Raw genomic sequence first — 143,371 nt, 5'->3', positions numbered from 1 at the left:
TTTTCTTAAATATCATCAACCTGCCAGGGAATGCAGATGAAAATCAGCCAGCAGGGCTAAATCTGGCACATTTGACTGTTGCTCTTGTTTAATTAATATGCGTTTTCCTTTTAAGTAAAGAAATCACAAATTAATAAGCATTGTGCTGGTTTAGTTCGCACATTCGTAACAGAATAATTAACTCCATTTATGAAGTTGATTTACATTTAATCAATATGATTAGCATAAGTCTTGTCTAGAATACTAATATACATGATAGCTGAAATGTATCCAATGATCCATACTCAGCCTCTCTTCGTATACGACTTCAGTAAAATACAGTGTCGAATCTGCGAGGCATTTCCTTACATTTAGTCAAGCAAGATGGCGGCCCCTACAAAACAGTAAGTAACAAAAATCGTAACGTGATTATTTTTCTGTGTGATAAACAATTAAAAATGGCGCTTGTCTGGTTTGGATTGTGTTTTTTTGCAGCCGTGGTTAAATAGCTTGGTGTTATTTGTAAAATAAATAAATACATATAGATTATGTGTAGCTTCCATTGCTACTATGCTAAGCTAGCTTGTAAATGAGCTAGTTAAGGTTTGCTAAAGAAGCAGTATAATACTTTGAATATTGATTTATTTGTATCCTTATCATCAACGTGTTATTTTGAAACTGAAGAATACAGGTCTATGCAATGTTTGCTTACTTAATTGAAAGCAGCCGGGAAGAATAAAACTAAAGCTTTATGTCATTCAAACCGCAGTTTGTTTGACTGATAGAAAATGTGTTTTTGTTTGTTCGTTTATTTGTTTCATAAAGTACGTGGCCTTCTCTCCCCACATGTTGTAGAAAGTCATCACTAAGCGAAAACCATAAATATTGCTGCTAAAATTCCCTTATTTTTGTTGTTGACTCGAGGCATTTGGGTTTAAGATCAAAAGATGAGTCTGATACAAGTCTTCAGAATGTCAGCCGGTATTTACTGGTATTTACATCTGAATGCGTTGAAGTATAAGAACTTATGATATATCACTGTTACACCACTGCATTTCTAGCAGAGTAAAAGTAAAGAAACAAATCATTTTAAAGTAAATAACGTAATATTTGGTGGCATAACCCTTGCTTGCAATTACTACCTCAAGCCTGCGACCCATCGACATCACCAAACTGTTGCATTCTTCATTTCTTATGCTATTCCAGGCTTTTACCGCAGCTTCTTTCACTTCTTGGTTATTTTGGGGGGTTTCTCCCTTCAGTCTTCTCTTCAGGAGGTGAAATGTATGCGCTATTGGGTTATGGTCAGGTGATTGAATTGGCCAGTCTAAAAGCCTCCACTTTTCCCCCTGTTAAAGTCCTTTGTGCTGTCAGCTTTGTTCTTTGGGTCATTGTCCTGCTCCATGATAAAATTCCTCCCGATTAGTTTGGATGCATTTATCTGTAAATCTGCAGCCAAAATCTTCCTGTGCACTTCGGATTTCATTCTGCTGCTACCATCATCAGTTACATCATTAATAAATATTAATGAGCCTGTTCCAGAAGCGGCCATGCATGCCCAAGCTATGACCACCAGGATGCTTCACAGAGAAGCTTGTATGCTTTGGATCATAAGCAGTTTCTTTCTTTCTCCACACTTTGGCCTTTCTTTTGGCCTTTCCGTTTGGTAGAGATTAATCTTGATCTCATCAGTCGGTAAGATTCTGTTCTACAAGCGGGTTTGTAGCCCCACTCACCCAAACAAGTTTAAGAGCTAAAGAGAGAGTATTTTTTTGAAAGAATCGTATCGTATATGAGTTGAGTGAATTGTTACAACCCTATCAACTACAGTTGTTTTCCTTGGCAGACTTGTTAACTGTCTGTTGCTCAGCACACTAGTAGTTTCTGTCTTTTCCAGGACTTTCCAAACTGTTGTGCTTGCTCTGCCCAGTGTTTGTCCAATGGCTCTGATTAATTTTCCTTTTTTTTCTTAGCTTCAAAATGGCTTGTTTTTCTCCAATAGACAGCTCTCTGGTCTTCATGCTGGTTTATCCTCTTTAACATGAAATTCAGTTTTTATAGGTTTAAACCCAGGCCAAAAGTTAGACTAGCCATGCGGAGCTATTTAATGTTTGAACAATCAACCTTAAAGGCAACATCTGGTTGACAAGAAACAGCTGTCAGTCACATGTTCCAATAGTTTTGCTCATAGGTGGGTTCAAACAAAGGGTGATATATCCTAAGTTCTTTAAGACATCCTTGTTGTTCCAATACTTTTGGAGGGATATATATATATATACATATATACACACACACACAGATGACATGAAGTGCCAATTAGGGCTGCACAATTAACCAAATTAATATTTAAATAAATCCCAGAATATATAATGTTATACTTTTTCTTAAACAATCTAAATTGTGTTGCAGACATGCCCACAGCAAAGCTTATTGTTTTCTAGATGTAAGACAGCCTGTCTTAGTGGTATAGTTCTAGTTATATTTTTAAAGGGATACTTCACCCATTTACATGAAGCTGTGTATCATTAGAAACATGGTAGTAGTGTTGAATGGTCATGAATCCAGCCCATGTGATGCAAAAAGCGTCATATTGCATCATATGAAGAAAACTTCCAGGCAAAGAAAAACATATTTTTCTCGTCTCAGGGCAAAATGTAAATGGGTGAAGTATCCCTTTAATATTACTTTATTGTGATTTTTGTTACAGTGGGGGGAAAAAAGTGAGGAAATGTTGATTTTGATCTAACATAGATTGTCTGTCAGTACCTGTGTGTCCGATCAGACTGCAAGTTGCTTGTTTGCACCCCTCCTTACTTTATTTCCTGCTCTCTAGATCCTTGCTTGTTTCGTATTTACTCTTAGATTTATGTTGTTTCGAACAAAAAAGCGTCTGCTAAATTAATGGTAGAATTTATTTATTGGCTGCCTAAGCTTTGGTGTCAGATGTGAAGTCTGTGGTTTGTCACAATGACCCATTTTTGTTTTGTTGAACTTTAACTTTCTATGTGAAAAGTGTACAGATGCCTCTTTAAAACCCACAGTTTAAGCGGCCTTGCTTTACAATTGTCCAAAGGTATGGGCTGATCTTGCCTCAGAAGAAAGGAGCAGGAAAGACTACAGTCCTTAAAAAAACCTGTGTGTTTGGGGATGATTCAGACGATGAGGTGTGTAAATGTTTGGATATTTCATAAGCTGGAAATGATAAAAGATACATACACATTCAGTAGTCACTGCATTTAATATGTTTTTAGATGATACATCTTAGCAGACCTACTGTATGTCTCAACATTATGTTAATGATTGTTTTGTTTATGATGTTCAGACCTCTGTTGGCGAGAGCCTTCAGAAAGAAGCTGTCAAAAAGAAGATGATGAAGCAGGTGAGTGGAAGTGGTAACAAAACATGTACATAACAAAGTATACTAACGGTTTTACCTTTTTTTTAATAAACAAACTTTTCTCTGGTCCGAAACTGTCTTTCTTCTCCTGTGTAAAGACACGTTTGGAGATGCAGAAGGCCCTGGAAGAGGACAGCACTGTATATGATTATGATGCTGTTTATGATGACATTCAAAACCAGAGACTTGAGAGCCACAAAAAAGTTCTGCAAGGTGCTGATAAAAAGGTAATCTTCCTGACCTTTCTGTAGCTGTATTTGTCACTCTGCGATATCAGAGGCGTTAGTCCAATTCTGTTACATAAAAACTTTGGTTCTGTCTTTTTGTTCAAGCCAAAGTATATCCACCAGTTAATGAAAGCTGTTGAGGACCGAAAGAAAGAACAGGAGCGAAGGGAAGAGAGGAAGATCCAGAAGGAGAGGGAGGCAGAGGGGGAGCAGTTTGCCGATAAAGAGGCTTATGTTACCTCCGCGTACAGGCAGAAACTGGAGGAGCAGAAGGAGGAGCTGGAGCGAGAGAAGAAGGAGGCAGCTATGGAGGGTTAGTCTGATATTTAATGATTACTTTTAGAAGTGATATGCTTTCAAATAAGGTATACATGCCTCTCATATTGGAAACTTCAGTGAGCTATCTGGACATAAACAAAAAGCCAAATGCTAAATCAAAGCAATGAAGAAATGTCTCTATTTTCTGTGGAAAAAAACATCTTTAGCACTCAAAGATTTTGTGGAATTGGAGAGGGTGCTGAAAACAGTAAAGCAATGAGTCTGATTTATCTTTGTTTTGCTTAGCTGCCTTGGACGTGAAGAAACAAAAAGACCTGAGCGGCTTCTATCGGCACCTGCTGAATCAGACTGTAGGGGAGGAGGAAATACCAGATCGCTCAGCAAACAAGTTAGTGAAAGCTTGGCAGCCCTTGATCATCCATAAGAAGTGTATTTTTTTTTTTTCAATGTGAAAAAGCTTTGACTGTATCTTTCTGCTTCTGCTTCCACAGAACTCAAACCTCAAGAGAGACAGAGAGGTCATCACCTGTCCCTTCACAAACGTCCCAGGATAAAACCCCAAGTTCTTGCAGCGACAATGAAGAGGGGCATGGGCAGAAGTCTGAGTTCAGCAAACCTGGTATCGGCTCCGCACATTTGAAACGGCAGTACAGACAGAGGTCGCCTTCATCAGGGAGCGGAGAGGAAAAGGAGAAGGAAAGGGAGAAGGATAGGCACAAGAAGAGCCACAGAGATCATGACAGAGATAGAGGGAGAGACAGAGATAAAGAAAGAGACAGAGACCGAAGGGGAGGAAGGGAAAGGGATGAGAGACATGGAGGACGAAGAGACGACAGAGATAGAAGGAAAGACAGGGACAGAGACAGAGGCAGAGAAGATGACAGACACAGGAGCAAGGTGGTTACATCGAGGGAAGATAGGCATGGGAAGAGGGAGAGGAGCCCAAAAGAAAGAGAGAGGGATAGAAATGGAGAAAGAGAGAAGAAGAGGAATCCAGATGAGGAAAAGAGGGATAAGGATCAGGAAGAGGAGAGAGAGAGGCAAAAGGAAGAAGGGAAGGAGAGGGTGCTGAGGAAGGAAGAGAAAGATCCAGAAAGCAAGGAAGCTGTCACAGGGGAAAAGGAGGATGGACAAGGACAGGAAGGTGAAGAAAAGGCGAATAAATTTGCAAAGCGCAGCACAGATCAAACTGTGAGTACGGCGAGAGAAAGGTACATGGCTCGACAGATGGCTCGCTCAGCCTGCAAGACCTATATAGAGAAGGAGGAGGACTGAGGACTTTATTACCTCCATCTCTAACAATTGTTCAAAAACTTTCTCTAAATATAGATGACAACGTTTAAGTTTGTTTTCCACTTCAAATCGAATTAAAAAATCAAAACCAACATTGAATATTTGTCAACCCTTTTTGTCTTCCCTCACCTTTTAACAAAGCCTTCACTCCACATGCATGGTTAAGTGATTTCATAAAACAGCAACAGTTTATACTAAATATTCTTTAAAGGAATTATAACAGCAATTATTGTGTGTTTTCTTAGCCTTGAAGTAATGCATAATTGCTACACAGAGTAGTGTAGCAAATGCGCAGGGCTTTGGGTTAGGAATTGACTCACATCAAGTACAATAACAATAGAGTGGTTGTATTAAATTGTTGTAGGTTTGGACAGCAAAAGAGAACAGACAGTACTTGTAAATAGAATCAATTCACTGTTGTTATTGTGTTATATGACATTTGGTGAAAAACATTGAACATTTTAAACCTTATTCTGTGATTGCCAAACCCACTCATATGCAGTGGACCAGTACAAACAGCAGAGTGCGCTCCTGGCCTTAAAAAGAGGTTATCTTTTCTGACTGGGAGAGGCGGACTTTTGATTTTTTAATGTGACTTGCTACTATAAGTACTGACAGATGCCTCATAAAGGAATGTACATAGGACATTTTTATTCATTGCCTAATTAGATGTATGAATGTGGGATTTGGATTTGTACTTTTCCTCTGTAGTCAGTGATGAGTTAATAAAATCATCCCTGGTTAAAATTTCTTCTGTTGCGTCCTGTTTACTGTAAAGTTTGGTGTAACATTTCTGGATGACCAGAAATGTGTTGCTGCTTATCTCAGACAGGAGTACAGAAGTCCTTCTGCTTGGCCCTAAAAACCTTTAGAGACACTTTTTCTAAAGATATAACTGTCCTTCGTGTCATCAGACCGGTTTGTGGCACCGTTGGGAATCTAGGAGTTCTATTTGATCAAGATACAGGTCCTTCTAAAAAAAATTAGCATATTGTGATAAAGTTCATTATTTTCTGTAATGTACTGATAAACATTAGACTTTCATATATTTTAGATTTATTACACACAACTGAAGTAGTTCAAGCCTTATATTGTTTTAATATTGATGATTTTGGCAAAAAAGTCAAGAAAAAACAAAAAACCCTATCTCAAAAAATTAGCATATTTCATCCTACAAATAAAAGAAAAGTGTTTTTAATACAAAAAAAGTCAACCTTCAAATAATTATGTTCAGTTATGCACTCAATACTTTTTCGGGAATCCTTTTGCAGAAATGACTGCTTCAATGCGGTGTGGCATGGAGGCAATCAGCCTGTGGCACTGCTGAGGTCTTATGGAGGCCCAGGATGCTTCGATAGCGGCCTTAAGCTCATCCAGAGTGTTGGGTCTTGCGTCTCTCAACTGTCTCTTCACAATATCCCACAGATTCTCTATGGGGTTCAGGTCAGGAGAGTTGGCAGGCCAATTGAGCACAGTAACACCATGGTCAGTAAACCATTTAACAGTGGTTTTGGCACTGTGAGCAGGTGCCAGGTCATGCTGAAAAATGAAATCTTCATCTCCATGAAGCTTTTCAGCAGATGGAAGCATGAAATGCTCCAAAATCTCCTGATAGCTAGCTGCATTGACCCTGCCCTTGATAAAACACAGTGGACCAACACCAGCAGCTGACATGGCACCCCAGACCATCACTGACTGTGGGTACTTGACACTGGACTTCAGGCATTTTGGCATTTCCTTCTCCCCAGTCTTCCTCCAGACTCTGGCACCTTGATTTCCGAATGACGTGCAAAATTTGCTTTCATCCGAAAAAAGTACTTTGGATCACTGAGCAACAGTCCAGTGCTGCTTCTCTGTAGCCCAGGTCAGGCGCTTCTGCCGCTGTTTCTGGTTCAAAAGTGGCTTGACCTGGGGAATGCGGCACCTGTAGCCCATTTCCTGCACACGCCTGTGCACGGTGGCTCTGGATGTTTCTACTCCAGACTCAGTCCACTGCTTCCGCAGGTCCCCCAAGGTCTGGAATCGGCCCTTCTCCACAATCTTCCTCAGGGTCCGGTCACCTCTTCTCGTCGTGCAGCGTTTTCTGCCACACTTTTTCCTTCCCACAGACTTCCCACTGAGGTGCCTTGATACGGCACGCTGGGAACAACCTATTTGTTCAGAAATTTCTTTCTGTGTCTTACCCTCTTGCTTGAGGGTGTCAATGATGGCCTTCTGGACAGCAGTCAGGTCGGCAGTCTTACCCATGATTGCGGTTTTGAGTAATGAACCAGGCTGGGAGTTTTTAAAAGCCTCAGGAATGTTTTGCAGGTGTTTCGAGTTAATTCGTTGATTCAGATGATTAGGTTAATAGCTCGTTTAGAGAACCTTTTCATGATATGCTAATTTTTTGAGATAGGAATTTTGGGTTTTCATGAGCTGTATGCCAAAATCATCAGTATTAAAACAATAAGATACCTGAAATATTTCAGTTGGTGTGCAATGAATCTAAAATATTTGAATGTTTAATTTTATGGTCTGGGCAGGCCATCCTCAGGGGGAGGGGGGGGGGTTGTTTGGGCAGGCCATCCTCACCAACAGTCCCAAGGAACCTAAGAGAGCTCAAGGAACCTAAGAGAGCTCAAAAGGAGAGGTTAGAATACAAAGATAGTGACAAGCTACTGCTTGTCACTATAGACATATCTTATTACTATAAGATAAGAAAGCTGGGAGAGAAAGAGAGAGATAAGAGATACTGGTGCCAGTTCCCCCGGTAGTCTAGGCCTATAGCAGCATAACTATGAGCTGGTCCTAAGCCAGCCCTAACTATAAGATTTATCAAAAAGAAAAGTTTTAAGTCTATTCTTAAAAGTATCTAGTGTGTCTGCCTCCCGGACCCCGACTGGTAGATGATTCCAAAGGAGCGGTGCCTGATAACTAAAGGCTCTACCTCCCATAGTACTTTTAGAGACTATAGGCACCACAAGCAGGCCTGCATTCTGGGAACGTAATGTTCTTGTCGGATAGTACGGTACAATTAACTCTTTAAGATATGATGGTGCCTGACCGTTTAGAGCTTTGTAGGTGAGCAGAAGGATTTTAAATTCTATTCTAGATTTTATAGGGAGCCAATGGAGAGAAGCCAATACAGGAGTAATGTGGTCCCTTTTCCTAGTTCTAGTAAGAACACGAGCTGCAGCGTTTTGGACGAGTTGGAGAGTCTTTAGAGATTTACCATAGCACCCTGCTAAAATAGAATTACAGTAATCCAACCTGGAGGCAACAAATGCATGAACTAATTTTTCAGCATCATTTTGTGACAGGATCTGCCTGATCTTAGAGATATTACGAAGGTGAAAATAAGCTGTCCTTGAAATTTGTTTAATGTAGGAATCAAAGGACATATCCTGATCAAATAGAACTCCTAGGTTCCTAACAGTGGTACTAGAGGCTACACTAATACCACTAAGGGCCGTCATATCGGCAGAGAAAGTCTCTCTAAGGTTCTTAGGTCCAATCACTATAACTTCAGTCTTGTCTGAGTTGAGCAGTAGGAAGTTTCTGGTCATCCAGGTCCTGATGTCCTTGACGCAGGCTTCTAGTTTACGAAGCTGGTTGGTGTCTTCTGGCTTCATTGCTATGTAGAGCTGAGTATCGTCTGCATAGCAATGAAAGTTCATGGAGTGTTTTCTCATAATACTACCTAGAGGAAGCATATATAATGTAAATAAAATCGGACCAAGCACTGATCCTTGAGGCACTCCATGGCTAACTTTGGTGTACAAAGAGGACTCATCATGAACATGCACAAACTGAGATCTATCTGATAAATAGGATCTAAACCAACTTAAAGCAGTCCCTGTAACTCCAAGCAATTGTTCTAGTCTCTGTAACAGAATCTGATGGTCAATTGTATCAAAAGCAGCACTAAGATCTAACAGGACAAGCACAGATAGAAGTCCTCTGTCTGAGGCTAACAGAAGATCATTTGTTACTCTAACAAGTGCAGTCTCAGTGCTATGGTAAGCTCTAAATCCCGACTGGAACTCCTCAAACAAGCTGTTGTTGTGGAGAAAATCACACAACTGATTAGCTACCACTTTCTCTAAGATCTTGGAGATAAAAGGAAGGTTAGATATAGGTCTATAGTTAGCTAGAGTTCCTGAATCAAGAGTAGGCTTTTTAAGGAGCGGTTTAATTACAGCTACTTTAAATGACTGGGGTACATAACCTGCTGCTAAAGATATATTGATCATATTGTGGCGAGCTGCGTGGAATAATGACTCAAAGACGAGTTTTCAGTCTGAGTCAATACACTCTGCCCCAAGCAGGTGCTTTTATTTAGACAGAACATGAACAACAATAACACACTTCACTGCCAACAGTAGGACGTGATTCACATCAATACCCCAAACACTCATGGTTTTCCCCAAAGTCCTGAACACCCGTAATGCTTTGCAGCATCCAGCCCCTGCGATTGGCTGATCGCTACAATATCTAGTATGGAGCTGCTAACTAGAGGAAAGACTTCCTTAAACAACTTGGTTGGGATTGGATCTAAAAGACAAGTTGACGGTTTAGACGCAGAAATAATCGAATTTAGTTCTGCGAGGTTAATTGGAAAAAAACAATCGAGGTTAGTATCAGAATTTGGAGCCGTTTCTGCCGAATCGAAAATATAGGAGGAATCTGCACTAAGTAAAGGTAGTAAGTTGCTAATTTTGTCTCTAATGTTTAGAATTTTATCATTAAAAAAGCTCATGAAATCATTACTGTTAAGGGCTAAAGGAATAGATGGCTCAAATGAACTATGACTCTCTGTCAGCCTGGCTACAGTGCTGAAGAGGTATCTAGGATTGTTTTTATTTTCTTCGATAAGAGACGAGTAATAGGCAGTGCGGGCCTGCCGTAGAGCTTTCATATATCTATTATGACTATCTTGCCAAATTAAACGAGATTCTATCGTTTTGGTGGAGCGCCAAATTCTTTCACATTTACGTGACGTTAGTTTTAGAGTTCGGGTTTCTAAGTTGTACCATGGAGCTGATCTCTGTCGTTTGATTGGCTTCTGTTTTAGGGGGGCGATTGAATCCAGAGTAACTCTAAGTGAATCCACCGCACTATCTACAAACTGATCTAGCTGAGAGGGACTAAAGTGATTATAGGAGTTTTCAACTGGGTTAGGGGATGGAACTGAAACAAAGGCAGCTGAAATAGCTTCCTTAAATTTAGCTACAGCATTATCATTTAAATTTCTAGAGAGCACTTTTTTATTAAGAGGAGTTAAGGTTGGTAAAAAGAAATCAAAAGTTATTAGGAAATGGTCTGATATCAGAGAATTTTCCAGAAAAACCGACAGACTGTTAATTTCAATACCATAAGCTAAAACAAGATCCAGGGTGTGGTTAAATCGATGAGTAGGTTTGTTTACACCCTGGGTGAAGCCAATAGAGTCCAATAGAGACTTGAAAGCCATGCTAAGACTGTCATTAACAACATCCACATGGACATTGAAATCACCTACAACAATTATTCTATCACTGCTAAGAACTATGTGTGATAGAAATTCTGCAAATTCAGATAGAAATTCTGAATATGGGCCAGGAGGGCGGTAAACTATAACAACTAGAACTGGCTGAAAAGTTCTAGAGACTGGATGTGAAAGACTGAGTGCAAGACTTTCAAAAGAGGTATAAATCAGCTTTGGTCGAGGATTGATTATAAGACCAGAATTAAAAATAGCTGCTACTCCACCACCTCGACCAGTGTCTCGAGCTATATGAGCATTCAAATGACTGGGAGGGGTGGAGGCCAGGCATGATGGATTCATGCCTGGCCTCTGTAGATAATGTAGCAATAAATAAAGTATTTTAACTGCTATTTGCAAAGTGTCTTCAGAAACCATTTGTTATCAATTAGCGCTATATGTACAAATTAAATGATTAAACTGTGTGCAAGAAACAACATTACAGCTCATAGTTCAGATTGTAAACGTTTATTTTACTTGGATCATTTGATCAAAGAAACTTGTTTAAGTGTTGCTTTACAAGTTGTGCACAGGAAGACATCAAGTTGGGTTGAAACAGTGTTTGGTTGCAGGACTCTTCTCTTGTCTGTGTGTCTCCTGTGCTCCTGTGTCAGCTGGGCTCTAGTTATACATGGTAATGTTGGACCACTGAAACAAAAGGAAGGCAGTTTGCTGAATTGGTAGCATTGTTCATATTATTCTTCACATTAGGTTTTTAATGCAAATAAGCACATTAACGCAAGCATTTAATGTTTTCATAACAAACCTACTTTATTCTGCAATAATACTGGATTCCAAAAGGAAAGTGTGCATACATTTCTTTGAAAGTTTTAGCTTATTAATTCTTCAAAGGCTTAGGGTTTTCTTCAAAATATGTGCACACAAAATATGATGTTCTGTTGTAAATAAAGGGCAGTTCTACATTGTGTGAACGTTTTTAATTTGATGTTTTTTACATTTAAAAAAATAAATAAAAATTCAGTGCAAGACTAGTTTTATATTGCATCAAATATTTTTCACATATGTCACATGGACTTTTGTTTTAAGAAACACAGACTGACCTCATCCCAGGTCAGGTGAATCACTCCACCTGAGGATTTGTCCCCGAAGATCTCTGTAGGGAAATCAAACAATAAAAGTTAGCTTGTTAAATACAACATAAGTTTAAAAATTTTACAATACAAACTTAAATAGTGTGTAGCTCTGTACAAATGTTCAAATATCTTCAGCAAAGTGCATGTGAGCAAGGTTTTGTCTAGAGGGGTGTCATACCCAGCCCCTGAAATCTGATTAGTCACTCCTCCTGGTACCATCTTAAAACCCGAAACAATGACTGGATTATTGCCTTGTTATAGGCGCTTCTATTGTTAAAAACAACTGTTTGGACTGTGCTGCAGGCTGTAAGTAGTGTTCTTTACATTTCAAAGTAATTTCAGCACTTTTATATTTATTAAGTGTTTAATTTGATTGTAATTTTTTAAATATATACTTTAAAAATAAGTCAAATTCTGGTTTGCACTCTGTTATTTTAGAGATTTGCTTCTCAGACACACACAGACCTGAATCACACACATGCACAAGCACCTGTGGACATGCATTCTGACACTGCCCCCAATGGAAGCACCCCCTGAGCTGATGGTGGTTAGGTGCCTTGCTTAAGGGCACCTCGAATACGGCTCAGGACATGGTCTGGCACCTCTCGAACTACCCGATGAACCGGGACTTGAACCGGCAACTATCCAGTTCCTGACCCAAGTCCCTGAAGACTGAGCTACTGCCAGCCATTGCCAAAACTAAAACACTATACAGAAACAGCATTGGTATTATAGGCTAATTCAGTGTTAGTAGATGTAATTTGAGGAGATATAAAGGTTGAATGAATAATATTCATACTTCAACCCATCAGAAGTTTGTGTCCCATAGGCCAACTCAGTAAGAAACGTATTAAAGCAAAGCTATGCTTCAGTTTTCTCTTAAACCTCATAATTAATCTTCAACAAGATAAAAGCAACTCAATTTGTCGGTTGCTATGTTACTGACTTGAAGTCTTCTCAAGGCGCATCATGATAGTGATGAAGCTCTCCAAGTCGGTGGAGGAGTAGCCTGAATAGCGGAAAACGTACAGCTTCACCATCGCATCGTTGGTGTCCAATCCTGATACACACAGGAGGAGACAGTATTGCAGTTAGATCAGTGAACATCAAGCAGGATCATCTCTATTGAATGAAAGTTATTGTGACAGCTTCATTAATAAATAGTGTTACCTGAAGCCTGAATTGCTTTCTGGACCTCATAGTCAGACAGGCTTCCATTGTCATTCAAATCTGCACGATCAAAATGTTTCTACAAAAAATATTTAACCACATTCTTAAAACCACTTTAAATATACAGTCAGATATTTTTGATTACATCAACTATCATGAGCATCATCGGTACTGAATTGGTATGAATATGTACACTTATCATGCTCGATTTGTTTCATTACCTTGTATTCAGTAATCTTCTTCCAGAGGTTCCTAAATTCAGTGATGGTCATCCTCCTGTTACGGTCAACCTTTGCATGTTAAAGAATTTTATCACAAACTTGAACTTATCATCAGAATGTTGTGATTTTATTTGGACATGGCGGTAGGGTCAATCAGAGAGTAAATTTAAGAAAAACAAGGTTTCGAATTTAAAATGTTCTTTATAGGATACATCCACCAGGGCAATCAGTCCCCTGCAGGTTTCATACTCAAAGCCCCATCTGGATCCTGTGAATTATTAAAACACAAAAACTCAGCTAATTATATATTATATATAACTATATATTTAATTAAATATAATTATATAACATTGCAGTTTGCATGATAAAAGTCAACTCACCATTAGGGAATTGGTCTTTCAGTAGTTTGCGGAGCTGAAAGGCACTCAGCTCACCGTTCTGAAAACAGAAACAACAAAACGATTTTGAACTGAAAACGCAAGGAACAATGAACAGGAGAGAGGAAGACAGTTCAAAGATGAGTAAAACCACAAACAACTGACGCACCTGATCAGCAAAGCGCTTGAAAAGGGCATGGACAGAATCCTTGGTATCGTCCTCATCTCTCTTTCCAGGTATCTATAAATAAGAAGTTAATGGATCAGATGTCTTACATTCCTCTAAATGACAGGAAAAGTTTTCACTGTATTATTTTTTTACTTCAGGAAGGATCAAGTTCTCGTCCTCTTTGTGGTCGGTTGATTCGTCTTCATGGTCATGATCATGATCATGATCATGATCATCATGATCATCATGATCATCATGGGGACTGAATGCAGAGAAGAATATGTGAACAGTTAGTTATTATTGTGCATCCTCCTTTTTCTGGAGGAGCCAACCAAGCGACTTGATATATATTTGTCTTCATAAAAGCTATCTATAATTCTGATGAGTTATTAAGCATTGAGTAACTGTCAGAAAGTTTTAATTAGTCCTTACGTGATCTTAGCATCAGACTTAGTGAAGACGGAGAGAGCAAACTCTGCATCCATGTAGGGCTTCATGGTGGAGGGGATGATCACATACTCTCCAGGCACCAGGCTGTGCTCTTCAACAAGTTCCCTGTTGTAGGTGTAAGACTGTGTCTGTTTCATGGGCCTGTTTCTGTCGAAGAAGGAGCGTGGCAGGCGTCCTGATCGTGTCTGTAAAGAATATGAATCTCATTTCATGGAATAAAATGTTATCCTGAGAATCTTGTCATCATTATTCTGTTTATTTAAATGTGAAGTTTGTTTGTTGTGCACAGAAGGGGTGTGAGGTTTGCACTTACCCCTTCTGGAATCTGTTGAATGAGAAACAAGTAGAACAAATCAATTACATTTTTTTATTCTATCCCATATTCCCAAAACCCAGATTGATCATAATGTCCATGAATCAAAAAAATATTTAGTTCCACACATAATACACATCTTCTATATCTTTAAAAATGTTAAAAGTAACTTCATAGCAATTTGTATGAGGAGAGTCTGGGAAATCTGCCCAAATTCAGAATACAAACCTTGTAGACGGTGACTCCAATGGGGTAGGATCTCTGCTGTTTGCGATTCTGTGCCTTAGGTTTCTGCATCAGAGAAATCAGGATGTTCTTGTCTTCTTTCTCTGTCAGATCGATTTTAGTCACCTCAATGCGGTACTGAGGATTTGTGTAAAAGGAAGCTACAGGAGATGAGACACATGAATGTAAATGAATCTTGATTTAATTAGTGGGTTTTTCTGATAATGAAAATTGAAAAGATAAAACAGACATGTTGTCATTAAAAGAATGAATTATGCTCACAGTTTGACCAGCTTCCGCCTGCACTTTTGCCTGAGACCCAGTTGCCCTCGTAAACCATGCACTGCCACTGGCAGGTGAGGTCTCCATCAATAAAGTTAGGGTTCTCACAGCAGATGAACAGCATAAGGAAGTAATGACAGAAGTCTTCCAATTCCATCCTGACAGATAAATATAGAAAGACAACATAAATGTCAGAAAATTATTTAAATATCAATTGGAGTCAAAATTCTGCAGTCCATCGTTGGAGGAGGCCTGTTGATTACATTTGGTACACATTACAGTTTGGCAAAATATGCTTTTTTTCACACGGTAACTTTGAGTAATCTTGTTTACCAGAACTCTCCATCATCCCGGTCAAAACACTTTTCCCGATCTTCTGCAGTCACTCCATTCCACTTCTCTGACCTGAGCACAGCAGGGAACAAAAATAAAAAAACAGTTTTCTTTGTTTGCTTCACATAACACAAGTCTGAAGATGTGTTGCATTATAAGCTACTTTTTTAAACAACATGTAGATGAAAGTTTAATTATTAACTTATCGCTCCAGTCTCCGGTCCACTCCGTTCGGCCCCAAGGATTCATGACTCGCACCAGCTGCACTTTGGAGCCATAATACTGGACCTACAGATGCAATTATACATTAGCAAATTTTCCAATACTAAACTCGAATTAAATCTTATTTGATCCATCACCTTTGAAGCACATTTTTTGTGTTTTTACCTCTGTTACTGCTGTGACAGAATAGGCATGAGCATCCACCAACCCAGTGTTTGCTACGGTGTTCACCAATCTACCCTGAAACAAACAAAAAATAATTAAACATCTCCTAAGATTAGCTAATTGGATTTAACTTCTAAAAAAGTGTCTCTTACTCCTTTCTGGGCAGTCCCACAGCAAATCATTGAGTTGCAGCCAGTGGCATTGTTGAGTGACTTCCACAGCTTCTCATCATGGCCAGCGCCATGGACCTCCCTGAGTTCGTACATCATGCTCACGCCTCCACTGAAATCCTTGCAGGCCTCTGATGGCAGGCCAGCGTTCATGTCTGTGTATGTACCGCACACTCTGCAGGAGACAATAAAAAGTATGTTTGCAAAGGTTGCCCCTGTGAATGGTTTAGACAACTTTGCTGCCTAATGTTCAAAGTGAAGATGAATGAGTTTGTTTTCTTACTTGGCGTATGCTTTCTCCAGCAGAGGAACCCAGAACTCGTTGCCACCCTTAGAGCGGACAGATAGCAATTGGTTGTCGATCACAGGCAAGTGGTCATCAATGACAACGTCCACCCAATGGCCGAACCTCCAGAACTGAAACATACAGGACAGGAGAATATTATGTTAGGAGATTAATACAATGCACTTTTGAGATGCATTGTGAAAGCATTGGCTCTTGTTGATCCTTTACCCTGAAGTGAAAGATCCCTGCATGGTCCTTGAAGGACTGGTCCATAGGCACAACCTGCACCATCAGGCTTTTATGGAAAGTCAGGGCAGAAATGGCAGCCAGAAACCAGCAGTTACCTGAAAGCAACAAACGCTTACTTACTTACTATACTTTATACTATACAATATATACTATATATATATATTGACACATTGGTACACAATTCAATTGAGTTTTGTTTTCTTGAGATTTGTGTTTGTGTTGCCCACACTTACCCACACTGCCTTGACCAAAATCAAAGCGTGAGGCTCCTTTGTTACAGAAAACAGGCTCACCACTGACACCTTGTCTTTTCAAGATGTCCTGTTCAAAACGGTGAAGGAAATTAACTTATATTCTACCTATTGAAAAAACAGTGTATCATTTTCTGAAAAACTGATTTAATGGTACTTACTGAAGGACGGAGCCACTCCACTTGCGCTTCACGCCAGCTGGGCATTTCGGGCAGGTCTCCCAAGGAGCTGTTGTTTGGTGGGAAGGTGCTGTCCACAAACAGGGCTCCTCTGCGGACATACCTGTCCTTCAGCTGGGCAAAGTCCTGGTTGTTGTACTTGGCAGGGTTGGAGCTGCTTCCCTCGCTGCCATCTTGGTAGCGCAGGTTGATGATAGAGGTGCATCCAGGCATGTTGACAAGAGCTTTAGACAGACTGAGGAACAAGAAGTAAGACACAATGAAAAAATCTGAATCTCATTTGATATGCAAAAGCTTTTAAAGCTTCAGAAATGATGATGATTATTACCTGCAAACCAACTTCTGCTTCCCTACAAGAGAAGAGACTTAGAAGTGTCTAATCTGAGTTTTGCAGCAGACTGTCCCGTCCTTATATACACACTGTGTTACATAATTCCATGGTCAGACCCTCCCCCAGGAAGGTATGGACAGAGGTAAAATTACAGGGAATGACAGCTTTCAGGCCTAAAAAACTGGTTTACAGGTGTAAATCATTCCCTCCAGTTAAGTGTTACCTGACTTTCTCACTGTTACTGAAATTCAGCATTAAATGAAGAGAAAATACGCACAGCCTTAATAATTTGTAAAACAAAGATTCCTGCATTTAAGTGCACAAGAAGAGACCTTTGTATTGGTGCAGGATATTTTCATCAATTATTCTTCTATAAAGTGTCTTGAAAAAATAATTATGTGATTTCTGTTTTCTTTACTCCAATTTGGGTAATTAGTGAATATTACCCTTCAGCTAATGTCCGTCTGAGAATTGTCATGCCTGTCATGACATCTACAAGAGAAAAACGTGTCAGTGTCAAAGCTGAGTTCAAGAAGCAAGAATCAAGGCATTCATGATGTTAAAAGAAAAAAAAGATAGACATGCCTTCAAAAAGAAAATTAAAAGAAGGTGTGAAATGCCCACACAATAAAGGTAACAACTTTACCATACATATTGTTTACAACCCAAATAGCCCTGGGAAAAACAGATGGAAAAAACAAAACAGACTTTTCACCTGTATTTCTGGGAATATTACTGCAGTTATATAAAGTTTTGAAGCATCTTTTATGGCACAAATGTTTAAAAATGTCCGTAGTCCAAGACTTAATAATACTGATATCTGCAAGAATAACTACTACATTTTAGGTCTATATATATTCATTAAAAAATTGAGTAAGTAAAAATTCTTGTTAATGAGTCAGTTTGGATCTGCTCCATGCTGCACGCTTCCACCAGCTTTCAACTCAGTGCCTTGTTTCGGTGGTACTCTAGGTAATCCCACATGCCTCTATCTTTTTGATAATTACAGGTCTGTTGCAAACTACTTGCCATGTTGATTATGAAGACGTAATTTAATCACAAAGTAGAAGGTGAAGCTATGTGAATAATAAGTGTGTGTCAACCAGCTGCAAGAACAATGTGTTCCTCTTAAACCTGACATATGACAATCAACATGGTCTTGTTTTGTTTGCTCACTTTTTTCCTCTCAGGTTTACAGCTGCCCTTGGCAAAATAGGTCTAGACAAGCTATATATCCCTGAAGCATACAGAAAAGGGTCTCATAACTTGCATTTTTAGTGCTGCAGTACAATATGCAAATCCTCCTATGGAATGGCCTGTTGTTGACACAAGAGACACACTTTTGTCTTTTACAGGATTAAGTTCACTAATGTAATGACAAGCCCTTTTATGTACACATATAAAACTAGAACTCAGCTGACGTTATTATGCTTTCTGACAAATTTAAAACCACAAACACAAATAGAAGTGACACATAATTCTCTGCCAGTGGCATACATGTCAGTACACATCTCAGGACATTCTTTGCTATAATCTATTCAGTACTTAAGAGCACCTTTGGGGCAAATTCTTGCTCACCAAGTTGTAAAAAATGCACTGCTTAAAACTAGCTCTTATTATGTGTTTTCTCACATAACTTAAGCTGTGTTTTGCTCAATCTATGTTTAGTGGGGAAACTAAGTGGAGGCAGGGGTAATGAAAGACTGCATACAAGTGTTTCACCAAGAATTTTGATACTCTAAATTAAATACTAAATCATGGACAAATAGATGAACATTATTTTTTGTAGAAGCAATAGCTTGATGAACATCGAAAGGTCATCATGGACTTAATGGGCAAAATAAAAGAACTGAAAAACTAAATACAGATAAAAGACAAAAAAAGCTATGTTGGAGACCTGGAGCATGAATGATATCATTTTCAGCGGCTTAGATATGAAGTCCAGGTCATATCCCATGGCAGTCCGAGCTGATGGAGAGCCCACATCAGTAGCAGAATATTGATCTTAATTCCCTCAAATAGCCGTTGATCAACTCCCTTGACAGCAAGGGAAAGAATATGGACAGCAGAGATATTGAGGCATGTCATCCTCTGCCCCAACAAGACAAAAGCATGAAACCAGCCACTAGTTTGTAATGTGAGAAGGAAATGGAAGATAGCATTGGTTAAACAGACGATAAAGCTCAGAGGAACAATTGTGTCTAAATGATTACCCGATGAAAAAAAACACGCTGACATTGCCAGGAATGCAGATATTTTGAGGAAACAATGCAGGATATAATCAACATGGTCAGAACAACTGCAAGATCTTCATCAAACTGAAAGGATCACGAGGAGGCCAAAGTGTTGATAGATAATAAAATGGAAACTTGACTTACAAAACTCGACTGGCCAAAACAGCTGTAATTTCCCTTCAACTGGATATTTTGAACAACAATTTCTGATGCCAGAATTGGAAATGCTTGGACTAAAACCCATGAATTCAATGATCATTAATATCTAGCTATTGAAAATTAAGTTGACCCGACAATAATTTTCACATCAACATGCAGAAGCACTGTGCATACTGAAGATCAGTTCACAAAAACTTACAAACAGCAGGAGTAATATCAATTTTTCACTTCAACAGTGGGATCCTGAATTCAAACTTTTCAAAAATCACTGTTTAATGTTAAAGACAATTAAACAAGCAGTTTAATGCAGCTTTCCCCTGAGACCTGGCTTTACCATGAGCAAACTCACTAGAGTAGCTCTCTACATTAATAGAAACTAGAAGTACGAAATATTGACAGTATGTCTTTAGCAGTCGATAAAATTCTGGAATACAGTGGAAATACAAACCGAAAAAAAAAAAAATCCCAAAATGTAATAATGTATAGTAATGTATACAGCACTCCTGGATCATGTGTCCATACATTTATCAGTTGGTGGGTATGTATGAAAAAAGGAATAATAAGAAAAAGCTTTCTTTTTGTGGGGACTTCAATATAGACTTGTAAAACCCACTACTGAATAAACAAATTCCCTGTACAGTATAAGTTTAGTTTAGTTTATTTTATTGTTTATTTTTGGGATATGAGGCTGCCCAAACCATATTACAGTAGTTCAAGTAAGGAAACAAAAAGCTGTAGTATAGGGTTAGATGTGCAGAAGGATGGATTAGAGGACATACTTTTCTGAGTATGCCAATCATCTTCAATCACAAGAGTCAAGACCAACTCAAATAACAACATACATTGCTACACTAATTGACAACATTTTTACAGATGTAATTGATGAGAAATTAAACAGTGGGAAAAACACAAGTGGCCAACCGCCATTGTGACCAAAAAGACTAAATCAGAGACCCCAGAAAATGAGATTAAGGCTTACAAAATGATAAAACTGAACAGGCAATGACCAGGACTGCTTAAAAATGTATGTGGAAGATTGATCTAAAGAAAGCAGTGAACCAAAATACTGTCAAAAAACCTTGGCTTACAAAGGGAATATTAAATGCATGTAAGAAAAAAAGAGTTTGTAGTTTCTCAAGTCCTTGACGTTGATGTGTAGATGATGAAGAAATATCCGCTGACACTGACTTGCTTGTAATGTAAGAAATTTATTTGCAAAGTCAAGAAACAGCATCAGTCCAGGTTAGCCGTGATACCTGGAAGAGTCACCAGCCAAATGTGAACCCTCATGAACAAAGAAAGACACTAGTCGTTATGATTTGGGGTTTTTGTGTTGTCCTCGTGTGTTTGTTGTTAGTTTTTTCCCTGTCTGTCAGATCCTCCTGTGCTCTCCTGTTTCCCCTTGATTGAATTGGTTTCAGCTGCACACCCAGGTGTGGCTCATCTCAACTGCTCATCAGCTCCTGCTCTTAAACCGGCTCTCTACATGCAGCCGGCGCCAAATTATTGTCAACTCACCGTGGTATCGTACCTCCTAATCAGGCTCCCTTATTTGGACTTAAGACAACAAATGTTACCCTCTTTAGGCTTACTCTGAACTTATGGCCTTAAGATTTACAATTCCATGCAGAGTTGACTTTTATTATCTCTTCCTAAGGGTCAACACCTGTTTAGACCAAAATGTTATCCTACTCAGTCTTAAGGAAACAACCCCTAATAAACCACTTCATTCTCTTTGGTATTAAACCAAGCAATTCTCTCAACGGCCCCACTGCCCATGGCGACCACTTTTCAGCACTCCAAGCCAATTAAAATACAAACAAAATCAAATAACTTTATTGGATAACATATAAAAATTCATACAATAAGACCCTCAGAAATAAAATCTAAACTTTTTTGTCCAAAGTCAGGCTGGTCGACCCATCGAAACTTTCAATGAACCTGTCCTTACCTATCACCACTTTCCCTAAGGATCCACGACAAAAGAAATAAAACACCTGAGGTTTTAATATATACATCTCACACAGTTTCCAAAAACACCAATATTAACTCTAAATAATATATCCCACTAAAACATCTAATGTAAAGTACTAAAGAAAAATAGATAGTAAAAAAGACATCAAAATATTGCTTTGTAGGGGTATCAGCTTCTTCCATTGGACTGCAAAGATTTTTCATTCAAACCCTCTCATCATGATCTCTCCATATTCTGAAGAGAATCAGTAAAATGAATTAATTCTGCAATTTACTGGAGGATAACAAGAATACCATAAAACACATAGAATGTACATTGTAAAAAAGAAAAAAACAAACAAAATAAAAGACTGGCAGCTACAGTGTGGAGACAAATGAAGGGCATCAGAAGTATAAGAAGACTGTTTCATATGTATTTATTCATTTTGCTTCCTCTCTCTTTCTCTCTTGTTCACAGTCCCTTCCTGCTTCAGTGATCAGCTGTTTATGGGCATTTTACACTTATAAACCAAAGAGATCTAGCAGCCACCTTGATTGACCAACTAACCTGCTGCTGGCAAACTTTCAGTCTGTTCTCCTCTCTGCTGCTTTCAGTTTGCCATTTCAGCGTGGATCAGTGCAATCTTCTTTAACCCCGGTCACTTTCAATCCATCTCATCAGTCCAAGTTCAGCCCCTTGGAAGTCCACCCCTCATCACATCCTGTATACTCAACAACCAGTGTCTAGGACTCCATTAGGAATCCCTGCTGTCTGCCTCTTTACCCTTTTGAATTCATGAAGACATCATAATGAAATGTGATCTCCAAAGACATCCCACATTTTTTTTTAACAGGAAGGGGAGAAAAGTTACAGTTATGCTAAAATGAAGCATGTTATTAGCACATACATTGCTCTCTGCCTCAGCCAATATAGTATGTGTTTACTCATGTTCATTTTGTGTTCATAAGTAGCCACATCTTGAGGTTGCATTTCCAAGGTAAACAGTTTGGACAGATCGTTTGTTTGTAATGCAAGTATGCAAATATTTTCAGTTAAGTCTTTAAACTCTCCGGCAGTGTCACGCCATACATTGCTAAATACATAATGTGAGTTATGTGAGAGGACTCATGACAAAAAGCTTGCTTAAGACGTCATGGTTTACACCTTGTTTAGCAGGAATTTTCCTCAAAGGCATCCCTTAGTTCCACAATACCTTACAAAAAGATATGTACACCTGTACATGTACATGTGCCTTGAAATGAGTCCTGACTTCTAAAAAATGTTGACATGCTGATTGAAGTATAGCTGGTAAACAATGTTTACAAGTGATTTATGACCATAGAATACAAAACTACTATGTGCAATAAGCATGAAACATTATCAATTCCTCTGTAGCTTTATATTATGATTCATGATTCTCATGGTTCTATTAATATATCTGCAACCATAGAAAGTAGCATGTGGTTTACTTCCTTGTTACTTTCCTTGAATTTTTGTCTCATTTTAAGCTCGTAATTACTCGTCCCAACATCATCATTGCAATTATTTTCCGTTTTACATGTTTTCAAATTTATTCCTAAATCTTCAGCCTCAGTTTAAAAAAAAAAAAATGGAGTCATCAAAAAGAGTACTTACACAAAAAATATTATTGACCTTAAAACTGCAAGATAAAAAGTTGGGAGATCTCCAAAGTGAACAACATACTTTTAGTTTATGTTTGACCAATCAGCAGCAGATGAGAAGCAGTCACTATCAAAGTAATGGACAGGCCAACAGACACCTGCAGAACAATGTTGATGGTATATTTGACAATGACTCTGCATGCATTATGGGAATCCTGTTCTAATGCCTTCACCTTGCTTGTTTTTATTACAGCAGCAAAAATGTGCTTACATTAGACCAGTGGTTCCCCACCTTTTTGGGCTTCTGACCCTACTTTGACTTTACCAAACTCTGGTGACCCCAGGCATCCAAAATACACATTCCTTTTTGAGCATGTTTAGGCGTTTTTGTAATTTGGATTTAGGAAGAAGAGCTAGGATTACATTTCTGGCCAATTGGCGACAGACAGAGAGAGGGACTGAAATTTTCTGGCTTTGGCATTGGCCCACAGTAGCCTGTGTTCAATATATTTTCAAATACAATATATTTTGTATTGATCAATAAATACCCCGAGGTTGGGGAAGCATGCATTAGACATTTTAACAACATTCAAAATGCAGAGATACTTGCCGTAACCCTGGGCTTTCTAGAAAATACAAGCGGTATATTTCTAAAAAAAAAAAAAAAAAAAAAAACCCTGTAAAATAGCTGTTAAAAAGTGATTGATAAGTCCTGAAGGCTTTCCTCAGAGGGTAAGCTTTGTCAGCTACACAAAGAAAAGAAAAGCACCTGTAGGCTTACCTGCAATTGAGTTTTGAGTTATCTCCGGACATTCTTTGTTGTGGATTTAAGATTTTCCCTCAAGGCTCATTCTCTCTTAACACGATGTAAACAGGCTTTGTTCTTTTATGGCTCGCTTGCCTACATTTTTTTGGGGGGTTTTACAATAATTTTTAAAAGCAGCGAAGAGCATTGACACCTGGCAGGAGTTATTAAAGGCATATGAAGTGTCTTTGAGGTTTCCTCGCTTGATCCCTGAAATTACTTGTTTTGTGCTACAATCCTTTCCTACAATTAATTAGCATGTAAAAGACAGTTTTGACACTATTTTGTTCTTTTGTGTTAACAGTGTTTGGATTGACCCAGCAGTGTGTGTGCAAGGCTCTGAGTCGTATGCCTCAACACCTGGGACAGTTGGGAACTTAAGTGTCTGTCACAGTTTTTCGAGAGGAAGTTCGCAAACGGAAAAGTTTTGGAACCCCTGCCCAAGGAGGCTAATGTTTTTGAGAATATATATACTTAGACTAAGATGCATGAAAAGAAAGAGACCTTTGTTAAAAATCAAAGAGCCAATGTAAAATGACATGGTGGATGAAGACAACCTTGTTTGTACGCACAGTGAATCTTGTGTATTTGATAGACACAAGATTCATCTATAGCATTGTATGACAAAACACAAGTTCTGCATACACAAACTTGTTACATTATAAGAGGTTTAAGATATCTGCCAGTTTTTAGTAGTAGAAGAGCTGATTTGAAAGATTGCTTTAATATCTGTTGATGCTCTTAAAAGAGCATCTTTCTTTTGCACATTACTAACTCTCTTTTTGTACCACCCATGAAATAGTGCAGGAACAGAAGAGATAGTCAGGACTGTAAGAAGCCCTGAGAAAAACTTGACCTCCTTACATGGTTTATATGTATCCAGAAGCAAGGGACTGGCTGAAAACATCATCCATCACACCCTGCAAGTTACAACTTAGCTCACACAGGAATAACAACCTCATCTCTAGAAGCACTTATTCTGGTTCCTACAACACCAGTACACTATAGTGCCCTCTGCTTGGCCCTGGATTGTATTAACATCCAACGCTTCCATCCAAAAACTTTATCTTTATACTTATCTATATGCATGTGTAAATAAACAGATATACATACCTTCCATGGCTTTTGTCCTTGTTTTGAAATATAGGGTTTTTTTCTGTTTAGATTGATGGTGGTCAACTCAGCAGGTGCACTTGCATTGTAGTGGCCAAAACAGTTTCAGTTTGGAGAGACAGGATATAAATTCAGAAACCATTCAAATTCAAACACATTTGGCAAATCAAAAACAAATACAACTACAGAAATGAACTGCAAAGCAATAACACATCCCTGCACCATTATTCATTTTGTTTCGGACTTTGAATGTTTTTAAATATTCAGCTTCTTTTCCATGATGGAAAGAGTTTCAACCAATCAATCAATCAAGCTTTATTTATATAGCCCCTTTTATACAAAGGAGCAGCATGTTTGTCTACCCATATGACAGCAACTGGAGATAGAATTCACAAACCTGGCAATAAACCGACCAGATCTGATTGTAAATTTCTTTGAGGATGCTTAACCTACGGTATTCGTACAAGTTTATTACTTTCTCAACTCATTACATTAGTCTGAATTCCTTTTCAGTCACATCACTCCAAAGTGACAGGTCTGCGCGTGCTACACAGTGTGTGAACTCATTGACATTTCCTATTTTCTTGTTTTACTGGCAGTCAGTTTTCAGCCAGGAGTATTTAATCAATTTAACCTGAATGCCTCAATTCCCGACAGCAAGGAAGCATTTGGCTGAGTTCAAATAATTTTGACATAGTTCTTCCAAGTCTTCAGTATCCTGCCTTTAAGTTGCTGAGTTCAAATCCATCAAATCCATTTTGATAGCAAAAATGAACTTGTTTACAGCCACGTACAGAAAACAATTTCGAACTGATCAGTTAAAGTTTTTATCCTGGCACACAGCGGTTAGATTTAATGATAACTCCCTTGTTTTGATTCAATGAAGGACATGATTCATAATTAAGGGTGTGACTGAGCTGACTGCAAGCGGTTGCATTGATTTGGACTGGATAAAAGAATAACAGACTTTTACACCACACAAATGACCAACAAACCTACATTTGAAAAAACTTACAACAATTATAGTAGGCTGTTATACCTGCACTAGTTTCAAAAATCAATAACAGTGTTTGCATGGGTACAAGTCAAGGGATCCAAAACATCTTTAATGTCCAAAGTGTTTACAATTTAAGTTGGTTCACCTAACTGTAAATGTCTGCTGCATGTACAGACGTCTGAGGAATGCAAGTGTTAAAACATATGGGAAGAATTTTACCATTTCAACAGTCAAAAAAAAAAAAGTATGTTTTCACGTTTCAATTGGTTGTCTATAATGACTTTCCACTGTAGTTTCAAATGATCAAAAACACTTTTCCCAGGCCTCAGGGATTCCTGTCATGTGGGCTTATAGGAAACATTTTCTTCAACAGGAAGGGAGTTATTAAGGCAGCACCTTCCTGAGCTTTAAAATCTGTGGAAAGAGGGGATTTTTTTTTAAACATAACTCAGCATTAAAGCAGTCTTTTAAGTAGAGTGTGGGCCAATGTCCATAGAAGGCGCTTTTCAAGGTGGCCCCTCAATTTCAGAGCACTTCTTACTAGTGCTCATTGTTGCTAGGTTACAAAAGGTACATTCGACTGCCCTTGGAAATGGCAGTTCAGAGTGATAGCTCTGTGTAAAAACAATGTAAATATTCCAAGTTTAGTATTAAGGCTGGTTCACACGGCAGGATTTTAACATTGTTGGCCGATTTCCCAAACCTTAGAGACCACACACATGGCGATAAATAATCAGAGGTTTTACAGTTTTGGTCGTACAGTGTGTGGTGTGCGGCCGTTCACACCACACACGAACCGATTTCACTTGCGAACATCCCCCCGATCAGACGGGAAATCTTGCAAAACCTCTCGAGATTAAACGTGATTCCAAAGTCAACAAACTGACGAAGAGGATGCAATAGACTGGTATAGTAATGACATATTTTTGTAGGCCAACCCAAAAAAACTTCCTGGTTTTAGGACTCAAAAAACTTCCTGGTTTTAGGACTCAAAACTACACTAGTCTATAGGGATCGTTTGTGCTGTTTTTATCTGAAAAACACGCTTTAAAAAGAGGCGTCGGTCAAAGGAGTGGAGACTACGGGAACATGAACTGTACTTGCTACATGTTGATATGGAGGTGAGTTGTTGTTGTTTTGCTGGCTGCCGGTGTTTCCACGCCACTACGTCACCTCGCTTTCTGATTGGCTACGCGTCACAGTCAACAGGCTCATGCTCGGGGGACACCACACATGATGAGAAATCGGGCCAAAACAATCCAACATCTTAAATATCCCCGATTTGAGATCGGAGCGGTCCCGACATTCTTCCGACCAGACGAGAGCGGTCTTAACACACCACGCACGGCAGGATGATTTTATAAGATTATTTTATGACGATCGAGTCCAATTAGTTTTTCCTCCGCCATTGTTATTGATGAAGCTGACATTAGAAGTCTTGTTTCTTTTTGATTATGATGGTTATTGAGGAAGAAGTGCTGATCCAAAAGTTAAACTGTGTTTGCCTGAGAGCACTGTGCTGAACAAGCCATCACTGGTAACTTGCCATTACTTAAAAACACGTGCGAGTTGTAGTAGCTAATTTGTGTGCATTTATGTATTGTATGTCAAGGGGTTTGGTTTATATGTTTATTCATTTACTTGATTTGGACACTTGGTGACAATTGATCATTTAGGTCAATTGGTCAGGCGGCATGGTTGAGTGGAATTTGGTGTTGGGAACATATGGTCCTTACCATAATGCAACGTATTTATAATAATATAATTTACACTTTATTAATCCCACGAGGGGAAATTCAGTTTACACTCTGTCTAACACACACATAGGCCGAGATACACACTCATGCACAAACAGGGTTCTAGTGACATGCATTAATGGAGAGGTCTCAGAGTGAGGGGGCTGCCCACAGCGAGCGCTCCAGAGCAGTTTTGGGGTTCGGTGCCTTGCTCAGGGGCACCTCGGCAGTGCTCAGGAAATGGACTGGCACCTCTCCAGTTACCAGACCAGTTTCCGGACTTGGTCCGTGCCGGGACTTGAACCGGCAACCCTCCGGTTCCCAACCCAAGTCCCTACAGACTGAGCTACTGCCGCCCAGACTGAGCTACTGCCGCCCATATATTAGTATTTACACTAATATAAACAAATAAACAACAACAAACATTAGAGTCTTAGCAATAAGAACTCATAATATGATCATCACAGTTTTAGCTTATGTTACAATCAACTGGAACTTCACAAATTATTTTTATTTTCATGTGTTAAGAACTTTACATACACCTATGCAAGTGACTAAAAGCAAGACATATGAAGCTTAGCGAAAGTTCAGTAAGGAAGACTTTAAGTGATCCACAATCAGGTTTCTCAGTCACCCCTTTTCACGCTATCTCATTTCCGCTGTCATTCTCGAGCTGTCAGTTTGGGCCGTCCGCAGGTTAATCAGCTGTCTGTCACCGGACCTCATCTAACCAATGGCGCAGGGTTCCTCCTTCGTTTTCAGCCTATCATCATTCAGCTCTCCTTTTAAATATGATCCTTTTTCTTCCCTAGTTCTTTCAAGCTGGCTTCGTGCGCCCCTCCACCTACCCATCACCGCCATCTTCAGGAGCAGAGGCAACTCCCATCAATCTTTCCCCATCCGGGCTCATCAAATCATCAGTCCTCCACCACCAGGGTCTGGACTCCATGGGGGGATCTATCCTAATGCCGAGCAGAACTTCATCACAAAAATCGTATCTCCACCCCATAGAGTCCAAGCGCCAAAACATTCTGTCAATCTCATTCTGTCCATCATTTTCATTGTAATAAATTCATTCTTAATATCACTTGTCTCTCCTGATTGAAATACTGATTGTTGATTAAAATGTGTGCAAAAAACAACATTACAGCTCATAGTTCAGATTGTAAACGTTTATTTTACTTGGATCATTTGATCAAAGAAACTTGTTTAAGTGTTGCTTTACAAGTTGTGCACAGGAAGACATCAAGTTGGGTTGAAACAGTGTTTGGTTGCAGGACTCTTCTCTTGTCTGTGTGTCTCCTGTGCTCCTGTGTCAGCTGGGCTCTAGTTGTACATGGTACTGTTGGACCACTGAAACAAAAGGAAGGCAGTTTGCTGAATTGGTAGCATTGTTCATATTTGTCTTTACATTAGGTGTGTAATGCAAATAAATGTATTAATGCAAGCACTTAAAGTTCAGTTCTTTAAAGGCTTAGGGTATTCATCAAAATATGTGTGCACAGAATATGATGTTCTGATGTAAATAGTGCAGTTCTGCAGTGTTTGTATGTTTCTTACATTTCCCAATTTTTTTTAAATACAGGACTAGTTTTATATTGCAGCAGACAATTTACATATTTCTGTCATATGTCACATGGACATTTGATTTAAAAAACAGACTGACCTCATCCCAGGTCAGGTGGATCACTCCATCTGAGGATTTGTCCTTGAAGACATCTGTAGGGTAATCAAAAAATGAAAGTCAGCTTGATAAATGAAAGAGAAGCTTAAAAACTCATTTTAAAATACAAATTTAATAAGCATGTAGAAGTGTTGCACTGTACAAATATACTGTACAAATATACCATTCACATGTGAGGGGTGCCATACCAGCCAATGAAATCTGATTGGACTGGATTATTGCCTTGTTGAGGCGCTTCTATTGCTGCACGCTGTAATAAGTGTTCTTTACATCTTAAAGTCATGTCAGTACTTTTAATAGTGACATTAAACATGACATTTTTTCTAGTCCTTAAAGAGATTGAAGCAGCATTGGTATTATTGGGCTAATTTAATGTTATTTGAAGTAATTTGTGGAAATATAAAGGTTGAATGAATAATATTCGTACTTCATGCCAACCCTTATAGGTCTGTGTCCCATTGGGTCAACTCAGTCAGAAATGTCTTCAGGTACAGCTACATTTAAGTCTTAAGTAAGATAAAAGCAACTCAATTTGTCGGTTGCTATGTTACTGACTTGAAGTCTTCTCAAGGCGCATCATGATAGTGATGAAGCTCTCCAAGTCGGTGGAGGAGTAGCCTGAATAGCGGAAAACGTACAGCTTCACCATCGCATCGTTGGTGTCCAATCCTGATACACACAGGAGGAGACAGTATTGCAGTTAGATCAGTGAACATCAAGCAGGATCATCTCTATTGAATGAAAGTTATTGTGACAGCTTCATTAATAAATAGTGTTACCTGAAGCCTGAATTGCTTTCTGGACCTCATAGTCAGACAGGCTTCCATTGTCATTCAAATCTGCACGATCAAAATGTTTCTACAAAAAATATTTAACCACATTCTTAAAACCACTTTAAATATACAGTCAGATATTTTTGATTACATCAACTATCATGAGCATCATCGGTACTGAATTGGTATGAATATGTACACTTATCATGCTCGATTTGTTTCATTACCTTGTATTCAGTAATCTTCTTCCAGAGGTTCCTAAATTCAGTGATGGTCATCCTCCTGTTACGGTCAACCTTTGCATGTTAAAGAATTTTATCACAAACTTGAACTTATCATCAGAATGTTGTGATTTTATATGGACATGGCGGTAGGGTCAATCAGAGAGTAAATTTAAGAAAAACAAGGTTTCGAATTTAAAATGTTCTTTATAGGATACATCCACCAGGGCAATCAGTCCCCTGCAGGTTTCATACTCAAAGCCCCATCTGGATCCTGTGAATTATTAAAACACAAAAACTCAGCTAATTATATGACTATATATAACTATATATATATAAATATATATATATATATATATATATATATATATATATATATATAAAATTATATAACATTGCAGTTTGCATGATAAAAGTCAACTCACCATTAGGGAATTGGTCTTTCAGTAGTTTGCGGAGCTGAAAGGCACTCAGCTCACCGTTCTGAAAACGGAAACAACAAAACGATTTTGAACTGAAAACGCAAGGAACAATGAACAGGAGAGAGGAAGACAGTTCAAAGATGAGTAAAACCACAAACAACTGACGCACCTGATCAGCAAAGCGCTTGAAAAGGGCATGGACAGAATCCTTGGTATCGTCCTCATCTCTCTTTCCAGGTATCTATAAATAAGAAGTTAATGGATCAGATGTCTTACATTCCTCTAAATGACAGGAAAAGTTTTCACTGTATTATTTTTTTACTTCAGGAAGGATCAAGTTCTCGTCCTCTTTGTGGTCGGTTGATTCGTCTTCATGGTCATGATCATGATCATCATCATCATGATCATCATGGGGACTGAATGCAGAGAAGAATATGTGAACAGTTAGTTATTATTGTGCATCCTCCTTTTTCTGGAGGAGCTAACCAAGCGACTTGATATATATTTGTCTTCATAAAAGCTATCTATAATTCTGATGAGTTATTAAGCATTGAGTAACTGTCAGAAAGTTTTAGTTAGTCCTTACGTGATCTTAGCATCAGACTTAGTGAAGACGGAGAGAGCAAACTCTGCATCCATGTAGGGCTTCATGGTGGAGGGGATGATCACATACTCTCCAGGCACCAGGCTGTGCTCTTCAACAAGTTCCCTGTTGTAGGTGTAAGACTGTGTCTGTTTCATGGGCCTGTTTCTGTCGAAGAAGGAGCGTGGCAGGCGTCCTGATCGTGTCTGTAAAGAATATGAATCTCATTTCATGGAATAAAATGTTATCCTGAGAATCTTGTCATCATTATTCTGTTTATTTAAATGTGAAGTTTGTTTGTTGTGCACAGAAGGGGTGTGAGGTTTGCACTTACCCCTTCTGGAATCTGTTGAATGAGAAACAAGTAGAACAAATTAATTACATTTTTTTATTCTATCCCATATTCCCAAAACCCAGATTGATCATAATGTCCATGAATCAAAAAAATATTTAGTTCCACACATAATACACATCTTCTATATCTTTAAAAATGTTAAAAGTAACTTCATAGCAATTTGTATGAGGAGAGTCTGGGAAATCTGCCCAAATTCAGAATACAAACCTTGTAGACGGTGACTCCAATGGGGTAGGATCTCTGCTGTTTGCGATTCTGTGCCTTAGGTTTCTGCATCAGAGAAATCAGGATGTTCTTGTCTTCTTTCTCTGTCAGATCGATTTTAGTCACCTCAATGCGGTACTGAGGATTTGTGTAAAAGGAAGCTACAGGAGATGAGACACATGAATGTAAATGAATCTTGATTTAATTAGTGGGGTTTTCTGATAATGAAAATTGAAAAGATGAAACAGACATGTTGTCATTAAAAGAATGAATTATGCTCACAGTTTGACCAGCTTCCGCCTGCACTTTTGCCTGAGACCCAGTTGCCCTCGTAAACCATGCACTGCCACTGGCAGGTGAGGTCTCCATCAATAAAGTTAGGGTTCTCACAGCAGATGAACAGCATAAGGAAGTAATGACAGAAGTCTTCCAATTCCATCCTGACAGATAAATATAGAAAGACAACAAAAAATGAGAGAATGTCAGAAAATTATTTAAATATCAATTGGAGTCAAAATTCTGCAGTCCATCGTTGGAGGAGGCCTGTTGATTACATTTGGTACACATTACAGTTTGGCAAAATATGCTTTTTTTCACACGGTAACTTTGAGTAATCTTGTTTACCAGAACTCTCCATCATCCCGGTCAAAACACTTTTCCCGATCTTCTGCAGTGACTCCATTCCACTTCTCTGACCTGAGCACAGCAGGGAACAAAAATAAAAAAGAGTTTTCTTTGTTTGCTTCACATAACACAAGTCTGAAGATGTGTTGCATTATAAGCTACTTTTTTAAACAACATGTAGATGAAAGTTTAATTATTAACTTATCGCTCCAGTCTCCGGTCCACTCCGTTCGGCCCCAAGGATTCATGACTCGCACCAGCTGCACTTTGGAGCCGTAATACTGGACCTACAGATGCAATTATACATTAGCAAATTTTCCCATACTAAACTCGAATTAAATCTTATTTGATCCATCACCTTTGAAGCACATTTTTTGTGTTTTTACCTCTGTTACTGCTGTGACAGAATAGGCATGAGCATCCACCAACCCAGTGTTTGCTACGGTGTTCACCAATCTACCCTGAAACAAACAAAAAATAATTAAACATCTCCTAAGATTAGCTAATTGGATTTAACTTCTAAAAAAGTGTCTCTTACTCCTTTCTGGGCAGTCCCACAGCAAATCATTGAGTTGCAGCCAGTGGCATTGTTGAGTGACTTCCACAGCTTCTCATCATGGCCAGCGCCATGGACCTCCCTGAGTTCGTACATCATGCTCACGCCTCCACTGAAATCCTTGCAGGCCTCTGATGGCAGGCCAGCGTTCATGTCTGTGTATGTACCGCACACTCTGCAGGAGACAATAAAAAGTATGTTTGCAAAGGTTGCCCCTGTGAATGGTTTAGACAACTTTGCTGCCTAATGTTCAAAGTGAAGATGAATGAGTTTGTTTTCTTACTTGGCGTATGCTTTCTCCAGCAGAGGAACCCAGAACTCGTTGCCACCCTTAGAGCGGACAGATAGCAATTGGTTGTCGATCACAGGCAAGTGGTCATCAATGACAACGTCCACCCAATGGCCGAACCTCCAGAACTGAAACATACAGGACAGGAGAATATTATGTTAGGAGATTAATACAATGCACTTTTGAGATGCATTGTGAAAGCATTGGCTCTTGTTGATCCTTTACCCTGAAGTGAAAGATCCCTGCATGGTCCTTGAAGGACTGGTCCATAGGCACAACCTGCACCATCAGGCTTTTATGGAAAGTCAGGGCAGAAATGGCAGCCAGAAACCAGCAGTTACCTGAAAGCAACAAACGCTTACTTACTTACTATACTTTATACTATACAACATATACTATATATATATATTGACACATTGGTACACAATTCAATTGAGTTTTGTTTTCTTGAGATTTGTGTTTGTGTTGCCCACACTTACCCACACTGCCTTGACCAAAATCAAAGCGTGAGGCTCCTTTGTTACAGAAAACAGGCTCACCACTGACACCTTGTCTTTTCAAGATGTCCTGTTCAAAACGGTGAAGGAAATTAACTTATATTCTACCTATTGAAAAAACAGTGTATCATTTTCTGAAAAACTGATTTAATGGTACTTACTGAAGGACGGAGCCACTCCACTTGCGCTTCACGCCAGCTGGGCATTTCGGGCAGGTCTCCCAAGGAGCTGTTGTTTGGTGGGAAGGTGCTGTCCACAAACAGGGCTCCTCTGCGGACATACCTGTCCTTCAACTGGGCAAAGTCCTGGTTGTTGTACTTGGCAGGGTTGGAGCTGCTTCCCTCGCTGCCATCTTGGTAGCGCAGGTTGATGATAGAGGTGCATCCAGGCATGTTGACAAGAGCTTTAGACAGACTGAGGAACAAGAAGTAAGACACAATGAAAAAATCTGAATCTCATTTGATATGCAAAAGCTTTTAAAGCTTCAGAAATGATGATGATTATTACCTGCAAACCAACTTCTGCTTCCCTACAAGAGAAGAGACTTAGAAGTGTCTAATCTGAGTTTTGCAGCAGACTGTCTCGTCCTTATATACACACTGTGTTACATAATTCCATGGTCAGACCCTCCCCCAGGAAGGTATGGAGAGGGAAAAAATTACACTTGATGACAGATTTCAGCCCTAAAAAACTGGTTCACAGGTGTAAATCATTCCCGCCAGTTAAGTGTTACCTGACTTTCTCACTGTTACTGAAATTCAGCATTAAATGAAGAGAAAATACACACAGCAAAACAAAGATTCCTGCATTTAAGTGCACAAGAAGAGACCTTTTTTATTGGTGCAGGATATTGTCATCAATTATTCCTCTATAGTGTATTGAAAAAAGAATTCTGTGATTTATTTTTTTCTTTACTCCAATTTGGGTAATTAGTGAATATTACCCTTCGGCTAATGTCCGTCTGAGAATTGTCACGCTCATGACATCTAAAAGAGAAAAAAAAACATGTCAGTGTCAAAGCTGAGTTTAAGAAGCAAGAATGAAGGCATTCATGAAGTTAAAAGAAGAAAGATAGACATGCCTTTAAAAAGAAAATTAAAAGAAGGTGTGAAATGCCCACACAATAAAGGTAACAACTTTACCATACATATTGTTTACAACCCAAATAGCCCTGGGAAAAACAGAGGGAAAAAACAAAACTGAGAATTGTCACCTGTATTACTGGGAATATTACTGCAGTTATACAGTATAATGTTTTGATGCATCTTTTATGGCACAAACATACCAAATAAACAACAAATCTTCATAAACTATAGGAAATGTTTGAAAATGTCAGTAATCTGCAAGATTTACTACCCTGTTTTAGGTCTATATATTCCTTTAAAATGTCCTCTTTGAAAAAAATACGTTGTCTAATATTACATTTCTATTCTGTACTGTACTATAAGAACACCAGTAAAAGCTTTAATGGTACCCCGCCATGGTAATCCCAAATGCCTTTATTGTTGTAATAATTACAGGTCTTTTGCAAACCACTTGCCATGTTGATTATGAAGAAGCAATTGAAGCAAAGTGGACTGTTAAGCTGTATGTGAACGGATAAGTACCAATGTGACTGTGTGTGTCAACCAGCTGCAAGAACAACCAGACAGAACTCTCGCAACAGGGTTTTCTTTTGTTCCTCTCAGGTTTACATCTGCCCCTGGCAAAATGTGCCGAGACAAGATATATATCCCTGAAGCATTCAGAAAAGGGTCTCATAACTTGCATTTAGTGCTGTAGTAGTGTATGCAAATTCTCCAATGGAATTCTTACAAAAGTAGTGGGGGGGCCTTTGTCATGTGTACCTGTTTATTTGATGATGTTGAGACACACTCTTTTGCAAGATCGAGTTCACCATGTAATGATACTTTCCTTTTTTAGATACTTTCCTTTTTTCTTTTCTTTTTCTTAACAAATGAAGTGGAGAATAGATAAATAGTGAGCTGCTGTATGTATACAACAGTTTTTTTTAGTCTCTGTTGTTTATAGTGTGTTGTATTGCCTATGTCATGCCTTGCCCCAGAATTACCAACTGTTTACCACAGAAGCTAATGGGTATCTTAATAAACAAATATACAAGGTAAAGAAAAGCCCTTCTATGGCAATATAAACTGCTCAAAAAAATAAAGGGAACACTAAAATAACACATCCTAGAACGTGTGAGGTATTCTAATTAAATCCTTTGTTCTTTACATATAGTTGAATGTGCTGACAACAAAATCACACAAAAATGGAAATCAAATTTATTAACCAATGGACGTCTAGATTTGGAGTAACACTCAAAATTAAAGTGGAAAAACTCGACAGGCAGATCCAACTTTGATGTAATATCCTTAAAACAAATCGAATGAGGCTCAGTAGTGTGTGTAGCCTCCAGTGGTGCTTCCTCAGTGGACAGTTTGATTTCACAGAAGTGTGATTGACTTGGAATTACATTGTGTTGTTTAAGTGTTTCCTTTCCTTTTGAGCAGTGAATAACACTAAACACAACATAAAATATGGTACTAAACAGCACTAAAAGTGGTTCTTTGTCTCGTAATCCTACAGGAACATCTTTTGGTGCTATATAGAACCTATATTTAAAGGTTCTATATCGTACCTATAATAAAAGGTGCTATATAGAACCTTTGTGAAATGGTGATGTAAATTTGTTGGGCTAGTGGCCGTTAAACCCTATGCCATCATTGAATAACAAATACGTTTCTAAATGACTTTTTGAATAAGGAATAACAGTAGTAGTAATACATTGGCTTTCTAAAACAATTATATTTATTTTTTCAGCAAATAAATTAAATGCTGACAAGTTGGGGGGAAAACATAAGTATGTGTGTGTGTGTGTGTGTGTGTGTGTGTGTGTGTGTGTGTGTGTGTGTGTATATATATACTCAACAAAAATATAAACGCAACACTTTTGTTTTTGCTCCCATTTGTCATGAGATGGACTCAAAGATCTAAAATTCATTCCAGATACACAATATTACCATTTCTCTCAAACATTGTTCACAAATCTGTCTAAATGTGTGATAGTGAGCACTTTTGCTTTGCTGAGATAATCCATCCCACCTCACAGGTGTGCCACATCAAGATGCTCATCAGACACCATGATTAGTGCACAGGTGTACCTTATACTGCCCACAATAAAAGGCCACTCTGAAATGTGCAGTTTTGTCTCACAGCAAAATGCCACAGATGGCGCAAGCATTGAGGGAGCGTGCAATTGGCATGCTGACAGCAGGAATGTCAACCAGATCTGTTGCTCGGGCATTGAATGTTCATTTCTCCACCATAAGCCGTCTCCAAAGGCGTTTCAGAGAATATGGCAGTACATCCAACCGGCCTCACAACCGCAGACCACGTGTAACCACACCAGCCCAGGACCTCCACATCCAGCAGGTTCACCTCCAAGATCGTCTGAGACCAGCTACTCAGACAGCTGCTGAAACAATTGGTTTGCATAACCAAAGAATTTCTGCACAAACTGTCAGAAACCGTCTCAGGGAAGCTCAACTGCATGCTCGTCGTCCTCATCGGGGTCTTAACCTGACTCCAGATCGTCGCCGTAACAGACTTGAGTGGGCAAATGCTCACATTCGATGGCGTCTGGCACGTTGGAGAGGTGTTCTCTTCACGGATGAATCTCGGTTTACATTGTTCAGGGCAGATGGCAGACAGCGTGTGTGGCGTCGTGTGGGTGAGCGCTTTGCTGATGTCAATGTTGTGGATCGAGTGGCCCATGGTGGTGGTGGGGTTATGGTATGGGCAGGCATCTGTTATGGACGAAGAACACAGGTGCATTTTATTGATGGCATTTTGAATGCACAGAGATACCGTGATGAGATCCTGAGGCCCATTGTTGTGCCATACATCCATGAACATCACCTCATGTTTCAGCAAGATAATGCACGGCCCCATGTTGCAAGGATCTGTACACAATTCTTGGAAGCTGAAAATGTCCCAGTTCTTGCATGGCCAGCATACTCACCGGACATGTCACCCATTGAGCATGTTTGGGATGTGCTTGACCGGCGTATACGACAGCGCGTACCAGTTCCCACTAATATCCAGCAACTTCGCACAGCCATTGAAGAGGAGTGGACCAACATTCCACAGGCCACAATTGACAATCTGATAAACTCTATGCGAAGAAGATGTGTTGCACTGCATGAGGCAAATGGTGGTCACACCAGATACTGACTGGTTCTGAGTCCCCAGACCCTCAATAAAGCAAAAACTGCACATTTCAGGGTGGCCTTTTATTGTGGACAGTCTAAGGTACACCTATGCACTAATCATGGTGTCTGATGAGCATCTTGATGTGGCACACCTGTGAGGTGGGATGGATTGTCTCAGCAAAGCAAAAGTGCTCACTATCACACATTTAGACAGATTTATGAACAATGTTTGAGAGAAATGGTAATATTGTGTATCTGGAATGAATTTTAGATCTTTGAGTCCATCTCATGACAAATGGGAGCAAAAACAAAAGTGTTGCGTTTATATTTTTGTTGAGTGTAGATAGATCGCTTTGCGATGAGATGTAAAGTATCAATACTTTTAGCATTCTGTTTTGAAAAACTTTACCTAAACTTTTCATCAATATGCCTTTAAATCACAGTTATTTAAATAATCACCAGTAATGCACAGTCCCCTAACAGTACAACAGCTGCTCAGAAATGATTGTGATGGACATGTCTGTGCAGATAATGGTGGGATGAAGATTTATTATGTAACAGTGTAACTGGGTTAAAGATTCCCACCATTCTCACAGTTTGAGTCTGATTCTCAACAGACTCAATTTATATCTATAGATATGTATATAGATACACACAGAGTGAGGTACTGCTACTCTCTTTGTCTAATATTATATCATCTACTAATATCATCAAGTGTCTTATAGTTATGTGTAAACAAGAAAACAATTATGAATAGGTCAAAGAAAGGTAAAAGTAACAGTTTAGTTTATTGTCAGCCTTTAAGAGCATATTTTAACACAACTACCTTTGTTAGAAACAAAATAGATTAAAATAGTTTGAAGGTAAATACAAAGAGAGTGAACCTAATGGTTGTAAGCTAGCTATTGAATTCACACACAATTATCCCACAGTTTAAATGGGAGGCTAAACTGGTTTAGACTGGTTTGAAATGTGAGATTTAAGAAAATAATTATTTTCCTCATACATGCTGATACAGTATAGTGATCTCTATTGATTTCAAATAAAAAAAGAGTACTACATAATAAACTTGAACATTGACCAAAGCATGAACAATATTTTACATTTACTTGAAACAGCTTTCCACTGCATGTGACTTGCGGTAAAATATGCAGAGAACGAGACAGTTCTGTTTGAAGATACCATTTAATAGCAGCAACAATAATACATCAATTTATATTGTGCTTTTAATCAAAATGCTGAACATAGCTCATTAAAAACACAATTTATTTGTCACAATACAGAAGTATAGAAATAATTTACACTGAAATGTATTTTATTGATTCTTTTTGTGCTTAATCCACAGCAACAAATTCATTAAAAAAGGGTTTAACAGTATTTTAGTTGCTCTATAAAAACTTCTCTCTAAATCACAAAAGCATAAAATAATACTCAGGTAATTTGCTTAATGTAAACACATACCGTAAATTCCGGACTATAAGCCGCTACTTTTTTCTCACACTTCGAGCACTGCGGCTTCTACTCCGGTGCGGCTAATGCATGGATTTTTTATGGGGGACAATGAGCTTCTGCCGCAAAAACATTTGACTTCGTCACGTCGGATCTTAATATCAGTCATTTTGCGCTTCATGCACGCACCCTCATGATGGAAAACACACGGATAAATACATATGATGCAGCTTTCAAGTTAAAGGCGATCGATCTGACTGTCAAAGAAGCTAACAGAGCTGCTGCACGTTAAGATGACACTGACAGCGACAACAGAGACTGAGGAAGTGAGTAATGAAGTCATTCTGAGGCAGTGAATGGATGGACTTTTTCTTGTGAAATATATTACGGTCATCTTTTTCATCAGCCGTGTTACAGACACCGTCGGCTAGGCTTCGTATTGTAACGGTTCATGTTGTAAAGTCAGTAGTTGATAATGTGTTCATAATTCCGATTATGTGGAGAGTCAGTGAATGCACCAGCGAGAACGTGTTGAGTGGCTGTATGAGAGAACGCTGGGGGAGAGAGTTGGATTGTTACGGCAAGTTATGTGTTGCTCTCTGCTGTAAACGGCGTGGTCACGGCCGACAGTGATCGGGTTATTAAGTTATTATTTGAACGCTCTCGTCGTCCTTTAACGTCCGTACGGACGCTACAGTATTTGCGGATGTTACCGGTAGCCTACGTCTGTGTAAATAGCTCTTGTTATAGCGTGGACACCTGCGGCTTATAATCAAGTGCGGCTTATATATGTACAAATACATTTATTTACTTATTTTTAGCCGGTGCGGCTTATATCCAGGTGCGCTCAATAGTACGGAATTTACGGTAACTTTCAATCTAACGTGCCTCAGAGTGAACAGTGCTGATATAATGACAGCCAGACAGGTTGATTCCAAGGGACTTGTTTTTAGACAGGCTGTCAAGAACAGGTTTGTTAACTACTGTGGCTGCAGGAGTATTATTACGAACCTCCTTATGCATGTGCATTTCCCATGCGTCAGTTATTCTCTGAAGACATCTCTAATCACACTCTTGGAAGAACAAGACGTGCTGTTTTACAATCTGTCACAGCGAATGAAGGGCAGTCAAACAGGCATAACTTGACAAAAGTGTGTTCTCATTTCTGCTGAAATAGAAAATCTGTGATTATTTAAAATATCTTAATGACTTATTTGACATCAAGTCTAACAATTGAACCCTTCTTAAGTTCCACCTCCTACTTGGTGGTTTGATCTGTGAAATTCAGTTTTAGCGATGATGTCGCTAGAAGATTCTTAAACACTGATGCAACAAAATAAACATTTATATATAGCATTGCCAATTTGTCATTTAATAACAGCTGTTTTTTCTTATCTGTGCAAAGGGAGCTATGATGTGTTTCATTAAAAGGATTTTCCACACATCCATACACAGGAAGAAGAGGACTTAAATCAATGAATAAAATGTTTTTGTATTTTTCTGGACCTATTTTTTTGTCACAACTATTAAACACACACTTTTCTGAATTGTAATGGTAAAGATAACTTATCTATATTATTAAATTATTATTAAACTCTCTATAGTTTAATAATTTAGTATTTAAGTATCTTTAATGTTTTTAGTTACTATACTTGCATCACAGTAGGCTCCTTTCCTGATATAGAGGGAAGTAGTCAAATACAAAACCATTCCATTTTGTAAGTCTAAAAAAGGCCAGAGGACAAATGCCTCTGGCTGTACTGTTATATGTCATCTCGGCTCCAACTCATGTAGTTCCTCTGACATAATGTCTCATTGTAGGATTAATTTAACTGACAAGTCATTCAAAAAGTGAAAATTTAGTTCATTACAAAATTGTCAATAATAGGTATTTATTTCTGCACTGACTTTACCTGGCTTGTTAGTTCATTCCAGGTTTCTATTAATGTATTGTGTTTCTTGTGTAGGATCCAACCCCTTCTCCATTAATTCATACATTGTTTATTGATCTAAGTTTAAAGAATGTACATTTTTATTTCAACTGTTTTTTATTGATTTTTTTTGTCAATTATAAACAACACAACACATCAATGTGGCAATAACAGAACACAGGCATCCAAGATAAGGCGTATAAGGGAATGGTGCAATGTGCCTAACGGGAGATCAATCTCCATCCAAAGCAAAAACAGACAACCACTGCCAAAAGACAACTACAAATAAAGGCACAAAGAAAAAATAATAAACAGGTCAATAAAAACAACACAAAGAAAAAGAAAGGGAGAAACCAATACAACAAATAAATAAATACAACTTAAAATAACAAAAACAAAAACAAAGAAAACCCATAAAAACAAATTAAAAACAAAAAGCAACTGAAAAGAAAAGGGGGGGGGGGGGGGCACCTACATGAGGACTTTAATCAGTCACATTTGCACTAGTGTAGAATGAGCCGTTGAGCCAGAAGGGAGGCAAAGGCAAGAGAACCCGACTAACAGTTCGAGAAGGACACCCCACTGGGAGCAAGACCAAATATAGCTGTGATAGGATTAGGTCGTCTCTTACGCGAATACATAAGAGAAAGAGTATCAAACACAGATGACCAGAACGGAGCAATCGACCGACAAGAAAAAAATGTGAGAGAGAGTGGGACAAATGACATCTCCGGCAGGTGGGCTCAGAACCAGGGTACAGTTTAGCAATCTTGCTTCTACACAGATGTAACCTATGGAACACCTTGAATTGGATAGGCAAGAAATGCCCTGGACTATGTTATACAGCCTAGAAACACCCACCCCCCCTCCCCCCCAAAAAAGAGGGGTCCAGGTCAAGACAGTCCTCCGACCACCCCCTTAATGGAGCTGATGAAAATGAGGGGACATGCTTCTGGACAAAATCATGGATTTGTAAATATCTAAAATAGCAAGTCCTCTGCAATCCATATACACTAACCAGATCCTCAAAGGATAAAAATACATCCCTCTGAAAAGAATTGGCCACACTCTTCAGGCCCCTCGAAAACCACAGTTGAAAAACCGAGTCCAGCAGGGCAGGCTTAAAGGTTGAATTATGGACTACAGGGAGAACCGGGATAGTTTGCGTAAATACAAAATGTAGTCTAATTTGTGACCAGATCCGAAGCGAGCTGCCAACCACTGGGCTTTAGAGTAATATTTTTTTCTCAGCGGCAGGGGAGCACACAAGGGACAAGTCCATCGGTTTGCAAGAAAACGCCTCCATGCTGGATCAAATCGGTGAAAGAATGTACGTTTTTGTATAAAATATACATTTTACAATGTGGTTGTAACTAATTCCTATATACTGACAGTATAAAACATTAATCTTTGTATGCAAGCAGTTCACTTCCCTGCAGAGAAATGGGAAATGACCTCATTCAGCAAAATGCTTATGTTAGTGTTAAACTGGAGGCAGCTATGAAGTACATATTTTAACGAGCCTGCTTATGAACATGTAGAAGCGTCCTTATGTGGTTGCATGATTCAAACCTGCAGGGACACGCTCATAAAATCTCTGCTTCAGGGTGAAACAATGGGCTCACAATAACCAGTCATTTTTGTTAACTGAAGGGTTGTTGTTATTGGGGGGCAACACTAGTTTCAGTAATAATTTATTTATCCTGATTATCCTATTTATATAAAATTGTAAACAATAATTTGAACATAACCCCAAGAGCTTTAACTAACAGTTACTGATCCACCATGACATTTCTCCGCAGCCTGACAAGAATAATCAGTTTTTTAAAAAACTGTTGTGCCTCGTGTTACTTCACTCCATCTCATATTTTGCCTTGAAGTAGATTGTCATGGTAACGCTTTGAGGGCTTGTTGGGCTCCTCTACGCAGGAAATGATCAAGTATTCCCCCAGCTCGAAGCTGTGGAACTCGATCAGCTCCCGGTTCTCGCTGAACTCACTGACTTTTAGAGGTTCCTGATCCTGGGAAAAGGAAGTCGTCCTTTGGGTGTCTACAGGAAATTTTAAAAGAAACATGTTTTTACTTATGTGTCAAGGCTCTTGTGCCTTGAATCTCTTGATGACATAAGCAGTATATTCTTATTTATTTAACAGTTCAGATGTTTATTCAATCTCAGTAGCATAGTGCTCATGAGGCTAATGTGGGTTCTTCGTGGTAAATATTAAACTGTTTTTGCTTAATCCACAGCAACAAATTCATATAGAAAGGGTTTAACAGTATTTGAGTTGCTCTATAAAAACTTCTACAGCTTCCTAGATTTCAGCAGCATATCTTTTTTTTTGTGATCAAATTTTTACTTTATTTAGTAACAAATCAGAGGCACATGTACTTTGCAAGAATAATACAGGGGAAAGAAATAGATTGCAACACATGCCTGTGCGGATAGCAATGCTCAATGTCATACATTGAAAACAAGGGAGAAAAGAAATTCACAAATTGAGCAACAACACAAGAAAAAGTTTTGTACAACTTAAGACAAACCAATAATAAACAATAAACAATAATAAATCAAAAACCCCAACCCACCCATTCCCTGGACCAAAGATCTCTTTCCTTTACTGTGGATCAGACCTGAAGCGCACTGAGAGTAATTAAAAGTGTGTCCCAGGCCTTGATGGCTGCTTCTTTGGCACCGTGGATTCTGGCTGTCGACAGCTCCAGATAAGCAATGTCCATATATGTCAGTACCCATATCCGGAAAGATAGTGAGTGTGTGTTTCCAACGTGTGGCTACAAGCTTTGTCCCAGCTGTCAGTCCCGCCAGCAGTGCCCTTTTGTTAACAAAAGACAGACAGAGAGCTCGACATTGAACAACTTTGAAAGATTTGATGCTCCAGAATTCAGCCACAGGGGGAAACTCCCAGAACATGTGAAAGAAACTGCCTTTCACTTTTGAGGGGCAAAAAGTACAGATAGCTATACTTGAAGATTTGTACCGAGTTCTAATTAGTAATGTGTTAGTAGGAGGAGATTTAAAAAAGTGTTCTTAAGCTTCATTTAGTTTTTTATTTAGCAAACCTCCAAAACCACTTAATTACAGCTGTTTAAACTGCATTATACAGCCAAGATGCACTTGTCTCTTTCCCTGCCTGAAATCAAGAACAAGTTACCAAGAACTACAATAGTCTTTCATCATTTATCTAATCCATAGGGTGGTCCTCCCCCCGTCCCGCAAAAACCAAGACCATGGTTTATGGTCAATCTTTGTTATGGCTATTTATTTGAATGGTTAATCTGTCCCGCTAACATTGTTATGCTAAATTAGAATGAATCACAGTAAATGTATTGAGTTCTTTTTTTATTTTATTTTTTTAATTAAATTATGTGGCCTTACCTGGCCGACCTGCAGTACCTTTCAAGTCCACCAGAGGGCCACAGCGCACACTTAAGGAATCACTTAGAGTACAAGAATTTGAACTTCTCATACACCGTCATCAATAGCAGCCAGTGGCATTGCCCAACATATTTTTCACAACAATGTTATCGTTATTTATTAAGTAAATATACATTATCTGCTTAAATTCTGATCTGCAACACAAAAAATAAACTTTCAGTCAGTAATGCTTCCATCCCCCTTCTGAGTAGGTTATAAAATGGGCGTGGCATTTAATTTTAAATTGAATTAAGTCTGACTCTCTTTTCCTTCTTCTGTTGATATGTGAAATATTTCACTCTTGCCTTGTCAACAGCCAACACATGATTTATTTTTGTGACTCATCATTGAGCACTAGGCCTTGACCTTACATACAGCAGAACATTTTGGCATTGGATTATTTAAAATAGCTTTACCAGAACGCTCCATAACGCTCTTTCTGGCACTGGTTCATGTCCTGTTGTCCTGACTGTGTTCTTCAAGTCTGGCCTTCAGGTTAGCTCCAGCTGGGTCTCAAGTGCTTTAACAGTCAGGCTTTGTAACACAACTTTATATGAATTGTGCAGATAACCGATGGCTAACTGAATATAAGCTTAATTGGTTTCTTAAGTACGATCAAGTTTTTGTTTTTTTAACTTATTTCTATTTAGGTTTTATTTGTAATTTACCTTGTACAACTTCAAATGTGAGTTTACCCAAGCAGTTATTAACAAAAAACGTAAATGTGTACATCGAGGCATGTTGAAGTCACATTTTTGTTATTAGAAAATGTTGACATCTCACCCTCTGCAAGGGGGGGACCAAAAAAAACCCACATCCAGACTCTGTCCTTCTGTGTTCATGTTCTGATACACCATACTTTGTAACATCAGGGTCAGATATTGACCTGGGAGAATTACAGGTCCTTCTCAAAGAATTAGCATATTGTGATAAAGTTCATTATTTTCTGTAATGTACTGATAAACATTAGACTTTCATATATTTTAGATTTATTACACACAACTGAAGTAGTTCAAGCCTTATATTGTTTTAATATTGATGATTTTGGCAAAAAAGTCAAGAAAAACCAAAAAAACCCACCTAAAAATTTTTGCATATTTCATCCTACCAATAAAAGAAAAGTGTTTTTAATACAAAAAAAGTCAACCTTCAAATAATTATGTTCAGTTATGCACTCAATACTTGGTCGGGAATCCTTTTGCAGAAATGACTGCTTCAATGCGGCGTGGCATGGAGGCAATCAGCCTGTGGCACTGCTGAGGTCTTATGGAGGCCCAGGATGCTTCGATAGCGGCCTTAAGCTCATCCAGAGTGTTGGGTCTTGCGTCTCTCAACTGTCTCTTCACAATATCCCACAGATTCTCTTCTGCTGCTGTTTCTGGTTCAAAAGTGGCTTGACCTGGGGAATGCGGCACCTGTAGGCCATTTCCTGCACACGCCTGTGCATGGTGGCTCTGGATGTTTCTACTCCAGACTCAGTCCACTGCTTCCGCAGGTCCCCCAAGGTCTGGAATCGGCCCTTCTCCACAATCTTCCTCAGGGTCCGGTCACCTCTTCTCGTCGTGCAGCGTTTTCTGCCACACTTTTTCCTTCCCACAGACTTCCCACTGAGGTGCCTTGATACGGCACTCTGGGAACAACCTATTCGTTCAGAAATTTCTTTCTGTGTCTTACCCTCTTGCTTGAGGGTGTCAATGATGGCCTTCTGGACAGCAGTCAGGTCGGCAGTCTTACCCAAGTTATGCGAGAACCAGGATTTAACTTTAAGGAGACAGAAAGAGAGGGCTGAAGGTGGGAGAGCGGAGTTGGGCTTGGAAGACAGGTAGAGCTGGGTGTCATCGACGTAGCAGTCAAAGTGAGTACCAAATCTCCTGAAAATGTGTCTGAGGGGTAGTAGGTAGATGGTGAAAAGGAGAGGACCCAAGAAAGAGCCCTAAAACTTTCTACTTTTGATTAGATACTTTCCTTTTTGACTGTATACTTATGGATGTATGCCACAACAAAAAACGTTTGTTGGATTCCTCAGTCTTCCAAAAAAATATCCAGAGCTGGATCAACAACAGATGAAAGGCCTTGCAATGGTTTTTCCCAAAGATTTAAAGAACCTGAGCACTGGGTTCCCCTTTGGTTCTGGATTAGGCACAGTCATGCAAGTCTTCAAGGCCTCGATAACTACATCAACAATCGTTGGATCCTCTGATTCCAAGGCTTGGAGGAGCTCCTTTGCGGTGCCAAAATGCTTAAGGAGGTCTCCGTAAAAAGTCTTGGTTACCTTCCCGACTGTTTTACAGTCTGATCTGATCACAACATCCGAGGACTCTATATTTTCTGAAGCTTTACCTCTCAGACTTTTGAGAATCCTTTTGAACTTGGGTTTGCTCAGTGAACTCTTGGCCTTATCTGTGGCTTTGTTCAACAATCCGGTTAGTAGCAAGACCACCAGTTTCTGAGTTTCTGTGTCGTGTTTTGTAACTGTGGATGTCTCAGAACTAGATTTGTCATGGGTAAAGGCTGCAGAATCATCTTCTGGTTCTGCATCTTCTACTTCTTCATTGAGAGACTCAGAAGTGGCTTCTGTATTTGACTGACTTCTGTCCACAGTTTCAGTGGATTCCATGAGGATCAATCTCACGGGTTCATTCAAGGTATCTAAGTCATCTGAACTAAGCATCACCTCATCCATCCAACATTCATTATCAGTATATAAACTGGACTGATTGTCATCAGAGCTTGAAAAGATCGCCCATTCGTCATCATTAAACCAATCAGTCTTGTCTACCACTGTGGAGTGATGAATTGCATTAGATTCTGTCAGTATTTCAAAGACATTTTCGACCAAAGTTGAATAGGTCACCCAACATGACCCTTGCTTTACATCCGTACTTTTTGTTTTTTTCTTGTCTCCTTTTAACTGTAAATCCAGTTGGGGAGTTTTGTTTTTTGGGCTTGTCCTCAGATTACAAGGGCAGTTCTGAAAGCGAAGACACCGAATGGTTTGAGAAACCAGACCAATCATGTTATTTAGAGTTGTGAAACTGATACAGTTACATCTTACACACTCTGGTAGCTCACTCAAAAGTTCATTCTTCATTATCACTGCAATGTTAGAGTTGATTTGCCTTGTCACCTCTCTTGCAACTAAAACGATGAATCTGTCCAAACTCTTACAATCGAAGATTCTCAAGTGGTTTAGAGCTCGAGCGAAACTCTGCGGGAGGATGTAATTCAACTCACCCAGGACATCCTTCTCACACACACCGAAGAAACACTGCGAAGGTTTTACATGAGAGTATATCCTTTTTGCTTTCCTTTGCCAGTCTGAAATGACCGGTCGAATAACATCCAAGATCTTTATATAGCTCAAATGGACAATGTACTGACACAAGTCAACCAGCACATTCAGACTTTGCTCGACATGCTTGCCAGATTCCACCTCACACCAATATGTGGTTGTCAGTGTCTTTGTGAAGTCGCTAATCTCTATGTCACAATCCTTCATTCGAGGCCAGTGCACAAAAGCAGTCACTAAGAGTCCTGATTTCTCCATGATCCTTTTTCGGCTTCCTTGTTTGGTTGTCTGTCTGTTGGCCGTCAGTGCAGAAAGAAATACAGTGTGATTCCTTTGGTGCTGTTAACAATGATAAACATTCCGTGCTCAGGTCACTTCAAAGGCATTCTATACTGTGATGTCATCAGGGGGGCGTGGCCTTTGTGTGTCTTCTTTAGTTCTATTGTGACATCATAAGTGGGCAGGGCCATAAACTGTGAACAGAATAATGGTATCAACTCATGTCCAACATTTAAGCATTAGCCTTTTAGATCAAAAAATATATATATGAGAAAATAACATCTATTTCAATCAGCTGTGTCCAAACTTTTGACTGGTAGCGTAGTTTTATCGCCCAGCCCTTCATTTTTGAGCTTTGTGGATCACAGTCACCCAAATCTGTCCACGCAAAACAGACGAAATGCTTTTTTTATATCACTTATTCTATTTCTTTATGGGAAGGCATTAACCATTTTAAAACAGCAATATACATCTCTGACATCTGGTGTTTAAAATGGGTACTGCAGTCCAAATTCAAAACACAAAATCCAGAGTGGATGCTCACGCAAGTTGCCATGTGGTGGACACTGAAGCTTCAGTGTTTAGCCAGCTCTTCATCCCCACAAGGTCCTACAGTGCTTTGTATGTAGGTAACAGGATTTTGTAGTGGATTCTGAATTCCACTGGAAGCTGATGAAGGGAGGCAAAAACAGGGGAGATGTGTGAACGATGGTTGGTTCGTGTTAATAATCTGGCAGCTGCATTTTGGACAAGCTGTAGACGGTTTAGTGTTGATTGGCTGAGGCAAGTGTAGAGAGCGTTACTATTGTCCAAACGGAAGATAAAAGTGTGAATTAATATTTCCAGATCTGACTGGGAGAGGATTGTTCTGATTTTTGAGATATTTTGTTATTGTAGGAAACAAGACAACCTTAATGGTGTTGGCGTCAAAAATGATTCCAAGGCTTTCTGAGTTCTCAGGTTAACAAAGTTTATTAACCAGTTGAATCAAGAATACAAGATCCAGAGTCTCCAGGTTCGTTTTACATTTCCCTGACAAACAATACAGATGCTGAGTCAGTTCACAAAGTCTGAACCCAGTCCAGCTCTCCCTGAACCCCTATATAGTCTAGACAGAGGTTATCTAACCAAAATTATGCATCTTCAGGGTGTCGTCTCCTTTTCATTAGTTCATTGCATCCACAGCACCAATCCGCCTCTGTCTCTGAGTAGAACCGTCAATGTGCTCACGTGACTCACCATCTTTAGGAAAACAAAACACCCTGCCTGCTCTATTGTTACACTATCCGACTCCAAGTAGCAAACATTAGTTTGTTTACCTGTCAAACCACAAACCTATGTGGGTATGCGAGACAATTCTGCTACTTTTTGTTCCTGTAACTGTCTTGTCAGCATATTTCAACATACACACTCTCCCGTCAGAAATATCACTGAAAATCATACACGTGAATAATATAATACACTTTATTAAAGTGTATCAGAAACCATGCATCTCAGCAGGAATAGATCAGCAAAGTTAATAGCCTTCACATATAATGCATTTAATCTATAGACTGGCACAGGAATATAGGGGAGGTGACTAGGGTATTGATGAAGATGGATGTGCTGTTGGGTGTGAGAGACTGGCAAAGATAGTTGATGTTGAGAAAGGGGAAGTACGCTGAATGAGTTTTGATGTGTGCCTTAAAGGGACTGTGGAGTTGTCGATGGTTATTGCAGAAACGTCAGACTTGGCCAAAGTGGATTTGGTACTGTGCTGTGCTTTGTTGCCGTTGAGTTGAGAAAGTTTTACCCACGAGAGTTTCTAAAAGCCTCAGGAATGTTTTGCAGGTGTTTCGATTTGATTCGTTGATTCAGATTAGGTTAATAGCTCGTTTAGAGAACCTTTTCATGATATGCTAATCTTTTGAGATAGGAATTTTGAGTTTTCATGAGCTGTATGCCAAAATCATCAGTATTAAAACAATAAAAGACCTGAAATATTTCAGTTTGTGTGCATCATTACATTATGGAAAATAATTAACTTCATCACAACATGCTAATTTTTTGAGAAGGACCTGTACTTACATTGTATTGTCACCATTTTTATCTCTGAAATTGTTCCATTTTTAACATCCAGCATAGTCACTCGGTCACCAGGAACAACAAGTCAAAGTTACAGGACTGAATGTTCCTCACTAAGCTAAGTTAAGGTGAACTTTTTCAACTTGTTTGTGTGTCAAAGGTGAGGCTCAATGAGAAACTACTTTTCAGTCTTTTATTACATTTATTGCAACACAAATCCATCTCTTTTACACATCCATCTTAGTAGTAGTCACGTCAACTCTTGATATCTGTAACAGAACAAAGAACCAATAATTAAACAAATGCAGCTTAGAAACATTTAGTACCCACACTGATGTTGGTTTTATTTCCAGCATAATAGTCACCTTAAATAAAAACACCCAGCAGATAATCAGCTGATATCAGGTTGCAGAGAGATTGAGAAAACGATATTTGCTATAAAAGTCACTATTGACGAAAGCGCTGTTGTGTTACCAAATACTCAGACCAGTAATTGACAAATTGTCTGCATATCAGTGCATTTGTCTATACAACTTAGTTACATTTTCTAGAAGATTATACTACACTGAAACAACACAATTACTTTAGATTAAAGCATCTTAAATCAAGGAACATTTCCCAAATTTAAATTCTGACAAATTAAAATGTTTTAAACATTAACAAAAGGTGTCCTACACTGCTATCTCCATTATGGTAAAACCAATGCAGATAGTCTTTTTTTCCCTCACTGAGAAAACAAGCTAAAGCTCACTCGTCATTGAAATTCTATGTATAGCTGAATAGTTTATAAATCCTTTGCAGGAGATTGAGGCTACAGTAACTACAGCCAATATTTTGCATGACACACTTAAGAGCTTTCAGACTTACCACATGCAGCTTGCAGGAGTATCAAGGCAAAGTTTTCACAAACTCAATTCAAACCTGCAGGAGGAGAAAAGAAATTACCTTCAAATGGTTAAATGCCGGACAGCAGAGAATACAGTCACATTGATGGCAGTGGTTGCCATGTATGTTGACCATCAATCAGGTAACTAATCTTTTTCATACGCAAGTCGGAGTTATGCGTCTTGCCAAAGGACACATCGGTGTCAATATGAAACCATTTCATGTTTAGTGTAGCTGTTAAGGACTCAGAAAACTGGATAACATGTTATCGTCAGTTGTCGCATCGGACGGCACTTCCTATTCCAGGTTTTCATCACTGACCAAGCTACAAAACACTAGTCAATGAAGGTTTGTTAAGCATTAAAATGCAACTTATGAAAGGTTGTTAAACTAGAAGACTTTCACAATGTCAGCAAACTTTACTCGTCTATCATATAGTTCATTAAGCTCTTTAAAAGTCTTGTCCCAGTTTATTTAAAATCATTCAAGTACTGATCTATTTTGGTGTACATGGGTAAAAATCAAAAGGCTTATTTGATGCCAAGACAGGCATTTGACTCACCAAGGATGCCTCAAAGTCTTGGCTGCAGCAGCATCTCTAACCAGTTTCTTTCAGAAGAATCTCAACCTTTGGAAAGCAGAACAAAGTGTTTAATGACAAGACAACAATCAAGTCATTTCAAGAATACACATTTTAATTTAGTGTTCAGAAAACCAAATGTCACCACTAAACAGTCTGACGGTAATTCCAGCTATTTCAGTTTAAGTTTCATCACAAACCAAATATTGATTTTGTTGTACATTGGCGTCAACCAAAAAGCTTATTTTACGCCATTAACTTACCAAAAGACTTGACAAAAGTAGCTGTAGCAGAGATTAACCAGTTTCTTTCAGAAGAATCGTAAAGCACCAACTCAACCTTTAGAGAGCATAACAATGTTTAGTAACAAATCATCATGTCAATTTCAAGCAAAACATTTTAATTTAATGTTCAGAAAACCAAATATCACCACTGAACAGTCTGACGGTAATTCCAGCTATTTCAGTTTAAGTTTCATCACAAACACCAAATATTGATTTTGTTGTACATTGGTGTCAACCAAAAAGCTTATTTTACGCCATTAACTTACCAAAAGACTTGACAAAAGTAGCTGTAGCAGAGATTAACCAGTTTCTTTCAGAAGAATTGTAAAGCACCAACTCAACCTTTAGAGAGCATAACAATGTTTAGTAACAAATCATCATGTCAATTTCAAGCAAAACATTTTAATTTAATGTTCAGAAAACCAAATATCACCACTGAACAGTCTGACGGTAATTCCAGCTATTTCAGTTTAAGTTTCATCACAACAGAAGCAAACATTTGTCATCTTAATCAAAGCAAATCTTACCTGAAGAAACGGAACTTCAGATTGCTGGTTACGTTGGAGGCCCATAATGTGCTGCAGGACAGCTCTGAAAGAAGACGGACTTTAAATTAGCTACAGAGCTGGCAACAGTATTAATTAAGAAAATAGTCATCAGCCTTCACGATGTGAAAGACAAACTTACCTATTCAGATGTTGCAGCTGCATTTCCTGGCCTTCACATCTCCTGTGGCAGCTCACCAGTCATCTCAGCTACAGAACACAACACTGATGTTATTTTTCAGTTACACATCATCCATACAATGTCATTTAATATGAATTATCGTTCAGAAAACCGATAGTCACCACTGAACAATCTGCCGGTAATTCCAGCTATTTCAGTTTGAATTTCATCAACACAATTAATCTCAAACAGTTGTAATTAAGAAAAATAAATGATGACATCCAACCTGAGTCTTGGTTTATCCATGATCATCAGAGAGCAACAGTGGGGGCTGAATTACTAGAAGACAATAAAATAATGTTAATACTATTTGCAATTGGTAAAGATTCAGCTTGAGAAACCACACAGTTTAGGGCTCAGAACAGTGAGTATGAAACATCGTCAGTTGTCGCATCAGACGGCACTTCCTATTCACAGTTTTCATCACTGACAACTTCCTGACACATGGGAGCTTTACTTTATTGAAACTCACCTTCCATAACTTGTCCTGAATAACCCACAGTGAGCAGCAAGCCTCAAGTCCATCTGAACACAAGCAAATCAATTCAACACATTGTACACTGCAAAACACGTTCAATGGCTATGAAGCATGTCATTTATCGTCGTATAGACTATTGTTAATGAATTAGTAGTTAAAAAAAAAAAAAAAAGAAACTAGCAATTCAAAATACTTCAAACCCCCCCCCCCCCCCCCCCCGGTGATCGCAGTAAATAAAACACACCCTAATCGATATTACAAAAAAGTGCATACTTGATTTAATGACAAACCACGAGAAAAAAGGCTGATTACAATTAATAAAATGGTGGCAATGCAAACAGCACTATATTGAGATGCTCAGATAATTATTTTGAACAAATTAATCTCACGATCTTTAGACTTCTTGAAGTCTTTAGTACTCCCCACGTGGCCTTCTTAGGCCCATCTCAAAGACGCATCATATCATTTAACTAAAGCTACTAGTTTAAACAATATTCGAGAGAAAATTCAGTGTCCTTACTTGTTATGTGAACAATTCTGTGATAGCCTGTATTTAAACTTCATTGTTAACGTTTCAACAAAAAGCTTTCTGGTACCGACGATCAAGACACGACGGCGGACAAATTAAAAAGAGGTCGATTCCACGCCTAGGCCATGCTTTTAAGCGTGGCTCGCGTCGCAAAAGTATGACGTCAGTCCAACCAACGAGAAAGGCGCGCTAGCCATACATATATATATGCGCTCTAGCACCACCTGCTGTGCCGGAGTATATCTACCTGTCTGACTGTTATCATAGACTGCAGCTACTTTTAATATGTTTTAGTGGCATTCATGCAGATAAGATCTTCCTCACTAAATGGTTTGAATAAAACAGATACAAAAAGAAAATATGCAACCGAAAGGTATTTCAAATCTAATGTTAAACCTTAATTATGTCATCATAATTTGTTTATGATGGAAACCCTTAGGCCACAGGATGGCGCTGTTTCACATATTTTAGCCTAATTTCATAGTGTCATTTAATGCGTTTCTATTTTTTTGGACAAAACACTGCTTTTCTGTGAGTCCTTTAGATTCAGATTTGTATTTTTTTCTCGACAGTCTTTGGATATCACATCACATCCCCAGTTTCTTTCAGCCTTCTACCTTTCGACACTTAAAGGTAAAAGTTTTCAACTGAGCCTATCAAATCCTGAGTAAACTACCGGGTTTTTTGTTTTGTTTTGTTATTTTTTTTACGGGTGTTTTTACGAGCATTTTTTGTTTTTGTTTCTGCTCTGAAGAGTCTTTATTTTCTAAACGGACACATTCTGTTTTTAGCCGCCCAGTGTAAACTTTAATTACTAAATTGTCAAATGAAAAATGTTGCCAGTGGCTATGGTACCAGGACAGTTAGAAATAATTGTAACCTTATTAATCAATTATAAAATGTTGCATGTAGTAAGCGTTTTGTTATTTGGAATCCAAGAAAAACATCCCTCATACTTCGGCCAAACTGTGAACTTTCGGATGTTTGCTCTATTTCAGGAAAAGTTGGAAGACCTCAAGTCAGACCTTCCATAGTTTTGTGGAGGGAGTGGTGAGGGGGGGAAAACGATGTGGATCCTCTTCAAGTGACGCAGAAGTGTGCTTGCTGTCAGTGAGAGAGGCAGCTTGAAGGATTTGAAGTTCCGTGAAAAGTGTGTGTCACAGTGAGTGTTTATCAGTGTTAAAGCATGTTGCCACCTGTGAAGAAGGACAGGATCATAACTCAGCTCCCACAGGTGAGGAACTAACTAACACACACACACACACACACACACACACACACACACACACACACACACACACACACACACACATACACACACACACTTGATTATATATAATTTGGGTTTACTTTTAAAGCTTTTATTTGTGTCTCTTTCCATGACTTTCTTTTTTAGTTTGAATTTTCCTTTCCCCCTTTATAATCTAACAGTGTTTCAGTCCAAATGCAGCCCTGCACACCAAAGATGGCTTCCATCCACAGGTGAAGGCTGCTTGCCAGGTGCAGAAGACAGGCACAGTAAGGTACAGTGACAGAGGGGTTAGTCGGACAACACAAACTGCCTTTCATTCTGCTGCTACACATGCTCTGATATGTCTCTGAATTAAATTAGTTCAGGCAGAGTCATTTGAGTGAAGCTGCTCTGTCAGCTGACAACCATGTACCCTACCCATCATTTTGAGGATAATGCTGGTGAAACTACAGAAGTTAGATTTTTGACAAATCACCTAAAAAGACCAATACCAACAGACTGATCTTTCACTGTTGCTTCCTGCTCTGTGGCATTTGGTCTGAACAAACTAAACAATATGTGATGTTTTTTTAAAAGCTCATAAATCAGCTTCGCAAAGAAGATTTTAGCAAACATTTCTCAAACTGCAGCTACTGAGAACTATATTTACTATGTAGTAGTAATACACATTGCTGTGGTGACAGGACAGTGGATGAGCAGTTTTCACTGAACTTACCATCTGTTTCACGTTCCTCCATTTTAATAATGGAACGTGAAACAGGTTTCCCGTTCTTATGACTTTGGAAGTTTTCAGACGTAATGTAAAAGATTGAATAGGTTGTTACTTTGGCTGAACAGAATACTTTGATGTATGAGATTTAAAAGTCTTTTATTTGATTATGATATGAAAAAAAAAGTAAAATATCACCAGAGTTCAAAGCCTTCATAGTTGCCCACAGCAACCTCAACTTTAATAAAATTTGTGAGTGTTTCAGAGAGAAAAAAAATCCCCTTAATCTGTGAGATCAGTTATTCAACTGATTCATCCATGAGTTAATAGCAGACTATGACTGTTAATGGATTTCTGATTGTCACTTGTCAAGAAGTAAATAAAGAGTTACTTGAATTACTTTAAAAATGTAATGCGTAAGTAAAACACATTATATTTTGCTTTCAGACGTTATGTAGGGGGAAATAGGTGGCTGCAGGTTATAGATTAGATTTTGTGGTTTCTGATGTTAAGCAGATATTGTTTGGAGTCATTAATAGATTGTGTTATTTTTTTCTGTTAACAGCTTTAACATTGCCAAGGTCATTGTAGTGGGAGATGTTGCAGTTGGAAAGACGTGTCTGATCAGCAGGTAAGAAGCAGTCATGAATAATTAGACCGATTGAAGGTTTAATCACCTTAATCACCAAAATACTTCTTGAACCTTTTAGTTTAATTCGAAAGATGTGTGATGCACCTTCAAAGCCCCTGATGTCTAAGGAATGTGTTCGTGTAATCAAGTTTTCTTTGGTGAAGATCCAAATCATCATTAAGGTTCTAACTGAGTTACGTCCAGCTTGATCAAAAGAGAGAGAGAGTCCGTTTAAAAATCTTTTATCTAATCTTGAAAGGTCAGTTGAGGGCAGGACTGTGACAGAATGGGATTTCTTTTGTTCTCAGGTCTAGTCACCAATTAAAGCATAAATGTATATTGAACTTTTTATACAAAGTTATTAATTACAAAATGTTTATTTAGTAATATAAATTCCCTTTGTTCTTAAAAGATTTCGTAAGGGTGCATTTGAAAAGAACTACAAAGCAACCATCGGGGTGGATTTTGAGATGGAGCGTTTTGAAGTGCTCGGTGTTCCCTTCAGCTTACAGTTGTGAGTATGAGGCCACACCACAGACTGACTCTAACTGACTTAAGTTAATGAGGTTAAATGGGTCCACAAGGTCTGTTTAACTGCTCCCCTTATGTTTTATCACGATGTTTACATTTCAAAATATTTATAAAATGTGTTCTTATTTCAGGTGGGACACGGCTGGTCAGGAGCGATTCAAATGCATCGCTTCAACATATTACAGAGGAGCTCAAGGTGAATTTAGCTCAGTCTCTATAATATTTATTAACTTCTCACCTTTGTCTAAAGTAACAAAAAAGTGTTGTTTTACACACAAAGTCATTATTCATACTGTTCAATTTTTTCATACTATCCTGTCTTTATTCCACAGCCATTATAGTTGTGTTTGACTTGAGCAGTGTACATTCTTTAGCCCATGCCAGGTGAGGACGACACCGTCATAATGCCAGTGTTGTACCCTTAGAATGTTATTTAAGAGTCTGTTGTGTGTTCAGACAGTGGCTGGAGGATGCTATGAAGGAAAATGATCCATCCAGTGTTTTATTGTTCCTGGTCGGTACTAAGAAGGACCTCAGCGTGAGTGAAACCTAACAAGAGCTGAGTAGAAACTGAAAGGAGTTGAACCGTTATACGATCAGTTTTGTAAGGAGATAAACAAAAACAAGACATTCTGTCAGTGGTGTGATCCCTTTATTTTCTCTGTTTCATATAATAATTTAAGTCATGTTTTTTGGGTTTGGACGAACAGACAAAACGCTTAAGAAAGACTTCAGTTGAACTTCGGTGTTCTTTTTGTGTATGTTCAGATATTTTTAGAGGGATTGATTTTGATAAAGATTTTTTATCAAGTTCATTTTCCAATTGTAGATACTTCTTTCAAATCTATTTGGTTACTACTGCTACTTTGATTGATCCGTTGGTTTCTAGGTCATAAAACATCATACTTACTATAACTTTACTTAAATGTAAACTCGGAACATGAAAGAACCTGGAATCATCCAGATGTAAATGCCTCACTGCTACAATATGATCAGTCACCAATGGCCTGGGAGAAGTTGAAGTCTACCATTTCTTCCATTCTCTCCTCTTTGTGTCTCTCCTCAGTCTCCTGATCAGTTGGCTCACGTCGAGCAGGAAGCCATCAGACTGTCAGAGGAAATCAAAGCAGAGTACTGGGCTGTGTCTGCAAAGTCAGGTGGGAATTGAACACACTTTATTATGAGTTAATCTTTATCTACCACCACCCACCAATTCTTTTTGCATCCTGTTTTTATCCCACTTAAACCATTCCTGTGTCCCTTCATTGTGCTAGGAGACGGTGTCAGGGATTTCTTCTTCCGCGTGGCTTCTCTGACTTTTGAGGCCAATGTTTTGTCTGAGCTGGAGAAAAATGGCTCGAGGAGCTTTGGAGACATAATCAGTGAGTCTGTTTACTCGGATAAATCACTATAACAAGGCAGCATGATACTTTATACTATTTAATCCATAGAAATAGTTTACAACAGTTCTCCAATATCTATGAATTTGCATATGCCGGGGTTACACATATCAAGCCAGTTTGGATTTCATGTTGATGCACTCTTCAGTGTAGTTAAGTGATGTTTCTAAAGGTCAAAGGAAAGAATTTCCTCTGAGGAATGTTGGTTTTTCAGCTGTAATTGAAGCATGAAAATCAGTTATGACATACAGGAATCCAAGGATCATCTCTGTGGGCTCTTGTATGTCTGTGGTTGGGACTAGAACATTTTCTGAATGAGGATGACTTTCATTATCAACTCTAACAAAAATAAGAGCTCCTGACTGTTTGCCCATTTATTGCATATCTACACTTTTTTTCCATTTGTAATCCATTTGTTTCTTTTGAAGATGTACATTTTCAGTAAGGAGACAGCTCAAAGTTCGCTTTATTTTAAAGGAAACGTTGAAAATTGACTTTCACCCCCCATTTGTATGTTTAATCAGCATTAACTGTTTTCTGACTCAAAGAGTAGTAAATAGTAAGTTTGTTCAATAGCCCATGAGGCTAAAGGGTTATGTGTGTTTACATTCAGTCCCTTTCACCAGCAAATATATATCTTTACAACCATGTTGTACATTTCATTTTCATTTTTCATTTTATTTATTTATGTAAAGGATAATGCACTTTACTCAACATTTCTTTAAATGTGCTAGTGCTAGCCAGCTAATTTTCAACTACACTCCTTTGGCAAGATGATGAGAATTGTTACAAAGGAACATGTCAATTAGTAAAAACATGTGGCTCATTTATAAGTTACTGACAAAAAAATTGTTTGTAGAGTCTGTTCATTAGATATTTGGTTCTTTAAACAGGATTTATTAAACACAATACTCTGTGTGATGCTTGACTTTAAAACCTGACACCATGTTTTCTAAGCATTGCATTTAAAATTCTGAATATACAAAAAGGTGTTGTATTTGAAACATGTTGTCCACAGGGCTCACAGACAGCACAGAAACCAACCACAAACCCATCAAGAGGAGCTCTAACTGCTGCTGAGACCAGAAACCCAACGACTGCTGTGATACACTCTGCACTGTCTTAACAGCAACAACCAATAATTATGCTGAAGGAGAAACTCATGCTCAATATTTTTAATTGATCCTTTGAAAAGCATCATCATTTACATGCTATTACATTTGTAGTGCCTGCAAGATAGCATAAGAGTAGCTAGTTCTGTTCCAGATAATGATGTTGAGACTGAAAACAACCATCAAGTCTTCTCAGGGATTTTTGTGCTGTCGACCTGGGTTACAACAAATAGAACTTTGTGATATGCTTGTTAAACATTTATGAAACGAGGGACATTATTCTCCTCTAGATCTTTTATCAAATAACACTATGTTGATGCTTTCAAAAACACATCTTTCCGTCAACAGAAGTATTTTTTTCCTGTGACAAGCCAATGTTTGTACTCATGCATTTTTGGTTCCCTCACTGGTTTTTAGTCATGTGTTTGTTGCTAATGTGATGCGTACGCTGACTCCCATGACTGCCGTCACACTCACAGCTCATCCTTCTCTTCCGATGAGTTCTCATGATCCTAAAAAGGAGGGATTGTAAGCATCGAAAGCTAATAGATTTTCGCTGTCATTGAGTCAGTAAAAAGAACTTTGTCTGCATATGTTGTCTTGTCTCCTATTGAAAACATACACACACTTGTATTATAGCTCATTGGAAATAAACTGTAAATAAATGTGTTTTTGCAAAGACATAACTATTATCACATTTATGGACTGCCAGCCTGTTCCCCAAATTAGCACCAAAAAAACTTGAGGTTTAATATGAACACTTTTATTAAAGGGATCACAGGTAGAAAAGGTCATTAGCAGTGCCAGAAACAACTCTTCTCTATCAACTACTGCTGACAACCAATCACCTCCCTTGCTGAGAGAGACCATGTATCTAAATATGCAAGAGAAGTAAAACCAAGCAAGTTTAATCAAAACAGTCATTTAAAGAAAGAATCACATAATGGGACTGTAACGCTTTGCACACGGCAAAATGAAGCACACCAATGAATATTAGCACTGCTCAATTGTTATGTGGCACTAGAAAATAAATGTTTAAATCAGAAGGGATGCCGGGTGGCTTGGACAAAAACAAATTCATTTGACTGGAACAGCTGCATGCATTTTGAATATATAGAGCTAGGTATCTTAACAATGAGTAATCAGTTTGATGGGTATCTTCTGCTGATACATCTCAGTTCAGGAAAAAAAGTCCACTGAAATGTTTTAGTTTTATACAATAGTTTACACCATTGCTGCGGCAGCAACTGAAGGTGTTGCATCTTTCAACGTTGATGACATCATAACCCCAAATCAAGGTCAAGTTCTCTTTGAACTCTGAAAAGTAAAGCTGAGGGATTCAAAGAGTTAATTTGAAATGAAAACGTACATCGACACTGTTATGGATGCTAACTTGACACATCGAGGTGCTTTTACTTAAAAAAAATTTAAAAAACGCATTCAAATGTTACATAACTTCACTGCACTGCCTTGCGTTAATGTGGATCACAAATAACCACTGTAACATGTGGCACACTATCCGTGTCCACACAGTATTCTTAAAGACGTTCAGTAAGAGTCCATAATACGTTAGAGGCTATCTACAGGCACCAGAGCAGTCAGCTGATCGTAATACAGCATGTTGTGGAGAAAGGAGCAGTAATTCACATTTTAACCGACAGTAAATGTTCAGTGTGTGTGTGTGGACTGTCACAATGCGTTTGCTTTGACAGATGTGAAGAGTAGAGGCTTATTGTTCAAACAGAAAAAAACAACAATCTTTATTCATTCTGACACATACAAAAAATGTCAATTTCCTGATTAGCTTGGCAAAGCTCTCTTTTGGCAAAAAAATCCACCTACCATAAAGAAAGGAAAACCTACCTGTGCCCCTCTGTTATAACCATTCATGGCTAAAACTAAGACTGATCACAAAAATAAAGATAGCAGGACAGCTGGCTAACAGTCTGTGTAGGTCCATATCCTATACGTTACTGCTGTCAGATAGTTCAAGTGTATTTTTTTGTCATTGTACTGACATTTTGCATGACATATACAGTGTTATTCATACTATACAAAATACTCATCAGCCAATGAAATTGGCTGGATTAGGGGGTGGGGAGGGGGGCATTTGAGATAACATTGGTGGATAGGTAGAAGACATGAAGGAGGGGGTTGAGGTTAACCATGACAGCAGACTGATAAACTGAAGGAGGAGAGGAAGTAAATGGACAGTCAGTTGGTGGGGAATACATTAGGACAGAGGAAGATTATCCAGATGAAGAAGCCGTGTGGAAGAGGTGGGGGGGGGGGGGGGGGGGGGGGGGGGGGGTAGTGATGCCCCCCTACGTGTCCTATCGGTCCATTTCATCCAATAGTGGTGTGGCATCTCCGGCGATGGACATGGGTGTGCTCTCAATCATGGGGCTGGGTGATGGACGTGGCGTCATCCTCTGGGCTTTCTTCCGCCCCTCTGCCTCCTTCTCCTTCAGCCACTGCTCTGCCATCTTACCCCAGTCCACGGCGGAGGCATTGCTGCCGCTGGCCCTGCAGAGAGAGGGTTGAAAGGGGGGAAAGGGGGGAGGAGCTTTAGGCAATGACTGTGTAAAAAAGAAAGACTGCAAGAGGTGGTTGTAGTGGGGTACTTAAAAATGTTACTGCTACAGGTTGATGGTTAGTGCCACCTACTGGCAAAAAAAAATAAATAAATAAATTAAAAAAAAACTTTCCACAAAGCTGATTTGTTTATTTCAGGGTTCATACTTATTCTTTGCAAGTTAATTTTTTCCATAAACTTGTAGCAAATTTTAATGACCATATAAAACTGACATACAAACTTTCCTCCTGCTCTTTCCTGGAAGCACACACACATCTTCCTTTGCGTTTTGAATGACAGACGAATAGCAGGGATTTTTAATGACCGTACGAACCCGGAAAGAGTATTTAGAGCTAGAACAATCTGTGCATGATGTTTTCGTATTTTATCACACACACACACACACACCATAAAACCAGTATGCTTTCCATCATCATTTAAATAAACCGTATCCCTATACTTACTTTGGCGGCTGCTGCTGCTGCTGCTGCTGCTGCGGTGTCCGCCCTCTGGATGACGTGGAGGATGAAGGCGTACCAGACGAGTGGCCATGGTGACTGCTATGATGGCCATGATGGCTGTGTTGTGACACATGGCTTCCGTGAGGATGGGTGTGTGCATGAGAGTGTGAGGACTGTGGTGTGGAGCCGGGGTACTGTGGCGTGCCAAGGGTCTGCTGGCTTGGTGTGGTGTAGGAGTAACTGGGTGTCATCAAGGGTGTCGCTACAGGCTGCTGAGGAGTCGCAAATACCTGCAGGGGAAAAAGAGCTGCTTATGAATGTGGCTCCGCAAAGTATTTATTTCAGCTAAAATCACGCGTCTCCCTTTTTGCTAAAAAAATCTTTTTTTTTTTTTTTATTACTAGAGGAAATTAATGACCATTCAGATATCAGATACAGATTTTGTGATTGTAGGTGAATGTCTGTGCTGGGCTGGCACAAAAGCATTTGATTTATGAGGTTTGCTTGTATGTTCACACACTTTTAAATTTACTGCAGCCAAGAAAATAATTAGGTTTCTTGTCTAAAAACAGATCAGTCTCATAAATACTATTATCGCAAGATCTGATGATGGAACGCATAGCATCAGAAGTCTGGAGCCGACAAAGTACAAACAAACAACAACATTAAAGAGGTCCATCAACATCACCAAATCTAACTTTTTCCTTCCACAGTATTCCACCTTCAAAATAACACTCACATGATAAGCAGAGGAGCTTCCTCCTCCTCCACCTCCACCTCCTCCCGTGCTGCCGCCATAGCCGTACTGGCTGGAGCTCCACTGAGCTGGGGTGGTGTTGGGGTTCTGGCCCTGGCCTGTGACCGCAGCGATAGCACTGAACATCTGAGAGGTCATGTTGCGTGGGAGAGCGTTGACAGCTCGTGTCAAGTCTGATGAGGAAGAAAGAATTATGAAATGTAAATACACAGCTGCACTTGTGCTGAGGAGTTGGTTTGTGTTTAGGTGTGTGTTGTGTCTGAAAGAATCAGACTCACCTGCAATGTTGATATTGGCTGGAGTGGCATTCAGGGAAGCCGGAGTCCTTGTTCGGCTGCTGTTGCTAGGAGTGATGCCTTTGGAAAAAAAAGAAGGTGGGAGATTATAATGCTTAATCTATTTTACCTGTTATAATATAGATATACAGTATACAACAGGCAGATTGCTTCTATACCTGGCACAGGCTCTTGGTAATGGTTCTTAAACCAACGGAAAAGCCCGTTCACAGTGGGAAATACTTGTGAACGGTAGCGGAAACCATCTGGAGTGATGGTCACAAACTCCACCCTGAAAACAAAAAGATATTTTGACATTTAGCTGACAAGGTAGTTTTTCAAAAGTTCAATCACACCAGTAAGTATTGACGGTAATAAAAAAAGTCTCAGTAGGGTAATGGTTGTATGGAGCGGCATGTTTTACTGATACAATGGTCGTACCGGTGTATAAGATGCAGCCAACTTTTAAGATGAAAAAATAGGTACTGAAAGTGGGTCTTATACACCAGAATGTATGATAGATAAAAAATATGAGCCTGTATAGGAGCTATGGATCTTTGAATATCACCATATCTGACATGTTAGCACAAGTACTTACAATATTTAATGCAATTGTTTGCTGTTTGTGTGTTCATTTTGAGCTGGTCACCTTGGTTTTCCACGAGGCTGGTAGCCCAGTATGAACTTTCCTGGCAGTTCTTTACATGCCGAAATAAAGTATGGAATAAAAGTAGGCTTCTCCCTCTTTGTTTTGACCAATAACTCCTCCATTTTCTATCAGAAAGGAACAAGAGAAAAGGAAAAGCCAGGTTTTAAAAAGAGATCCATAAAGTCAAAGATGAGAATACGCAGGACCGGACAGTGACTCTGTACTTACCTCCTTGTTCCCCCCATAGCACTCATGGAAGTTCTTATGTCCCAGCAGATCCCGGGCAAAGGATGCCATGGGCTGAATGTACCGAGCTGTGATTTCATCCAGATCTTCAAACTCCTGCAGAGTTTAAAACCGCTTATTTTAGAACACGCAGCAGCAGCAACACTAATGTTTCATGTTATTAATGTCTAACATTGAGGAGGGAGAAAACTGCCTACCTCACTATTTATCCACAAAGTGTGACCTAAGCTGAATGCGTTCTCTTTGCCTTCTTCTCTCACATCCACATGCTGGTAGATACCGTCAGCCACCTAGAAAACATTAAACAGTCAGACCGAGGTACATTGAACAACTATGCATCAAATCTATTTACATACAAGTGTTCTGATTTAAACATGTTTCTAATCTGGGCTTTCATACATCCATGACCTCCATGACACTAGAAAGTATCTTATTGTGTTGCATCTTTTTTCCTCAATCAACTTTTCACTCATTTATGAATATGATCCTAAATCGCTCTGCTGTCATCCTCCATCAGTTTCCTACCTTCCAAGTGACGGTGAGGTGATTCTCTCCCTTACTGCTGGGTCTAATGATCAAGTCTCCCTGATCCAAGGACTCCATCATCTTCTCTGCTTGGTTAAAACTGATATTGTGGAAGTTTGGATGAGCAATCACACGTTTAATATAAGCTGGAGAAAAAGGACACAGTAAAAGGACAGTGAGATTTATCAAAGTGACATTTTTAGCTCTAAATATGATAGCGTTGGATTCATTTAGATTATATAAAGTATGATCAATCATTTAAACACTAACGTGTTCGCTGTTGTTTCTTTTTAAGTTCTTCCTCCTGTTTTTGGTCTTCAGTCTCTGTGTCAAAGTCATAGTAGCTGTCCTTGGGGAGCTTCCACTCATTGGCTTTGTCCATCAAATCTGATGTGCGGCATGTGAGATCTACGCTAAATTTCTCAATGTCGATTTTCATGATACGGCAGTGAACAGTCATGCCCACCTGGAGGAGGAAGTGAACAGTCATATTTAACAGGGGGACCAAAATGAAAAGGAATAATCCAGGAAATAAAGAAGTAACAACACAATCTTTCTGTAGTGTAACTGGGACGAGCTGAAAATAAGTTCCTCTTTTTTACTGGTAAGATAACAAAAAACTATAAATACCAAAGTAAAACCCTTTGCAAAGTACGAGCATTGCCTCACCTTGACTCTCTCCTCAGGATGTTTAACCACTTTGTCACTTAGAAATTTTGTGGGAATGAATCCCTGGACGCCGTTATCCAATCTGGACCGAACCCCAATAGCCTGACCAGGACATGAGCCGCTGTCAAAGTGATTCCACACCTAAAATGGAGAAACAAAACCAAAAAGTTGACGTTAAGAGGCCAGGCTCTTGTTTTCTGATATAAAGTAAGTAGATAAGTAACAAACTCAGGTGACTGGTACCTCGCTGAGTTCAGGGAAGTTATCCTGCTGACAGAAAGGACACTGCCACAGACCTGTAGAATCGTTACGGATGGCCTGATCATAGCTCTCTCCCTGAGGACGCCGGTGAGCGATACCAGTTACTATACTGGTGATCAGCTTACCTGGAAGAAAAACAATGACCCATGATGCTCAACGTCATCAGCTAATAGTTAAGAAACAAGTATTTTGATTTCTTCATCTTATTAGGTCTACTATGGCAATTTGTATTACCGATATAAAATGTCTCTGGAGTCTCCTTTGTGAGCAGGTTGAAAACCTCCTCTGTGTTGGGAACTCTGTAAACAACTCTCAGGTCTTTGTATCTGCAGCTCAGCTCTGCACGGATATCGTAGAGGGTAATCCCCTTATTGCCATAACCCTTAAGGGAGAGAAACACAGAAGAAAACAACAGTGTTGATTAAATCATTGAAATCTGACACAAGGCTGAAGTTACAGGTTTGACTTTACAGGTTTAAACACAGTGTCATCTTTATCTAAACTAATTATAGTTACAGATACAAGCTTTAAAAAAGAAGCTTTACCAAAATGGTGCATTGGACACTGTTACATCACACTAACCTGTCTCTCAAGCTCTTCTGCAAAAGCATCCAGGTCAAGGTCTTTGAGGCGTTCTGGATTTTCTAAGATCTCCTCAAGAGCTCCTGCTGGGTTGGCATCTTCTGCAGATTCATCATACTCAAGTGCGTCCACAGCCATCTTACGAGCCCACTCGTATGTCTCAGGATGGACGCGAGACCCATCCAGAACCTCAATGTAGGAGTCAGTACTGTTGGAAAACAATGCTGATTTTGAAAAAATAACTCAAAAAACACAAAGTAACTTTCTTCTGTTAAAATGGAAAAAAAAAAAAATAATTATCTGTTTGTGTGCAAACATTTTCAAACCTGTCTCCTAGTGATGCAGTGTCAATCTTGATGAAACCAGCACAGTTGATAAAAACTTTGGGCCCCATGTGACACATTGTGACCAGCTGGGTTCTGTTTTCTAGACGGGTGTTGTTCTGCTTTAGAATCTAAAGAAGTACAAGAACCAAGACGGTAAGCTGTTCAGCATGTAAGAGCCTTTTGTTTCAGATATGACACAATAAATATATAGCAGCAGCACAAACACTCACCTTGAGCAGTTGGGAGCCCTTTCTTGGTCCTAGGCCGCAGACATATGGGACCAGACTCTGAGTGTGAGGGTGTGCGATGGCCTTGTTCACATCGACTCCAACCTCATTTACACGGTTGATGAATTCACAGTGAAGAGCACAGAGCAAATCTTCCTTCACCACATGCTCCTGAAAAAAGCAGAGAAAATAGAGACCCGACAGTGTCAAAGAGCAGCATAGCATGTAGCTACAGAGTCATCATCTCCTTCTCTAGGCACTTGATGATGGTGAGTGTGGAGATACAGCGAGACATGTCATCCAAATATTCATCCAAATATTCACATCTTGTAGCAACAGTAAAATATGTCACTGATATAGGTGATGCTGCAGAAGATTAAAATGTAAAAAAAATGCAAATAAAACAATGAGGAAGAAATTATTCTTCATCAGCATACAGAAATAAATACAAGGATTGACGTCTGTGTTTTAATTGTTTTCTCTCACCTGTAGGGGGTGCAGTTTGAGACAAAGTATATCATCATCAGTGCTGCAAACCTGAGAATACTCTATCAGGGGATCCTGGATCTTCCTTGCTATCGACACAGCCTGTCGTAGCAAGGGAGGGTAATCCCTAAAATCTACCTGCAGAGGACACAACAGGGGGTTAGGGTGGATCTAACAATTTAGGGAACAATTGTTCTCCTCTGGTTAGTAAACTAGCTGCCATGGTCGAACATTGAAACCAGTGATGTGTCGGTGTCTTGATAGGATGGTTAAGCCAGCATGCTGTCTATTTACCTCAGACTTCTTACTGTTCATGTACAGTGTGGCCAGCTCATTGTCAACAAGCTCTACTCCCACAGCAGGCAGAGAGGACTCCTGCTCAAGCTCGCTGATGGTCCTCTTGATGTCCTCCATGATCATTTGGGCATCTCTGCACATATGACTTGTTTTAAACACTGACCACGACTTTATTACAGCTGGTGAATGCTGATTAAAATGTCTATATGTCACTTTCAATCAGTAAGAGAAGATATTTTATCATTTTACCTGTTTTCCCCAGCCACAGCCACCACATGAGGTTTCTTGCTTGACAGAAACTTTTTCAGACTTTCAATATCATGTTGCTGAGGATGACACACACAAACATTAATAAGTGATGGTCTTCAACCTGAATCTAGAAACACGTTTCTTAAATAAAACCAAGGATGTGATGACTGTATTGAAGTACTGTCACGTTCTTGGTTTGTACCTTCTTCTCCCTCTCATCCTCCCTGAAGGCATTCCTCCTTTTCATGAAGTAGGGCAGACGTAAGAAGTCAACCACCTCTCCTTCACCATTGATCAGAGCACAGAACACTGGCGTGTCTCTGTAAGAGCAAAGTGAGAGCTTATACTTTCACATAAACTTGCAGGGGAAAATATTATTGTGGGACACATACCTGCTTGGTGCATAGGCTACACCCAGCACACGAATGCCTTTGCCTTGACTCTCATCCATCAGATCATCATCTTCTTCAACCTGCTGATCTGGCCTGTAAGGAGCCACCTTCAGCCAGTTATACAACCGGCGACAGCAGGACTACAAAAGAAATAATGGTGGGTTCATTTCAAGCTTTGAAGTTTAAAGGCTAATCAAATAACCACAAATTAAGGTTTTTTTTTCAATCTTATTTTACAAATTGAGCATTACACCAATAGAATAACATGTTACATAAGAGCAGGACTAATTACCCGAACAATGCTCTCTTTGGCCTCAGCGATCAGTTTGCTCTTGAGCTCTTTGGCCATCTGAGGGTAGAGGAACTGATTGAGAGCTCTCTCAATAGCTAAAGTTCGCTGCCTGTTCCACTCCTGCACCTGGTGGCTGAACTCGTCTCTATAGTAAAACTGTTTGATCTCATCAAAGTACGTCTGGTCCCCGGCATATCTGAGGAAAAAGGCACAGAGAGAAGCAGACACGTGAATAAAGAGAGCCTTAATAGAGCCGGAATCATAATTCAACAGACCCGTGCTTTGATGACCGCAATGTGGGTAGAAAAATAATTTGCTGCTGAAACCCTCGGGGGAGCTATCCCACATATCAACCCTCATTTCCTCAACATCCAAGCAGAATTCAAAGCTGATGCTAAAAATGGCACTAGTTAGTCACATCTGATCCTGTTCTTGGGAAATGTCCTACCACCATGGGATGTACACAAACAAAAAATGAATGCAAATAGAGGCCTCGATGGGTCTGTTTACTGTTTCTTGTTGATTACAGCTGACTTTACATGACTTTTCAAATAATCATGTATTCTCAGACAGTGTAGTATTCTTTACAGATCTGGTGCACCTGCAACATGTCACTGAAGGTTGTTTATTTTAGTTTTTAGTAGTCCATTTTGTCCTTGTACGTACCCTTTGACACCTATAAGGTCTATACAGATGTCAATGGAAAGCAGCCCCTCTTCTTCTGCCAAGCACATCTTCAAGAACTGATCCCCGTTCAGCTCTTTGACAGGCTTGTTCTTCAAATACTTGAAGGAGTAGGCAAAATGAGCCTCATCTACCTCCTACAGGAACAAAATGAAACAAATGATTTTGCAGTATTAGGACGCTGCTTGTATAATACTCTGTCAGATTGGGACACATTCTGCTGTTTCTTGTCACCTTTTTGCCCTTCTTTGTAGGCTTGATGTTGATTTTCGCTCTTTCCTGAAAGGTCTGCCGGAGAACATGTCTTACTAGAGGTTCACGAGCAATCTGCATGGCCACCATGTACCGGGTTCCTTCAAGAACCGCCTCAGGCGTGGAGAATTGACTGCACACATAGTCTTTGGACAGCTCTATGGGCTCGGCAGGGAACTGCTCTGTCTCATGACGCTGGTAGCTGTCTCTCAGATTTTCTCCAAACTGCTCTGGGGTTAATCCAAACTTTTTAGCCAAGCCATCTGTAGTGAGGAAGAAAAAAAGGTTGCAGTGTTACCATGATCAGAAAAGAGAAGTTTAAGGGTACTCGAGTACTGGGATGGGGTGTAAAAAGGGAATAAAAGGACTGACCAAGTCCTACACTCTGGCAGATGCTGTACATATCTCTGCGAGATGCCAGCTTGAGGTCAGGTCCTTTCTTCTCTTCTTCTTGTTCTACTTCCACTTCTTCTTCTTCACCTAAAGATGCAGACCATCAAAGGAAGTTGTTTGAACAAGGCAAATGCTCCAGATAACAATCATATATAAATTGGACCATTCTGCTGTATCATTCAATCATTAACTAATAAACTGGAACATTCAGACTCATCCGTCCTACCATCCTCTGACACTTCTTTGATCTTCTTCAGCCTCTTCTTGCTGGACTTTGCAGCATTTTGCATCTTGGGGATGTCTCGGCCATAGTAGAGAAGGAAGTGGTTGTACACGTCACCCAGCTCTTCAAGACTCTGCACATCTTTCAGCCTGACGTAAAAGGACAACTTAGGTCATAATTGAACAGATGAGGATTAATCATGGTTAATACTTCTGCGTCAAATCTACACTGTAGTGGCCTATAGTGTCGTGAGCACTACATATTGGTTTGTTAGTGTCTGAGTGGCTTTGCAATACTCCATTAGAATTCTAGGCTTGTTATATCACCACTTTTAACATTATCTGCTTATCAAACAATCAATGAATCTTTATTTGTATAGCGTCAATTCACAATTCAGGTGTTATCTCCAGACACTTTACAAAAAGCAGATAAAGGACCTTATTTATTGCTATATTACAAGAGCCCAACTTATGTATGTATGTATGTATGTTAGGGGTGGGACTTGATTAAACAATTTTGACTTGTAGCTGCTAAATATTTAGCAGCAGTTGATCATACTGGCTTGTACCCTGATTAGCATTAGCACTGTTCATATCCTATCACTACATCAACTCGTCCTCCTTTGTTTAGAGGACATACCTCTCCATGTCAGCTGTGTCCAGAGGACGGATTCCGTCAGCCAAAGGTTTGTCAGGGTCTGCAGAGATTTGCTCAAACTGGTAGGACTGCATCTTTTGAAACAGACGGGTCAGGTTCTGTTTCCTGGTCTTCAGCTGAGTCCACTGGTGGATGGAGGGGGGGTGATGTACAAGTCCAGAGACCAGAAGATGCATACGCAGAAAAGTTGATAAAAGAAAATGAAAGATCAATTAAAACAGTGTCTGATTAGTATCAGACGGCACCCTTTATATACATATACAGTCATGGACGAAAATATCAGCACCCTTGGAATCTTTCCAGAAAATACACAATTTATCCCAGAAATGGTTGCAATTACAAATGGTTTTGGTTTAAATGTATTTATTTCCATGATGTGCATTGGAGAAGGCAAAAAAAGCACAAGAAAAAAGCCAAAATTTACATATGTTTTAACAAACTCAAAAAATGGGCTGGACAAAATTGTCGGCACCCTTTTAAAAGTGTGGGTAAAACATTTTATTTCAAGCAGGTGATGCTTGTTTAATCTCAGCTGAGACAAGTAACAGGTGCTGGCAGTATAGAAATCACACCTGATGCCAGTTAGAATGTACAAAAGTTGACTCAACCTTTGTGTTGTGTGCCTGCGTGTTTCACACCAAGCATGGAGAAGAAAAAGAAGAGCAAAGAGCTGTCTGAGAACTTAAGAAGAACAATTGTGGAAAAAATATCAACAATCTCAACTTTACAAGACCATCTCCAGAGATCTTGAGGATTCTTTGTCTACTATACGTAATATAATCAAGAAGATTATCACCCATGGAACTGTGGCTAATCTCCCCGGAGGGGGGCGGAAGAGAAAAATGCAAAAAAAGACAAAAGACAAAAACGCAGGATAGTTCCAATGGTGGATAAACATCCTCAGTCAACATCTACACAAATTCAAGGTGTCCTTCAGACTCGGGGTGCAGAAATGTCAGCTCGGACGGTACGTCGTCATCTGAATGAGAAGACGCGCTATGACAGGAGACCGAGGAGAACCCCACTGCTGACTAAGACACATAAAAGGCCAGACTGGAGTTTGCAAAAATGTACCTGAATAAGCCTCAAACCTTCTGGGGGAATGTTTTGTGGACAGATGAGACTAAGGTAGAGCTTTTTGGAAAAGCACATCATTCTACTGTTTACAGAAAACACAATGAGGCCTACAAGGAAAAGAACACAGTGCCAACAGTCAAACATGGTGAAGGTTCAATGACGTTTTGGGGTTGTTTTGCCGTCTCTGGCACTGGGTGCCTTGACAGTGTGCACGGAATCATGAAATCTGGACTATCAATGTAGGGTCTAGTGTCAGAAAGCTTGGTCTGCGTCGGAGATCATGGGTGTTCCAGCAGGAAAATGACCCAAAACATACTTCAAATAGCACCAAGAAATGGTTGGAGACAAAGCGCTGGAGATTTCTGAAGTGGCCATCAACGAGTCCAGATCTAAATCCCATTGAACACCTATGGAGAGACCTCAAAATTGCTGTTGCAAAAAGGCACCCTTCAAATCTGAGAGACCTGGAGCAATTTGAGTTTTGTTTAAAATTGTGTCAATTTTGGTTTTATTCTTATTTTTGTGTTTTTCCAATAAACATTAAGAAAATAAATACATTTGTAATTGCCACAATTTGTGGGAGAAATTGTGTATTTTCTGGAAAAATTTCAGGGGTGCCAATATTTTTGTCCATGACTATATGAACAATTTGTTAACTTTACATTGTGTTCTATTCCCTCCACCAAAAGAGAACTAAACAGATCAACTTTACCTTTTCATCCCACTGCCACACCTTCCAAAGGTCATTTATGTTGAGCTCTGGCTCCACATATTCTTTTCTGTAGAAAGCTATAAAGGGAACCTGAAAAAGGAATTGTTTGTGAACAACTATGTGACATTTTTATTCCTTTCTTAAAAACATTATGTTGTGGATTATAAACAAGATGGGAACAGGAGGATGCAGATAATGGGAATGAATTAGGGGGGCTTACTGTACCTCAAACTGCTGATTCCTCATAAAGTTGAGGGCCTCTTTGATCTTGGCAATTGTGCTTGGGCCTTTTCTGCTGAAATTAGTGGTTGTGCCCCTGTCCAGATAATCTGTGCTCTCCTGTTGAAGGTAGAGATAATAATTAAAATGAAATTTAAAAAAACACATTATTTGCATGATATACTTGGGAATGATTTTTAGACATGTCTTAGACTTTATTCAACGAAAAGGATATTTCAAATGGGATTTTCGTACCTGCATGGAAATGGTAAGAGTAGAGAAGCCATGCCTGAAGATCCATTCTGCTTCCTCTTCCAGTTCATCGTCTTCAGCAGGTTTAACAGGGATTGATCGCAACTATAAAATTGGTAACAAAGTCAGAAAGACCAGCAACAAGGAAATAAAAGATGAGCCAAACACACAAAGAAAAGGCTTTCAAGGGGAACAAATCCTCAATGTGATCATCAAAACCGACACACACCTGGAACCTCTCAGGCATGTCAGTAGTCCGGATCTCATTGTCTTGGTCAGTCATGTGACTACTTTCCAGCTCACTGGGCTCGTAGATCTCAAAGATGCTCTTCCTCCCTTGCCTTCTCTTGGTCTGCTTCTTTGGTCTGTCCCAACTCTCTTCATCCTGGTCCTCTTCTTCTTCCTCGCCCTGGTCGTATGTGTCTGCGTCGAAGTCGGCAAAGTCAAAGTCGCCGCCAAAGATTTCTTGGGCTTCTTGGAGTGCTCTGTTGGTACATTGACAGTAGCGAGGCGGACAGAGAGATTTTAAATCATGTTCCTGTTTTTTTAAATATTGATCAATTCATTTTTATTTGACCAATTTAATAAAGCAAAGAGAACGGCATCAATATATTATACACTTTTGAGGATAGAGGAAACTTACGCATCTGTGTACCCTGAAAACTTCTTTCCCCTCTTTTTGGTGATGGGTTGACCATCGTCATCCACAATGAAGTCGTCTATATCTGTAGGAGAAATGCCACATTTAAAAAGGTTTCGACCACATCATGTAAAAATTGAGTTTTAGTTTTGGTTTCCCTACAACGGCCAATGCATTTTTGATAACTTAAAAAAACATCTAAAATCTCTTCTTCTTGGCCAACCTGACTCCTCATCCTCTCCTTCTTCCTCTTCATCAGCGTGGTGGAGCGGCTCATCAACTGCCTCGCCTTCCTCAAGCTCTGCATCCGCATCACCATGAAAAATCTCATCAGCTATCAAGTCCTTCTCGTCATCATCTTCTTCGTCGTCATCAAGTGTTTTTACGCGATCATATTTCTTCTTCTGTGACACAACACATGAAACGTCAACACCGCTAGCTTTAAAGGGAGAGTGTACGCTCTTGCTTTGGAATAATAACAAATCTACTCTTACCCTTCTCTTGACTTTAACACCCAAGTTTTCCTCTATCAGGTCAAGATCATCATCATCCAGGTAGTCGTCATAATCTGCAAAGACAAAAAGTTCAGTCAGAGGCAAACAATGAAGACCTGTTGCATTTCTACATCTGTCTCGGCGTAACTATCCTGCCGTGTGAACCAGGCTTAAGAAAAACAATGTTCTATCATAGAATAAACTTTTATTCCAAAACCATAAGACAAATAGTTTAACAATGTGATTAAACTAAAATGAGGATGTGGATCCAAGCGCAAACAAACAAGACTTTAGACTTTCCATCTACTATAGGCAGAATCTGACAAATCAGGCTCGACTATGTAAATCCTTAGTCGGGGACAGGCTTACAGTTTGAATATTGGCATTTGTTGAATGAATGTTTAATCAAGAGAATAAAATGTTAAGCTTAAGCATTTCTCTCATTTAACCACCATGATTTAAACGATCATATTTTCTTAATAGCTGCTACAGGTTTTTGTTAATTGACAGTGTTTAACGTGAATAAAAGATAAATTCACTGTTGTTGATGTAAAAACAAAAATCAGGACTATGATGGGAGTACAGTTGTACAGAAGTACAGTTGAGCAGCAGCTGCCAAGGCTAATGATCCAAATAAGTGGTTACATCTGGCTTACCGACACATGGTACACAACAGAGGACGGAAAATAAGGCAACATGTTTTTTTAACCTGCCTTACAGATGGCAGAAAAACGGTATTCTTTTATTTTTTAATCTTTTCTGATTAATTATATATCTACATATTGTCTCACTTTGTTATCTCCTGTCCAGAGCATCGAAACAACAAATAATGTGTAATTAATTGCATACATGCACGACGCCAAGACATCTTTTATCTGCTTACCAGGGGCTGATAAGAATTAGAAGGATGTGAGTAATGATTGAAACAGCCAGATTGATTAAATAACATCCTGCACTGTATGATGGCAACAACCATTTAGAAAAACCTGATGAGGCTTTTCAGGCTGTTTTTCTGCAAAAGTGCTGTAACCAAGCGCCACTGTTATTACTTGCATTCATATCAATTTTGTGATAGTGTAATATTGGTTTTCCAGTCTGTGAATTCACAATGTTTCTGCAACACCTCCAGAAGTTCCACATACACACAGTCAGAGATCCAATCAGTTGAAGATTCAATCATTTTATCAGGTTAGGAAATTAAGAAATTTTAAAAGGATATTTGCTGGCCTTTATTATGTAAATAGGTAGTTCCCAGACCCCCTCTCCCCTCTGGACCCCCCCCCCCCCCCGCGCATTACAACATCTGACTGGATCACGGATCAAGTATGTGCTGATGCACTTGAAGTTAACAGGGACGAAGAAGACGCCCGCATCTGTGTGAGTGTGTGTATGTGGCTTTGTGCTGAAATGTATGTTGGTGTGTCTAAGACTGTCAGCATGCTCTGCGATGCTCACAGTCATAACAGCAGAGAGAGGAGCAGGTAGCTGCAGCTCCATAAAACGTGTGTAATACTCATAGCATAGTTTTGCTTACTTTATGCTTAAAATGTACCCGATCTGACACTGTTACTGTTATTTTTTTTTTTTAAGAATCACATTTCAACTGGCCCATGATTACTCTTTCCATCCCTAGTGATAGAAAAGTCAAAGGGTGGTAAATATTGCACTATGAAATGGCAATCTGGATATGGCTGTATACTCACTGCGTTTTTTACGTCGATGTCTCACTTCCTCTTCTGAGTCACTCTCAGCTGCACTACCACTCTTTTGGGGCTCTTCTTCCTCCCCCTCCTCTTCATCTCCATCATCAATGAGTCCACGTAAATTTCCTTGCTCGTCCTGGTCCTCTGTATTCTCTTCTTCCTCGTCATCTTATAAGAGATGACAAAACAGTTATATACACATCACACAGCTCCAACTCAGGGACATACATGTATATCCCAATCTAAACATATCTCACCATCTTCCTCCATAAACCTCTGGGTTTTTTTTGGTTTCAGGTCTTTCTCTTCAAATTCCTCCTCTGACTCCTCAGCCTCGCTGTCAATGAAGTCAGCCATGACCGCTGATCCTAAGGAGTGCAAGATGCTGTTAGTAAACATTCTTGCCATTATTCATGCATAATTTTTTCGTGTTCTCCCGTATCTTTATTTTACGCAGTAATGTACATTATAGTAATAGTAGTAATATACACAAAAGACATTTTTGTAGATGCAGCAATTCACCACAGGAACATTTTCCAAATGTTTAGATAAATGTATGACCAAAGGTCAGCCTTACATATTTAAAACCTTTGTAAACTGTAGGTTGCTGTATGATTAGGTTTGCCCAGTGTTAACCTGTAACACCATTTTAGTACTAGATCAGATGGACAATACTTAAGTTATTGTTTATTGTTTTAAAATATAGCTTTTTGACAACTCCATATATACTAAATACAACACGTCACACAATTGAAATAATAGTTAACCAAAATATAAGTTTTATGTTACCCGGTGAATGTTGTTACAAAATATTTGTGTTTTAATAACGTGCAGTTGCAACAAAGCAAGACAGTTTTAAGCTTTCAAAAACAATCTGAGGTTGTCGCAATGCGCACACACATCACCAACAGACACGACCAAGATCATTTTTGATTTGATTTTTTGCTTTGTTATTTATTAATTATAACTCACGGTTTATAAAATAAACGTCACTCTCGCCGTTATATTGTGATGTCGCGCAAATATCGTGACTTTTAAATCACAGTGAGAAAGCAACTACCCATTAGCCTTAGGTTGGAGATGCTAGCTAGCCAGCGAGCAACGTTAACAACATGTTAGGAAATAGAAGTCATGCCACTATTTGAGACTTAATTTTGGATGACGATACATAAACTAATTACATTCCAGCTCATGAACCAAATTTGTGATTGCATAAGTAAATCCAGGCCTACACGCCTGTCGCATTCTAACAGTAGTTCATGCTTTAGCACACCGCTACATTAGCTTAGCATTAGCCGAAAAGACAACAACAGCCAATTGCATTAACGTTAACTGTACACGGTTACGAGAAGAGCAGCACAAAGTACAGATCGCAAACAAGCACGGTGAAACTGAACTTACACGTCACTATGCGGTGGTATACTCCAAATATATAAAGCAATAACGGGGTGGTGTTGTGTTTTGTGTTTCGGGGAGCTTGTACTTGGAAAAAGAGGCCGAGAACGAGTGGCGTGAAGACAATTCCGGGATGCAGTGAGGGGAACTTTCCTCCTTGCCAGGAGCTGAGTGTCGCCCCCTGCTGGTTGGTATTGACTCTTCATTTATCGAAACAACAACGGCGTAAGACTGCACCGTGTAACCACTGCTAATAGTGTGTAGGGAACACATGAAATACAATATATTATTATAATAGCACAGCAGCTGCCAATAAATCTAATTTAAACAAAAAATATATAAAAATAACACTCCGAGCCGCTAGGGGTGCTGTTTCCTCAAACTCCAGTCTGGTATACGTTACCGCTTTACTTTCATGACGTAGCAGAAATTATACAAATCTCAGAGAGGTATCGGCTGCTGCTTCTTGGGTTTCTAGGAATGGGTCCCTTTAACTTAGCTGTCCTTACCCGCTATCTATCATCCGTAATACTTTTGTTTTCCTGGATATGTGGACTCTCTTTCGGTTCGGAACTCAGTTTTGTAACCTGCGGATCAGTCATTAAACTATTAAACGTTAAGCACAATGTGAGACTACACTCGCACGACGTACGTTACGGTTCAGGTGAGTTTAAGCTTTCATAAACATATAGCTATACAATGTATTCCCTAACGCTTACTTCATCTGCAGCCCTGGAACTGAAATTATTTCAGGAAAAAAAATGGAAAGGGATTTCTATGTACAAAGGTCATCAGTTTGATGTTGTCTTATTAGTATGAGTATTGAAACCATCTGTAAAAGTAAAAACTGCCTCAACATTTAAGATATGTTAATGTGGTAGGTAAGGTGACATATGTTGAGCATTTTGTAACCAAGTCTAAGTCATAACTGCGTCGCCAAATAAATATAATTCAAATGTTGTCTAGAAAACTGGCCTTTTCGGATTACCAGCCTAGTAAACAAAATCCGGCTACCACTGTTTAAATGGGACTGTTAAAAAGGACTGAGCTGAGAGTGAGCCTATTATATCAATATTGTAACACATTCTTCAGGTTGTTAGGCATGTTTTAACACAAACTTAGAGAGGGGATTTCTCCTGTTATTTTAGGGACTCTGCTGATAAAAATTGGGTTGCACCACTGGGTGTCACCTTGACATAAAACAGTTTGCTGTTGGTTTGCCAACATAAACCATTTGGTTCAAAGTTAGATCCAACAAACAATCACTGATTCTGTCTTTATTTGTTTTTACAGACTTTAATACCATGAACAAACCGAATGGCCTCCGACTTTGCAGACATTAATAATGTACTTTGATTAATTGCATTGTCTTTGTAAAGAAGAAGACTTACTTTGATTAGGTGTTTACACTCTGTTAATCATGACACACACACACACACACACACATAGGCTGATATATGCAGTAGACATGCACAAATGGAGAGATGTCAGAGTGAGGGAGCGGCCCAGCAGGCTGGTTGGAGGTTTTGTGTGAGGGGGGTGCTCAAGGCCACCCCAGCAGTGCCCAGGAGTTCTGGCACCTCTGCAGCTACCAGACCAATTTCCAGATTCTTACCACACCGGGACTCGAACCAGCGACCTTCCAGTTCCCAAGCCAAGTCCCTATGCGCTACTGCCACCCCTAAAAGCATAACAAATAAACACAATCATTCCCTTTTTACTGCTTTATTTCCTCTACACCAGTGACCAGTACTTTGCTCAATGTTTGCATGTGTTTTTGTGAAATACAGGTAGTGGTCAGCAATCTGTAACAGGAGTGACTGCAGTGGAAGACAGTAACAGCTACTGGAGTATACGAGGAACAAGGGACACCTGGTGCCATCGGGGCACCCCGATCCAGTGTGGGCAGGCGATCCGTCTAACTCATGTTAACACAGGCCGCAACCTTCACAGCCACTACTTTGCCTCTCCACTGTCCTCTAATCAGGTGGGTGGTGTGAGGACAACATGTGAAAGAGAAGAGGTGAACAACACCAAGTTTCAGATTACATAATTTACATATTACAATACTACAGTTCTGTTGGGCAGTGGGTCCATCAGAGAATAAACCTTAATAGAGGCAAATAAGGTGGTGAACAAACACATCTGTTTTGTGAGAGATTATTCACATAGTTTGTTGCAGAGACAAAAGAGATTTTTCATACAGGTCTGGTGATATCTGGAGATCTCTTGTAATTTTTAGATATTGCAAGTGGTCTTTTATGTCTACTTTTAAAGTAGAAGTCAAATCTTCATCTTAAATTCTTATATCTTTGTATTTATTACCTGTTTTTATTAGGCTTAACGGATATGATAAACGTTATGTTCGGAAGTAAATGCTACAACAAGGCTCAACATCAGATATAATTTTGTTTTTTGAGGGTAGAAAAACGTGATTTAAACCGTCAATGTAGTCTTGTATGTAAAAAATCTGTTCATGTTCTTGTCCATGTCACTCAGCCCACATCAAGTCTGATAAATGTGTGGACTTTAACTTTTATAAATATAGACCAACATTTTGAGCTGGACCTGAATGACATTGTTTGTTATCACACTTAAGGAAATTCTCTGTGAAAACAGTCAAAGGAAAGCACTTTAATGAAAGAGGTGTGAAAAAACAGTTTATGTTCTGAATATATCATTGGCCACAGGAAGTGAGTGCATTTGGTGACGAAGGGGAAGGAGACCACCTGGACGAGTGGATGGTTCAGTGCGGGGGATCCATATGGAAGCGTGAGGAGGCTGTCCGTTTCCGTCACAAGGCCACAGACGCATTACTTTCAGTGACGGGGGAGCAGTATGGACGGCCAATTCACGGTCAGAGGGAAGTTCATGCTATGGCGAGCCCCAGCCAGCACAGCTTGTGGAAGGCCATGGAGGGCATCTTTATGAAGCCCAGTGAGAGCCCTGCAGGCAGCCAAGACTATGCTCACCAGCACACAGAGTTCTGACCTTGACTCTTCCTTTCTGCATCTTTCCCTTTCTTTTTCAGTCTCTTTCTGCCAATCTGTTCCTGATGTACCTCTAATTTATACATGCAATTGCATTTACACATTTTTTCCCCTGCTATTGTCTTATTTTTTTTTCTGACATTACACCTTGACTGTCATTTTGAGGAGACCGTGCCAAACTCTGACATGAATCACAGTACATTTCATTGATGTAACAATCCTTATGAACCTCTATATCATGGAGCGTGTTTTAAGAAATACTACTTGAATCTTAAGAGATCCTGCTGCTCTATTCAAAGAGAAACACTTATCAGAATGGGGTTACAGTTTTCCTTTAAAAGTTTAAGACATTTAACATTTTGAAAGTTTTTCTGGGTGTGGAGACAATTGTATGTATTGCAGTTAGTGACAATTTACATTCAAGAGGAAGGGTTTTTCTCTGCTTCAGTTAATTGTTGCAGTTAACTGTAACACAACAACATAGATGGCAGGGCACGTCTTTCTATTAAGTACATCATCAAGTAAGTCGTGGTTTGCTGGATTTAAAGAAAAACGTTTTGCACTTGTGCCTTTATCATTTTTAAAGAAGTAGTAGATGTTTAAATAGTAAAGCTTTTTCAACTTTTAAAACAGACATTTTAGTGTTTTGATGGTCTTTGTAACCTCTAATTAATGGCTGAGCAGTGTTACTATTTTTATTTTTCATTTGAGTCCTATTCAGTGTTTATCAGTTTTCCTGGTGGTGCTGGGGGAAAGTACAGAGTTTTGCATCATCATGTTACATTGTCTCTGTGTTCCAGGGTTCATATCAGCGAAAAAACATGCAATGAATACCTCATATTAAAAGATTTTTTACGCATGTGTAAGTGTTGCTTCCTTTGTTGATTTCCACCTCTGCATGTAGTTGCTATTGTTCAGGTAATATTTGTAGTCCTTTCTACATCATCACCTGAAATAAATCACTGATGCTACAAGTGACTCTTCTGAAACTACATTTTCCATTAACATCAAAAATTGAGATAAAGGGCGGCAGTAGCTCAGTCCTAAGTGATTTTGGTTGGAAACTGGCGGGTTCGAGTCCCGGTGGGGACCAAATATGGAAATGTGTCTGGTAGCTTGAGAGAATCCCCCCCACCAGCTCCGGAGGGCCTGTTGGGGGGCTTCTCCATCACTATGACGTCTCTCCGTCAGTGCATGTGAATAGGTTTGTGCATAGAGCCTATGTGTGTGTGTTGCATGTTCATTGTTCACCAGAGTGAAATCACTTAAAAAAAAAAACATAAACAGTGCACTACAGGCCAGTGGTTGTTAACTGGTTGGTCTGGGCCTTCACAAATATGTGCCTGGAAAAAAGCTGTTACAAATAGTCTACGATGCACTTTAAAAAGATGTTAATATTCTTAAATCATTGTTTGGTCCCTTTTCGCTGTGTGAGATTCACTTTTTTTTATCGAAATGTAAAAAAAATGTTTAGAAATTAAGGTCACGGTTTCTCATCAAGGAGGCGGTGTAGGATAAGCTGAACCACTTGAGAACCTCTGGTGTAGACAAAGTTGTTTTGTTTATTTTGCATTGAGAACGTTCTGCAGTAATGACATGATTTGTTGTGACAGTCTAACCCCTTCATTTCACCCATAAACATGAAAACAGACTAAAGGTTGATTTGTTATTGTCGTCCTGGGCTATTAAGCTTTGCAAAATGCCTTGTTTGTCCACTTAATGGCATGTTTTGGGTCATTATCTGAAGGTTAATGGGGTTCAGGTGCATCTGTTCTAGGGTTGTTCTCACTTGTATTTGACATATTCGCCCTCGTTATTGTTGTTTAAAGCAATGCCGGTGCTGCTCCACAGAAAGTATCTTTCTGAAACAAGATGACAGACATGTATATCTGACATAGGCCATCTTAAGGCTGAAGAATGGTTTCAAGATGCAGGGCTGGAACGTTTTTATTTGTGTATACACTGTGTTCCTCTGATGATAATATACAGAACAATTAAAATCTTGGGCAGGAGGCTACTCCTGTGGTCATTGTCATGTTTAAAAAGAAGTTAAATATGTTAAGTTTTAATAATTGTGTTAAATTATTCATAAACTCCACAAATGTGTAAACCTTCAGACTCTTTGGGTCCTCTGTGACCTTGTTGTTCCTCTTAGGTTATCAGGCTCTGTAACATTTGGAGCATCCGCTGGAGACTGTAAGGAGTCATTTTGTAAATCTTCACTTGGTTCAAGAGCCTTTTCTGTCCAAGGGATCATCAATGGAATACTTTACCTGCAGAGCTCATAGGTCTACTTTAACACAGTTCTTACAGAGGCCTCAGTGTTGTCGTCAGATATGAGCTTGTTGGTCCTGTTTTAGTTTGTCCTATTGCACAATAGTTTGTATCATACAGTCTGTGTTTTAGTGGTGTGCATGTTTGATGTTGTATCTATTGTTGAATGCCTTTCTAGGGATGAGCATTGCAAGTTAGCGTAGGCTATAAATTCTGTTGTGCGTGGCAACTCTGTCCTTGCACTATACCTGTCCCTATACAAAAGACCATGAAATAAATAAAAGGTGGTCTCCTTTAGTTCCACTGACATGAAGAAACAGCAGGGTTTCTCAGTGAACACATGATGTGCTGTCATCTATTTTGGGGGTTGATATTTCAGATGACACTGTGATAATGATAACAAGTGACAAGTACAGCAACAAGCCAAATTTATCTTAGTAAAAAAACTGTGCAACTGCCTCTGAGAACCGAAGGTCATGTGTAATTTAGGTGGCTTATGTAAGAAGGTAAAACCTCCTTACAATGCTGGGGACTATTGTATCATCATCTTTGTAGTGTACATGTTGATGAACAAACCTCTTAAACAAGCAAACCCAAATCAATTAAAATTGTTATCAAAACAAGATTTTATTGCATAAACATATATGGATACATATATATATATATACTTTTTGATTAAACAGATTAGACTCATTATTTGCATTTTTAAATAACCATTAAGTGGATGACTATTGCTGTTTTTAATCTCCTTTTTCTAAGCAGCATGCCAAGGTTGTGTTACATATTCGTGTGAAGTCTTTATCTCTATACAATCTACAAGGTAAAAACGTGTTTGGTTTCAAACAAATCTTAAAAGCAACTTTCAAAATCATGAAACTCAGGATCTGAAACATCTTGTTATAGATGTACAGTTTAATGATGTAAACTTCAAAAGTGTTGGTAAAAGGTATTTGACATGATTTCCCCCTCACATTACCATGCAAGGATGTCTAAATGGCACAGTTATAAGAGAACTGTTAGGATAAGTGGTCTATGCTGGTTTTAAAAAGGACCATGACTCTTATAGACAAAGGTGAAAACATGGTCCATCGGTCAAATGTCAGTGTGCTGGGAATATCAAAGACATAGAGTGACTTACAAGGTGTAGCATACATTATACAGCAGTTTACTGACAATGAGACAGTTAGAACATTCCATAGAAAAGTAATGTGAATAAAACATCATTTCAACCATCACAAAAAGACCAACAGAGACTCAACCCAAAGATGACGTGAAACAGAGAAGATGATGACGTTGATAGTGTAACCTTGAATTTGCATATTTATGAAAATGCCCTTTCCTGCACTCTGATTTGATTCATAGCTGGTAGAAACTAGAAAAATGGCTATTACAGTATAAACTGGAGAGTCAAATATATTACAGTAGTACATACATTTGAACCAAGGCTGTGCCACCACAAAGAAAGGTTAAATTGATTTCCCTGTCTGTCAAAGACGTGAAAATTGAAACAATGACATGCATACTGATATACAGTTTAATACATTTTGCTGTGATACTTGATCAGGCAAAGCTTCTTCTTCTTCTGTTTTCTTTTTTTTTTTTTTTTTACAAAGCCCTCTCCTTTTAACATCCTCTTTAATATTAACTCTAACAACATATAAACTCACATATTTTCACATTTGTTTTGAATGAAATATCCAGTTTTGCTATTAATCCATCCTGCAAAACACAAGGATAAACAATTGATTTTGAAGGGGAGCACCATGCAATTTAAGAATCCACATATGCTGTTTTAATGGGATACAACAATTAAATAATTCATTGACCATCAATGGGTGAATTTTAAAGAGGCGTCTACGCTAATGGTGGAATACACGTCACAATATCGTATATATATGACTTTCACAAATAAAAAAATATTTGTGTTTACTCAACTTACCTGCCCTGACTCCTTGAAAGTAAAAAAACCCCACAAAGATAGGAATAGAATAAAAAAAGGCCCTTACTATGAAGATGTCACTCTAATGAGAGAAGAGCAACTGAGACATTTCTTTACCACCCAGCTCTATACACTCACAAATCCACACATTTTCATACTAACATTGAATCTGTGGCACATAAGGGAAAGTGGGGCATTATTGTAAGCCCCTACAAGTTTTCTTCCCAAATACAGTTGGTTCATTCCATTTCAATGCTATCAGGTCTGAACCATGAAACAGTTATTACCCCAGAAACAACAACAGGTGAAGTAACACAAATAGGTGTGGAAGGAAAAAAATGCAGGTCAATACAGACAACACTTACACAGATGTAAGACATATCAAAGCTCAAAATCAGTGGTGTTGCTATCTTCTGAATACCTTGAAAACATTGTTGTTCAAGCGTTTAGCTGCAGTTCCTATTTTGATCGCTAGACGGCAGCCTTTTTTAGGAAAACAGCTGTGCCAACAGCTCTGCTGTATGTCCCTGATTTATCTCACAAAGTTTCTACCCCTCATACATTCTGCTGTTGATTTAATAATACAATACACACTCTTAATAGTTGCCTACTATATGTAACAATAAGTCACTGAAAAAATAAAGTCTGTCATGGCAGTTTATATGCTGCATGCTTGTGTATGGTCTTCACTCACCACAGTTGGGGCAGTATAACAATGATATGCTGAACATTTAGTCTTGAACCATTTTCTAACAGTGCATTTTTCTATGGTTTGTCTGAATTTCCCTAATGGGACAACCAATAAACTAACTAACTATTATTAAAAACACTCTAACATAGCTGTGCCTGGTCCCATTGTTTTTCAACAAAACCATTGCTTCTTTATCACAAGCTGTCTCTTTTGTTTTTAACCTTCTCACATTTGCAAAGCACTGTCTTTAACACATCAATCACTAAACTTGTAAGTCACAAGATCTAAAAGTAAAGTTAGGGGTACAACTACGGTTCTTCAGTGGTCCCTCACTGGGTATTAACTTGTGCTCCTTGTAAATACAAGCAAAGACTAAACGTGCAGAAAGATATGAGAACTCAGATTAAGATGTGGATGTTTTACAAATAGTGTGAGTTATTACCTGAACACATGAGAGGTGAGGGGTTTACTGGTAATAGAAAGTTTAAAACTGTGCTGACATTCAGTGCCCACATTCACTCAGGTCACATTCTACGCAGCTTTTCTTGGGATAAATACCTTTACAGGCTAACTATTATAAATATTACTTTATTTTTTATTATTATTAGAATGGCTCGAAGCACCTGAAAAATATATTGGGTATTAAGAAAATAATATTTAAAGGGTGATACTGGTCTTAATAACAACATAAGAAATCATACTAATCACCTAACAATTTATATATAAAACAAAATACTTTTCCAGTTTAGGTTTCAGAAAGTCCAGTAACATTACATGGTGACATCTTCAATGTTGAATAAACAAATATTGTCATTTAATCCCATTGTCTACTTCTACAAGGAAAGTTTAACCTAAATAATAGAGAAACAAAATACATTGTTTAAAGAAGTGCTTGGTTTGTGGCTGGTCCAGCTTTGGCTGTAAAGACAAGAAAGATGTGAGGTCATGGCTGTTCTGTCCACTCCCTATGCTCACAGTGCAAGTGGTTACTCCATGCCGTTTCGTAGCATCTGATTGGCGGCGATTAGCATGACACTGATGATAAAAGCCATCGCAAAGGCGCAGATCAGGCTTTTCCTCACACATGTCTGACGGTTCTTCTTCTTAGGATGGACTGAAAGAAGAGAAAGAGAGTAGAGTAAAATGTTTGAATAGAAAGAAAAATGTAGTTATTTTAATACATCTCATTCTTTGAAGATCACTTGATTATTTATACTAATACTACAACCTGAATGGAATTGTTCAAAATTTAGGGAACTACACTTAACTACTTTCTTGCGGAGTGTAGAGGAAGATTAATTCTACCAGCATTAATTGTATTAATATTTTTACTATTATATACCATGACATATTAATATCATTATTATTACCCAGCCATTCATTTTCAAACCACTTATCTGGGGCCGGGTTGCAGAGGCAGCAGTCTTAGGAAAGACACTCAGACTTCCCTCGCCCCAGACACTTCCTCCAGCTCACCTGGCAGGACCCCGAGGCGTACCCAGGCCAGCCGAGAGACATAGTCTCTCCAGCATGTCCGAGGCCTACCCCGAGGCCTCCTCCCGGAGGGACATGCCCGGAGCACCTTCCTAGGGAGACATCCAGAGGGCATCCGGAACAGATGCCCGAGCCACCTCAGCTGACTCCTCTTGATGTGAAGGAGGAGCAGCTCTACTTCGAGCTCCTCTCTGGTGGCCGAATTACTCACCCTATCTCTAAGGAACCCTAACCCAGCCACCCTACTGAGGAAGCCCATTTCAGCCGCTTGTTTCCGGGATTTCGTTCTTTCGGTCATGACCATAGGTGAGGGGAGGAAAGAAGATCGACTGGTAAATCAGGGGCTTCGCCGTTTGGCTTTCAGCTCCTTCTTTACCACAACGGACCGATACAACGACCGATCCATCTGTCAATCTCACGCTACATCCTCCCCCACTCGTGAACAAGACCCAGAGATACTTAAACTCCTCCACCTCGGGCAAGGTCTCCCCACCGACCTGGGGAGGGCAAGCAACCTTTTTCCGGTCGAGGACCATGGCCTCAGATTTAGAGGTGACGACCTCATCCAGGTTCGATGGAGCCAACAGGATCACATCATGAACAAAAAGCAGAGATGAAATCCTGTGGTCCCGAATTGGACATCCTCTGGACTCAGGCTGCACGGAGAAATTCTGTCCATGAAAGTTATGAATAAAACAGGTGACAAAGGGCAGCCCTGCCGGAGGCCAACGTGCACTGGAAACAGTTCCGACTTAATGCAGGCAATGCGAACCAGGCTCCTGCTCAGGTCATACAGGGACTGGACCGCCCTTAGCAAAGGGCCCCGAACCCCAACATGGCCAAACGCCTTCTCCAGATTCACAAAGCACAAGTGGACCGGTTGGGCAAACTCCCATGAACCCTCTAACACCCGATAGAGAGTGTAAAGCTGGTCCAGTTCCGCGGCCAGGACGAAAACCACATTGTTCCTCTTAGATCCGAGGTTCAACTAACAGCACCCAGTACCCTGGAATAGACTTTCCCAGGGAGGCTGGGGAGTGTGATTCCCTGGTAGTTGGAACACACCTTCCGATCCTCCTTCTTGAAAAGAGGGACCACCACTGTCCCAGACCTCCACGCGATGTTACAGAGACGTGTCAGCTATGACAGCCCCTGCACATCCAGAGGCTTAAGATACTCAGGGCAAGTCTCATCCACCCCCGGTGCCTTGCCACCGAGGAGCTTATTATTATTATTATAATTATTGTTATTGTTATTATATATTTGTTTCCTTTTCCTTTTTCTACCAGTAGTTACCAAATCATGGTATATAATAACAAAAATATTATTATTATTATTATTATATACCATGACATGGGTATAGTTGGAAGACTGCAACTACTGGTAGAAAAAGGAAACATCTATCCTGGCTCTTTGCAAAGGTATCATCATTGTTCACTTATATGATATTTGAATATCTTGCACATTCATACTACAGGGTCACTGCTGCCAGATAAGAACTTGTCCCACAATGCACTATGAAAAAGCATTACTTAGGGATTTAATCTCATTAATGGGCGAGGCTAATTACATTCACCTTATTTATTGCACAGGCATTTGTATGAGAATTTTGGATAGAACTTCTGAACGCCCTGTACTGCTGCATGTCTTGACCATCTCAATAAGGCTTTTCCTATTTGAATACATTTGAAACAAAAATAAAACATTTGGAAAATTAAACTCATGTTTTTAAGGGTGCAATTAAAGTTGTTAAACCTTCTATCCAAATACATAGAGTAATCTCTGGTAATTAAAAGAAGAAGAGGGGTAGAGACAGATTTTTTTTCCAAAAGGCCTTGCAGAAAGGGCTACAACTAAAAGTTCCCTCTCTGTCAGCCTCCATCTCAGTTTGGAAGAATCACATACCGCATCAATAAATCAAGTCAGAGCTCTGAGTCATGGATCTAAGAGAGAGAGACGGTTAAAAGGCACTGGAGTCCCATCGGACAGGAAGAAGATTGGGAGGAAGCAGGCACGAAAGAGGCAAGTTGAGGATGTGGGAAGAGGGTTAACTGTGGAGAAAGGTTTTGTTTTTGTTTTTTTTCTACAAATTTCTCTTCATATGTTCCTGTTTCTTCTTCATCTTTCTTTATTCTCCCCCTGCCTACTGTGCCCTCTTTTTAGTGTTGTTATTTGGCTCTCTAACCATATGTTTCGCCCTTCCTTCAACACAATAACTTAGTAACAGGGAATGCAAGACGTGCAGTTTCTTTATCCATTTTTTTAGCTTTTTATCTCTCTCTTCACTGCCTCTTCTTTGTCCATTTCCTCACGGCGGTCTCACCGAAACTGTAGACCAGATCACAGCAGATTTATTAAGACTGTCTGAGTTTACTCTAATATTTGATCCCTCTTCACCTTTGCCCTATCAGTCTCTGATCTTTTGCAGCACAAGGCCATACCTTGCTTCGGACTACAAACACAGGGTAAAATACAGGTTTTTTATTCTCATTGCTCCATCATGCATAATAAAAGAATAATGTCTTTGGGTTTTAATTTGTCAGTTTAACTTCGGCAACCAAACAATCCTCCTGTAACTTGATTTAAGACTTGCACCTTAACCTTAAACATCATTGGAATGATCCTTTTTAATATTAAATCTGTTTTCTACAGCCTCAGCACGCTTGAGCTTTCCTTTTTTTAAATAGATCACAATGAAACTTCTTAGCTGAAGTGTTAAGTGTTTAAAAGAAACCCCAACACCTTTTCATTTCTACTAATTCACAACTGAACAAAGACCTAACAAACAAGTTTTCATCAGTCTTGGGGCTCTCTCTTCTCTTTCCCTGACACTCCTAAACATTTTTGTTGGGTTAATTTATTGACCCATACATTGACTTGTAGCTTAACAGAGTGAGTTTTTTTATAGCAGCCTGTAACACTGTAGCGTTGCCATTGCAAAATGTGTGGCACTAACTGCAGGCAGCTAAGAAAAAGTGAATGTGTCTGCCCATACGAAAATGCTTTAAAGGAGTGTTTTGAATTATAGGAAACGTTGGGCTTTACAAGCTAAGATTGATAAACATTTTATATGCCCCAATTATGGCGCTATAACCAGGGCACCACTGTTTTAGTCTTACGAGGGGAAAAAGCTAGCTGGCCAACAATTAACCACAGCTTAACTAATTCCATCTTGTTTGTAAATCTTACATTTCTGTTTTTATAGTGCTGTTAATAACTGTTCTTATCCCCATAAGGTTGCTAAGCAACAAGCATAAATTTAGGAAATCAAGACAACGGGCCACTACACACAAGTAGTTCAGCACTGATTAAACAAACAAAGAAAACAAATGTTGCTGATGCGTTATGTAGGCTTGGTTAGAAACATGTTTGAACTTGTTTTATTTCTGGTATAGAGAGGATGAATTTCCTCCCCCATCCCAAGCCACTGGCTACATTTGTATTTCTCTGCAGAAGACTGTAACCTAATTTCTAATTAAAAGAACGTTATTTAGTTTACATATCATATTTATTAAAGCTTTAAATGACTCTAATTACAAGTATGATTATTAGTATTTATTAGAAAAAAAATCTCCTTACCTCCCTCATACTCAGGGCAGTTCCCTGAGGTTTCATTGAGGCTTTCCTCCTCTGTGATGATGATGTTTTCTATGTCCTTCATTGTCAGGTGGTCTCGGAAGGCGTGGAACAGCACCTGCTTCAGCTCATCCAGAGATAGCTGCTGCATGTCAAACTGCAGTGGCACACAGCAGAAAGACAGTCATTCACAGAACAGTTTTACGAGACAAGGTAAATACAGGAGATAAAAATGAGGTGTAAAATGCACAAGCTGCAAGAAATGATGGCATGTTTGAATTTCTGTTTCATTGCCTGAATGTGTAATGTGCAGGTACAGCATGTGGGTAGGAAAGGTGTTGTTTGTAATGTAATAGAAACATGTTGACTGTGTCTGCCCAATTGACGAGACAAGATAAATATAGGAGATAAGAATGAGGTGTAAAATGCACAATCTGCAAGAAATGATGGCATGTTTGAATTTCTGTTTTACTGCCTGAATGTGTAATGTGCAGGTACAGCATGTGAGTAGGAATGGTGTTGTTTGTAATGTAATAAGCATGTTTGACTGCACATAACTTCTATTTTTGGTTGCCTAAATCAGTATGCAAACCTGTGCATGTTTTGATACCACCACAATTACTTCTTTGGAGGAGTTACATTCTAAGTTGTATGTTTAAATGGATTTATAGGGCTCACACAAATCACTGATTGAAATTTTGAACCTTAGCTCTTCTTCTATTCCCTATCCAACCTTCCAAAAAAATCACATCCTTCTCGTTTGCAGCAGACTCCCTCAATACATTGAACATACAAGCTCTAGATTATTAACTTTACAAACAGCCGCAAATACAATCAGTTGCTTGTTTGGCATAATGGACATACTGAGGCTGACAAGGCAGAGATGAGGAAAAGAGGGGTTGATAGAGAAAGGAGGATAGAGATTCTGTAAGATTAGAAAAATAAGAAAGAGAGTCAGTGCATTCTGAGAAGAAAAATGTAGTGGGAGACACAGATGGAGGAAACAAAACTGGCAGACAATTGTAGAGATATAAAGGAGTGGTGGTGGTGAAGAGGAGAGGAGGAGCTCATTTCAACCAGGAAACAAAAATCCTTCTCATGCCTCATTAGAATGAGCACTCAATGCTGATGACAGCATCTTTCATGTTTCAATAAAATGTTACCACCTTGAGTAAAGTACAAGATATTATTTAATGAAAAAGAACTAAAGATTGGGTATCATACCAGCCAAAGAGTGACCATCAACAACTGAAACAATATTGAGGTCAGTTTTGTTGCGTTTACATTGAGAGGAACATTTACAATCTTACAAAGCCACCAAGCGGTTCAGTTCGGTTCGCCTCGGTACGGTTCGTCTTTTGCAGCGTTTTCATAGACGAAAGCCGGGAAATATCCCCAAATAATCAATGTCAGTTTTTGGGACCCTTCCGTTGGGGTGCCAAGTAAATCGATCCAACCCTAAAAAGTGGAGCTAAACACTGCAGTGTGTTGATTAGTCGAAAGAATCGTCACTTCCTGTGCGATAACGGCAAACACAACCCCGCTGTTTAAACACACAGATTGTTTACGTCTGTATTTCTCCTGGCGGCACACAGCCGTCTCTGAAACCAAGCTTGATTACGTTTTGTAATATAGAGCCACATGCTAATGACAAAGTAGATGAATTGCTGGATGTCTTCCAGCGTTGGTTTTGTCTGTGTCACATTTTTCCCCTTTGTTGAATTTATTAGTTAGCAGTTAGCGGTTAGCTGTTATCATGTCACTCTATTACATAGCTGACGCGGCTGTGGAAACACAAATGGGATCAGGCTTTAACATAACTGTACCTGTCACACTGAACCATGAGAAGGAACCCAAATGCACGACTCTTTAACACCCGTGTATTTTTGATTTTGATTTAATTATTAGGCATAATCAACACAAGTTCATGGAAGTTACGTTGCCAAAGTCAGGCAGGCGCGTGGTTGCAGACACCGAGCGAAGTGTAAAGGTTCCCTGCTCACTCCATGCCCAGTCTACAAGTGTCACAGTTCAAGATGCAGCATCATGTTGGAGAAAGCTCCAGTAACAAACAAGAGCCATGTTTTCAGAGACAAAAAAACTGATTGAGTTACGTCTGTGCCTACCCGTCTCTGTAGCCTCATCCGAGCGTACTTTCTCAACCTTGCGTCTTTTGAAGACATGGGTACTCAGCACGATGACCCAGAAAATACTCACAAACCTTTAATTGATGCATGCCCACAAAGACATCATGAACTCCCTGGACATTCGTCCCCTCATTACAGATTTTAGTTCCACGACCCCAGAGCGCACCTTGAGATTTGGACACCTGTAACCAGGGCACCCTGTCTGCAGCTCAAAGTAAGATCATGGTGTGTGTTTGCGTAATGGATGTTGTGATGGTTTTGGGTCCGTTGCTCTGTTAAGGCCGTGGAGAGTGGAGGAAAACGGCAGGCAAAAACTCACGTCCACACTATACGGGGATTTCAATGCTCGTCGTTTATTTAAATAAACACTCCAACCTTATCAAGCCCGGTTGTACGGCTACTATCGTTTCATACATGAACAAAATAGTGCCATATTTGACCATCATTGTTGTTCTATAAAATAAAGAAAACAGGAGCGAAAAATAATACGTCCGACCAGCGTAGTGTGCGCATCGTTCCACGAGGAGCAGGTAGCACAGGCACTGCTTGATGACGTCGCCACTAAGCGACACAGTATACACATTGTTAAAGGTACATTCCATAATCACAACCGTTACATATTCCCCCCGGTGAGACAAAGGCTGTCCTCAGCCGTACGCACAGAGACACAGTCTATACTAAACATACCCTCACACATGAGTAAGCAGTTAAGCTGCCAAGACCAAGTAGGATAATATACAGTGGATTAATCAGGTAACCGGCATACATGTCAGCACCAGGTAAATGGAAGTCCTTAAACATCAAAAATAAAATAAACACAAGCTTAGGCTCCTAAAACAAAACAGCATGAAATCCCTTTTTATGCATGAAAAATAACATCTAAAAATATTAAGCTTCAATATAAAACCAAAACTTATTGTTCTTCTTGTTGAGTACAGAATAAACAAAACACTACCGCTCTGGTAGGATGCATAATAAACTTACACCACTGACAACAGAACAATTGTGCTTTCTTTTTTTTTTTTAACACGTGAACAAGAACCAGAAAGCACACATTTTAAGTCAAATCTGGCAGCATGACACGGGTCCGTCCACCTCGGCCTGCAGACTCCCCACCTCCAGCTCAAGGTCAGCAGTGGGCTGACCCCGAGCGGCGCGAGGCGGGAGGGGCACAAGGTCAGCGTGAACGACGCGGTCAGACAAGACAAGATGGGCCGCCATTGTATTTTTTACAGACAGATCCCGTCAGCTCCACAGAAACAGTCCGGGCATGAGTGACGGAAGTCCACGGGGAGAAGTGCAGGAGAGTGGCAGGCGTTGGGGAGGAGGAAAACCACGTCTTTGGGGATCCGAGGAGCTTTCACGTACAGCCAGGAACGAAGCACTCAGTAACAGCAAACTGGGAGCCGTCGCCGCATCCACCGGGTCGCCTACCGTAGCTGCCGGAGGGAAACTCTGTACACCGAAACTCCAAAACTCCAGGAAACTTAGAGCGTTCCGTCTGAAGCCGACTCTCTGTCCGTCCGCGTGCGACACTCCCGCGCGCGTACCCGCTTGTGACTTTGATGTCGCCGAAAAGCGCGGCCAAGCTTAACACAGTCCAAAACGGCGAAAAAAGAATGGTGAAAAAAATGTTCACTTCGAATACTTGCACTGGTCGTTGATGAAAGGTCCAAGGAAAAGTTGTTCGGGCGCCATTTGTGATGGTTTTGGGTCCGTTGCTCTGTTAAGGCCGTGGAGAGTGGAGGAAAACGGCAGGCAAAAACTCACGTCCACACTATACGGGGATTTCAATGCTCGTCGTTTATTTAAATAAACACTCCAACCTTATCAAGCCCGGTTGTACGGCTACTATCGTTTCATACATGAACAAAATAGTGCCATATTTGACCATCATTGTTGTTCTATAAAATAAAGAAAACAGGAGCGAAAAATAATACGTCCGACCAGCGTAGTGTGCGCATCGTTCCACGAGGAGCAGGTAGCACAGGCACTGCTTGATGACGTCGCCACTAAGCGACACAGTATACACATTGTTAAAGGTACATTCCATAATCACAACCGTTACAATGTGGAGAGCTATTCAATAATGTGCTTAGATCGTCTAAGGGTGTATTCACACCAGAAAAGTCCTTTAGTCCGCTTTCTTTGGTTCGGACCAAATACAATGTTTCTTTTGTGGTTTGGTGCGGTTTGTTTTCACACAAGATGCCCAGAATTCATAAACAAAAAAATGTGTGCAAAGATCGTTCAATCATTGGATAAAAAGGTTTAGGGCAGGGTAAAGCGGTAATCGCAAGATGAAAGTAAACAATCATGGAGAACTTACATGCTACACTCGCTGTCCTGATATTGAACATTTTAGCAACAATTTCATCCATTTAGTACAGGTAAGAAAATATTTGTGTAAAAAATGTTGATCTATGTGTGGGCAATCAACCGGTGTTATGATGAATGTGGCCGAGGTTATAAATGAAGTATGTGGCGCAGGGGAAAAGCGCCAGGAAAACTCTGCTGCAGCTGCTGTTCTGTTCATAGTCTGTGTGATTTAAATGTATTGGATAAAAAAAGAACAGAGCGATGAAACACTAGTGAAAGTGTCTGAAAGATAGACTAAAGATTACCTCCGCGTCTTATATCAAAGAAGTAGGCAATAGAAACGAACAAGAAGACTGTGCTGCTAACCAAACAATTATTTCCCTTAATGCACAAGGCAACGGGAGCCTGTTATGTCCAAAAAGCCGTGCGATTTTTAGAGCTGGGTCGGACTGAGGTCTGGTTGCTTCCACACCTCAAATGAACCGTATCAGGGTTCATTTGGAAGCGAACCGAGACCACCTCTTCGGCAGGGTCTCGGTCCGGCTGTTTGGTGCGCACCTGATTTTTTTTTATTTGGTTTGTATTCACACCTACTCAAAAGGTCCGCACCAGGGTTTTAGTTCGTTTCAAGCGAACCAACAAGTTAGGTGTGAATACACCCTAAGATTATTTCTTTGTGCTGTGTGTAAAAGGATTTTGGAGCCAATAGAGTGATGTGTGACAAAAGTTAAAGTGTTATTGTGAAATTTAAGTAATAGCACATATATTCCTCTGAGAACTGATGATGTCTTTGTGGCCCTGGATGTGTTCACTGAAGAGTGTAAGACAATGACGTGGTGAATCGTAATCTATTTTTTTATTTTTAAATATTTAAATGTATATATTATAAATGTATAGGTTCACAGGTTTTTTGTCCAAAAAAGATCAAAAGATTTATACAGCACCCCCTGTTCAAAATAACTTCAGCGGCCCTGGCTGGATTTGATGACTTTGGTCTCGACTTGCCAAAATAATGAACTTGCAATTCGACTTGGACTTTAACACTAATGACTCATGACTTCACTTAGACTTGAGCCCTATGACTCGAAAATACTTGAGGTTTTAATGTCTTATTATTATGTCCCTATGATTCCCGCGATGCATAAAACACTGATGGAATCATGGAGTTTCACACTGAAAATATAATCAACGGTGCTCGGGGTATCGTGGGATTTGTCTCAACATGGGTCTGATTTCTTAAAAACCCCTACGTTTTCATATGACATTTACGCAAGTTTGGCCAGGTGTACCTTCAGCTCCTCTGCTGTCTGCGTGTTTTAGCGCGAGCTGACAGAGACACATGCACACACACCACGTCTGTTAACTTTTAGCGCAACAAAGTCTGTGATCTGTATGGACTTTAAAATTTACTCTGTGCATGGTAACGATCAAGTCTTTATGTTCGGGAACGTACATAATTGGAAGAAAGTACAGAACTGTCAAACGGCCATTTCGAATTTTCTTTGTTCACTCTCACCTGGTCTTTTTTCTCAACAATCAGCACCTTAAAAACAGTAGACTAATTTTATCTATCAGCCTATGGTCGGGGAACGTCTGCACGGACTGTTAAAACAGAGGAGTAAGGGTGGAATGGGTATTACTAACTTTTAGAAAAATTGTAATCTTCCTGACTTCATCTCAAATTATCCAAATCAGTGATCTGATTCAGTGGAACATCGTTCAACGCAAAATTCAGTCCAATAAAAAGTGAAGAAACAGTATTTAGGAAAAAAAAAATGAGTCAGAAAGACTGTTGTTATTATATTTTAAGAAATAGGCAAAATGAAATGAAATCAATAATAATCATGATTTGTGTAACTGTAACATATTATTACTCTGTTATGGCATTTCATTTGTTGAAGAGAGCTTATGACTTGTGGAGAACTCGAAATTCAAAGGTTAGGACTTTTGACTTGACTTGAGAGTTGCCTGTCTTTCCTTGGGACTCGATTCGAGACTTGCCCATCATTACTTGGGACTTGACTCGGGACTTGAGACCAAAGACGTGAGACTTACTTTTGACATGCCAACCAATGACTTCGTCCCACCTCTCGGTTTTTGACTTTTTTAAAAATTCTGTACTGCTGCTGCTGCAACGCCTGAATTTCCCCATTCGGGATCAATAAAGTTCAATCTTATCTTATGGTCCAAGTGCATGTTGTCAGTTGGCTGGTCTGGAAGGTTAGACTGAATGTCAGTGTGACGCACACAAAAAGTGTTGTCACATTTTATGTTGATATTCTGCTAATTTCTTATTTTAAGATGTTATGTAACCTTCTGTAAGATGAGCCACTTTAGTTGGTTAATTGCTGTGACACAAAGCTCAAGTTTAAACAAACTGCAATTTTCAGTTTTACCAGTAGGAGGCAGTGTGGCGCAGTGTGTCTCTGTTGGACGCTCTTTATTAGTAGACTCGTGGCTTCTTCATTCTGCTGAAGACGCACTGTTGTCACGCTCATCTTTTCTCCTGTTACACAGGTTTGTGCAGCATGTATGTGTGTGAGAATGTGAATTAATGCCAAAACACAAGTTGGAAAAACGTTGGAAAGGATGTTAAGCAAGTATTTTGTTAATCTGTTACGGTCCGGCTAAGCTAGCGCCGCTAATGACAACGTGTTTTGGACTCCTACAAAGTAAAAGTCTGGTTAACTTTCATGCTCCAGTACATTTAAATATTGTGTTTTTGATCAACTTTGAAAAGTTATCAGTATGTTACAGTTGTAGTCAAACGTGTTAAATGATGTAAAGATATAAAATGTTTGTCAATATCTAGCTCATGTAGTTTTTGTTTATCACTAGCAATGTGCTAGTTTCTCTTGAAGATGGGATTTAAGTTTAACAAGTGACATTATATGTTTATTATGTTTATAGGTGTATTTACACTAAAGCAAACTATCTCAGTTTAAGTGCTGAAACTGTTCACCTTTAGAAAGGTGATGATGATGGATTGTATCCACATGTATATTTTGTGACTGAAAGTGCTTTGATACAGCAAAAAGACAGTCAGAGAAAAGTGTGTTTATTTTGAATATTGTTTAATAAATTCTGTTGAACGGAGCTGCACTGAGAAGACGCACTGTTGTCACGCTCATCGTTTCTCCTGTTACACAGGATCTTCATTTGTTAATGGGTCATCAGCCTGAGACCTGTTACATCAGGCAGAGGGAGACTTAGAATGGGGGCTTCGTCTCAGGCATAATAAGATTCAACTCATCTTTATTTGTAAGGGACCATGAGCAATTCAAGGCAGGGTAGGTACTATAGTTTTCTTCAGATACACTTTTCAAGATTTTGTTTGAAATTGTGTTTAGGTCATGACAGAAATTAATAATGTGAAAAAGAAACAAAAAACACCTGTCATACGTAACAGTTTTAAAACTTTGACCAATGTCGGCACTCGACCACGTTTTATGAACAAATCGAGCCTCTCGAGTGTGGGCATGCATGAACACTCAAAGCCATGATGCCAAGTCTGCTTGTTATAAGCGACTATGGGCTTGTTTTTCCTGTAAAGTTGCTTGCAAATATCTTAAGTTGCGTGTTGTGGTTTTTTGGGCTTGTTTTCGAAACTGTAGTTGCTTATTTGGGCTTGCTTTTTCTCCCTGTATGAACTCCAACTGATTGTCTCCCAGCTCTCCACAATAAAGTGAAACACGAACACAATATTTAGTTTGTCCTTTTCCAGGATCTGTCAAATGTCTACAACCTTGTTTCCTTGGTTACCATGTGTGCCCGATCTGGCGCACATGCACATGCGCACACACACACACACACACACACACACACACACACAGCTACACCTGACAGAGCAACAGAGTGACAATACCCAGCAATAAGTGGGGAAAATATGGAAGAAAATATAACAAAGAGTGGGAGAAAGTGACAAATTAGTGTTGAACTAGAAAGCTCAAGTTTTCTACACTCTAAAAAGTAATTCTGGGGATCTGTTAGCGCCACTTAATTAAATGCATAGCCGCAACATAAAAAAATTAATTTCTTGATTTAGATAAGCCTTTTAAATTGGACACATAGTTTCATCAGTTGTGCTGACTTAATAATGTTGGTAGTTACGTCAACTTAATATTTTATATAATTTCAACGCAAATTTCTGCGTCAACTGATTTAAAACAAAATTGAAGTTATAGTAACTTCATTAAATTGGTTTGATGACTTAATTTGTTTCACCATAAGTTCAAAATTTCACCTACCCACATGCCCGGACATGTTCTGACGGTTAAAACTGGGTGCTGGCTGAAGGAATACCACTCAAAGGACATTTTGAGGTGAGTTTTATTTCTTTTACACTTTTATTCCACTAAAACAATGTATTTTGGCATATTGTCAATTCTGATATGACCAACAGTGGACTTGTGTATGGATTTTAGACTACACCTGCAAGTACAGCTCATGTAATGTTCTACATGTAGCTTACGCTATTCACAGTTAGCATTAGCAGTAATTTTTTTTGTCCATCCCATTTAATTTAGCACAGGAATCATTAAGTTGCAAATGACAAGTCCTCTCAGCTAGAAAGGGCTTTCCATTATGGAAGTGCATGATTTCATTTTTGTTTGTGTAACTGTTAGCTACATTGTTTAATGTGTGTGTAACCAAAAGTGCAATATAGCTGCGACCAGCATGTGCGCGCTGCATGGACAGCATTAGTTGTTAATGTGTTTCTATTGATATCATTCAGACCTACATTTATCTATTTGTGGCTAAGATTTGAATCGAAGATTGATTCATCATATGCCTATTCTTCTTGATTTGAATTTAGTTTTTTTCTTAACAATTCTCATCAATGCATAAAATAGAACACATTCATACATTAGAACATTCTTGAACGTACTACGAAGCAGAATTATGAAAATAGCCTGCTTGCAACATGAATGTTAAAATACAATTTTTTTTCAAACTATGCAAAATATCTGCATCAAGTTTGAAGTCTTTGCAAGTTTAAAGTAAGAAACTGAAATCAATACCTTCTTGGAAGATAACAAATTACTAGTCAATAATAATGGGTCAATTAGGTGCTCTTCTTTTTTTAGGAGGTCATTTAATTTAGGAGATTTTCTTTGACTATTGAAGTATAGTGATGTTGGTAATTGTCACAGTATTCTTAGTTGTCTGCTGAAAATAATATTTTCTGTTTATGTGCTCTACAGCTAAATGAAGAATTCAAAAGAATCACTACTGTAAGCCTTGAACCTGTCTTTACGGGCAAACTCAACCTTTGCATCCCAAAACTTATGGACGTGGTCACATCAAGGGGAGGAGCTACAGGTGTGAGAATCAGGCGGATCAAAGAAAGACTTCTTGAGGTATGATAATTACTTTGCCATAACTTGCATTTCAAACTAAATTCAGTCACTCATTGAGATTATAATGTAATTGATTATTAGCTCATCACCAGTTCATTAACTTCTAGCACGTTAACTTATTGTTTAATTTTCTTTACAAGGACACGGACGAGTTTGAAGCAGGCCTTGACAGACAGATGATGACAATTGCCATCATCGGTGACCAGCCCACTGACCACAGGACTGCAGCCATCGTGGTGGAGGGAACCAAAATCCTTGAGGGAAAGGATATTCCAAGATGCTGTGGTCTTTACTATACCGTGTTTAAAAAAAAAATATATATATATATATATATATATATGTAAAAAAAATTTGCAGGACCCTTAGAGGTTTGGTGGCAGTTGAGAGACATGGACCGTTATCACCGTAGTTTCACAAAATGTTACAAATATTTGACAGAATTATTTAAAAATATTGGAGTTCTGAAGTTTTTACATGTTTGGCACTGTGGTTTTAACTATACAAAGGCCTAGAACTTAGCTGTGATAGCATAACTGATCTGTTGTGATGGCATAAATTAGTATGGTTACAACTTAATTTCCCAAGGCAGTATGGCCAGTTTGGTCATTTAACTTGTGGGGTAATTTAAGTTTGTCTATTTTTTTCCCTATTTCACATATTGAAATATATGTTAAATGTTTTGGAATAAACATTTTTTTTTCGAAGAGTTTTGTTTCTGGGTGAATTAATTCAATCAACAAAAACATAAAAAATTGAATTGGAGCAACTTAATTTTTTAACAGTTGTCAATTTAAAAACTTATGTTCATAACAATGATAATTAAGTATATAATTCTTAAAATACATTTTACATATTGTGGAAAAAGCTGTTGCAACAACTTAATATTATGAGTAATCAACTTAAAAACGTGTGTTTGTGCCACCAATTGTTAAGTAGGTAGTAATTAAAAATCCTTTTGACTGTAAAAGAAAAGCTATTTCCCCTAACTCAACATAGATTGTTGACTGAACTTAATTTCATTAGAAGTTACCACAACTCAAAAAGATTGACGCAAACAGTTGCGTTAATTTTCTTAGTTGAGCCAAAAGATTTGTTTTTAGAGTGTAGCAACATTTAAAGTCAATAACTTTTGTGCTACTAACAAACAAAAAAAATCAATATTATTTGATCAACAACTATAGTGTATAACTGTCCAGTCATGCCAATCTTGCAAAAATAAATATCAAGATTTTCATGAACGTGTAGGTTTGTCAGCTGCAGCCAGGGCATTCATCCCTGTGACAATTCACCAAGTTGGTGAAGGTGAATAAACTTTTTGACTGCAGTTTGAGAGCAGAGAGGAAAAATGTATATTACACTTCCACTTAATATGCTTCAATGCATGAATGCAAAAAAATAACTGTTAAGTCGCATGTACACATGTTCTTGAAATCCTTAATTCTGATTTGGGCGTGGCTGGGTAGATATCATCAATTAGAAGAGCTAAGTCGCTTGTTTTGGGCTTATTTCCATGGACCTGGTTGTTTGTTTCTCTCACGAGATCTAGCAACACTGCTCAAAGCATGAGCTGAAATCTGCTTCTGGACCAATGGCGCTAGTGCATGTAAGTGACGGACGCGGCTTCTGAGGGAGCATAGAGGTGAGGGGGTGGGTGAAGACAGAGCACCGAGAGAATGCTACTTGTAAAATCTTGCTAGTTTTTGAAAATGACCAACCCTACCTTTAAAACATAAATGTAGCCATTTGATGAACACCAGAGTTAGCCTTAGGCTTATTTACATCTGCAGTCATTGGCAGGTAACAAAGACAACATCATACATCACTCAGCAAGCAAAGGGCATGTAACAAATAGCAATATATTGCACATGAAATGTCCCTTGCAGGCACACATAGACACACACACACATAAGCGCAAATGCACGCACCTTGTCAGCTCCATGGGGAATTAAAAAAATGAGTGAGACAAAAATGACTAATTGACTGACAAAATTAGTGAGTAGATTCTTGAGAGATTTATTGTCTGATCCCACTCAGACACACCAAAGGAAACAACACACAGCAATGGAAAGACAACGATGAGCGCACAATGCTTTTGCGGCAAAGTGTGCAAAAACCTGCATGGCCTAAAAACCCACCATGCCAAGTGGAACACAGAGCTCAGGGGACACCCCTCGTGAGACGCAGGAGGAGCTAGGCCTGGAGCCAAACCACAAGACCCAAACCCATGCACAACATCAGAACATCGTCAAGTAAAATGGCCCCAAGCTAACAAGGAGAAGTAGTGGCTCCAGTTTGACGAAGATGCCGACTCCATCTTGGAAGCAACAGCCATGGGTGATGCTGATCAACAATGTCCACCATCATCAAGGATCTCCAGGAGGTGATCAAGAAGGCCAGAGCAAGCTTAGCTCCAGAAGGTGTTGTACCTTACAGGGTGCCAGAAGCTACACCACAGGCTCTTGAAGTTCCTGAAGGTCATATGGAGGAGGGGAAAGGTTGCTCAGCAGTGGCGGTCTGCAGAAGAGATATGGATTCCAAAGGAGGAAGAGTCAAAGACCAATCTGTTCAGATTTGGTGGAGTACCAGCCTGCAGAGCTGCATTGGTGGAGTCACTGGTCACTGCTGCCTGAAGAGGGGGACCCTGGAATACATCCTCAGCTGCTGTTCGAAAGCCCTCAGTGAGGGGCGCTACTGCTGGCGCCATATCTAAGTCCTGAAGGCCATAGCAAACACCATCGGCTGTGGAATTGGCCAATGCAAGCACCTCCGCCCAGTGAAGAACACCATTGCTTTCGTCCGGGCTGGAGAGAAGCCACCACCAGCTATCAGGGCTACCTCATCTGGCCTGCTGGCAACAGCACAAGACTGGGAGTTAAAAGTTGACCTCGGGAAGCAGCTGAAATTCCCAGAAGCTGTCGTCACTCCAAAAATGCGGCCTGACATGCTACTGATCTCAGAGACGTCCAAGCAGATCATTCTCCTGAAACTCACCGTACCCTGGGAGGACCGTATCGAGGAGGCCAATGAGAGAAAGAGGGCAAAATTCCCAGAGCAAGTGGAGGAGTGCCAGAACAACGAGTGGCGACGTGGTGCGAGCCCATGGACGTGGGTAGCAGAGGGTTTTCTGGCCAGTCCTTCTGCAGGGCCGACAACATCCTGGGCATTGCAGGGGCCAGTAAGTGAAGGGCCATCAAGGAGGTCACTGACTGGTGGCTGTGGATTAGAAGAGGAGAACCAAGTGCTACCTGGACACAAGCTGAGAGTGAGAGTGTTTGAAAGACCTGAAACACTCTGTGACCCTAGGTAACATCACAGATGATGTGTCTAGGTTGCATCAAATTTCCATCCATCCATCCATTTTCTGCCGCTTATCCGGGGCCGGCCAGTCTAAGCAGAGACACCCAGACTTCCCTCACCCCAGTGTAACCCAGGTGGAAAACCTGCATTCATTTATTTATCCCTTTTATAATGTAGTGCGTTGTACGTCATCACGTCGCGCCGTCAGGTGACGGACGCGCGCTCCTAATTACAAATAGAAACCCAGCTGCGGCTGGCAGCAGGAGGAGCGACAGGGGCACACGCTGGAAAAGTTGCTGCAGGTACGCATCGTTTAATTCGCTTTATATTAACTAAATATCCCAAACTAAAACACCATAAATATCAAACTGTAGGAGCCGACTACCGCCGCCGAGCATGTGAAACCGAGCCGTGACTGATTGAAACGCGGAATTGGTGAGTCGTGCTATTGCCATGCATTTAATGGGTTAGCTCAGCCTTGTTACTGCTATCGGCTAATTGTTGGTGCAGTTAACGGCATCTTCTATGCCTGGTCTTAAAGAGTGTGATCTACTGAATGAGCCATTAGCATTGTAACTTGGTTTTATGACTGTATTCTGGTGACTGATAAATGTGATTTGATGTTGGTGTTTAGCATCTTATGCATTTTAGCACAGTCCAGTTAACCACTGGGCTGCAAGGCACTTTATTTTGTGGATGCTGGATGGATTTACTATATTTACTATATTGTACAATATGAAGCATTGAAATGAAATACTGCTAATTATAATTCAATCTGTTTTATGAGCTTTAGTATTTCTGTATGAGTTTTGATAAAGTGTGCACACCTGATTGTAAATGGACCTGTTTTTTAATACAGGCCAGGTCGATGGCGAGCTAGAGCCTAATCTTGGCACGAGGCCCAAAGATTGTGCTGGAACCTAACCAACTGAACCTCCACTGCTCAGGCCGGGCTGGTAGGAGGCTCTTTTGTGCAGCCACCCTCTTCCCGCTTCTTGGTTTGTCCCCCTCGCAGCTCACCAACGGCCCACAACTCACCTCACTCACTCACTCACACATGGACTTTTCCCCCACTGGACACTCAGTCGTGGGGCCGTTGAGCTGTGGTAGCGCTTACCATACAGGCAAACCTTGAACTCTTTTTTTTTGGTATTTTTGTGAACCAGCCTCTGTGAGCCATAATTATCCATTAATGTTTACATAACATATTTACTTGTACAGTACATACTGTTGTTTGACGAATGGCCATTCACATTCTTATTTTTGTATTGCTTAATGTTTGTTCACAATTATAATATATATATCACTAAAAAGCTAACCTGTGTTCAGTGTCTTCCTCTCCACTCCTAGAGACAAACCTAGCCTTCTGAACCTAGCCCAAATAATAGTCTGCTATCTGTTAGTACTTAAACCGTATTCTTATAGTTTAATAGTTAGCATACATGTTACACCAGACACCTCCTCCAGCTCTACCGGTGGGCCCCCGAGGCGTTCCCAAGCCAGCCGAGAGACATAGTCTCTCCAGCGTGTCCTGGGTCTACACAGAGGCCTCCTCCCGGAGGGACATGCCCGGAACACCTCCCGAGGGAGGCGTCCAGGGGGCATCCGGACCAGATGCCCGAACCACCTCAACTGACTCCTCTCGATGTGAAGGAGTAACGGCTCTACTCCGAGCTCCTCCCTGGTGACCGAGCTCCTCACCCTATCTCTAAGGGTGCGCCCAGCCACCCTACGGAGGAAGCCCATTTCGGCCGCTTGTATCCGAGATCTTGTTCTTTCGGTCATGACCCAAAGCTCATGACCATAGGTGAGGGTAGGAACGAAGATCGACCGGTAAATTGAGAGCTTCGCCTTTCGGCTTAGCTCCTTCTTCACCACGACAGACCGATACAGCGACCGCATGACTGCAGACGCCGCACCGATCCGTCTGTCGATCTCACGCTCCATCTTCCCCCCACTCGTGAACAAGACCCAGAGATACTTAAACTCCTCCACCTGGGGCAAGGACTCCCCACCGACCCAAAGAGGGCAAACCACCTTTTTCCTGCCGAGAACCATGGCCTCAGATTTAGAGGTGCTGATCCTCATCCCAGCCGCCTCACACTCGATAGCGAACCGCCCCAGTGCGCGCTGAAGGTCCGGGTTCGATGGAGCCAACAAGACCACATCATCTGCAAAAAGCAGGGACGAGATCCCGTGGTCCCCGAACTGGACCCACTCTGGCCCCTGGCTGCGCCTAGAAATTCTGTCCATAAAAGTAATAAACAGAACCGGTGACAAAGGGCAGCCCTGCCGGAGGCCAACGCGCACCGGGAACAGGTCCGACTTACTGCCGGCAATGCGAACCATACTCCTGCTCCGGTCGTACAAGGACCGGACCGCCCTTAGCAAAGGGCCCCGAACCCCATACTCACGTAGCACCCCCCACAGGGTGCCGCAAGGGACACGGTCGAATGCCTTCTCCAGATCCACAAAGCACATGTGGACTGGTTGGGCAAACTCCCATGAACCCCCGAGCACCCGCTGGAGAGTGTAGACCTGGTCCAGTGTTCCACGGCCAGGACGAAAACCGCATTGTTCCTCTTGAATCCGAGGTTCGACTAACAGCCGGATCCTCCTCTCCAGTACCCTGGAATAGACTTTCCCAGGGAGGCTGAGGAGTGTGATTCCCCGGTAGTTGGAACACACCCTCCGGTCCCCCTTCTTGAAAAGAGGGACCACCACCCCGGTCTGCCAGTCCAGAGGCACTGTCCCCAACCTCCACGCGATGTTACAAAGACGTGTCAACCATGACAGCCCCTGCACATCCAGAGACTTAAGATACTCAGGGCGAATTTCATCCACCCCCGGAGCCTTGCCACCAAGGAGCTTGCAAACTACCTCAGATAGCAACTACTTCAGCTTGGGTGATGGACGAGTCTACCTCTGAGAACTCAGCCTCTGCTTCCTCAGTGGAAGACGTGACGGTGGGATTGAGGAGATCCTCGAAGTATTCCTTCCACCGTCCGACTACATCCCCAGTTGAGGTCAGCAGCTCCCCATCTCCACTGTAAACAGATACAGCGACTCGACCATCGCAGAGCTTGGTGCCGGCTCTACAGCTACAGCGGATCCCGATTTGTCCCCAGCTGAGCTGTCAGTCTTGGCTGCTCATGATGACATAGCCACCGCAGCTACATCCAGGATGTCTTCAACAGTTCCAGCTCCACATCCCCTTTCGGAAGACCCGTGGCTGCTGCTGGGGGCTAAGCTAAAATGGGCGAACAACAGTGCAAAGGCTACTTTTACCTTCAGTCCAAATCCGAGGCTCAGAGTTAACAGCTCCACTCCTAACCAAGAGTCATGGTCCACAGTAAATTGCAAAAGGAGAGAGGAGTCCAGCCCGACACCTGCTCCACCTGGTGAGCTCCAACTGGAGAACAAATATAGCAGATATCTTGAGTGTTGAAGAATTCCCTCCACTCCAGTCGGTCCATGCTGGCCCTCTGACTGATCTTCTGCCAGTAGCCCAAGGGGCTGGGGGGTCTGTTCTGGGTCCCTCGCTCAAGTCTGTGACCTCCCTCTCCCGCTGCAAGCTTGTGAAGGAAGGTGCTCTCAGGGCAAGACGCTCTGGTGGTTTTTTCCCACCGTGAAGGCTTATGTGAGGCCCCAGCTAATGCGGAGGGCGAGACCTCACCCCACACTCTGCCAACAGGCCCCACAGAGCAGCGGTGCTCGCCTCCTCGCCCACATCCCTTGTTCCCCCCAACTACCGCCATAGTGGGTGACTCCATAACCAGGAACATTCACTTTTTTAATTCCACCACCTTCTGTTGTCCAGGAGCAACCGTCACAAAAATCAGAGATAAACTGCCAGACCTACTGCAATCATTCCCACTCTCAATAAAACGTCTGGTCGTGCACATTGGAACCAACGATGTGGTCCAGGGTCAGTCAAGAGCGATTTAAACAGTCTGTTCACTGTCCTAAAAAACTGTGGGATGTCCATATTCATCATCAGCCCTCTCCCCACACTCTGCCTCAGTGCGGAGCGGTTCAATCGGCTCTTCCATCTCCATTCCTGGCTCCAGGCCGCCTGCACTATCCACGGTTTTTACTTTTACTAATTTTAACTGATTTTGGAACCATCGGGCGGCTGTGGCTCAGTGGGTAGAATCATCGTCTCTCTCTACCGGAAGGTCGAGGGTTCGATCCCCAGCTCCTGCAAGCAACATGTCCGATGTGTCCTTGGGCAAGACACTTAACCCTGAATTGCTCCCCCTGCTCTGTCAGGGTGTATGCGGTTCGCTGCTCCTGTGGTCAAAAGCTTGGTGCGCTAATTACCCCACAGGGACAAACAGAGTTTCGGAAAAAAAGTCCCCCCTTTTATTGTCACGACGGACTTCACCCGAGCAAACTAGGTAGCCGCATGTTAGCCGCCAATATACAGCACACAGTACACACCACACACACGTGCGTGACTGTTTACATGCCACAACCCCTCCTCAGTCCCTTCCTCTTCTTCTATGGAGCCCTCCATGAGCTTTACTTCTCATAGCGACTCCCCCTACAGGCTCCAGCTGTCACTACCCTTAATAGACAAGGACCTCTACTCGTCAGTCCCCAGTCAAACCGCCCCAGCTCCCTCAACTGTGCAACTGGTAGATGCAGCGAGCTCTTCATGCATGGTAGGGCAGACAAACCTAATATCACAATATCCCGGTGATTATCAATCATACTCCTAACTCACAGCAAGCATCCAGGAGCAGGTATCACCGGGGAGCGAACACCTGTCACCTGCGACCACTGCCACTGGCTTCTACTAGACCTCCCCCCACTGAGCTCTCTGTAAAAATGGCTATGGTTAATGCACACTCCATTAACAACAAAACTTTTCTTCTTCAGGAGTTGTTCATTAGGGAAAACTTGGACTTGTTATTCCTCACTAAAACCTCATCTATAAATGAACTCTGCCCCTCAGACTGCAGCTCCATCAACACACCGAAACTGTCAGGCCGCAGTGAAGTCGCATTTTTAAAAATCACTTTGACTGCCGGTCTCTCAGCACCGAGACTTTTCCCTCCTTTGAACATAATGTGGCTAAAGCTGGCCGACTAAATTCCTTTTACTGTATTGTAATCTACCAATCTCCTGGCCCTTTCCTGTCTGATTTTAGTGAGTTTTTATCCTCAGTTCTTTTACTGGAAAAGGTTTTATTGTTGGGGATTTTAATTTTCATGTTGATGACGTTACTTGTATGGTTGCATCAGCTTTTTTAGAATTGACCAAAGTGTTTAATTTTATACAACATGTCTCTAGGCCCACACATAAAGTTGTGCATACTCTGGACTTGGGTTTTTTTTACGCATGGACTAACAATTGACAAGTTTTGTCTTGAGGATTTCCTGGTCAGTGATCATAAATGTGTCCTATTTGAGATGTCTTGTACTCTCGACCTGCTACCGCACAAGTCTTCGTCTCATTCTAGGCGCATCATTAACGAACAAACAGCTGAAAAATTCACTGCCTTATTTGACCCACATGGTCTGTCTGACTGTGATGATGTGCAAACCCTGGTGCAACTCTTTCACAGCAAGAGCTCCTCTGTTCTTGACATAGCTGCTCCCCTCAAATCTAAAAAGCCTTCTATTGTGAAATCCTCCCCTTGGAATAACGAGTCAGTTTGCTGTTTTATGCCTAAATATAGGAAGATAGAGCGTTTATGGAAATCCACTGAACTACTGGTCCACCAGCTGTATCTTAAAGACTTGCTGATAGAGCTCAATGAAATGATTAGGGTGGCAAAAACAACATACATTGCCAACCTCATCGCAACCAACAAAAGAAATTCAAAATTTCTCTTTGACACCATAAACACTATAGTCTCTCCTACCACTCCACAAGTGCCTGCTTTCTCTCACGCCAACAGTAATAATTTTCTAAAATTCTTTGTTGATAAAGTCAGCGGAATCAGAGCCAAGATCCCCCCATCCTCCTTCTGCTAGTGCTCCTAATGTCTTAATTTTACATTAGGAGATTGTCTTAAATCAATCATAAATTCATTTTCCCCTGTTTCCCTGGAGGAGGTTACAGCTTTGTTGCACAAAGTTAAGCTTCTCCCTCCATCTTTGATTTATAACATTTTTTCAAACAATTGGAACCTCAATTGTTGATATCATAAATCTCTCCCTTTCAACAGGCTCCGTCCCCGCTCTTTTTAAGCATGCCATAATCCAGCCTCTGCTGAAAAAAAACAAATCTTGACCCCACCCTTCTAACTAATTACAGGCCCATCTCCAAACTGCCCTTTGTCTCAAAAATTCTGAAAAAGGTAGTTGCCATGCCGCTTACAGATGCTTTAGACACATGTGACATGTACAACCCTTTCCAATCTGGTTTTCGTAAAATGCATTCGACAAAATCAGCTCTTACCAAAGTCACTATTGACCTTCTGATGGCGGCAGATGACGGGAAATGCTCACTATTGGTACTTCTTGACCTCAGCTCCACTTTTGACACTGTGGACCACGGTATTCTGCTAAATAGCCTTGGAATGGTTCTCATCCTACCTCTCTCACAGGAGATTGTCTGTCTCAGTGGGCCAGTTCGTGTCTGACAAAGCCCCTTTGTCTTGTGGTGTCCCAGAGGGTTCTGTCCTGGGTCCAATACTCTTTTTACTGTATTTGTTGCCTCTGGGTCAGATAATCAGCCATTTCAGTGGGATGTCATACCATTTGTATGCTGATGACATACAACTATATTATTCATTTGAACCAGAAGAGAGCTACAAATTATCTATTTTTAATGACTGTTTGCAGGCCATTAAAATCTGGACGTTCGAAAACTGCCTGAAACTAAATGCAAGCAAAACAGAAGCCCTTATTCTTGCTCCCCAAAAATGGATACCAGTCCTCTTTAGTCCTCTTTTTTTTACTTTTTGTTTTTGCACTCCTGCTGCTGCTGTAACGCTTGATCCCCAATTTCCCCATTGGGGATCAATAAAGTTATATCCTATCCTGTCCTAAACAAGGCCTAAACAAGGCACTGTGCCTTGGCTAACAGGCACAGTTAATTGGGAGTGTGTGTGAACGCCACCTTCACCCTGAAAAAAGGCAGTCACCAAAAAGCAGTGCTGCCAGTAAATATAAGCTAGCCCCAGCGAAAACAGCTACTGCCAAACAATAAGAACCGTCAACAGAGACAACACGAGCACAACCGAGTTGCTAAACCACGCCTTAGCAGGTTGGCTCAGGCGGACACACCGCGCTAACCGTACACAAATAAACTTAACTATGCTGGATGTGGCGAAAACACACTACTGTCAGCAATGAAAGAAAGCTATGATACTCACAATTGAGATGGCGACCAACCTTAGGGATTGCAATCCAAATGAAAAACCCCGAAATGCCAAGCTTGTCGCAGCCTTTGGAGGGCGACCTTAAAGATGCAACTCTGATGATAGTCATAGGGCTTGCGACAGCGACAAGCTCAAAATTCAATGCTACTCTGATAGTCCAACACCTGCGAGCAAGAAGATGTACAGGAACATATCCTCTGATAACACCAGAAGATACAGACCTGTCGGGATCGTCAGGGGTCACCCGTGACTTTGTTGGTATAGCTACTTGACCTGTGCATGCTTAAAGCACTGCCTCTGGCGGTCAGGAAGGATGAAATAGAACTTCTCTTTTTATTGAACTCTGGCTTTCTTCTTTATGAAGGGCCTTATTTTTAATCTCAGGTCCCATCAAATAGCAAACATTCATTTAAAGACTAAGCTTACTAATATGATCCGAATCGGTTAAAATTTTGTTTGCAAATACTGTGCGAAGCAGCCCTACATTTTCAACAATGTGCACTTCATTTTCCTATCTTGAATGCTTGTTTTAACACAAGCCTCGTATTTAAAGTGATACTGTTCTGACTCGTATGACCTTGTTGGCCACTCTAAGCTACAGGGAAAGGGAGTGCTAGTGGTTGGTAGGCCTGATTCTGCCTTCTTGCCAAAGCTGTCTCTGCTTTGAATAGATTCTGGAAAGTGGAGGATAAAATAACACATTGCACTCCAGCTAAAGGACAGACAACATGACAGCTCAGGGCAGCAGCACGAAGAAGTTACAATGTTCCTGTCTCTCTGTCTGAGGGGGGAAAATCAACAGAGGAGCCGTAACCTGTTAGAAACCTAGAGAGTGATGCGATTTCTCCTCCTGCCCGGTTTCTGAAGGACACAGATATCAACATACAGACACAGACACAAGTAAACACACTTGACATTCAGGAGTTTTTGCCTGTGAGTGTATTTTGTCTTCTTACTGAATTAACTCAATGTTTGTCTATGGGTGTGCCGATGAGTGTGCGTGTGACAGGAAAACAACATGAGATTGTGTTCAGTGACTGCTGACATACTAAAGGAGACAAGACACATCGATCAGAAGAACAGGTGCTCACACACTGTCCCGCCTGTTTAATCCCGCCTTTTTAATCCTGTCTTTTTCTCTGTACTATTTAACTTCAAGTAAATTATACCCACATATAAAGGACACGTTCGTATTACATTGCAGGTAAAACAGCTAAGATTATATTTGTACAATGATAGAAGAGACTAAAACCAGCCACAAATGAATAATAGATAAACTAGACCCACAGAGACAGAATCAATTACAGTGGAAGGGGATGTTATGAAAGACGATTCTTAAAAATATCAACAGATTTTGTCAATCTGAAGCAAAATTTGCCACAGGATCTCTCCCAGTCACTTCTCAGACACCAGTCTTAAAATAACGACTCGTACACGTACTGCACATCAGGAGAACATACACCAAATGATAGTTCTTATGTAACACAGACGCCATGTTTTTTTAATGACTATATTTGACATCACTGATCATCCCATAAAAACTGCACACTGTCTAAACAGATGCAGACAGCAGTGATAAACCTGCCACTAGCATTTCTTTGCTTCCTTTAGATTACTCTGCTTTCATTGACAAATGCACAAAAAGGTGGTCAAGTATATTACTTCATGTAAATAGCAGAAACCTGATTAATAACGTGGCATGACTTTGACTTTACATTTTTAACGTTACTTTTAAAACAAATGAGTAAAGACTAGTGCTGTCAGTAGGTTAAAAAATATTAAACTAATTAATTACAGGAGCGGTAATTAATTAATCTCATATCTGTTTAAAGTCCCCAAATAAAGAATAAAAATTTCAAGACATAAATTAGACATTAGTACACAACTAATAAAATGAATACTCGGTGTCGCCGATAGCGCAGCAGCAGCGCGCGCACCATGTTGCGAGGCTTTGCTCCTCGCGCGGGCGGCCCGGGTTCGCGTCCGGCCTGTGGCCACTTTCCCGCATGTCTCTCCCCACTCTCTCCCTGTTTCCGACTCTATCCACTTGCCTCCCCTATCAATAAAGGCATAAAGGCCAAAAATAAACCTTTAAAAAAAAAAAAAATGAATACTCTAAGAAGAGAAGATTTGAAATCCACATTATTATTAGTGATTGAATAAAACGTTTTTTAATGAAAAGTTCTTTTCATAATATGAAATTTCAATTCATATGCCCTTTAATCTTATAATTATGACTCTTTTATTAAAATGTTCAAATCTTGTAAATGCTACATTTTTAATGCATAATCACAGCCTGATTCTGATGATTTTTTATGACATAAAACGTTTCTGTTTTTTTTAAATTCATTAACGATGCCTTGTCTCGTTTCTTTCCTCAAATGGGTTTTGGTCCTGGCTGCTGACCGTTGTCTTGCGCGCTGTCTCCACCCTCTTGACTTAATAAATGAACCGCGAGCAAGACATGTTTGAAATGACGTGCCACTGACAAGTACGGGTCCTTCAATGGGCCAAGTTTGAAATGCATATTTCTTACAGTCTATCGTTTCTGGGTAAAATTTACATAGAATTTTTTATTCAAGTGTGCTATAATTAATCTTGCGTCATTTTTTATAACGCGTTAATTTGCGGTGTAAATAATTAATATGAGTGACAGCTCTAGTAAAGACTAGATGTTCTCAAATTAAGAACGTGCAAAGTATTGTCATTGACTTGAGTTTCTAAGTTTCATATAAAATGAGGAGATAGGCTTGCACTTACAGTAGTTGCAGTAACATTCATTGTGAGACAATATCCTTGGTGGTTTTATACTAACCATTTACTGTGTACAGACATGCCACTGGAATTAATCTTGTGTCACAAAATAGAATTATAATTTGAAACAGTCAGTTTTTGTTACAAAAAAAACAACAAAAAAGTTACAAAAGCAGCCCACCCCACTGACTTCTAAAGTCACCCAATCCCAGTATCAAGTTTTACAAGATCAGAATGTGTTAAATTTCTCCCAAAGAAGGCTTGTGAAAAAAAAGTTTATATGGTTTACAAACACGTTCAGGTAGCTCAGTTGAACATTTACTGCTTAAGTGTCAACATTGTTATAATACTGCCAAAAAGATTGTGCTGTATTGTATCTTCAGGCAATGGGACTTAAATTGCAATGGACGCCTGGGTTTTTCCCTTTTTCTAAACTAATTTACAGATTGTCAGCAGAGAAGCGATAACTTGAGTCAGGGGTTTTCTCCTATAGGTTTTACTTAGACCTTCCTAGTGTATATAATAAACAAAACATATTTTTCAGATATTTTAACAGTGCCCTGACTTAAAGGGTATATAAACACAAGGACATGAAAATGTATTCAACAAAAATAAACACGGAGGAAAATAATTATATACAAACTTGCAAACTCCAGCCCCCCAATAAAGTCAATCAGTATGCAACGATATTATCTGAACATACTGAATTGAGTCATTATGGCCCACCCTGATGTGCCTCCCTCTCTTCCATCTTCCACTTCTCAACACAATGACTCTACCTCTCTGCCTGTCTCCCTCCGAGGTCTGTGAAATATAAACAGAAACACACACGCCACACACAAGCAACTGCTTGCACTGTCCTCAGAGACATACTTCCTCCCACCATTTCATCCCCCCTCCTCTCTCTTCCTATATTCTCTGCTCTCATTGCTCTTCTCCTGCTTTGCTCTTTCCTCTTTAGTCTTTTTTCATCCCCTCTTCCTGTTTTCTGTTTATCTCATTGTGGGAGGCGAACATTTAAAATCACCCCTGAGACATACACTGTCTGCGACCTTCATGAATCTCAGTCTCCCGTACTTCTTTCATTTCCTATTTTTCTCTTCCTTTGTGGGTTTCCTAAGATGCATTTTCTTGCATTTTAATGTGGACCCAAAAATAAATTTCATCAAATATTCCATCTATTCTATTAACCTTACTTTGGTGACCCGCATTACTTCTTCTTGTCCTATCCCTACTTTGATGTTTAAATGTCTAAGAAACAACCGACCTTGATATGAAAATCCACAGTTTTGGAACAAGTCTTTCGGGGTTTAAGTTAGATGGCTGTTATTCAAGATATTTTCTGCAGTTTCCACAATGAATTTTAGAGTAAAGAATTTCCATGCAAATACTGTATGTGTAACCTGTATGCGCACACCTCCTCATTTCAGTGAGTCACCCTCTAATTGATTCTCTTCTCATTCAAGTCAAAGCCAGCAGAAAACCGCTTCCTGCGGGCTGTCGCCCTGCTAAACCAGCTGTCCTCACCAGCCCCCCCCCCCACACACACACACACAAACACACACACACAAAAAGAAACCCACTTCACTTTATAATCCTGTACTTTTCGTTACTGTTGCATGTCTAAACAAAGTGGCAGAAAAATAAAACACTGAAAGTATTTTATTTCCTCTCTGCATCAATTTTCAAAAATAAAGAAAGCCCGTTCAAAATAATGCTGATGAGCTTCAGCTTTAATCACCACTGAGCCAAGTTTTGGACACTTAAAAGCGCACAAGCTCAGACTTTCCTATATAGGCGAGCATCCCTCTAATCTTCATTGTGGTAATAATGTATGCAACAATGGGAAGGATAAGAACCTACCCACACTTAACCCCAAAACACACATACCTCAGCAGGTCTCTATTCCTTCAAAGCCAAAGCTGAAAGAAAAAAACTGTTTTGTGCCAGTGTGAAGTTCCTGCAGAAACTAGTGCTTTCCACAGTTAGTTGTGAGGAAGAGTGGGGAAGAAGAGGCATGAAGGAAGTAACTGATAAATGAAGAAGGACGTAAGTGATGAGAACCAGACCCCAGCTTTTTCTTTCACCTGCCAGAAGATATTGTCTATGGTGTTGCCAAGGAATCCTTCTCTGTTGTCGGACGACAGCAGCTTGGGCCCCAGTATTGTCATGAACTCCTCAAAGTCCACTTGGCCATCCCCTGTGGGTACAAATACACACAAGCACAGTGACACAGACGAGAAAGGAGTTAAATAATGCATTTTATTTTATTATTTACTTGCCAAAACAAACAGAAGTGTCCTGAGACAGATGAACAGATGGATGTACCTTCAGCCATGTCCATCTTACATTATGTGCATCTCCAGCACAAATTCACCTTCAAAATAAGGTACGTGCACCTGTTCGAGTGCCACCTTATTTGCCTCTATGAAGGTTTATTCTCTGATGGGCCCACTGCCCAACAGACCTGTAGGATTGCTTAATATGTAAATTATGTAATCTGAAACCTGTATTCTTTGTGCTGAACTCAGTGATCATTTTGAAAATTTTGATTCCAAGGACATAACATGTTATTGTGCGTATTATGTATTCTACTGCTGCATGTTGCTACAAATAGAATGTTGTTTTTCACTTGCTCCATCAAGTAGCATCCAAGAGTGGTCATCTGCACCTTTCTCAATGCTGCTGCTTTTCTATTTATGGTAGGAAAACTACTTAATGTAATGGGTTTGAAATCTTTGAATATTTCCAAGATGTTCCCTTTGAAGACAACAATTAAAGCCAAATCAAACTGCTTGAAAATCGCTTGTGAAATTTTAGTGCGATAGGATGAAGTGTTAGCTTGAATTGAAGTAAATAATTGGATTTAAAAAGCATTTGTTCTCTGTTCTGAAATCGACTGCTGTTCAAGGATAAGAAAAAGGAAAATCTTTATTGATCTCCCAATGGGGGAAATTTGGGTGTCACAACAGCTCCAAAAAAACAGTAAAACAACATCCATAGCATAAAAGAAAAAAAAGAACGGCTATGAATAAGTTTACATTAATTAAATGAATGGGATAAAAAATACAAAGACTTAAATAATACAAGGCATAAACACTATGTACACTTTCGCTCGTGGAAAGACAGATCAGGTAGTCACTCGTCCATGCAGCCTGGTGACAGTCTACTCCTTCTCTTTCTAGCTTCTCCCTGAGCAATGCAGGCTGGACAGTGTTGAAGGCACTGGAGAAGTCAAAGAACATGACCCTCACAGTTCTGCCGGTGTTCTCCAGGTGAGTCCAGGATCTGTGCAGCAGGTAGATGACGGTGTCATCCACGCCGATGTCCGGTTGGTAGGCTAACTGCAGGGGATCCAGGTTCGAAGTCACCAGGGGGCTTAGGTTGTCAAGGATGATCCTCCCCATGGTTTTCATCAGGTGAAAGGTGAGGACCACAGGTCTGAAGTGGTTAGGCTCCCTGGGGTGCGAGGTCTTGCGGACTGGTACCACGCAGGATGTCTTCCACTGAGTAGGGACCCTCTCCCGACTCAGGTTCAAGTTGAAGATGTGCAGAAAGACCTCACAGAGCTGGTCTGCACAGTCCTTCAGGAGTCTGGAGCTGATGCCATCAGGACCTGTGGCCTTCCTTGCCTTGATCTTTCTCAGCTGACTTCTCACCTGATCAGCTGTAATGGAGAGGCCGTTGGTGGAGGGTTGTTGATGGGGGTGACAGGGTGCTCAGGAGGAGTGATTGGGAAGCGGGCTGGTCAGAGCTCTGCTGGTTGGGGGTGGGGGTGAGAGCAGAATCAAATCTTTTGACAAACAAATTCAGTCCAATTGCCCACTCCCTGTCTCCTGCTTCAGGGCCCCTCCCGTGACCTCTGCTGTGACCTGAGATGTTATTCAGGCCTTTCCACACTTCCCTTGCATTGTTCTGCTGCAATTTCTCCTCCATCTTAGACCTGTAGCTGGCTTTCCCCTCCTTGATTTTTTTCTTCAGCTCCTTCTGCTCCCTCCTCAGCTCCTCTCTGTCTCCAGACCTAAAAACCCTCTTCTTCTCGTGCAGCAGGGTTTTCAGCTCAGGAGTCACCTAGGGTTTGTTGTTAGAGAAACACCATACTTTTTTGGTGGGTACAGTGTTCTCATCACAGAAGTTTATGTAGTCTGTGATGCAGTGGGTTAGGCTGTCCTTTCAAATAACAACTTTCAAGAAGTATCATGTAATTTTATGTTTTCAGACGAATTTGCGTCTGAAGAGCGGGAGAGGGTTTTTTATAACTTAATGAAATGATCAAATTAGCTGACTATCATGCAGGTTGTTTGACAGCTGATTATTACAGATCACGTGGAAATCAAAGATGTCGCAGGTAGAGGATTTTCAAAGAGAGGCTGTCTCTCCTCAGAACAAACTGCTCTTGGATGGTCAAACTACTCATGGAGGCAGAAGCAAAAAGCTTTTAGCTCTGACCTTTGATATTTACCTCATGTAGTGGAATCGAGAGCAGGCAGATAAGAGGCAGCTGAAAGATTGACGAGCTTGTTTGTGATGCAGGGACTGCTTATAGGAGTAATTGCAATCCTTTGTGATTTAACAAGGAGAGCTAAGGTTTAAAAAGCTCTTTTCTTTTTATTGTCTCCACCAGAATTTGTTTTTGACAATTGGCAACCTGCTGCTGCTCTTACAGCAGTTTAGAAGCTGTAACTCAAAATCCATTTTTGCTTAAAGCATTTTAGAGCGTGTGTTTTTGGCACCATATAAAAGTGTTTCCATTAACATATCATTATAATTCAACACAAATATTTTCCTACCTTCTCTGGAAGGTAAACATATATCTAAAGCACAACAACTGAAAGTATAAACAAGTATAAACAAACAATAGCTTGTGCAGTATATTCTAAACAGGAACACTTTTATGCTTTTATGAACTGCAGGTAAACACAATTTTGCATGTGTGTGTTCTTGCTTTGTGCATGCACCCAAGTGTGTGACCTTATGTGGCTGCTCACCATCCATGTCCAGTCTCTGCATGATAATGGCCAGCTCAACTTCGCTGGGCATGTAACCCAGGGAGCGCATGGCCATGCCCAGCTCCTGTTTGGAGATGAAACCATTCCCATCCCGGTCCAAAACACGAAATGCCTCACGGATCTCTACATGACAAAAAGAAAACATATTGATATATACATTTATATTACTGTCTGTATGTTTGTCTGTCAGTCCGTCTGCTTTCTGTCTGCTCCTGAAGATTAACATGTATTATGCTATATCGTCCTTGGATTCAAGATTTTTATTTGTCACACGCTGATAAAGATGCGCAGTGAAATGTAAGGACTTTTCCGCAAGGCCATGCAATAACAATAACAATAAATAAATAGTAATACACATATATACAGTAAAATAGGCTATACTGCAGTGGATTTATTTAATGTCATTGCATTTTGCAGATATATAATTTTCAGGTAATTTGAGTAAATTTTGGCATTTGATGTAAGATCTCAATGTTATGTTTCACCTCTCCCTTTTCTTTTTTTTCTTTTAAAGATTTATTTTTGGCGTTTTATGCCTTTATTTTAGAGGGAGGAAGGTGGATAGAGTCGGAAGGGGGGAGAGAGTGGGGAGAGACATGCGGGAGATGGGCCACAGGCCAGACGCGAGCCCGGGCCGCCCGCGCGCGAGGACTGAGCCTCAATATGTGGGATCGCGCGCACTGCCGCTGTGCTACCGGCGACCCCCACCTCTCCCTTTTCATTGATTTTCTTTACCTTGTGCTGTTCTGTCTTAAGGGTTGAGGGCTCATCACAGTAGATAAAAATATCCATCAGTCCCTATTTTTTTAAGTCAATAAAAATCTGTGCGTGGAACTGAATTGATTGGACGATTTCTTTAGTTTTCCCTCAGATAGTGTTATGCCATTCATTATTATATTATTTATCGTATTTGTGATGCTGTAACAGAATTCTATAACATTTTCAATGTCATTATGTTTATTTTCTAATTCTCTCTACATATGTTGCAACAATTTTTTTTGCTATGTTTGTAAAATATGTCCATTTTCTTTAAATTGACTTCTTCTGTGTGTTTGATCTTGTTTTTGTTTTTTTATGCAATTTTTGATGAATTTTATCTTTTTATCTTGTTTTTGCATGATGTCTGTTTTCATATTCATGTCTATACAGCTGTAACACAACAGATCTTGAGTGTGAATAATGACTGTTGTGTCCTAGGAGCAAAGGCAGAAATAGCGTGATGTTGTCATAGTGCTGCAAAAAAACCCTTAGGACTGTCTGTGCTGATGTTTGGGGTGACTTTGACTCTAGAGACGGCTGTTTGCATCCAATTATATTCACTGCCACAATTGTTCTTTAACCCCTGAAACAAATCAAACATTTATTGCATGAAATGACAAATGGCATCTTGTTTGTTAAAGGGAGCCCTGGAAGATCCCCTTTGTCTATAGCTTTGCTTTTAATTTCCTGTTCACAACTTTAATACACAATCATATGCCCCTGACGCAACAGGGGGTTGAGTGCCTTGCCCAAGGACACATCAGACATGCTGCTTTCAGGAGCTGGGGATTGAACCCACGACTTAGCCTAGATAGATCGGTCCTCGGTCTATCTTTCAAGCTGGTGTTTCATCGCTCTGTTCTTTTATTATCCAATACTTTTAAATCACTCATACTACGAACATAACAGCAGCTGCAGCGTCTAAAGAATCATAAGAAAAAATATTGGGAAGACAACACAGAGGCACATCGAAAAAATCTGGCAAAATGAGGAAAGACAAACAAAAAGAGATGAAATACAAAACAATCAGAGGACAATGAGAAGCAGGTGAGCAATCAGAGCAAGGTGACACAACGCAGGATACACTGGGACTAGGATCTAGATGACAGAGAGAAGTATAGCCTATGTATTTCTAAAACCTTCACACATATGGAAATCTCCTGGTAAACTCCGGAGATTATCTGGAGGGGCTGTATGTGTGAACACAACATGCAAGTCATCATGCAAAAAAAAAAATTACAGCGAAAAAAAATTCAATTTTAACGGTCTTATCTTTATCTTGATAAAATCGAATCCCCAGTAACAGTGAACAATCCGAATATGTAAGTGAGATGGAGTAATGCCTGAGATCAAATTAATTATTTACAGATTTAAGCAGGATTTGACATTAACTGGACTGCACTCTTTGACCCCCCACCCCCTTCCTGATCTATATATTTTTTTTTTCACATCTTTATACTCTTAATTGTATGTTTAAAACCCTGCCAGGCCTGTACCAATCCCTCTGGCAACAGAAATCACCAGTATTGCCAAAAGCATTTCCGACTCTCTCCTCCCACTTAAGAAAGCATCCTTCTCAACATTGTAAGTAGACGCACCTACAGTTCATGTGGAATGGGTTGGTGAAGCACAATTACTCAAACCTCTGAGGACCCTTGTAGAAAGTACTCGGGTGAACCTGACACTAATTACCTGCCAATCAGTTAGCACAAGGTGAAGCTTCGGATGGGAAGCTGGTTACCAACTTGATAAAGACAACTGGGACAGAAAATACTTTTTTCAAGTAAAAACAGACGAGCATGTTGTTAACACTTGATGGTGGGAGAGGGTGTCATATCAGCTCTCCCTAGTAGCCACACAGAAAAGTATTTGGCTGCTGCACAATGAAATTAAATTCATAACTTCCCTAAGACTAATCCTTTACCCAACAAGGAATTTTACATGAAGGTCATTTCTCTCTCTGTGTCTCTTACACCGTCATTACATGTGCTTCCTCCTCCTTGGTTTAATGAGTCCATCTCAGATCCTCCTCTGTTAACCATCTTTGCTTTGTCAGTTGAGTGAGACCCAAAGTTAATTCACAGTCCCCTGTATAAGCCTGTAAATATTACACTCCTGTTATAAGGAGGGCAAAGACATTTGTCAAAAACATCAAGCAGTGGACCAACGACACATCCTTATACTCCAAGGATGCTTTGAATCCACTGATTAAGATAACCTCCTAGCCTCATCTGAAGACATTAAGATAGATAGATAGATAGATAGATAGATAGATAGATAGATAGATAGATAGATAGATAGATAGATAGATAGATAGATCAACAGAGACCAACAGGTCAACAGAGAAGTCAAGCGTGCCATAAAAACTGCCAAGCTGAAGTACAAGAACAAAGTGGAAGAAAAATTCTCGCAGGGTAACCTCCACTCAGTTTGGCAGGGCCTAAAAAACATGGCCGCTGTGAACACAGCTGCCAGCAACAACAAAATCATCAAGGTTGCAGGCAGTAGCTCTACTTCTCTCCCCAACGATCTCAACTCATTCTACACAAGATTCGAGAAGGACAACACCACCCAGCTGGAAGAAACAGTGTCCATTCTCAAGCTCAGTGACTCTGCAGTTCTCACCTTCAGCACAGAGGATGTGGTGAACAGCTCACCTCAGTGGCCGCATTCTGAGGCACTGTGCCAAGCAGCTAGGGGGCATGTTTCAGACCCTGTTTCAAAGATCTATGGACAGCAGTACAGTCCCCCAGCTGTAGAAACACTCCACAGTTGTCCCCATCCCCAAGAAAAGCCGCGTCACATCTCTGAATGAACTCAGGCCTGTGGCTCTCAGAGAGGTGTCTTGTGATGAAGGCCATGGGGATGAACATAAAACAACACATTATCATCTCCTTTGTATTTACCACCCTGCAGCCCAACATCCTGGCTGACAAACTCTCAGCCCTCCATATTGGACGACCAACGAATCCTGTGGATATTGGTCTCGGCTCGGTTCTCTGCTAGCTCTCCATGTGCGCGGTGACATGGATCACACGCATACATACAACGCCGCTATGTGCGGCAAAACTCCAGCAAGCTAGCGAGTTGCATATTTAGCCTCCAATTTCTTTATTCTGAACAAATCATGAAACATGGGACATGATGGAAAGCTGTCCATTGTGCCAATAGTTGGTAATACACATGAGGTTTGCCTTGATGGTGAGAGTGGCATGAGAGCTGTATCTCAGACGTGGGAAAGATGTAAATCTTAGGAATCCAAGCAAAAGTCACGGCAAATCAAGCTTATATAGCACATTTACAACAGCTTCAGCTGACCAAAGTGCCTTACATGCATACAAACAAAAAATACTTACCTGGACTAAAAATAGTCAGGAACTCGAATAATCAAAAGGATTAGAAAACAACCACTCTAATAGATAGAAGTCATCAAGAGGGTAAGAAACAACTATTCTTATAAATAGACAGAATAGGTCATGGCCTTGGACCCATAAGAGTCAGGGACTCATAAGGAAAGTAAGAAAGAGTTGGGGACTCATAAGGAACGGGTCAGGGACCCATAGAAAAGAGTCAGGGACTCCTAAGAATCATGAACCACAGGACACATCATCACTAGTGTACCTTTGAGTCACAGGGTGTTTCGGCCTTTTAACACTAAACACCCTCATCAAAGGTGGCCAGCTGCAGGGTAATCAAACCTAAGCTTGTGTCCCATGCCCAATCATGAGAATTGCCCAGTTTTTTAACTGGTGTAACTTATGGGACTATGAAAGGCAGGGGACGCCCTCTTCCCTGAGTCAAGCTTAGAACTGACCGCATACCTTGAAGCAAGGATGTAAAAATGAGTGGGGGAGCTGAACCAAGTAAGAAGCCAAAAACTTACCACTTCCATACAGAGTGGGAGGAGGACTTTTTTTTCACAATGTCATTTTGGAAGTGTGTCTGCCTCATCTGCCAGTCTACCATGAAGGGAAATGTGGAGCGGCATTTTCAGACTCTTCATAAGAATTATGACAATGACTTCCCTCCGAAAAGCGAGCTGAGAAAGAGAAAGGTGCAGTGCAGTGAGGACAATGCTTTCCTGGACTTCCTCAATTACCACTGCATAATACACCAGCAAGCGTGATGCTCAACATGAAAGAAAAAATGGATGTGGCAATGAAGATTGCGTGCTCCACTCGCACCAGATCTCTTCAAAGACGGCTATTCCAGGTGCATCTGGAGAAGGCAGACTGCAATCACTCTGAGTTGTTGTTGCACACTGACGTGAGATGGCTGAGTTGAAGGAAATACTAACAATGTTTCGAGGGCTCTGTCTGGCGATTAAGGAGTTTTTTCCATGTAGCTAAACATGCAGAATACAACCAACTAAATGACGATCAGTGGTTGCTAGACTTGACATTTTTAACCGAACAAACCAACATGTTGAATGACCTCAATTTCGAGCTGCAAGAAAAAGACAAAATCGTTATAAATATGTTTAGCTCAGTTAATGCTTTCAAAAGAAAAATGCAACATCTCTCCTCAAAGCTCCAGTGTCAAGGTTTAGCAAACTTCCAGAACCTAAAATCAGGAAAGGCCTGTGTGCAGTTTGACAGTGCACGCTACACAGAGCAGATTGAGAGGTGTCTGTCAGAGTTTGGCAAACTCTTTCAAGACTTTGCTTTACTCAAGCCAATCACTACATTAATGTGCTATCCTTTTCAGGAAGATGCAAAAATTGCAACTCTGTTTCACCTGAACTCTAGTAGAGGACGAGATTTTGACAGTAAAAGCCAAAATTCAGTTAATGTCCAGAGCTCATGGACAGTAGCTGGCTATTAGCAGCTACTGTCCAGACTATGCATCCCTGGCTGATTCTATTCATTGCAAGTCATCAGAGTAAGCTGCAGAGGTGCCCAAGTCCAGTGCACGAGAGCTACCTTCTTGAGACTGTTAGACGTCTCCCTGCTCCAACACACCTGGTTTACCCCTGAAGGTAATGACAAAATTTTTACAGAGTTGTATTGTGCAATGTGGGTTCAGGCAGCTATGCACGGTACACCAACATTTATTGTACATATAAAAAATTCTCAATATTGTGGTGAGCAGTGGCCACCAGTCAAAATGGGAGGCGGGGATGAGCGGTGCACTAGTCATGTGACTGTTCATGTTTGTTGTGGGCGAGTTAAAAAAATCTTGAGAAGTGCAACTCAGAACCCTATCCTTCATGACTTATTCCACACAAGATCGACACAATATTTTTCTGAATAAAGATATGTTTTGCAAATTTATATTAGGTAGATCATTTTGACATGGTCATTTCATAAGAAGCTCGTGTGCCAAAAAATTGTGGGCACCCCTGCTCTACACAGATGACTGCAGAACCTCACAGCCTAACTATCACCTGGTGAAGTACACTGATGACACAATTCTCCTGTCTCTGTTGTCAGGCCCCTCTCTTTACCATGGACCAGCTCTTCAGGAGTTTGTGGAGAGGTGTGACAGCTCCTGCCTTGAGCTAATTGTCAACAAGATCGGAGACATGGTGGTGACCTTCTCCAACAAACAGAGGGAACTGACCGCAGCAGAAAACACCATAATCCACAGGAAGCCTGTTGCTATAGTCGAGGAGCACAAATACCTGGGTAACATCTTTGAAACCTTCTGAAATTCTGCTCTGATACAGAGGAGATTCTCAGGAAATGTCAGCAGTGGAAATACCTCCTTAGGAAGCTCAATAACTCTACTACTACTCCTTCATCGAGATTATCATTAAATTTGCCATAACCTGCTTGTTCCACTCCACCAGGCTCCAGAACAGAAACCACTTGCAGAGCACGGTCACAGTCTGCTCTAATATCATCGGACATCCTGTCAGGACTCTGTCGACCATCTACAAGCAGAAGACACTCAGGCCCCGTTTACACGGAGACGCTGTGGCAGAAACGCATCGAAACGATCCTAATCCGGATCCAAAGTACAGACCGTCTACACGGCAGGTCTTGCCTGAGTGAAAACGATGTAGTTCTCACGCCCGACCAGTAGTGGGCAGTGTAACTTTACAACGCGACACGTGCGACCCTCACCAGTACAACCACTTCCTACACAACATCCTCTTTAGCGACTAGTTCTCCCAAGTCTTACCCAAATGCTGCGTATGGTCGCCCTACGCTTGGGTAAAGGTTGAACTATTTGCCGCAAGTATTCGATGCTCTTTCAGCGGCAACATACACGATGTATCATATCAAGGTTCTGTTTTATGAGACTATACAACGCGAATAGCTGCTAAAGCACATAGCACAAGTGAATCTGTGACAGGTTGAAAAGCAATAACTTGTATAGTTGCATTAAAATGCTTAATGAATGTTAAAAGTGTTTAAAAAAATGTTAAAGTGTTAAAAGAATGTTAAAAGAATGTTAAACGTGATTTAATTGATTGATTGATCTGTGATCCACTGAGTAAAACTTATCTGGGATCGATTGGTTTTGTCTCCGCCCACATACCAGGAGAATTCGCGCTGTTTTCTTCATTATACTAAACGCTCCTGATGAAGAAACAGACCGGGATCACTTTTGTGATTATTTCTTCTTTATTCAGGTATGTTTATTGTAAAAAGGTGCAGCTCATAATGTCCGAGGTGGGTTACTTAAAGTGGGGAGTTTCATGACGTTGTCATTGTGATATTTGAGTGGTATGGGAGAAGTTTTATGAACAGTATGTAAGCTAGCACACAAGTCTGTGTTCCGTGCATGGGAGACCCCGTGGGCGCGTGGTGTGTAGCGTGTTCTGTTGTGAACTTCGGGTTAATGTGAGCGAGGATGAGTTTGTGTTTGATGTTATATATGTTTTAATTTATGTATTTTGATGGGCTCGGAGTGAGTTTGGAATTTGCATGTTTAGGGGAAGAATGAGTGCGAAAGTGATTTGTTACAGAATACTGTTTTTCATTGTGTAAGAAAATGTGTAAATGTGTACTCTTGTATATTGTTTATTTTGTGAATGTTGTATTCAAAAAATTATACTAAACGCTCCTGATGAAGAAACAGACCGGGATCACTTTTGTGATTATTTCTTCTTTATTCAGAGTGTAACAAATCCGCCGCCATTGTTGTTTATGTTTGTTCTCGACTACTGGGGGGGAGGCGTGGTGAGGTCATCGCAGCCAGAGAGTTCGCTCTGTTTTGTTCACATGGCTGCGATACGCCCCCCGTATCAGTTTCGCTCCACCCTGGAGCGCGAATTCAAAAGCTTGCGTTTTTAACTCTGACCTCTGAATCTGACATGTCCTCGCCTACAAAGAAGGAGCTAAACCATCCCAGCAATACAAAAAATGCTTTAACTCTATTCTGGGACAGCAAGCGCTCTGGATTCCCTCACACCGACGCCGTGTGAACGAAAGGCCAATACGATACTCAACTGTTTTGTTTTACTGTCACAGCGTGGCCTCAACGGGGCCTCAGGTTAGCAAATCGGATCATGCAGGAATCTTCACATGCTCTCTTGCTCATGAGTGGCTGCCCTCAGGACACTGGCTTCGCTGCCCCTGCTGCAGGACATAGAGGAGAAGAGCAACCTTAACCCTAACCCAGTGCTGTCCAGTTCCTCAACTCCTGTTCACTACTGCAAGTATGTTTGCATCTTTAGTCCGATTGCTGTCCACTTATACCTTCTTTTGTATTTAACTTTGTAATTGCATCTGAACACTTTATTCTTTTGTTGACATTTTACCTTTAGTATAACTGCACTGTCGTTCTTTTGCTCTGTGTGCCTTTGAATATTATTGGCAAATAAAGTTTTTTTATTTGAATTGAATTAATTGATGATAAAACCAGAGCACCAAGCCACTGTTTCCCAGGGAGAATCAGAGGGAGAGAGAGATTGGGAACCAAGTGACTGTGTGTGCGACCCCACAAAACAAAGTGAGATGTATTTGTATGCAGCAACGGTGAAAAGCACATTTTCAATCGAGCCAATCCCTGATGTATTACAGTTTGAAGCATGTGTGTGTGTGTGTGTATGTGTGTGTGTGTGTGTGGCTGGCTGGCAGCATGCAGTCCTAGCCTGCATGTGGTTGTGTATTACCAAGTCAACCCTCCCTTAGGACTGTACATGTTCTCAGCGTGATTGATTAAATGCCTCAAAACCAGAGAAAAGATACAGAGCCCAACACAGGGGTGATCAACTAGCTTTCTATCAGCGGTAACAGCTGATCCAAGAAGAACCTTCAGCATCTCTCTGAAGTGGGATTAAGAGTTTTAAATGCTGGCAGCAAACACCATGGATATTTTGTCCACATCAAACAATGCCATTGGCTGCATTGGACCTGGGGCTGACAGGCCTAGATAATGCTTATCACAATGTCTGGAGTCTAAGAGTCTGAATTTAATTTGTATAATAGCTCAACATGGGTCCAAACTACTTTACCCTTCCCGCTGCCCTTGACAGACAGAAAGCAGACAAAGGCCAGAGCTGCTAATGATGACAAGACATTTTATCCACTGTACCACGCTGCCTTCACAACACCAAGGCAACTGTTTCAGTGAACTGGATTGAGTTGAGTTGTGCACAAGAGACAATGGTTTAAAAGATTTATGCAACAAAGTAGTTCATACCAAAGCTCATTCGAGCAAACTACAATACTCAGTCCTCACAACAGGAACACGTCTGAAATATATAAGGTACATACATTGTATTTTAGAGCTTTATTTGTATAGCCTGTACACCAACACATGTCACTTTATGTCATATTAGCCTGAAATGGGAAAAAAATGTAATGGCATATGCAGTAAGGATCCACATCCTGCAGTCAGACTGGCGTTTACTTAACACACACAAAAAGACAGCATGAAAGTAAAAGTAATTCAATTCAGTTTTAACACAACAGCTTGTTACTTCTTAGGTTTTATTTTCACTGCATTGGCCAACGTTTATGATAGTTTTGTACTCCAAACGAGTTTGATAGATTAGTTACCACGTCATTTTGAGCAAATACAGAAACTCTAATGCAGAGAGAAAGCATGTATATAACTACAGCAAGTAATGTACAAATCAAGGTTGAACCAGGATGTCCTGTGTACTTTGAAGGATGCATACAGGAAACAGTGTAAGTTGCTATTTAAGCATATGCCTGTGTAGTATGTAAATAGTAGTGTTTAACCTACTTGTTTATTCAAAGAATCTGACTTACAGGCTTTTTTAACAATATACATCCTAATTGAATTTCAGGAGGTATGTTTTCAATTATAATGGGGATGGGTCATAAAATAGACTCAATTCAATTCAATTCTTTTTTTTTTGGGGGGGGAAAATGGATAGTTGACTACCGTATATGTAATTGTTCACATATAGAATTAAGGGGAATGCTTCAGCTAAAATGAGAGTGTGCTCTATACAGTTATAAACAACGTCTGGTAAGTTCTGTTTGAGAGTCTGATCAAGTCAATTTTCAGACAAAATTATTTAAAATGAATTAAGGTTAACAATAGCAATGTGCTGGCATCCAGGTAGGTCTTTTCCCCCAGGAGAATTGCAGTGTTGTAACTGCATTGTTCTAGGAGGAAAACAAGAATTGTCAATAACCCAATTTGTACCCCTCCAAACCCTTAACCCACTCCCTCTAACCTCTCTGTTTCTGTAGGCAAACTCACCTCCCAGCTCCTCGGTGGAGATGCTGGTAAGCTGAAAAGCTTCACTTCCCTCTGTCAGGGAGCTGCTCAGGTAGTTGTCTGGATAGAGCAAGCCCGCCCGCACATGGTGAAATGGCATCTTCTCCCTGTAGAGTACACATACACAGAATCTAAATAAACCTTGTGTCTGTGTGTGAAAGAGAGAGAACCACACATAAGAAGCATTTGTGTGCAAGTGTATTGAAACCTTGGTTCCCAGTGTCGCCATGAGTCCTTTTTAGAAACGCAATCTCCTGTGGAGGGAACATTGTTCTTTCTATTCTGCTAATGCTCAGTTCTGGAGACAAACCACTGTCTCCTCGTGGCACAATCACAGTGACAAATTATGTAATGCCATTATAATTCAATGAAGTCACAAGAAAAGTATTCGCCTGTTATTGTTCTGATAATTACCATCCAAGTACAATCAGGAAACTTGGTATTGTCGAGCAATCATTATCATGATGTATTTCTCCTGTTTGCGCTTTGTGCTGCCTCACCAGTCCACAGAGGAAAAGCATACAGTCCTGTCATTCTGTGTTCTTTCTTCAAAACCTCCCACGTCAGATTCTTTGACTTCCTCTTCATCCAGATTATCCCCATTGTCGCCCAACACCTCACCAAGAGACCTCAGGGCATCAATCAGCCATAGCCCCTGCTGTCCTATGATCAGAGCGACTCTGCTTTGATTCATGAGAGCTGCCCCCCGAGGGCTCGCCCAGTGTAATATTTTGACACTTTTGGCAATATGCTTCATGTATTCCTGCCAATAGTACATGTTGAACTGAAGCGAGTTGAGGTGAAGGGAGAGAGAGGAAGACATGCAGGGAGGATGAGAAATCCCAGGAGTACTTTGTGAGCGGGCTGCTGCCAGACAGGAGAGATAGAGACTGAAGTGGAGATGTCTTTGTCACAGGAGACATTGTAAAAGTATAAACATCCTCTCTCCGTCTCTCTCTCTGCTCTCCTTTCGTCTTCACTGTTATTTGAATTGTTAATCCTTTGTGGTTTTTGGAATCAGAGCCAAGGGAGTAAAAAGGACACTCACTATGCATTGAAAAAAAGATGCACAAAAGGTTAAAAGTCATGGGAGTCTGCTCTGGTGATCTGTAGAGAACAGCAGGAATGAAAATATCGGTGTGTGTCAATGCATAAGACAGAGACAGACAGCAAACTGTGTGTGTGCAGAAAGGTTTGTGTGAGGCAGTGTGATGATGTGCATATTTTTTAAGCTTAGAGCTCAGTCCATCTGCTTCTGGTTCTTTTTTTGTCCCGTTGCACATTAAAGCTACCCAATGAGTATTTGTTCTGCAGAGCTGAGTTTCAGCCACAATGAACCACCCAAACACGCCAAGGTCTTGTTGCTGGATAATGATCCAAAAACTACCTCCATTCCAGAGCTCAAAGAATAATAAAACCACTTGTCATCTTATCATGGAGTGGCCATGGAGAAGTGGAGTGTTATCATCTCTCTTTTACACACAACATTTGAACATGACATTAAAATTAACATTTGAGGTCACAATTTATACAACATACACTTCAGCTGGTTTTTCTAACAGGAATATGTGTCCCTGGTCTGTCGACAAAACCCCCAATTATGAGAAAGCCCATCCTCTCTGTCTTATGATTGCTCCACTTTTCAGAAATTGTGTGCTCAAACAGGCAGATGACATCACAAAGGGCAGTAACCCCCTTCCACAGGTGGGTGACACTCCCACAGGTGTTTGTTCTAAAATGAACGAACACAGGTTGCATTCATAGTTACAGACACAGACACAGCCTGTTCTGAGAAGTTCTGAATAGAGGTGTAATACAGGATCAGAGTGTATTTTTGGCAAGCAACTTCACAGAGATGTAATGGGGAATTCTGAGACTTATTTAAACTTGTACACACACACACACACACACACACACACACACACACACAATTTATGGATGCATTTATCAGTGAAACAAATCTAACAACTTAATAATAACAATGAGTGTGAGGGAATCCAGAGCACTTGCTGTCCCAGAATAGAGCATTTTTTGTATTGCTGGGATGGTTTAGCTCCTTCTTTGTAGGCGAGGACATGTCAGATTCAGAGGTCAGAGTTGAAAGATACTTTCTTTTGCAAATTGGCCTTGTCCTTGAGCAACTTTTTTCTTCATTCTTTGACAATACTATAATCATAAAATAAAAAAAATGAATGAATTGAATCGTCAGGACAAAGATTGGTAACCCTTCTGCCTCTTTCAACCTTCTCTGGCATCAGGCTTGTTAGACACAAAACAGCACACTTTTTTTTTTACATCAAACTATTTTTTAAACTTTCTGACATGATAATTGCACATGAAGAAAACTATTTGGTTAAATGAACGAATTTGTTAAAAATGTGCACATACAAAGGTATGTTTGTAGTGTACTAATTTATAAATGGTAATTAATTGATCCATGTGCATGTTTAAACTCCCAAGACAAGTCAATGTGTGTACTTGTTAATATTGAAAACAAAACAATATTTAATTCATTTTAGCTGTTGCCTGATGAACATGTAATGATTGATCCCTAAATCTTTAAATTCCAAAACCTATCAATGAAACATCATCCAGTAAAATATTAAATCAGTTGTAAAACTAATAAGACATATGGTATGAAATTGATATGAGGATGTGATTTAACAGTCCATCTGCTCACGCGATTGTCTCCCTGACAGAAACACCCACTCACTTACGGCAGGAAAAAACCAGCACACATGTAAACACATAGATCAATTCAGTCACACTCTAATTCTTTCTCTTCTTTATGCCTCTCCCACTAACTTTTTTTTCTACCGTATATTTGTATTTTTGTTTTCCTACTCATGAAAACTCAGGCTGTTGTCACAGAGATGGAGATGAAAATTGACATGGACAAGCTTTAGTAGAAAACCTCCATCTGATAAGCCTCATTGCCTGGCTGAGCACTGGAAGCGGAGTAGCAGACAGACAGAATAGTAGACAGACAGGTATGAGACAGGAGGCAGAGGATGAAAGGAGCAAATGAAAGGGAGGCTGACTGATGGTGTTTGAACTGAGGGGTCACCCTCACCCTGGGGAGCTGAGTTTCAAGTCTGCAGTGTGGTGATCAGAACAAATTTAAGCTCAGAAGAGAGGGGAGAGGCTCAGATCAAGGAAAAGGGAGCAACAGAGCAAAATGCTAGAAATGGGGAGAAAGAGAAGCATGTTTTTTTCTTCACCCCCCCTGTCCAAGCATTAGCAGAGAAGCAGAAAAGAGCACATGTGGACACTGCCATCATAAGCAGAGAAGCACTAAAACGACAACAGAATCAAATCTAATCAAAGAAAGCAGGTTAGGGTTAGCAACCAATTAACCACCAAAACATTCAGAAATACATTTTTTTACCTCAGCCTTCAACTCTTGTGACAATAAGATCTGTACATAGGCCAGGTGGACTTCAAAATCAGTCAACACATTATTTTTTTTCTTCAAGTCAGCAAAAATATCAGTCAGTCAGCTCTCCGTGGCTTCTTGAGATAAAACTACTGTCAGACATAATTCGATTTCCCATCTGATCAGTTTAACCCGTGCTGGATTACTGCATGTCACTATCTTTAAATTTGAGATAGCAATTCCTTTTTCTGAGAGCTCCTGAACTTTCTTAAGCCCCGTTTCCACACAGCAATCCGGTACGGATCGATACAGTTTGGTACAGTTTGTTTCGATTAAGCCCGATCACGTTTGCGTTTCAACAGCCACCCGTACCCTATTTAGTAGGCAGCGTGTAAAAGCCGGTTGCCGATAGCCCAATGTAAATAGTGTCATATGATAGCAGCTAACTGCTAACAGCTAACCGCTAACAAATAAATTCAACAAAAGAGAAAAACGCTTAACAAACAAAACTAACGCTGAAACACATCTAGCAGTTCATCTACTCTCTCACTGGCATGTGACTCTTTATTATAAAAACTCAATCAAGCTTTGTTTCAGAGAAGGCTGTGTGCCACGAGGAGAAATACAGACGTAAACAATCAGCTGTCTATTACAGTCTATGGTTTAAACAGAGTTTTGGTTTAAGGCAGAGTTTTGTTTGCCGACGTAACACAGGAAGTGACGATTCTTTCAACCAATCAGCAGACTGCAGTGTTAAGCTCCACCTTTTCGGGTCGACTCGACATTCTTGGCACCCCAACAGAACGGTCCCAAAAAGTGAGACGGTACGGATCGGTTATTTGGGAATCTTTCCCAGGATTGGTTTATGGAAACGCTGCAAAATGCGCGCCGTACCAAGACGAACCAAGCTAGACCGCTCGGTGGAAACGGGGCTTTTGGTTCCTTGGGACTGTTGGTGAGGATGGCCTGCCCAAACAACCAATCTCCCCCCCTTTCCTATCCTATCCTTCTTTCTGCATCTTATCCCATCTCCCCCATCCCATTTTCAAGCCCAACACAGTTTAGCAGATGGCTGTTCAGTCATGAGCCCGGGTCTGCTGAAGATTTCTGCCTGTTAAAGGGAAGATTTTTCTTGCCACGCTAGGACGGATTAAGCTGGGCTCTTGTAATAGCAATAAATAAGGTCCTTTACCTGCTTTTTGTAAACATAATGATGAGCACAGTCTTTTTACCTGCTCTATGTGTTATCATACAAAGAATAAGGTCCTTTATCTGCTTTTTGTGTGTCTTGAGAAAACATTTGTTATGAATTGATGCTATACAAATAATTGATGCTATACAAATACAGATTGATTGATTGGTTGAGGAAGGTAAGATTTTAACATGGTATCCTTCTGATTAGATTTGCAAACATAAAGGAGTCATTCCTAGCGTTCGGTGACATTTGAGTCCCCATGACATATTATGGTGTATTTTGTTTAAAACTGGGTCAAGACTCTTTTTGAAACGTTTTTCTTCAAGTTTAAATCTTACTCTACCATAGAAAAAAAGATACATCCTCAGAATTGATTGTTTTAAATTAAATGTTCTCATGTTAGTGAAGGGCAGGTTAAAATGCCATGTCCCCAGTCATGTTTACGCAACTAAAATTGTATAAATATGGCATAGATATTAAAAAAATCCAGATTTCTTTTTATTGGTAAATAGTCTTTTTTTAAATGTTGCTCATCATATAATAGTTTTTGTCATTTATGTAATTTTAATGCATAGAATCATTAAAAGACATTGTGTCCCTGAATTGACTGTCCACCCTGTTACTCTGGTGAGAGTCCCTTTGGACGCGCCCCCTAAATGTTCCCATGGTAACAGAACTCTTAGGCTATGCTCTCAAGAAGTGATACATTGTTGGAGGGAAACATCAACAAGAAGCCAAGTGAGTATCACTCTTTTGTCAACCTTTTTTTCAATGTTTTATAATTGTTTATAGATGTGGTAAAGCATAACATGTCCACTCTGTTACCCTTATATTTAGTGGAAAACAGTATTTTTTTGTGGTATTGAAAATATTGCTGATAAATATGTACAAAATAGTCCTTAATGGTTGTTTTGTATTAGGTTGTTTTCCTTCATAGGAGTAGAAATGGTTAGGTTTAGGATAAAATGTCCCCCCTGTTATCGTCCACCCTGTTACTGTTATGATCAGTAACAGGGTGGACACAGTGAATGTGAATTTGTGTTTACAGCATGTTTTGGCATTTGTTATAAATGTATTATGTATTCTCTATTATAATCATTATTTAAAAATCAATTATTTAAATCAGTATGCTTGTATTTGTTAGAAAAATGGCACCAATGTCTGCTGCGGAAAAGCAGCAGCGTTACAGGGCACGTTGTGATGCAGACCCTGTGAAAAGGTTAAATTACCTCAAAACAGAGAGGGAGAAATGGAGAAGGGACAGGGAGGAAGGAAGGAAAAAGAAAATATCAGAACAAATTAAACACCGGGAAATAACGTGCTTGTGCCAAGCAGTGCCAAGGTGTGATTGATTGTGCTTGTTTTGATCTCAAAGAGGTTTGCTTTGAAGAAGAGGACAGCGGACATTCCTCTGATGAACCATCAAGGCCAGAGATCATCTCCACAGAATGCATCGGGCAGTGGTGCATTGTCAGCTATGATGGGGAGCCTTACCCAGGAATCATCCTGAAAGTTGAAGATGATGTCGAAGTAAAATGCATGCATAAGAACGGGGCCAACAAATTTTTCTGGCCAGGTCCACGAGAGGACATCAGCTGGTACAGAGATGACCAGATTGTGTGCCTTATGAAGGAGCCACTACCTCTGAAGAAGAGGTCTTTCCAGCTTGAGAAGAAACTATGGAGTTTTTTAGAAAAGAATCTTGGGATCTGGTTAGGAAAATAGTTAGCGTTTCCTCAAACATCTGTTGGTTAGTAACAGTAATTTTTTTTCCTATGTTGTTTAATGGGTAGGGAGTAAATATGAAGTTTGAGGTGGAAAGGTTCCTGTTTTGGTCAGGGGGTGGGGTAGATGAATTGTATTTCTTTAATAATAGGAACTTATTTGGCAATTTTGTTTATTTGTTAAGATCCCCAGTAGCTTCTGTGTTAAACAGTAGCTACTCTTCCTGGGGTCTCCATATTTTCATTGACAATATTTCATTAAATGGTGCATGCGTGTGTGTGTGTGTCCACCCTGTTACCCATGTGTTTTTGGGATATTAATAAAATAAAATACAACAACATTATGTTTATCTTTGTGGTTATTTGCAGGGAATAAATTGGTGAAATACAATCACTTAAAACATTTTTCAAATTCCATCAAACTTCCTTTTATTTCTAAAAGACTTTACGTGTTACATCAAGCTATAACAGCTTTTTCAAGATAAAGCTTGTTCAAGAAGTAAAATGTTACAATGCTTTTCAAGTGTAAAGAAAGGGACATTTGAGCTTTAAGAAAATGTAATTAAGAATATGACTGGGTTTTCAAAACAATACGTAATAGAGATGATAATGTCTGGTAACAGGGTGGACATTTGACCTCTGTCACACGGAAAGAATCTATCTAAAATTAATAGATTATAATATCCTGAGCTGGACTAATATCATTTTCTGATAGTTTATAAAGCCCTCCTTCAGATCAAATGTTGAAATCATGAACATTTTGACATTTTTTTATGAAAAGGTATCGAGCTGAAATGGCACCGAATAGCAGGAATGACTCAAAGTCATAAAAAGTCAACATATTTTTCTCTTTGCTTTATCAATGGCACATTGTCAGTGCCCAGATGAAGTCACCTAAGGCAAATAGGCAACCTAATCTTTACCTCTAGTAAGGTGTCTGTTGCCTATCATGTCGACTACAGCTGTCTCGAAGAGGGGTCACCTGATCGGACAACCAGGTGAATAATTCTGGAGCTACACCAACAGGATACAGGAAGAGTAGGTGTCGATATATGTGCTCTGGATTCTCTATCAAATAAGCTATTATATTATATGAATTACTTTTTGTGTGGTTGAAATGTTGTACCGAACGGTAAAAAGAGTTGAAATCCCACGCGCATATACAGAGGACGCGTTGCTGGACGCATTGTACATGCTGCTTTATTCCGCCACCAAATTGGTGTCTCAATGTGTTTCATTTGAGCATAAAACAACTTGACTTTAGCTCTAAAATGCCCCTCTCTCAACTCACCTCTTAAAAAACCCTATGTAATAAGCTATACAGACCCTATGTGTCACCTCCAAGTTATAAGATGACGGATGCAAGTGAGACAGGTTACAATATGGCCATCTCTATAACTTTAGCGTTTTACAACATTAGGCGAGAATGAATACAAGTGAGCTTGAAACGCATTTATCAGAAACCTGCGTGAAATGCCCCAGCAAGTGAGCACGAGGGTGGCTGATAAAGCCATACAACATGATGTATAATGTGTGTTGAAGTGTTTCACAACCAAGTGTTGAAACAATTATACTATAATTGCACTTATAGAGCACGTGTGATGGACCTGTAATAACCTAATTATACCGCTCAAACCCACGCAGCGCACAGTGACGAGCGCGGCGCGCACATACTGTTGGAGAGTGAATGTAAATAGGCAGACGGTTTTTTTTCAGATATTATAAACAGTGATCACACTTGAAGATCTATTCTGTACGCGTGCGCAAATGCACGCGCCACACATTATACAGATTACAACAGGTGCAGTCGCCCGCGCGGATGTGCGGTCATCAACGGCACAGACGCATGAGTGGACGATTACTCCACCGTAATCACCTTTATCACCTTTAACACAACCACCCAGAGGTGACACACTGTTATCCTTACCTGTCTTTGAAACTGCAGGTCCCCCGGTGACAGATTCAAACTCGGTTATAAAACCGTAGGCGGAGACGCTGAAGGTGTTCCAAAATGCCAAGATATGTTCTCTCTTTTTGCATCCGTCCTGTGCTTTTGAGGAGTCCGTCCGACCGCAAGAGATGAACTCATTCAGTCTGTCTGTGGGACTAGCCTCGGGAATTCACCAGGGTATCATGTGCTGCACACTTTTTTGACAAAATATCAACTGGTTAGGTGAGGAGGAGGAGGAGAAAGAAATGGGAGATTGTGTCCGTTTCAGCTGAAGAACAAACGCACATGTATGGCCTCCCATCCGATTTCTACTTCTCACTTCTCACCGCCATATCTGGAAGATTTGGGATGAAGCAGAGAGCCAAGTCTTCGTCCTATCAGCTCACCCAGACGGACGCCACCCAGCCGCCCACGGGTCTGGGTCTGGGAACCGCTGCTGCTGGCGGTGTCCTGCTCATAAAATCTCATAAATAGCTCATAAATCACGATTTGAATTCAATATACTCAGTCGAATCAACACGTCGCAGAGGAGAGGACGGTGCCTTTGGGTGCCGATCGGTAGTAAAACAGCGGAGGGGGATCTTCCGACGCTCTCGCCGCATTTATCTCAGCTTCTCCCAGAGACAGACTTAACCCATTTATCGGTCCAGTCCAGGGAGGGAGGGGCCACATGGGGCCCAAGGCAGCGGAGGTGCGATACAGGTGAGCGGGAAATATTGCGACGCTCAACAGACGAGAGATGGGGTGTTGGACTGTGTGTGTGTGTGTGTGTGTGTGTGTGTGTTTGTGTAGGTGTGTGTGTGTGTGTGTGTGTGTGTGTGTGTTTGTGTAGGTGTGTGTGTGTGTGTGTGTGTGTGTGTGTGTGTGTGTGTGTGTTTGTGTAGGTGTGTGTGTGTGTGTGTGTGTGTGTGTGAGAGAGAGAGAGAGAAAGAGAGAGAGAGAGAGAGTGAAGCAGGAGTGTCTCACAGAGACATTGTAAGAGACGGTGTGAGGTCCGAGCAATTAAGGGTCCAATGGATATGTGAAGCTGATGGTTTCACAGGACCTGTGTGTTTGAGTGTGTGTTTAATTTAGCTATTCTTCAACGCTTGAAGAATCATTGATGACCAATTATGGTGCTTAGGAAGTGACATCAGCGGCAGTAGACTACTTAAATGATGCAGTGTGTCTGAGAACCCCCTCCCCCTACTTTTTTCCTTCCCAGAACCCAACCGTCTACATCTTCTTCTTGAGTTAAAACTCAAATCATCTTTTTCATCATTTGGGTCCTCTTTTTCCAATCTTGCCTATTTTAAGAGAGCTTCCTCTACAAACACACACACACCTACACACATACACACACACACACACACACACACACACACACACTCTATCGCATTTACATCCCCAATTATGTAATAGCCTGAGTGAAGTTTCTGTTTCTACCTACAGCAGCAGCAGCCTGGAGATGAAAAATCTTTGTTTTGTGCGATGCGTTTTCCTAAGGTTAAAAGTGGGTAAACATGTTTATTTGATTCCTCAAATTTACCACCCTACTACTTATTGTAGAGGGTCAAGTGTACCTTCAGGACGGTTTCAACACTGTTGTTTGTAACCTTGAGGCATCAGTGAAAATTAAATACAACACTTAGTGAGTCATGGATTTTTCACCCTGGTTTTCTAACAGTATGTTGGGCATATCTAATGAGCCTGACAAAGGCTCTTGGAAAATGGGGCAGAATCCGAGATATAAAGTAAATCTCACACAGAAATTGTGATGAAAATATGCACATCTGTGGTGCGGATTCTTTGGCACTGTCCATGGTGCTGAAGAGCTTTCTCAAGTAGAGGCAGGACGAATGAAGGTTAAGTGATCCACCTCATCAGCATTTATGAACAACTCTTACCTGCACCACTGCAAAATTGGCAAAGTTTAAATTAGATTTAAGTTTGTTCAAAGGTACACCAGTTGTCCTCAGATAAAGATGGAGGGTATTTCATTTTCATACCTCAGCCCTCGTTCTCTATTAATTCCATGAGTGTCATTTAAGAAATACAAGACAATCAATCTTGTGAAATACAATATAGGAAGGATTGGGAAGCCCTTATATCATCCAAACACACACTCAAACAAAATTCCCTTTAATGACCACTTTCTGATTATTTAAATGGTCAAATGTCCTCATTGATACAGAGAAGAGTTCTCTATCTGAAAATCTTAAATATAACATATCCATATTTAATCTTTTGAAAGAAAAGTCCATCATTTAGTTTCATGATGATGGTGATGTCAAACAATGTCAATCAAAAACCTGTCAAAAATCTCTATTGTGATGTCCTTTTGTTCTTGTTTGTCGCCTCTGCATGTTTTACCTCCAGTCCTGATTTCCCTGAATTTTCCTCACCTGTGTCTTGTTGGTCTCCCCTGTGTTTGATGACCCTGTCTATGTCATGTTTTGGTTCTGTTTCATCTTGTTTTAGTTTTCATTCTGTCCTTAGTGTTCTGTTTGTTTCCTAGTGTTGATTGTTTAGTTGTGTGTTTTAATGTTTCATAGTCTTGCGTTTACTTTAGTCTTCAGTGTGTTTCCCTGTGTCCTCCTATGTAGCTTGTTAGTTTTTGTCCTGTGTTGTGTTTTAAGTCTAGTCTTTGGTGTTTCCTGTTTTATTTTGTATATCTGGTTTTGGTGGTGTTGGGTTTTACTTTGTACTTGTCCTCTAGTGTTCTGGTCTTGTGTTCTTTGTTCCTTGTGTTTCCCGCCTGTGTGATTACCCTGATTGTCCACACCTGTCTGATTAGTTTCACCTGTATCTGATTACTCCTGTCTATATAGTCTCTGTGTGTTCTTACCCTCTTGTCAGTTCATTGTCTTTGTCTATGGTTGTTGTCTGTTCCAGTTGGAGTCTGTCTTGAGTGTCTATCGCTTGTTCCCTGTCTTTCTGGATTTACTTTGTATTTCAAGATGTTTTGGATTTTAGTTTTGAGTAACTTTTGTTTTGTGTTTTTGCCTTTTTTGATTTTGAGTTTGCCTTTTGTTTTAATAAACCTTTTTGTTAGCTGCAATTGGGTCCTCCTTCCCTATTTATCTGCCCGTTACCGGGACAGCCTATTTCGTCTCTTTAGCTTCTTTCCCTTCTTTCCCTTCTGTGTCAGTTCTGCAATTGGGACCACCTCGAGTTTTTAGATGAGCTGTGACATCCATAGGGTCATGATCGTTCTTATTAACTCGTATATATGTCACTTCTCCACCACTTAGTGTGATTACAGAATATCAAACATTGGAATGTTAAATTGAAAACCATTAATTCAATCCTCTACAGGAACTAAATCACTTATCATATTACCAGAGTCCATATTAGTCCAGGTTCTGCTCTATATGGATGTAGCAGGCTTCAGAAGATAATGTAACATGTCATGGTTAGCTTAGCACAGTTTTTGTGAAACCTTACTTGCTCCTTTTTAGGTTTGTTAGAAATATACATGTTTCAGAAACAAAGGATGTAAAAAATGCAATACCCCTAAACAAATTCTATAACTTCTTTTCTTTCATAAATCCAACGTAATCCTTTTTATTTTATTTTTAATCTTGATTCACTCTGGCATTTCCTGCTGACTGACTAGTACTGAGTTTTACATGGATTTTACATCCACAGATGATCCATCTCTTTGGTCACTACCAAGTGACCAAAGAGATTTGAAGATTGGCAAAACCTCATAATTAACAAACACAAAGAGATTAGTGCCACAGGGACACAATAACATAGACTCTGACCCCACCTCAAATCAATATAGGGAGATATGTTGGCAATCCCAAGTGGCTTCCTTATTTTTTACTGTATTGTTTGCTCTGTCTGACCATTTACTGCTCACTAATAAAGATGTGCTTTTATCCTGCCTCTTGAGGCTTAATCGCTAGATAAATGAGACTGGCTAAAACATAGCCTGAAGCAGCAGACTTAACACTTGTGCCATTTTAAATTAGGTTGTTGACAGTATAGAGTGCCAAGAGAAATCAGGGAATGACAAGCGATAAAAGCTCTCAAAAAGTAAAGAATTAAGTTTGAATCTTGGAGAAGTTATGATAGTTGGCCAGCCACCGAGGCACCAGGGACTCAATCAAGTCAAGTGTATTCAATATATAAGGAGAAATAGCAGAATTAAATTGCCAAGATTTCAGAAAAGAAGAAACTCTGCTATATCTGATCAGACAGTTGGCTGGGTCAGAGTGAATTTGTAGTTCAATGAGTGTATGCAGTGGTCACGCTGCAGCTGTCTTTAAACAAGAACATCAGCATTTAAAAGTTCTTGTTCAAAGAAGGCAATTCATTTCCCCCCAACAGTGAAAGGTGGTGAAAATATGCAGCTTTCTTTCAGGCTGTTGTAATTATCAAAATGAATAGATTATCTCATGATCTAGGTGTGTCTTATACGATAAAAGTTAAATAGAAATGAAAATGAAATGTCTTTAAATAGCAGACATAAGCTGTAGAAGACTCAGCCCTTGACTGTTGTGTATTCTTTAGGTACTTCACCAACTTCTCACATAAATTCTGTCAACTTTTTAAAGTTGCATCTGGTGGTCGAGCATTGCCTTGATCTTGATTCCTGCTCCCTTATGCAGTGCAAACCTGGCAGTTACAGGAACATGAGAAAGCACATTACCAGTTGCAGATCATAACCCTGTAACCATCTCTCCAAATCCAATGTCATTTTCATTAGCATTTAGATATTTTCAAAATCCATTCAACTTCAAATGCCTGCCATGCTTATTCCAACTTCTGCTGCAAGGTTGACCTTCAGCTGGGGAAAAATGGATCCTATTGGTGGAAGTTTTGCACCATAGGCATTAAAGAAAATTTGACGTATTTCCTATTTAATTCACCTATGTATCCAGATGCTTTAATAATCAGCAGATAAGCGCAATAAAGTGCGTTTGTACGCACATGTGCCTGTGTAAGTAAGTTATCAAAATTATTCCAAAAAAAAAGAGTAAGTGTGCATGAAAGCAAGAGACAAGATCATGAGGTTTTATGTTAAACAGGTGAATGCAGAACGAGGACCAGCTATAAATATACAACACAAAAGCAGTGCTGAAAGGTCAGCCAGCAAAACAAAAAGCTTGTGTATGTCTCAAAATGTTCTTCACATATATAAATGGATATGCACAAGCCCTAAAACATATACCATACCCTCAGGACATGGGGGTAAAACTTAAAGTTCCCCCCAGGAAGGTTATGCCACGACATTACATGAATTATGCAACAGGGACTAGATTTAACATTCAGCCTGTGCGTGAGCAGACACGTGCATGTATGAGAGAGAGAGAGAGAGAGAGAGAGAGAGGGGTGGTAGACAGCTGCTTGCAGATGTGACTTTAAACAAGATAATAAACTTAATGTGATATTTAGCCTCAAAAAAGGGAAAAATGGAACCTTGGAAAATGGAGCTGAGTAAAATATTGAAATATACCTGTTCAATGGGTTTTGCCTGGGGCACTATAAGGACAAGGCCAGAGGCAGTCAGTCCATGTTGTATAGCGATGTAGCACTATTTGGCACTATAATCCAAACGTGTAGAAAATGCTAGATAACCTTAAAATGATTCTCCACTCCTTTTAAAGCTTGTTTATGTTATGCATCTATGTTAGACATATGATGTAAAAGAAGAAGTGGTGTAATGTAAGCCAAAAAAAAGTAAAATGAAATACTCTATCAAGCTCGCAAGATTTGACTACAAATAATGTCATGGATGGATGCGACTAACAAATGTGCCTTCCTTGAATATTCAGCTCTGTTTATTTGAGCCAAGTTCTT

The 143,371-nt window shown here is 40.2% G+C and overlaps 7 protein-coding genes and 3 long non-coding RNA genes across 13 annotated transcripts; 5 read left to right on the top strand and 5 right to left on the bottom strand.

The window, feature by feature from the left end:
- Window positions 1-277: 277 nt before the first annotated feature.
- nsrp1 (nuclear speckle splicing regulatory protein 1) lies at window positions 278-5,274 on the top strand. The gene is made up of 7 exons (XM_079355862.1): window positions 278-383; window positions 3,053-3,143; window positions 3,302-3,358; window positions 3,475-3,603; window positions 3,709-3,916; window positions 4,168-4,270; window positions 4,374-5,274. Exons 1-7 carry the CDS (start codon window positions 364-366, stop codon window positions 5,155-5,157), a joined length of 1,392 nt encoding a protein of 463 aa, XP_079211988.1. The 5' UTR covers window positions 278-363; the 3' UTR covers window positions 5,158-5,274.
- Window positions 5,275-11,160: 5,886 nt separating this feature from the next.
- On the bottom strand, window positions 11,161-17,202 carry LOC306831184 (calpain-1 catalytic subunit-like). The gene is made up of 22 exons (XM_079355131.1): window positions 17,166-17,202; window positions 16,820-17,072; window positions 16,641-16,728; window positions 16,387-16,502; window positions 16,156-16,289; window positions 15,855-16,047; window positions 15,703-15,777; window positions 15,518-15,603; window positions 15,316-15,387; window positions 14,983-15,140; window positions 14,704-14,861; window positions 14,476-14,487; window positions 14,145-14,347; window positions 13,866-13,974; window positions 13,713-13,784; window positions 13,547-13,604; window positions 13,379-13,434; window positions 13,167-13,235; window positions 12,946-13,024; window positions 12,722-12,835; window positions 11,743-11,795; window positions 11,161-11,329 (listed from the first exon to the last, which is right to left on the bottom strand). The coding sequence occupies exons 2-22, from the start codon at window positions 17,048-17,050 to the stop codon at window positions 11,303-11,305; spliced, it is 2,163 nt and encodes a 720-aa protein (XP_079211257.1). The 5' UTR covers window positions 17,051-17,072; window positions 17,166-17,202; the 3' UTR covers window positions 11,161-11,302.
- An 11,770-nt stretch (window positions 17,203-28,972) lies between these two features.
- LOC306831183 (calpain-1 catalytic subunit-like) lies at window positions 28,973-34,540 on the bottom strand. Its single transcript, XM_079355130.1, has 20 exons — window positions 34,504-34,540; window positions 34,158-34,410; window positions 33,979-34,066; window positions 33,725-33,840; window positions 33,494-33,627; window positions 33,193-33,385; window positions 33,041-33,115; window positions 32,856-32,941; window positions 32,655-32,726; window positions 32,313-32,470; window positions 32,034-32,191; window positions 31,806-31,817; window positions 31,475-31,677; window positions 30,892-30,980; window positions 30,685-30,740; window positions 30,473-30,541; window positions 30,252-30,330; window positions 30,028-30,141; window positions 29,455-29,507; window positions 28,973-29,141 (listed from the first exon to the last, which is right to left on the bottom strand). Exons 2-20 carry the CDS (start codon window positions 34,386-34,388, stop codon window positions 29,115-29,117), a joined length of 2,013 nt encoding a protein of 670 aa, XP_079211256.1. The 5' UTR covers window positions 34,389-34,410; window positions 34,504-34,540; the 3' UTR covers window positions 28,973-29,114.
- An 11,372-nt stretch (window positions 34,541-45,912) lies between these two features.
- LOC306831668 lies at window positions 45,913-54,298 on the bottom strand. Of its 3 annotated transcripts, XR_013780102.1 has the most exons (10): window positions 54,129-54,298; window positions 53,603-53,655; window positions 53,357-53,409; window positions 53,092-53,159; window positions 52,932-52,995; window positions 52,384-52,459; window positions 52,103-52,168; window positions 51,523-51,576; window positions 50,655-50,924; window positions 45,913-45,927 (listed from the first exon to the last, which is right to left on the bottom strand). It is a non-coding gene; the product is annotated as an uncharacterized lncRNA (long non-coding RNA). The 3 variants fall into 3 exon arrangements; XR_013780103.1 differs by lacking the exons at window positions 45,913-45,927; window positions 50,655-50,924 and having other exon boundaries at window positions 51,054-51,576; window positions 54,129-54,290; XR_013780104.1 differs by lacking the exons at window positions 45,913-45,927; window positions 50,655-50,924; window positions 51,523-51,576; window positions 52,103-52,168; window positions 52,384-52,459 and adding an exon at window positions 52,663-52,746 and having other exon boundaries at window positions 54,129-54,283.
- Window positions 54,299-54,928: 630 nt separating this feature from the next.
- rab34b (RAB34, member RAS oncogene family b) lies at window positions 54,929-60,305 on the top strand. Its single transcript, XM_079355864.1, has 10 exons — window positions 54,929-55,371; window positions 55,569-55,660; window positions 56,664-56,729; window positions 57,142-57,243; window positions 57,392-57,456; window positions 57,593-57,644; window positions 57,717-57,798; window positions 58,327-58,417; window positions 58,535-58,642; window positions 59,679-60,305. The coding sequence occupies exons 1-10, from the start codon at window positions 55,324-55,326 to the stop codon at window positions 59,738-59,740; spliced, it is 768 nt and encodes a 255-aa protein (XP_079211990.1). The 5' UTR covers window positions 54,929-55,323; the 3' UTR covers window positions 59,741-60,305.
- A 1,766-nt stretch (window positions 60,306-62,071) lies between these two features.
- supt6h (SPT6 homolog, histone chaperone and transcription elongation factor) lies at window positions 62,072-77,886 on the bottom strand. The gene is made up of 37 exons (XM_079355849.1): window positions 77,749-77,886; window positions 76,605-76,715; window positions 76,348-76,515; window positions 74,645-74,718; window positions 74,374-74,554; window positions 74,154-74,235; window positions 73,740-73,995; window positions 73,514-73,615; window positions 73,265-73,378; window positions 73,040-73,129; window positions 71,233-71,375; window positions 70,597-70,742; window positions 70,350-70,457; window positions 69,960-70,240; window positions 69,708-69,862; window positions 69,042-69,237; window positions 68,750-68,889; window positions 68,560-68,677; window positions 68,358-68,434; window positions 68,106-68,241; window positions 67,812-67,949; window positions 67,329-67,496; window positions 67,099-67,226; window positions 66,773-66,980; window positions 66,425-66,572; window positions 66,173-66,315; window positions 65,930-66,070; window positions 65,531-65,726; window positions 65,261-65,406; window positions 64,933-65,025; window positions 64,718-64,831; window positions 64,490-64,614; window positions 64,020-64,132; window positions 63,844-63,921; window positions 63,548-63,738; window positions 62,812-63,098; window positions 62,072-62,298 (listed from the first exon to the last, which is right to left on the bottom strand). Exons 2-37 carry the CDS (start codon window positions 76,702-76,704, stop codon window positions 62,106-62,108), a joined length of 5,277 nt encoding a protein of 1,758 aa, XP_079211975.1. The 5' UTR covers window positions 76,705-76,715; window positions 77,749-77,886; the 3' UTR covers window positions 62,072-62,105.
- A 250-nt stretch (window positions 77,887-78,136) lies between these two features.
- On the top strand, window positions 78,137-81,591 carry sdf2 (stromal cell-derived factor 2). Of its 2 annotated transcripts, none has more exons than XM_079355866.1 (3): window positions 78,137-78,406; window positions 79,533-79,729; window positions 80,433-81,591. In XM_079355866.1, the coding sequence occupies exons 1-3, from the start codon at window positions 78,223-78,225 to the stop codon at window positions 80,730-80,732; spliced, it is 681 nt and encodes a 226-aa protein (XP_079211992.1). In that variant the 5' UTR covers window positions 78,137-78,222; the 3' UTR covers window positions 80,733-81,591. The 2 variants fall into 2 exon arrangements, with proteins under 2 accessions (XP_079211992.1, XP_079211991.1); XM_079355865.1 differs by having other exon boundaries at window positions 79,533-79,765.
- A 3,391-nt stretch (window positions 81,592-84,982) lies between these two features.
- caln2 (calneuron 2) lies at window positions 84,983-138,362 on the bottom strand. The gene is made up of 6 exons (XM_079356614.1): window positions 137,558-138,362; window positions 129,318-129,442; window positions 118,908-119,051; window positions 116,007-116,119; window positions 90,710-90,863; window positions 84,983-86,750 (listed from the first exon to the last, which is right to left on the bottom strand). The coding sequence occupies exons 2-6, from the start codon at window positions 129,433-129,435 to the stop codon at window positions 86,623-86,625; spliced, it is 657 nt and encodes a 218-aa protein (XP_079212740.1). The 5' UTR covers window positions 129,436-129,442; window positions 137,558-138,362; the 3' UTR covers window positions 84,983-86,622.
- Window positions 100,331-100,851, top strand: LOC306831851. Its single transcript, XR_013780135.1, has 2 exons — window positions 100,331-100,532; window positions 100,673-100,851. It is a non-coding gene; the product is annotated as an uncharacterized lncRNA (long non-coding RNA).
- LOC306832172 lies at window positions 134,563-135,969 on the top strand. The gene is made up of 2 exons (XR_013780192.1): window positions 134,563-134,644; window positions 135,282-135,969. It is a non-coding gene; the product is annotated as an uncharacterized lncRNA (long non-coding RNA).
- Window positions 138,363-143,371: the final 5,009 nt, after the last annotated feature.

This window comes from Symphodus melops (assembly GCF_947650265.1).
Source record: "Symphodus melops genome assembly, chromosome: 11".
NCBI classification, from domain to species: Eukaryota; Metazoa; Chordata; class Actinopteri; order Labriformes; family Labridae; genus Symphodus; species Symphodus melops.
Note: the sequence above shows the minus strand (reverse complement) of the source record. Positions and strands in the feature narration are given on the sequence as shown.

Coding starts and splice junctions, on each gene's coding strand:
- nsrp1 (XM_079355862.1), top strand. CDS start 364: ATGGCGGCCCCTACAAAACA. Junction 384..3,052: donor ATGGCGGCCCCTACAAAACA/GTAAGTAACAAA, acceptor AATTGTCCAAAG/GTATGGGCTGATCTTGCCTC. Junction 3,604..3,708: donor TGCAAGGTGCTGATAAAAAG/GTAATCTTCCTG, acceptor TTTTTGTTCAAG/CCAAAGTATATCCACCAGTT.
- LOC306831184 (XM_079355131.1), bottom strand. CDS start 17,050: ATGCCTGGATGCACCTCTATCATCAACCTGCGCTACCAAGATGGCAGC. Junction 16,290..16,386: donor CAGGGATCTTTCACTTCAGG/GTAAAGGATCAA, acceptor TGTATGTTTCAG/TTCTGGAGGTTCGGCCATTG. Junction 13,025..13,166: donor AGAAGATTACTGAATACAAG/GTAATGAAACAA, acceptor TATTTTTTGTAG/AAACATTTTGATCGTGCAGA.
- LOC306831183 (XM_079355130.1), bottom strand. CDS start 34,388: ATGCCTGGATGCACCTCTATCATCAACCTGCGCTACCAAGATGGCAGC. Junction 34,067..34,157: donor TGGAGTGGCTCCGTCCTTCA/GTAAGTACCATT, acceptor CGTTTTGAACAG/GACATCTTGAAAAGACAAGG. Junction 30,542..30,684: donor GACTGATTGCCCTGGTGGAT/GTATCCTATAAA, acceptor TAACATGCAAAG/GTTGACCGTAACAGGAGGAT.
- rab34b (XM_079355864.1), top strand. CDS start 55,324: ATGTTGCCACCTGTGAAGAAGGACAGGATCATAACTCAGCTCCCACAG. Junction 56,730..57,141: donor AAGACGTGTCTGATCAGCAG/GTAAGAAGCAGT, acceptor TGTTCTTAAAAG/ATTTCGTAAGGGTGCATTTG. Junction 57,645..57,716: donor CATTCTTTAGCCCATGCCAG/GTGAGGACGACA, acceptor TTGTGTGTTCAG/ACAGTGGCTGGAGGATGCTA.
- supt6h (XM_079355849.1), bottom strand. CDS start 76,704: ATGGCTGACTTCATTGACAGCGAGGCTGAGGAGTCAGAGGAGGAATTT. Junction 74,719..76,347: donor ACATCGACGTAAAAAACGCA/GTGAGTATACAG, acceptor TTGTCTTTGCAG/ATTATGACGACTACCTGGAT. Junction 62,299..62,811: donor CAGCAGCAGCAGCCGCCAAA/GTAAGTATAGGG, acceptor CTCTCTCTGCAG/GGCCAGCGGCAGCAATGCCT.
- sdf2 (XM_079355865.1), top strand. CDS start 78,223: ATGGGTCCCTTTAACTTAGCTGTCCTTACCCGCTATCTATCATCCGTA. Junction 78,407..79,532: donor CGACGTACGTTACGGTTCAG/GTGAGTTTAAGC, acceptor TGTGAAATACAG/GTAGTGGTCAGCAATCTGTA. Junction 79,766..80,432: donor CAACATGTGAAAGAGAAGAG/GTGAACAACACC, acceptor CATTGGCCACAG/GAAGTGAGTGCATTTGGTGA.
- caln2 (XM_079356614.1), bottom strand. CDS start 129,435: ATGCCATTTCACCATGTGCGGGCGGGCTTGCTCTATCCAGACAACTAC. Junction 119,052..129,317: donor CTCCACCGAGGAGCTGGGAG/GTGAGTTTGCCT, acceptor TTTGTCATGTAG/AGATCCGTGAGGCATTTCGT. Junction 86,751..90,709: donor CTGCCCTGAGTATGAGGGAG/GTAAGGAGATTT, acceptor CTCTTCTTTCAG/TCCATCCTAAGAAGAAGAAC.